Source organism: Mus caroli, unplaced genomic scaffold (genome assembly GCF_978045245.1).
Source record: "Mus caroli unplaced genomic scaffold, Mus_caroli_1 scaffold_5, whole genome shotgun sequence".
Taxonomy (NCBI): domain Eukaryota; kingdom Metazoa; phylum Chordata; class Mammalia; order Rodentia; family Muridae; genus Mus; species Mus caroli.
The window spans coordinates 89,072,905-89,217,083 of NW_028227260.1; the positions used below are offsets into that span (position 1 = coordinate 89,072,905).

The 144,179-nt window shown below is 36.9% G+C and overlaps 1 pseudogene; it reads left to right on the forward strand.

Annotated features, from left to right (window-relative positions):
- The first annotated feature begins 42,373 nt into the window (after positions 1 to 42,373).
- Positions 42,374 to 42,895, forward strand: LOC110287498 (small ribosomal subunit protein eS10 pseudogene; annotated as a pseudogene).
- The last annotated feature ends 101,284 nt before the right edge of the window (positions 42,896 to 144,179 follow it).

The following is a 144,179-nucleotide window of genomic DNA, read 5'->3' on the forward strand; positions in this document are numbered from 1 at the left end:
TACATTTCAAATGTTATCCTCTTTCCTAGTTTCTTTTCCAAAAATCCTCTTTCCCCTCATCACCCACTGCTCCCCAACCCAACCACTCCTGCTTCCTGCCCAGGCATTCCCCTATACTGGGACATAGGACCTTCTGAAGATCAAGAGCCTCTCCTCCCATTGGTGACCGACTAGGCCATCCTGTGCTACATATGCAGCTAGAGACATGAGTCCCACCATATGTTTTCTTTGACGGGTGGTTTAGTCCCAGGGAGTTCTGGGGGTACTGGTTAGTTCATTCAAGTTCCCCTCCACAACCCCCCATCCCAAACTTTCCCCCTGCTTACATGAGGGTGCTCACCCACCTACCCACTTTCACCTCACTTCCTAGCATTCTCCTACATGGGGGAATAATTGAGCCTACACAAGACCAAGGGCCTCTCCTCTCATTGATGCCAGACAATGCCATCATCCACTACATATGCAGCTGGAGCCATGGGACCCTCCATGTGTATTTGGTTTGTGGTTTAGTCCTTGGGAGCTGGGGGGGGGGGTGCGGGTCTGGTTAGTTGATGTTGTTCTTCCTTTGTGCTTACAAACACCTTTATCTCCTACAGCCCTTTCTCTAACTACTCCATTGGGATTCCAATGTTCAGTCCAATAGTTGGTTGTGAGCATCTACTTCTGTATTTGTGAGACTCTGGTAAAGCCTCTCAGGGGGCAGCTATAAAAGGCTCCTGTCAGCAAGCACTTCTTGGCATTCAAAATAGTATCTGGGTTTGGTGCCTGTATATGGGATGGATCCCCAGGTGTGACAGTCTCTGGATGGCCTTTCCTTCAGCTTCTGCTCTAAACTTTGTCTCCATATTTCCTTTAGACAAAAGTCATTCTGGGTTAAAAAATTTGAAGATTAGTGTGTGGCTCCATTTCCCAACCTGGACTCTTACCTAACCTCTGGATATAGTCTGTACAGGTTCTCCCTCCTCTTTGTTGGGCATTTCAACTAATATCTTCCCTGTTAGATCCTGGAGGCCTCTTGCTTTCCTGGCATTTGAGACTTGCTGGTGGCTACCCCCAGCTTCCAATCCCACATTGCTGAACACCTCTGTTCAAATTCATGTCAATTACATCACCTTTGTGCTACCCTCAGGGAACTCTCTTCATGATACTTCATTCTTCATGCTTCTGCCCATTTAGCAAAGAAAGGAAATCTAAATGCTATATGATTTCAGTCTTTTTCTTTTAAAACATTATTACAAATAGTTGATATTTGCATCAATAGAGTACAAAATATAGACAGTTAAAGGGTGGGAATCCCTGGAGAAGGCCACTGTGAATAGGTTTGTGGAAGATAATCTGTGATTAACCATAATAAATGAGATGGTAAATTGGGTGATGAGTTATCAGATGTGTATTTGGCCCTTTTTGCTCATTCATTTTGTTTCTGATGGATCTATCTTTAGAGTCCAGTGAGATTAAGTAGAATTTGATCATAGAATTCATTCCTGCATAGCCTCACAAAGAGACAGCTATATCAGGGTCCTTTCAGCAAAATCTTGCTGGTGTATGCAAGGGTGTCTGCATTTGGAGGCTGGTTATGGGATGGATCCCGGGTGCAGCAGTCTCTTGATGGTCCATCCTTTCGTCTCAGCTCCAAACTTTGTCTATGTAACTCTTTCCATGGATGTTTTGTTCCCAATTCTAAGAAGGGGCAAAGTGACCACACTTTGGTCTTCATTCTTTTTGAATTTCATGTGTTTTGCAACTTGTATCTTGGGTATTCTTAGTTTCTGGGCTAATATCCACTTACCGGTGAGTACGTATCATGTGAGTTCTTTTGTTATTTAGTTACCTCACTCAGGATGATACTCTCCAGGTCCATCCATTTGCCTAGGAATTTCATAAATTCATTGTTTTTAATAGCTGAGTAGTACTCCATTGTGTAAATGTACCACATTTTCTGTATCCATAACTACCCAAGGAGCTAAAGAGGTCTGCAACCCTATTGGTGGAACAACACTATGAACTAACCAGTACCTCCCAGAGCTCGTGTCTCTATCTGTATATGTAGCAGAAGATGGCCTAGTCGTCCATCATTGGGAAGAGAGGCCCCTTTGTCTTGCAAACAGTATATGCCTCAGTACAGGGGAACACTAGGACCAAAAAGTGGGAGTAGGTGAGTAGGAGGGGTGGGGGTATGGGGGGCTATTGGGATAACATTAGAAATGTAAAATAAGAAAATACCAAATTTAAAAAAAAAAGAGGAAGTGTGGTAAAAGAAGCGAACCTCAGCATGTGGCCACTGCATCAGTTCAGGTTTGAAACCTAGGAGTCTATACTTTTCTCTGATATTCAAGAACTATGTAAATTTAGTTTTTGAACTTCTAAAGTGAAGTTTGAATTACAGTCTACTTAAAATTCATCTAAGCTCATAATATTTATTTATTAAGTTTTCCTTTACAATCAACTACAGTTGCCTGATTTCATTTCCAGTACCTTCATCATATTTCTACATTAATATGCAGATATAACTAAAGAAAAGTTGCCATCAGATCCTTCTTTACCATTTAAAATACAAAGTATATTTGTAATACCTAGATATTATATACATTTTACAAATATTTGCATATATTTGTATATGAATATACAAAGGAAGATATAGGACTTTAAATGGATATTTAGATACAAATTAATCTGCATATATAGCATATGCATGACAATTCACTTAATCCTCTGGATACTTGTTCTACATTTGTTTGCTCTTTTTAAGAAAATTGTTATAGGATTATAAAATTATGCAATCATTATATTTTTCTGTATTTCTTCTTTTCTGTTGATTAGAGAAATAAAGGATTTTTGTAAAATAGCAACTTGAAAAGAAAAAGAATTCATTCCTGTTTATACTTATCACCCTGATTATTGTGCTACTAAATCATTTCATCTTCCAGAATTAATTTTGTCATTACCCATCTACAATGTGATCCTGGTAATAGATCAATGAATAGTTTCCTATTTCTAGCCCAGTTTTTAGTATTCTGAGAGTTTAGAAGGTATTTGGACCAAATTTGAACTATTATGTATAATTTAGACCACTCCCATCTGTCTCTGGAGTCTGTCTTTAGTTTTTCTATTCAATGCATAAAATACCAACTTTTAATATCCACTATTTGTTCATAATTTCTGTTTTTCTTCTTCCACTGTAAGTACAGTCACAGAATATAGCAAGTTGGTTCAATAAATGTGAATGAGAGCCACACTTCAGATTTATCATAGCACTAATATCTGTAAATGGGCCTGTAATAGGCTTATTTATCCACCTTGCTACAGAATTTTAATAAAGTTCCCAATTTATTGTTATAATTTGAATTTTAACCTATAATATTTGAATAAAGTATAATAAATATATCTTTTTATTTTATTAGTGTGGCACACTAATATTTGATGTTATATTTCTGGAATAAATTAGTAAAACATGTATAATATTTAACACAAGTTAGAATGGATTAGAAAATTTAAAGGAAGAAACCCAAAAGGAATGTGATTGGAAGATAACATTTCAAAAATATAAATCTATGCATATTTAAAGTATACAACATGATGTGATATGTGTGTGTTTGTTTGTGCATGCATTTGTGTTTGTGTGTGCATGTATGTTTATGATAGGCCTGAAGATAAACTAAGATAAGCTAGACTCAGAAAGCCAAACATTACATTTTCTGATATACACATAATCCATATTGTAAAGAATAAAGACAAAAAAGTAGAAGGATACCTATGTGGGAAGAGGAAGGAGATCTAAGGAAGAGGCTAGTAGAAAAAGAATGCTTAAGGAGTGGTAAGTATGATCAAACTACATCATATACATACATGAAAATATCATAACAAACTCCATTCTTTTGTGCTGCATATGCTAAAAAAAGCATTAAATTATCAAAATGTTTAAAAATTAAAATTAATTAAAAAGTGTAGAAGATGAGAGAGGATCATACTTCCAACCTACAACTCTGCCTAGGGCAGAGTCAAAGCTACAGACCCCCTCCCAGAGATAGCTTGACTCCAAGGTGCTCCTATACAACCAGGCTCATAGGTAAGACATGCCCCCAGCTCCAATACCTAGGCAACTGAAACCCCCATGGAGCCCAGAGGAGGTGGCTCCTATCCATCCTGTTCTAATGGAGACACATCTTCCTTCAGATTCACAACTCATCCCTGAGCAGGGCCTGTGCTCCAGATCCCCTCCCACACCTAGAGACCACTTGGATCCTAGATGCTCTGACACAATTAGGCTCTCAGGAAGGACAGAATACAGTCAGATACAGCAAAGACAATTAACACCTAAGATATCCAGATTGTGAAAAGCAAGCACAAGTGTGGAGCAATGGGCTATGCACAGACAGGCTGGTTTCCAGTCCAGTTGAGGTGTAGAACCCTGTTGAAACCCGTTGGTAATAATTTTCACCTACATGGGACAGAAAGTGTTCCCTCTTGTCTCCTGGATCCCTGTCTCCTGTTGAAGTTACTTCCCCCACAGCCACCATAAGAGAGGTTCATGACTTACAGTCATGTACACAATGTCCCAAGTTTCTGACCTTCAGGCTAGACTCCTCCAAGTTACCTAGCAACAGCAAGATAACAAGCCTCCCTCCCTTTCTTAAGCTTTTACATTCCTTACTCTCTCTCACTCTTACTGTCTTAAGCTTTTACCTCTCTCTCTCTTTCTCTAAGCCTTTACCTTTTTTACTCTCTAACTCTCTTTCTCTCTTTCCCTTCCCCCTTCTCTCCTCTTGGCCATGGCCTCTCTCTCTCTCTCTCTCTCTCTCTCTCTCTCTCTCTCTCTCTCTTTCCCCCTGCCTTTCTACAATAAAGCTCTAAAACCATAGACTATCCCTGCTCATCAAGGCCTCCTGTGCTTGGACAATGCAATAGGCTTTCTCCTAAGGAGCCATGCCTAATCTGTCAGAAGGCCTTCCCGTGCTCCAGCTATGGACCGAACTAAAGACTCTCTCGCCTTCCTGGGAATCTCTCTCCCTTTGCCCAATTCCCACATCCACAGGACCCCTATTCTGTTCTCAGCCCCTCTGCCATATCCAGTATGGGATGCCAGAGACTGAGAACCTGGTATTGGGGGCTGACCCTTGTCCACTCCCTACAGTGTGGGGTCAGTGACTTCACACAGCCAGATGCCCACCTGGGGCCAAGTGGAAAGCACCCAGCAGTCCTCCCGTGTCTGCCTGCCCAGAGCACAGGAACTCTGGCTGGATGTGGGCTCTCTCCCTCCCCCCTTTTCCCCTACACCCACAGCCCTCCTCCCAAGAACATATGCAACAGAAACCAATGCCAATTGGCATCATCAGAACTCAGCTCTCCCACCACAAGTAAGTCTTGGAATCCCTAGCAAACCTTAAAAGCAAGATTCTGACCTAAAACCCCATCTCATAAAGATGATAGAGGACCTGAAGAAGGACATGATTAACTCCCTTAAAGAAATACGGGAGAACACATGTAAATAGGTAGAAGCATTAAAGAAAAAACAAATTATGAAATATTTTAAAAAACAAAAACACAAACAGATGAAGGAAAAGACTGTTCAGAATCTAAAAATGGAGATAGAAGAAGTAAAGAAATCACAAAGGGAAGCAAACCTGAAGATGGAAAACCTAGGAAAGATATCAGGAGTTACAGATGTAAGCATCACCAACAGAATCCAAGAGATAGAAGAGAGAATCCCAGGTGTAGAAGATAACATAGAAGACATTGACAAAACAGTCAAAAAAAAAATAGGAAATGCCAAAAGCTCCTCACCCAAAACCTCCAGGAAACTCAAGACACAGTGAAAAGATTAAACCTAAGAATAATAGGAATAAAAAAGACAGAAGACACACAATGCAAAGTGCTAGGAAGTATCAACAAAATCATGGAAGAAAACTTCTGTATCCTGAAGAAATCAATGTACAAGAAGCAAACAGAACGCCAAAGAGACTGAAGAAGAAAAGAGATTCCTCCAGTTACATAATAATCAAAACATCAAATACACAGAACAAAGAAAGACTGTTAAAAGCTGTAAGGAAAGAGGCCAAGTAACAAATAATGGCAAACCTATCAGAATTACACCAGACTTTGCAACAGAGACTCTAAAAGCCATAAGATCCTACATAGATATCATACAGACCCTAAGAGATCACAAATGCCATCCCAGGCTACTCTCAGATGCCATACCCAGCAAAATTCTCAATCACCATAGATGGAAAACCAAATTTAAACAATCTCTTTCCATTTGGGGGATAATAGAAAGAAAACCCCAACACAAAAAGGGAAACTATACCCATGAAAAACAGTAGTGACATGCATGACAAGCCAAAAGCCTGGATGCAGTGCTGAGGCAAAGAGTTTCACGGAAACTTAGTCTCCTGGAACTGTGGCATCCCATAGCATGTATGCTCCAATTTTGTCCTTGCAAATGGATCTGTGTGCTTCCTTTCATTATTGTTTTGTTAGAGGTGCCTCCAAGCAATGACTTGCCAAATACCTAAGCAAAATTGAACTTTGCTTCCTGGCCTTCACCAATACCGGAGGTAGTCCGTGAGCTGATCCTGGGTTTGGAATTCAGTAAGAATGTTGCCTATTCAGTGACATTCAGAATTACCTCCAGTATTGTAAGAGAGATAGTGAAAGAAATCAGGCTTTACTATCTACTACATAGAGTTAGAAATCTCAGGGCAAGCTTAGCAACATACTTTTAGAATTCTTATTATAGTTATATATGGTAGACTACATTACTTATTAGTAGAAAGTCCCCTCACACTATCACTTAGAATAAAAGCCAAGTCACTCCCGTATACAGAAATTTACAGTGGTTTAGGAAGTAGATTGAGCTGTGGTTTTAGAGTATTGCATTATTAATGAGATGGTTAGCTAGAGCTGAACTCCCTAATTAGAACCATGACTTGGGTGTGAAAGCCCTTGCCCTAGGAGTGTAAAGACCTCACACCTGGCTTCTAAGACTATAGATGACCTTAGATAGAGCTGACTTTGTCTCAGTTGTTTTATTGCCCAGTTCCTGCCAGTCTTTGTGTTTACATTCCTCTGTTTTGTGTAAGTCATTAAGCATCCAGTAACCTCATTTGTACCTTGGTGATGTGTCACCAAACTTCCCTTTTTTCTTCTGTATAAAAAGTTTGATGCTCAATTTGAAAAATTACATTCAGATTCTACACAACCTCTTGTGTTGCGTCTGTCTGTCATTTGCCGACTCCTTGTCCATCTGCAACTAGAGATCCATTTTAAACAGCAAGGGACCCAAGAGGGTCTGCGGCACATCTCACAACAAACAGAAGAGAACCACAAAACATAATATTACCACTAACAACAAAAATAACAAGAAACAACAGCCATTGGTTGTCCGGACCCGCAGGACTCAGTTATTCAGGGGGTTCAAGGGGGACCATACCTGAAAGAGAAAGGGGCGAGAAAGAAGGAGGAGACCAAGTAGAGGGGAACTTTGGCTCACAGTACAATATCTGTCTCCAACATCTCCCCCTCTTTTATATTATAGATGGAGCTTTCAGCCTTTGGCCATATGGTAGATGGAGCATATGTCTTAGGCTACATGATGTGCATCCACAACCAGCACCCAAAGTGGTTGATTTTTGAGTGTAGAGTCTCTGTCTTAGGCTATGTGAGTTTCCCCCACATCCAGCACTCTTATCCCAGAGTGGGTCCCTGGATTATGGACTCACTATAATCCCATCATTGAGGTGCCTCTGGTATGTGGCATCATGCTATTCTTGTCATTGATGTCTCCATAGCTTACCAAAGCATCCAGGATTGTTTTCTGGATCTAAGGCTGTGAAATCTAAGCCCACCGAATGAGCACCCGGGGACTGAGCATATATATACCCCTTGATCAATATCTCTGACCTCCAGACAATGATAATGGACCGATACTGGTCTCTTAAAGGCAGCATTGACCTGTGATTTGGCAAACTCTGTTAACTTTCTAAATGCCTAGGGTCCAAAGGATATGAGCAGAAGTAATCCTACCACAGGACCTAAAATACTGGGCAACAAGGTAGAGAACCATGGAGAAGTGGAAAATCAATTCTGGTACCAGGATTCACTTTTTTCTCGTTCTCTTTTTCTGTTTTCTAAACTCTCTTTTACCTTTTTCAGACTATCTTCTACTAACCCTGTCTTACCTGTATAAAAACATTACTCTTTTAAAGCAGCACACAGTGCTCCTTGTAGTAAAAGCAAATCTAACCCTCTTCTATTTTGTAACACTACCTCAGAAAGTGAAGTAACAGAATCTTTAAGGTTCTTTAACCCAGCCTGCATCTCCTGAAGATCTCTATCTATAGCCATACTAATTTGTGTATACTGTTGATTGGAGGTCACTAAGGAGGCAATCTCCGTTCCTGCCCCTACAGCTACCAATCCAAGGACAACTGCTAGGGAGACAGTTGTGATAGGCTCTCTCCTGTGCCTCGATGGAAGTGTGGATCCTCTCTCCCAGAATCTTAGAAAATCATCAGGCAGGTGTACTGTCAAGCGAGGAAGCAATTTAGTCAAAACACAATATTCTCTGCCTTTTAAAAAGGTGGAAGTAACTATAAAGGTAGTTAAACCTGAAGAGCAGGCAAAATAAGTATTATTAGGGGCCATAACATATTGAAACGTATTATTAACAACCAGGGTTTGATTACACACTTCACTTCAAACAGGGGCGTGGGGGTAAGCATCTGAGGTCCCAAAAGACAGAGACCAATACCAGATATTTGGCCAAGAGTCAGCCCTTCTTTAGACTCTGGATGCCATCTCAGAAAGGAAGTATCATTGGTAGCAATCACCTCTCCAAAATGGGCTACTCCTTCATAAAAAGAAGGCTGGGACAAATAAAAAAAAATCCAACAATCCCTAGCAAGGGTAGAATTGGCCTCATGAATCGCTTCTAGTGAGGCATTAATCATGGTAATAATAAGTTCTTCCCAGGAGGGTGGGCCTTCAGGGAGTATGGAGTGAAAGAAGGTAAAAGGGACATCGGTATAAGATGAAGCGGTCCCTTTAGGGACCACAGCTTCTTTAGGAACCATGGGGTGAAGCATAGGGTTGGGTCCTACGGCAACCAGCTTTTGGTTGGGGCTGGTTTTGAGCAATTTTATTTTAAGGGTTAATCCATAATCAGGACCATCTTTATAAAGGCGGAGACCCCACTCTGCACCCCTGGAAATTTTCCCAAGCAAACCCTTTTCCTTTCTCTGTAAAAGTAATTAACAAAGGTTTAAACCAGCCCTGGAGGTCTAAATCTGCCCCACACTTGGCATTTAAAGGCATCTCCCCTGAGCTGTAAACCTGTTTTACTGGATACCTCCTCTTAACTGTAATGAGATCCCAAGAGGAAGTTGGATTCCAGGAGGTATCTCCAGTAGTCTTACATCCCCAGGTGGCACAATAAAAATCCTTTTCATACCCATACCCTCGAGCCAGGGACCAATCTCTATCTCTACCGGGGCACACATAAAATCCCCACTTTAATAGGGCAAGGGCGGCTCTCCTTAATTACTACAACCAGGGTCAGTTTTTAAATCTTTCAATTCAAGCCCCCTGGGCTGGGGGAGGAAATGATCAGGTGTCCCCCAGCAGCATCGACCTGTGATTTAGGCAAGGATCTACCTCCAGGGTGGTCCAAAAGACCTCCGCTGTGATACAGGAGGTGGAGTTGGCAACATCTCCCATGCCATTCAATATCACCCAGGTATAATTAAAAATTTGATGCGTGCACGCGGCAACAGCAGCAGCAGGGCACAGGAGCATCCAGAAAAGGAGCATCTTTCCTGAAATTAAGCACAATTAAACACCTTCTCAGGGGGTTCCCTGGGTGGATTATATAATTTTAACAGGCGCTCTGGCAACCATCTGGCATTTCCTGCTTGAGTATCATAAACATAGGCATGTCATTTTCCCCAGATAAGGACTGGGTCAGGGCCCTGCCATTTATTAGATAATGGATCTTTACAAAGAGCGTGGGCATAGTTTTGTTCGGTGGATGGGTGCCACAGGCGATCTGTGGCAGATTTGCCTTCAGCATCTACCATGAGATAGTTCAAAACAAAATGTGAATGGTTAAGTAGGGTCTTATAATTGCAAAATGAGTAACATCCATCTGTCATAATTCCACAGGAACTAAACCTCAGGAGTTAACTACCAAATGGGCCTCAGGCAAAAAGGTGAGGCAGCCTCTGCAGTTGCGCACTATCTGTTGTGCCTGTTCTCTAGAAATGCCAAATTTATATCTTAAAGTGCAGGAATTAAGATGATGGAGATCGGTGGGACCTGAGACTGCTTTGGTTGGGGAGGCAGAAATCCGGCCTGAGTAGGGCCACAAGCCTCTCCGCTCAGAAAAGCGCCAGGGTAGCTAGGGCGCAGGGTCGGCTGACACTCACCAGCTACCCACAACACCCGCCACAGGATCTTAAGACTTCTGGTGAGTGGAACACAGCTTCTGCTCCAATCCAATTGCGCTCAGGACCTGAGACTGCATTAGTTAGGGAAGCAGAAAACCGGCCTGAGTAGGACCACAGGCCTCTTCCAGCCTGACCAGCACCTGGGTAGCTAGAGCGCATGGTCGGCTGACACCCACCAGCTACCCACGACCCCCGCCACAGGATTTTGAGACTGCTGGTGAGTGGAACACAGCTTCTGCTCCAATCTTTAAACAGTGACAACGACAACAAACAACCCCAGAGATTACCAGATGGCGAAAGGTAAACGTAATAATCTTACTAACAGAAACCAAGACCACTCACAATCATCAGAACCCACCACTCCCACTTCGCCCAGTCCAGGGCACCCCAACACACAGGAAAAGCTAGACACGGATCTAAAAGCATATCTCCTGATGATGGTAGAGGACTTCAAGAAGGACTTTAATAACGCACTTAAAGAAATACAAAGGAACACTGGTAAACAGGTAGAAGACAGTAAAGAGGAAGCACAAAAATCCCTTAAAGAATTGCAGGAGAACACTGCTAAAGAGTTACAAATCCTTAAAGAAAAACAGGATAACATAATCAAACAGGTAGAAGTCCTTACAGAAAAACAGGAAAACACATCCAAACAGATGATGGAATTGAACAAAACCATACTAGACCTAAAAAGGGAAGTAGACACAATAAAGAAAACCCAAAATGAGGCAACACTGGAGATAGAAACCCTAGGAAAGAAATCTGGAAACATAGATACGAGCATCAGCAACAGAATACAAGAGATGGAAGAGAGAATCTCAGGTGCAGAAGATTCCATAGAGAACATCTGCACAACAATCAAGGAAAATGTAAAATGCAAAAAGATCCTAACTCAAAACATCCAAGAAATACAGGACACAATGAGAAGACCAAACCTATGGATAATAGGAGTGGATGAGAATGAAGATTTTCAACTCAAAGGACCAGCAAACATCTTCAACAAAATTATAGAAGAAAACTTCCCAAATCTAAAGAAAGAGATGCCCATGAACATACAAGAAGCCTACAGAACTCCAAATAGACTGGACCAGAAAAGAAATACCTCCCGACACATAATAATCAGAACAACAAATGCTCTAAATAAAGACCGAACACTAAAAGCAGTAAGAGAAAAAGGCCAAGTAACATATAAAGGCAAACCTATCAGAATTACACCAAATTTCTCACCAGAGACTATGAAAGCCAGAAGATCCTGGACGGATGTTATACAGACACTAAAAGAACACAAACTATAGCCCAGGCTACTATACCCAGCCAAACTCTCAATTAACATAGATGGAGAAACCAAAGTATTCCACGACAAAACCAAATTCACACGTTATCTCTCCACGAATCCAGCCCTTCAAAGGATAATAACAGAAAAAAACCAATACAAGGACAGGAACCACGCCCTAGAAACAAAAAGAAGGTAATCCCTCAACAAACCTAAAAGAAGACAGCCACAAGAACAGAATGCCAACTTTAACAACAAAAATAACAGGAAACAACAATTACTTTTCCTTAATATCTCTTAATATCAATAGACTCAACTCCCCGATAAAAAGACATAGACTAACAAACTGGCTACACAAACAAGACCCAACATTTTGCTGCTTACAGGAAACTCATCTCAGAGAAAAAGATAGAAACTACCTCAGAATGAAAGGCTGGAAAACAATTTTCCAAGCAAATGGTATGAAGAAACAAGCTGGAGTAGCCATTCTAATATCTGATAAGATTGACTTCCAACCCAAAGTCATTAAAAAAGACAGGGAGGGACACTTCATACTCATCAAAGGTAAAATCCTCCAAGAGGAACTATCAATCCTGAATATCTATGCTCCAAATACAAAGGCAGCCACATTCATTAAAGAAACTTTAGTAAATCTCAAAGCACACATTGCACCTCATACAACTATAGCGGGAGACTTCAACACACCACTTTCACCAATGGACAGATCATGGAAACAGAAACTAAACAGGGACACAGTGAAACTAAGAGAAATTATGAATCAAATGGATCTGGCAGATATCTACAGAACATTCTATCCTAAAACAAAAGGATATACCTTCTTTTCAGCACCTCATGGTACCTTCTCCAAAATTGACCATATAATTGGTCACAAAACAGGCCTCAACAGATACAAAAATATTGAAATTGTACCATGCATCCTATCAGATCACCATGGACTAAGGCTGATCTTCAATAACAAAATAAATAATAGAAATCCAACCTTCACGTGGAAACTGAACAACACTCTTCTCAATGATACCTTGGTCAAGGAAGGAATAAAGAAAGAAATTAAGGACTTTTTAGAGTTCAATGAAAATGAAGCCACAACATACCCAAACTTATGGACGCAATGAAAGCATATTCCACAAAATAGAAACAGAAGGTACTCTACCCAACTCATTCTATGAAGCCACAATTACTCTGATACCTAAACCACAAAAAGACCCAACAAAGATAGAAAACGTCAGACCAATATCCCTTATGAATATTGATGCAAAAATCCTCAATAAAGTTCTTGCTAACCGAATCCAAGAACACATCAAAACAATCATCCATCCTGACCAAGTAGGTTTCATCCCAGGGATGCAGGGATGGTTCAATATACGGAAATCCAACAACGTAATCTAGTATATAAACAAACTCAAAGACAAAAACCACATGGTCATCTCGTTAGATGCGGAAAAAGCATTTGACAAGATCCAAAACTCATTCATGATAAAAGTCTTGGAAAGATCAGGAATTCAAGGCCCATACCTAAACATGATAAAAGCAATCTACAGCAAACCAGTAGCCAACATCAAAGTAAATGGTGAGAAGCTTGAAGCAATCCCTCTAAAATCAGGGACTAGACAAGGCTGTCCACTTTCTCCATACCTATTCAACACTGTACTTGAAGTCCTAGCCAGAGCAATTCGACAACAAAAGGAGATCAAAGGGATACAAATTGGAAAAGATGAAGTCAAAATATCACTTTTTGCAGATGATATGATAGTATATATAAGTGACCCTAAAAATTCCACCAGAGAACTCCTAAGCCTGATAAACAGCTTCGGTGAAGTAGCTGGATATAAAATTAACTCAAACAAATCAATGGCCTTTCTCTACACAAAAAATAAACAGGCTGAGAAAGAAATTAGGGAAACAACACCCTTCTCAATAGTCACAAATAATGTAAAATATCTTGGCGTGACTCTAACTAAGGAAGTGAAAGATCTGTATAATAAAAACATCAAGTCTCTGAAGAAAGAAATTATAGAAGATCTCAGAAGATGGAAAGATCTCTCATGCTCATGGATTGGCAGGATCAACATTGTAAAAATGGCTATCTTGCCAAAAGCAATCTACAGATTCAATGCAATCCCCATCAAAATTCCAAATCAATTCTTCAACGAATTAGAAAGTGCAATCTGCAAATTGTTCTGGAATAACAAAAAACCTAGGATAGCAAAAACTCTTCTCTAGGATAAAAGAACCTCTGGTGGAATCACCATGCCGGACCTAAAGCTTTACTACAGAGCAATTGTGATAAAAACTGCATGGTACTGGTATAGTGACAGACAAATAGACCAATGGAATAGAATTGAAGACCCAGAAATGAACCCACACACCTATGGTCACTTGATGTTCGACAAGGGAGCTAAAAACATCCAGTGGAAGAAAGACAGCATTTTCAACAAATGGTGCTGGCACAACTGGTTGTTAACATGTAGAAGAATGCGAATCGATCCATTCCTATCTCCTTGTACTAAGGTCAAGTCTAAGTGGATCAAGGAACTTCACATAAAACCAGAGACACTGAAACTTATAGAGGAGAAAGTGGGGAAAAGCCTTGAAGATATGGGCACAGAGGAAAAATTCTTGAATAGAACAGTAATGGCTTGTGCTGTAAGATCGAGAATTGACAAGTGGGACCTCATGAAACTGCAAAGCTTCTGCAAGGCTAAAGACACCATCAATAAGACAAAAAAACCACCAACAGATTGGGAAAGGATCTTCACCTATCCTAAATCAGATAAGGGACTAATATCCAATATATATAAAGAACTCAAGAAGGTGGACTCCAGAAAGTCAAATAACCCCATTAAAAAATGGGGCTCAGAACTGAACAAAAAATTCTCACCTGAGGAATACCGAATGGCAGAGAAGCACCTGAAAAAATGTTCAACATCCTTAATCATCAGGGAAATGCAAATCAAAACAACCCTGAGATTCCACCTCACACCAGTCAGAATGGCTAAGATCAAAAATTCAGGTGACAGCAGATGCTGGCAAGGATGTGGAGAAAGAGGAACACTCCTCCATTGTTGGTGGGATTGCAAGCTTGTACAACCACTCTGGAAATCAGTCTGGCGGTTCCTCAGAAAATTGGACATAGTACTACCAGAGGATCCAGCAATACCTCTCCTGGGCATATATCCAGAAGATGTCCCAACAGGTAAAAAGGACACATGCTCCACTATGTTCATAGCAGCCCTATTTATAATAGCCAGAAGCTGGAAAGAACCCAGATGTCCCTCAACAGAGGAATGGATACAGAAATTATGGTACATTTACACAATGGAGTACTACTCAGCTATTAAAAAGAATGAATTTATGAAATTCCTAGGCAAATGGATGGACCTGGAGGGCATCATCTTGAGTGAAGTAACACAATCACAGAAGAACTCACACAATATGTATTCACTGATAAGTGGATATTAGCCCAAAACTTAGGATACCCAAGATAAAAGATACAATTTACTAAACGCATGAAACTCTAGAAGAATGAAGACCAAAGTTGGACACTGTGCCCCTTCTTAGAATTGGGAACAAAACACCCAGGGAAGGAGTTACAGAGACAAAGTTCGTAGCTGTGATGAAAGGATGGACCATTTAGCGACTGCTGTATCCAGGGATCCTTCCCATAAGCAGCTTCTAAACGCTGACACCATTGCATACACTAGCAAGATTTTGCTGAAAGGACCCAAATATAGCTGTCTCTTGTGAGACGATGCCGGGGCCTAGCAAACACAGGAGTGGATGTTCACAGTCAGCTATTGGATGTATTACAGGGCTCCCAATGGAGAAGCTAGAGAAAGTACCCAAGGAGCTAAAGGGATCTGCAACCCTATTGTCGGAACAACATGATATACTAACCAGAACCCCGGAGCTCTTGTCTCTAGCTGCATATGTATCGAAAGATGGCCTAGTCGGCCATCATTGGAAAGAGAGTCCCATTGGACTTGCAAACTTTATATGCCCCAATATAGGGGAATGCCAGGGCCAAAAGAATGGGAATGGGTGGGTAGGGGAGTGGGGGGCGCTATGGGGGACTTTTGGGATAGCATTGGAAATGTAACTGAGGAAAATATGTAATAAAAATATTAAAAATTTAAAAAAAAGATGATGGAGATCATGAGCCTTCTGAGCTTGAAGCAGGGAATCAGCAGGGCTGGAGGTAATTCCCTGAGCTATTCCTGTAATTTGAGTTGCTCGGTCTACAGACTCATTGCCCTGTGCAAAAGGACCAGGTAAACCAGAATGAGCCAATTAAAAAAGACAGGAACACTCATGAATCAATTTTTGAAGGACCAAAAACAAGGGTGCTACATTAGTGGATGGGTGGGTATATGGGGAGGTTTTCAGAAGTGGAACCGAACAAGCAACATAGGAGCTAACTGTAAACAAATTAAAGGATAGATCCGGCAATGTTTCAAAAACCTTGAAAATAGCTGCCAATTCAACCAGCTGAGCAGAAGAAAAAGAGGTGGGAAACCGAAAAAACTTTTGAATAAATGGAATATGCTGCAATGCCACTGGAGGAGCTGTCAGTAAAAGCCAAGGTGGCCCCTGCAATGGGCTCAATCTTGGTTACTTTACAGAACACTATGAGGGTTTTATATAAAAATTGAATAAGCCTATCAGGTGGATAATGATTATCAATAGTTCCCTGAAAAGAAACACAGCTAATGGCCCACTCATCATCATATTGGCTCAACCATTGAACCTGAGAGGGACTATATGGAAGAATCAGGGTATCAGGGTCCTTTCCAAAAAGCTTGAGAGACTGTTCTCTTCCCATCTTAATTAGCTGTGACACCAGCCAAGGATATGTAAAGAGAACCTTAGGAGGGGAAGCCAACAAATGAACCCAAAATAGGGGCTTAGTTTGCCAAAAAAGTCCTGTGGGAGAGAATGAAGTAGGGAGAACAAGAAAAACTAAGGGCATATCAGGAGAGAAATAGGTAATGGTTTGACTATTAATAGCATTTTTAACTAAGGACAAAGCCTGAGCAGCTTCAGCAGTAAGGCTGCACAGAGACAAAGCATCTGAGTCTCCCCTAAGGATATCAAACAAGGGCTTGAGTTCTCCTGTAGTGAGTTTGAGGTAGGGTTGAAGCCAATTAATATTGCCTAAAAGATGCTGTAAATCGTTAAAGGTAAGAAGTGAATCCTATCTAATTTGTACTTTTGGGGAAATGATTTTGTTAGGGAAGAGCTCAAATCCCAAAAACAAATGTGGATGTTGGAGTTGTACCTTCTCAGGAGATATTTGTAAGCCTTGTTGCTGAAAAGCAGACATAAGTTGTTGGGCAGCCTGGTGAAGTTGATACTCATTAGCTCTGGCCAGAAGAATATCATCCATGTAATGGACAATATAAAGACTAGGGAAGTGAAGCCTAAAAGGATCTACAGCCTGAGCAACAAATTTCTGACAATGTGTGGGACTATTAGCCATGCCCTGGGGGACAACCCTCTGTTGAAAATGAGGCGAGGGCCTACAAAATTAATTATGGGAAGGCTGAAGGCAAAATGTTTGCAATTATCTGGATGTAGGGGAATGGAAAAGAAACAATCTTTAAGATCTATAACAATTTTAGAATAAGTTTTAGGGATGGCAACAGGGGATGGCAGGCCAGGTTGTAATGCACCCATGGGAACCATAGTTTAGTTGATGGTGTGAAAGTCTTGTAATAAGCGCCATTTTCTTGATCTTTTCTGTATGACAAATATGGGTGTATTCCAAGGAGACATGGAGGGCTCAATATGCCCAGTGTTCCTGCGCTAACTCTAGGTCCGTTGATAACTTTTGGGATGAAAGGGGACATTGGTCAATCCAGACTGGATCTTAACTCTTCCAAGTGATTTTATCAGCCTGGAGAGCAGAGGGAGCAATGGCCCTCAAGAAAAACTTTGATACCCTAGCCCAGTGTGATCACTTTTATGTGAAACGCTTATGGGTGTAGGCATGCCTTGGCCCTCCTTTTCTAGGCCTTGTCCTGGCAAAGAGCCTTGGGACAACATCTGTTGGGTTACAATCTCATTTGGACTACACATAATTAATTTCATCTGAGAGAGAATATTTCTTCCCCACAAATTAACTGGCAGGGTTTCAACAACAAAAGACTGCACTGTGCCAGAATTCCCTTTTGAATATTCCCATGTCAAAATTTAACACTCTGTAAGGTATTTTTGACTGGCCAATGCCCTGTAAATGTGTAAGGGAAGTTTGAAGTGGCCAAGCCGAGGGCCAGGAATTTTGTGCAAGGAAGGTGGCATCAGCCCCCATATCCACAATCCCCTCAAACCATAGCCCCTCTAACTTAAGGTGTAGCGAAGGACGTTCTCTAGACAACACCTAGACCCAGAAAAGATCTGAGGACCCTGGATGAGAGGCCCCCCATGCCTCCCAATAACTGGGTTCTGGGTGTTCAATGGGAGGGGCAAAGACTGTGCAACCTGCTGTCCTTGAGGGAGTAAGATTGGCCCTCAGCTGGAACTAGCTAAAATCTTAATTTCTCCCATAAAGTCATTATCAACCAGGGAAGGGTAAATAATGAGGCCCTTGATGGTGGATGAGGCGCATCCCAGGATGAGAAAAAAAAAAAAAAACATATTAGGGAGAGGAGGACCAAAAACACCAGTAGGCAAGGCTTGAACACCATTTTCAGGTTTTAAAATTGTACTGATGAAGGTATACAGGTCCAGTCCTGTGCTCTCTGGGGTTGCTCTGAAGAATTGAGTGGAGCGGTCACAGGCTGAGACGTTATTGTCTGCTGGCTGGTCCCTGAGCCTGGCAGGAAATGGATGGGTCTCAAGGCCTGGGGCTGGGCCCTCAAGCCGTTTCCCTGAAGGGGTGGCAAAGGATGGCCCATGGCATTTTTCTTGGAGCGGCACTGATTAGCCCAATGTTTGCTTCTATTACATAGGGAGGGGGGACACCGTGGCAGGTACAGAAGGTGCTGGCCCCTGGCACACTCTGTGTCAGGGGGCACTGCTTGGCAAAATGTCCAGGTTGTCCACATTTAAAACAACTTTTGGAAGGGCCAACAGCTTGCAAGTCATCCCCCACAGCCAAATTTCCACTCTGAGAAAGGCTCTGCAAGATACTATGGGTGAAGGTATCTACGTCACCACAAAGTCTAACGAAATCATCAAGAGTCTTATTTTTAGTCTGGCCTCAAAGAACAACCTTACAGGCAGAATTGGCATTCTCATAGGCCAACTATTTTATAAAGTTGCTATTATTTTCCTCAGGGTCCAGGACCTTTTCAGCACTTTCTAAGAGTCTCCCCACAAACTCATTGTGAGGCTCCTGAGTTCCCTGAATAATTTTGGTCAATGGGGTAGTCATAGAGCCCTTTGAAGGGACGACCCACCATGCCCCAAGGGCAGCCTCATTAACCTGTGACAGGAGTCCTGTGGGGAATTTAAGTTGGCAATTCTCAGACACATATTTCCCCTGTCCGCTGAGTTTATCAAAAGTCCAGTCAGCCACAGGAGCCTTGGGATCTCTCTGGTTCTGCCTTGCGAGAGATTGACACCTATCTAGAAAATCAGCTTTTCAAGAAAAAAACAACAACAACAACAACAACAAAAAAAAAAACCCAACCAAACAAACAAAAAAAACATCCATGAGTCAAAACTGCCTGGGTAACTAAACCGTTCAGCGGGGATGAGGTAACCTCCTGCGGAAAGGGCCTCAAGCATGGAAACAGTAAAGGGTGCATTAGGACCATAATTTTTGACTGCAGTATTAAGATCCTTAAGAGGCTTAAACTTTAATCTTTTATACTCAGTCATCTCTCGCAGTGGGGCCTTGGGAGCTGCAGCCTCGGTCGCATTTTCAGTTTCACTTATCACTTGCTTTTTCATCCTCATCGCCATTTTCTGTAACAGCAGCCGGGGGCCCTCCTCTGAGGAGGAAGGCTCTTTGGTGCTCTGGCGAGTTAACACAGGGAATGCCAATTATTGTTTTGAACTAAGTCTCTGGGAGGTTTTGTTAGGATGAGATTGTGGTGATCTGGCTGCCCCGCAAGCCTGATGGCTGCCAGAGATGGCAGGGAAAGGGACTGGAGTCATCAATGGACCAGGGAAAATGGTCTGTCTCACAGTCTCCTGAAGAGAGGAGAGCTCTGTGGAGAGATCGGCAAACTGTTTCTGTAAATTTAGGACCTCTTTAAGGTCGGACATTTGTTTAGATAGCTGATTTTTTGATCACCTCCTTGTGGAGGTGGTGAAATGACCATGTGTGCACAAAGTTCAGGGTAAGGAGGAGTCCTAGAACGTGCCACTGTGTTCACAACGGGTGGCCAATCAGGGTTGAGATATCAGGCAGAATCTTCTTCCAAATCACTCTCCTCAGAGGGACTTAGCAGATCGTAGTGAGGCTTCTTAAAAATGGAGTAGGTAAGCTTTGATTCTTGTAATTTTGGTTCACTGGATGCGGCTGCATCAGTGGGCAGTTGAGGATAGAGGGGCTGGACAGGCTTTTTGGGGGGAACATCTGGGTCCTCTGAGGAAGACATATCAATAATAACGGAGGGGCATGGTGAGGCAGGTTGTGGCAACTGTGGGTCTGCAATCTTTACAAAGGACATAGAGGCCAACCGAGAAATTGGTTTAAGGAAATCCTCAGCCAATGAAACAATCTTGCCTGCCTCAGTCGAGGATGACTTAATGACATCTCTAATGAGACCCCAATAACTAAAGTTCTGAGTAGGCACTGCATCTTGTCCTTCTTTATTTAAAAGATCATTAAGATCATGTCCTACCTTTTCCCATTTAAGGAGATGAATCTCTGGTCCATCTATTATGAACCATAGACAGACTTGGGAGACAAAGAAAAAAAAAATTGTCAAATCTTTCTTTTTGACTCTAAGTCCTCTTTATCTGAGAGAGGCTTTGAGATCCTTAATGAAGCGTGCCTCTTTAGAAAGTTTTTGGCCCATTTTATAGGACGGAGAAATGTAAACTCACTGAGGATTACTTTCTCTCATGAGCAGTGAGAGCGCTCCTCAAAACGACTTCATCTCGGTGACCTTCTCAGGAAAATGGGTTCTGTCCAGTGAGGGTCCGTACCTCGGGCCCCACATTTGGGCTCCACTTGTCCCAAAGCGCAGGACTCAGTTATTGGGTGGGGGGGTTCGACGGGGACCATGCCTGAAAGAGGAATGGGCAGGAAAGAAGGAGGAGAGCATGTAGATGATCCTATCAAGGTCTGTTTATTGCAAGCAAGGTTACAGAATAAAAGCGGTAAGAAGGAGGAAGTAAAGAGGGGGAAACTTACCCGTACCTCAGCCTGGGGTTGGGGATGGTTCTGCATAGCTGACCGGGAAGGTATCATCTCTTAGCTCAGGGGATATTCTGTGGTTTTTCTTGGAAAGTTTGCAGATACTATTATCTGATCTTGATGTTCAGTCAGCTGTCATTTCAGAAGATCAGAAGTTTCTCAAGAAGGGAGGGGAACTTTGGCTCACAGTAAAATATCCGTCCCCAACAATTGGTTATTAATATCTGTCAACATTGATGGGTTAATGCTGGGAACCTCCTGTCCAGGAGACGGTAGTGGCAGGGCCACACAGTTGGATTCTGGTGTGGCTTTAAAGTCTGAGGGCTCTGGATGTTCTAGCTCTTTAACTGTACTGAAATGTTGATGATAACTTCTAAAAAGTCCTAAAAACTTTCTTGCTTTTTCTAAAGGTAGATGGCTGCTGGTTTAGGTGATTAAACACCTATAGCCTAACAGCTAAGGGTTAAGAAACATGGCCTTTGTTCTATCTCAGCAGGAACTGTGCAGGTCTAAAGCCTGATAGTAAGAAGTTACAGGTAGAAAAGGAGACATTTAGAGAAATGATTATAGCATTTACTACTAAATTGTAAAAAGTTTCTCATGAAAGCTATTTAAGGGGAAAAATGAAAATATCCTAAAGGTAAAAATTCTAAGTGGGGAAAGGCAAAAAATTCTCCTAAGGGAGAAAATTCTTCTCTCTTTTCTTTGTCTTCAGTACTTATACATCTTTCAGAATACATGATCACATGTTAGGAAGTCCATCACAAGGTCTCTCTCTCTCTCTCTCTCTCTCTCTCTCTCTCTCTCTCTCTCTCTCTCTCTCTCTTACACACACACACACACACACACAATCAATTTATAAATTGAAATAGAAGTTTACAACAGAGAATGTTTACATGAATATTCATCTTTAAGAGTAATTATCTGGCTAAACAACCATCACCTGTCACAACTCCACAGGTTCACTGAAGATTAAAAACCATAACCATAAGATAAAACATCTTCAGAGATCTGCAGAGATCTGCTCCAAAGGGGTGGACCTAGTTATTGTTATATATGTTTAATAATAACAAGAAAAGCATATTAATACCAAGAATTATTCCTAAAATTAGTTCTCTTATGGCCTTGTCATGTAAGAGCGAATCTGTTGCAGATTATATTATTATTCAAGGCAGACCATCTCAGGAAGATCACCTGCTAGTTATTAGCTTGTCCTATTATGACTCCTCACAAATTAGTTCCACAATAAAAAGACATAGGCTAACAGACTGGATACATAAGCAAGATCTGGCATTTGGTTGCATGCAGGAAACACACATCAGTAACAAAGATAGATACTGCCTGAGAGTAAAAGGCTGGAAAAAAACTTTTCCAAGCAAATGGTTCCAAGAAACAAGCTGGAGTAGCCATTCTAATATCCAATAAAATAGACTTTCAATCAAAAGTTATAAAAACAGATGAGAAAGGACACTTCACAAACATCAAAGGAAAAATCCACCAAGATGTAATCTCAATTCTGAACATCTACACCCTAAATGCAAGGGCAACCACATTTGTAAAAGAAATGTTACTAAAGTTCAAAACACACATTGATTCTCACACAATAATGTTGGACACGTCAACACTCCACTCTCACCAATAGACAGATGCTGGAAACAGAAACTAAACACAGACACTGAAACTAACAAAAGTAATGAATCAAATGGATTTAACTGATATCTACAGGATATATCACACTAAAAAATAAAGAATATACTTTCTTCTCAGCACCTCATGGTGCAGACTCCACAACTGACCATATAATCGAACACAAAACAAACCTCAACAGATTAAAAATAATAATAATAATAATAATAAATATCGAAATAATCCCATGCATTCTATCACATCACCACAGACCAAGACTAGTCTTCAATAACAAATAAATAAATAATTAAAACTTAAAAAAAATCAACAACAACAGAAAGCCCATATACTCATAAAAACTGAATAGCTCTCCACTCAATGATATCTTGGTCAGGTAAGAAATAAAGAAAGAATCTAAAGACTTTCTAGAATTTAACAAACATGAAGACATATCATACCCAAATTTATGGAACAAAATGCAAGCAGTGCTTAGATGAAAATTCATAGTAGTGAGTACCTTAATAAACAGATTAGAGAGATTCTACACTAACAGCTTAACAGCACATCTGGAAGCTCTGCAACAGAAAGAAGCAAATACCAAAAAGAGGAGTAGACAGAAGGAAATAATCAAACTCAGAGCTGAAATCAACCATTTATAAACAAAGAGAACTGCACATAGAATAATCAAAACTAAGAGCTGAATCTATGAGAAAATCAACAAAATAGAAAAACCTTTATCCAAACTGACTAGAAAGCACAGAGAAAGCATTCATATTAACAAAATCAGAAATGAAATGGAGACATAACAACAGATACTGAGGAAATTCAAATAGATATTAGATCTTACTACAAAAGCTTATACTCAACAAAACTGGAAAATCTGGATATAATGGTTGATTTTCTAGACAGATACCATTTACTAAAGTTAAACAGGACCAGATAAATTATCTAAAGAATCCCATAAAGCTTGATGAAATAGAAGCAGTCATTAAAATCCAAAAAAAAAAAAAAAAATTACAGGGTCACATGGTTTTAGTGCAGAATTCTATCAAACTTTCAAAGAAGACCTAATACCAATACTTCTCAAACTATTCTACAAAATAGAAACAGAAAGAATCCTAGCTAATTCATTCTAAGAAACCATAGTTACACTGATATCTAAACCACACAAGACCCAACAAAGAAAGAAATCTTCAGGCCAATTTCACTTATGTATACCTTTGTAAAAATACTCAATAAAATTCTCGCAAACTGAATCCAAGAATATGGGGTTGAGGGGAGGGAGTTCCCTCATAGAGGCAATGGGAAGAGGGAGGCTCAGAAGGGAAGTTTGTAGAGGGGAGACATAAAAGGGGAATAACCATTAAAATGTGAAAAAATAAAATGATAAATAATTAAATAAACAAGAGATGAGAGAGATTTTTAGAAATGAAACTTTAGAGGTACCCAGATCCAGAAAAGTATCTGAATTCTTCCAAACAATGACTATCTGACCCTAAGTACTCTAAAAATAGCAAAATTCTCCTAATTATTTTCCAATAATGCTTTGACCTGAAAAATATATAAATAGAATTAAACTTGTAAAAAGTAGTAATGTAGAAGAAACACATAAGCTTTAAGCTTGTTTCTGTGAGTTGGGCATGAAGGGGCATTGATTCCCAATACAGTCCTGAGGCAAGACTCTAAAAGAATTTAAAAGCAAACACAATAGGGAAATCTGAAGACAGTTAATTAGAGACACAGAGAAAGCATGCCCAGAGGAGTAAGTGGGTAAACTTCTTTATCAAGACATCTGCCTGGAGGAATGAGTTTAAAAGTGCAAGGAGTTAGAAATTTGTCCTGCAGGAAAAGAAAACTAAAGGCTTGTAGGCTTGCTATGAAATGTCTATTACATACAAGCTTTTTGCCACATAACTCATTATAAAGACATTGAATCCCTTCATGTCCTTTTGTCTTCATGCCTGCTATTATTCTACCTACCTTTTGGAAATCTTGTTTGCATTGTAAATCAGGACTTCTCTTCAAGACTGGAATGTTATTGTTTATATCAAAGAAAGTTCGTGACCTTATGATTGAGAAAATGCTCAGTGTTTTCACTGACCCTGGACTCTTCTATTTGCTGTGAACAATACTATCAGTGAAAATCAGGTTATGAGTGTTTCTGAAACACTGATTTGCATATCCCAAGTGGTGTCCAGAAAGCAGATGGCTACAGATGTTAATTTTGTTAATTACTTTGCTTCTTGCCTATTGTTCATTCTCATTAACTGGCACCTAAAATAAAGCTAATGTTAACCATTACCATTATTTCTACTATGCAAACAGTAACCAAATCCCTATCTTAGGTTAAATGGGATGATTACTTAAGTATTATGTTAAACACAGAGACAACCCAAAAATTAGAATAAATAAGCAAAAATTATGTGAATCAATTTTTATACTATATTCTCTGCCATTTAAATTTGGACTGTAAATTACTTGGTATTTTTCTGTCTTTTATGTCATTTGGATACTAGTTCAATATTTCACTAAATTTTTAATTGTCTCAAAGCAGCATTTCTCACCCAGACTTCAAAAATATACTTTAATCACTGCTCTGTGCCCTTGATTAGTGACATCCTTAATGATTTCACATAAAATGTCAGTAATATTTCACAACTTCATGGCACATTTAGAGCTTGAGTTGGCAACAAAATATTACCAAATCCGAGTCTCATGTCCACTTTGATAGCTTTGTTTATATCAGTACTTAGAGATAAAAACAGTTATGGAATTGTTCATATCAACATGGAAAATATGTTTCAGTACAACAAAGTATTCTTGAATTTATTACTTAATAAAAGCAATAACAGCTGGGCAGTGATGGTTCATGCCTTTAATCCCAGGACTTGGGAGGCAGAGGCAGGTGCATTTCTGATTTTGAGGCCAGCCCGGTATACAGAGTGAGTTCCAGGACAGCCTGGGCTACATAGAGAAACCCTATCTCAATAAATAAATAAATAAATAAATAAATAAATAAATAAATAAATAACAAAGGCCATAATCCCACTTAATTTTCTACATTTTTTCTTCTTTAACAAGGTGATAATGTGAAATATGGGCATTATTTATTTTCAAAATTATTTCAAGGGAGACAGAAAACAACGTTCTACAAATTCCCATCAATGCAAATTATTCAATATTTGAAATCTAATGAATGTTTAATTCTAGTTTATCTTTGAAAACATTGATATATAAGCCACATTCATGAGTAAGCCATATTTTAAACAAGTAATTTTATTTTTTTATGAAGACAATTTTTCTTCTGAAAAGTCTTGTCTTGATGCAAGAAGCATGCAACTGTGAGGCCAAGAGATGTATCAGTTTAAAGAAATCTGAAAAGTCTCCGTTGTTATTTAAAAGTAAAATTTCCTCAACACTTGTCAAATCATACATTATTTGGTTGTGTCTAAAAACGTAAATTAAATTAAGTAAAAATTTCACATTAAGAATACAAATGAATTACTATGAAAGCTTCATTTTCCACCTTCAAATGAAGCAGGGTTTCTACCTATCCTTTACGTTCTAAGCAAAATCTTAGGCCTGAGCTATAGTGAAGAAAAGAAGTCAGAGAAGTAAGTTAATGCATGTTTATTATACTGTTAAAGGTAAAATATAAATGAGTTATTTCATATCAATTCATAACAGGCAAAAAATTAATAGCTGCAAATGCCCTAAGGTACTAAGATAATTTTTAACTATAATTCTGAATAATTATGTGAGAAAATGCACACATTTCCAGCAATGGAGGGAGCAAATACTTAAGAAGTTTAACTGTTGAAGGAAACTGAAATACAGAGTGGGTTCTTAATATCTAATATAAGAAATTACTTATTTCTAATTCTGAATTTCCCTCCAGGTTTAGATTTGTTGGATATATTTTCTGTTTGTTTGCTTATTTGTTTCTATACCAAGCTTTCTGTCCAAGTCCCCCTATTCTTCATCTTCCCCTACATTAAGTCTCTGCCAGATTAGGCATATCCTCTCCCACTGAAGCCAGATACAGCAGCCCTGTTGAGAAACAGACACCATAGTCAGGCTAGAGCTTTAGGGAGAGTCTCCACTCCAGTTATTGTGGGGCCAACATGGATACTGAGCTGCACATTTGCTGCATATATGCTGCAGACCTCATTCTACCCCATGTGTGTTCTTTCATTGGTAGCTCAGTTTCTGAGATCTCCCAGAGGTCTAGTTTAGTTGACTGTGTTGGTTATCCCATGTGGTTTGTATCCCCTTCAAGCCCTTCAAACTTTCCCCTTACTCTTTGATAAGAGTCACTGATGCCAAAAGCAATCTACAGATTCAATGCAATCCCCATCAAAATTCCAACTCAATTCTTCAACAAATTAGAAAGGGCAATCTGCAAATTCATCTGGAACAACAAAAAACCTAGGATAGCAAAAACTCTTCTCAAGGATAAAAGAACCTCTGGTGGAATCACCATGCCTGACCTAAAGCTGTACTACAGAGCAATTGTGATAAAAACTGCATGGTACTGGTATAACAACAGACAAGTAGACCAATGGAACAGAATTGAAGACCCTGAGATCAATTCACATACCGATGGTCACTTGATCTTTGACAAGGGAGCAAAAACCATGCAGTGGAAAAAAGACAGTATTTTCAACAAATGGTGCTGGCACAACTGGTGGTTATCATGTAGAAGTATGCGAATTGATCCGTTTTTATCTCCTTGTACCAAGGTCAAATCTAAGTGGATTAAGGAACTCCACCTAAAACCAGAGACACAGAAACTTATAGAGGAGAAAGTAGGGAAAAGCCTCGAAGATATGGGTACAGGGGAAAAATTCCTGAATAGAACAGCAAAGGCTTGTGCTGTAAGATCAAGAATCGATAAATGGGACCTCATAAAGTTGCAAAGCTTCTGCAAGGCAAAAGACACGGTCAATAAGACAAAAAGACCACCAACAGATTGGGAAAGGATCTTTACCTATCCTAAATCAGATAGGGGACTAATATCCAATATATATAAAGAACTCAAGAAGGTGGACTTCAGAAAATCAAATAACCCCGTTAAAAAATGGGGCTCAGAACTGAACAAAGAATTCTCACCTGAGGAATACCAAATGGCAGTGATGCACCTGAAAAAATGTTCAACATCCTTAATCATCAGGAAAATGCAACTCAAAACAACCCTGAGATTCCACCTCACACCAGTCAGAATGGCTAAGATCAAAAATTCAGGTGACAGCAGATGCTGGCGAGGATGTGGAGAAAGAGGAACACTCCTTCATTGTTGGTGGGATTGCAAGCTGGTACAACCACTCTGGAAATCAGTTTGGCGGTTCCTGAGAAAATTGGACATAATACTACCAGAGGATCCAGCAATACCTCTCCTGGGCATATATCCAGAAGATGTTCCAACCGGTAAGAAGGACACATGCTCCACTATGTTCATAACAGCCTTATTTATAATAGCCAGAAGCTGGAAAGAACCCAGATGCCCCTCAACAGAGGAATGGATACAGAAAATGTGGTACATTTACACAATGGAGTACTACTCAGCTATTAAAAGGAATGAATTTATGAAATTCCTAGGCAAATGGATGGATCTGGAGGGCATCATCCTGAGTGAGGTAACATATTCACAAAGGAACTCGCACAATATGTACTCACTGATAAGTGGATATTAGCCCAAAACCTTAGGATACCCAAGATATAAGATACAATTTGTTAAACGCATGAAACTCAAGAAGAACGAAGACCAAAGTGTGGACACTGTGCCCCTTCTTGGAATTGGGAACAAAACACCCATGGAAAGAGTTACAGAGATAAAGTTTGGAGCTGTGAAGAAAGGATGGACCATCTAAAGACTGCCATATCCAGGGATCCATCCCATAATCAGCTTCCAAACGCTGACACCATTGCATACACTATTAAGATTGTGCTGAAAGGACCCAGATATAGCTGTCTCTTGTGAGACAATGCCGGGGCCTAGCAAACACAGAAGTGGATGCTCACAGTCAGCTATTGGATGGATCACAGGGCCCCCAATGGAGGAGCTAGAGAAAGTACCCAAGGAGCTAAAGGTAACTGCAACCCCATAGGTGGAACATTATTATGAACTAACCAGTACCCCAGAGCTCTTGACTCTAGCTGCATTTGTATCAAAAGATGGCCTAGTTGGCCATCACTGGAAAGAGAGGCCCATTGGACTTGCCAACTTTATATGCCCCAGTACAGGGGAATGCCAGGGCCAAGGGGTGGGGGTGGGTGGGTGGGAGACTGGGGGGGAGTGTATTGGGGACTTTTTTGGATAGCATTGGAAATGTAATTGAGGAAAATACCTAATTTAAAAAAAAAAAAGAAAAAAAAGGTGAAAAAAAAATAAAAAGAGTCACTGATGACCTTGAAATATTTGGCTGTGGGTATCTGCATCTGTTTCATACAACTGTTGGATAGAGTCTTCCAGAGGATAATTATACTATGCTCTTGTCTACAAGCATGACAGAGTATGCATTAATAATGTCAGAGACTAGTGCTTGTCCATGGGATGGGTTTTAAGATGGGCCAGTTATTGGTTGGTCATTCCTTCAGTCTCAGCTTCTTCTTTGCCCCTACATTCCTTTGAGACATGACAAATTTGGGAGAAATGTTTTATGGGTGGGTTGGTGTACTTACCCCTCCATTGTGGGCCCTGGCTGGCCACAGGAGGTGGCCTCTTCAGGTTACATATCCCCACTGTTAGGCATTTCAGCTAAGGTCATCCACATTGACTCCTGGGAGCCTCCCCCATCTCAGGTCTTAGGACTTCCTAAAGATTATCCATCACATGCAGATCAAGATTTCCTTCATTCTCTTCACCTTCTGGATTTATTTCTTGGGTCCCCACAACTGCCCCCCTATTCTCCTCCACCTCCTTTCTCCCCACCCAGTTTCCTACCTTTATCTGCCTCCTATGAACATTTTTGTTCCGCCTTTTAAGTGAGATTCAACATTTTCACTTGGGCCTTCCTTCATGTTTAATTTCTTTGCATCTGTGGGATATATCATGGTGATTCTGTGTTTCATAACTAATATTCACCTAATAGTGAGTACACACCATGCATGTGCTCTTGAGTCTAGGTAAGTACATTTTTCGGGTACTCTGGCTTACCTCACTCAGGATGAAATTTTCCAGTTCCATCCATGTACCTACAAAATTTATAATGTCTTTGTTTTTTAATGGTGGAATATTCTTTTTTGTAAATGAACCACATTTTCTGTTTTTGTTTTTCAGTTGAGGAATAATGTGGTGTTTTTTTTCCAGTGTCTATATATTATGAATAAAGCCACTATGAACATAGTGGAGCATGTGACATAGTGATATGGTAGAACATTTTTGGGGGCAGGGGTGCGGGTTATTTGCTGAGGAACAGTATAGCTGTGTCTTCCATTTTCTAAGAAATTGCAAAATTGAATTTCAGAGAGGCTGTACAAATTTGTAATTCTACCAACAATAGAATAGCCAATCTAGCTAGTATGTACTTTCACTTGAGTTTTGATTGTGACCATTCTGATAGATGTAAGGTGGAATCTCAGTGTCTTTTGTTTTTGCATTTCCCTGATGACTCAGAATGTTCAGCATTTCTTTTTTCATTAACTACTTTATTTATTTACATTCCAAATGCTACCCCCTTCCTGGTCCCCTCTGCATGAGTTCTTCCCTGCCTTCCCTCTTCCCTTTGATCATGAGAGGTTCCTTCCCAACTTTATCCTGCTAACTTCCCACTTCCCTGGGACATTAAGTTTCTATAGGATTAAGCACATCCTGTCCCAAATGACAACAGACAAGGCAGTCCTCTTCTACAAATGTAGCAGGGGACAGAGATAAGACCACATTTGCTTTTTGGTTAGTGGCTTAGTCTCTGGGAGCTCTGATGGATCCTGGTTAATTGATACTGTGGTACTTCTTATGGGGTTGAAATCTCATCAGCTGCTTCGGTCCTTCCCCTAACTCTTTTATAGGAGTCTTCGACCTCACTTCAATGGTTGGCTGTAAATATCTGCATTTGTCTCAGTCAACTGGTGGTAGAACCTCTGAGAGGAGAGTCATGCTAGGCTCCTGTCTGCCAGCACAGCATAGCATCAGTAATAGTGTCAGTTATTAGTGCCTGTACATGGGATGGATCCCATGTTGGACTGATATCTGGATGGTGATTAATTCAAACTCTGCTCCATTTTAGTACCTGCATTTCCATTAGATGGGAACAATTCTTTATTTAAAAGTTTGAAGATGGGTGGGTGGCCCCATGCCTTAAATGAAGGCCATGTCTATCTATTAGAGGTTCTGTTTTTAGGTTCCATTTCCACACTTGCTACATCCACTCCAGTGAAGTCTGCTTGGTAGGCCTAAAAGCCTGAAAGCAGTCACCAGGCAAAGAATTTTATGGAAACTTAGCCTCCTGGAACCTTGGCATTCCCGTAGCACATACACTCAAAACCTGTCCCCGCATTAGTCTGGTGTATGGATCCGTGTGTTCTCTTTCAGTATTGTTTTATTATAAGTACCTTTAAGGATTGATTTTGACATATAGCTAAGCCTTTGCCAGTGTTCCAAAGACCTAGAAAGTCCTTGAAGCCAACCCTGAGCTTGGAATTCAGTAAGAATGTTACCTATTCAGTAACATCCAATTTTACTTTAGTAGAGACAGTGAAACTAATTAGGCATTACAATTTACTTGAATAGAGCTAGTAAAGCTGAGGGCTCATCTACATAGTAATCACTTAGGACAATAGTCGAGTCACACCAAAACACAGGAATACACAATGGCCTAGAAAATAGGTGGGTTGTAGTAAATTTATGAAAGGGTCAGTGGAACGGAATTCCCCTTGTGTAGGTTTTTTCACTAGGCCCGGAGGAATAGCATAATCAAGTATTTATTAAAGGACCCCTGTTGTCAGAGCATTCACCTGGCTCCCGTGTTTAGCTGATCTTAATTAAGGGTTGTCCCTATTCTCAGTTGTAAGAACGGCCTGGCTTCTGCCATCTTGCCATCTTTTTATGTATGCATTTTCTTTGTTTTGTGGTAAGAACCAGTGTACCACAGGGTGGTGGTGGCACATCCCTTTGATCCCAGCACTTGAGAGGCAGAGGCAGGCAGATTTCTGAGGTTTGAGGCCAGTCTGTTTTACAGAGTGGGTTCCAGGACAGCCATAGCTACACAGAGAAACCCTGTCTCAAAAAAAAAAAAAAAAAAAACAAAGCAAAACAAAACAAAAACAACAACAACAAAAAAGAACCAGTGTACCGTGATAGATGTATTCGCCTAGCCTTCTTGTTTTTCTACTGTATTAAAAGCCTAGTGTACCAATACCATGTTGTTTTTATTACAATTGTTCTGTATTACAGCATGAGGTCAGAGATGGCAGTTCCTACTGAAGTTATTTTATTGTTCAGGATTGTTTTGTCTATCCTGTGTTTTTTTGTTTTTCCATGTGGAGTTGAGAGTTGTTGTTTCCATGTCTATGAATAATTGTGTTGATATATCTGGAGATTCTTTTCCATTTAATTTGATGTTAGTTGTTCATTCCCTGTATACTTCTTTATTAGTTTTAGATATGTACATTGAATTCCTTGTATTTGCAAGGTTTTAACAGGAAAGGTGTTGTATTTTATCAGAAGCTTAATTCTCTCTTCTCCTCTCTTTATCCCTCCCTTGGCTAAGATTAGATATCCAACCTTATTCTCTCTGTTGGTCAGCCTTTTCTACATCAGCTTTCATTGACATATCAGAGAATTAATGCTGAGTAAGATTTACACAATATTCAGGCAGAAGATTGTCAGAATAAGCATTAAAGTGTCATGTCAAGATTGCAACTATATACAGGGGCAGAGAAGTTTGATTAAAATAAGGATACTCTTTATACAGTGCACAATGATATCATGTCTAAAATAATAGTTACATACATTCTAAATATTTACCCTTATACCTACTCATAGAGTCAATCCTCTCTCCTCATCAAGGAAATTATAATTGCAACAGTTTTCATAATTACAGAAAATCCACATTCAGTCAAAATGCATTCATGATGCTCTGTCCTATTTAATACACCAATAACAGATTCCCTATTCCTAAGGCTCAGAAATTATTGTGGAAGAGATAGTGGAGAAATTGAAAGACCATAGATGTGAGCCTCATCAACAGAATGCAAGAGATGGAAGAGAGAATCTCAGGTGTAGAAGATTCCATAGAAAACATGGACAAAACAATCAAAGAAAATGAAAAATGCAAAAAGATCCTAACCCAAAACATCCAGGAAATCCCAAATACAATGAGAAGACCAAACCTAAGGATAATAGGCATAGATGAAGATGAAGATTTTCAACTTAAAGGGCCAGTAAATATCTTCAAAAAAATTATAGAAGAAAACTTCCATAACCTAAAGAAAGAGATGCACATACAAGAAGCCTACAGGACTCCAAATAGACTGGTCCATAAAAGAAATTCCTCCTGACACATAATAATCAGAACAACAACTGCACTAAATAAAGATAGAATATTAAAAGCAGTAAGGGGAAAAAACGGTCAAGTAACATATAAATTAAGACCTATTAGGATTACTCCAGACTTTGACCCAGAGACTTTGAAAGCCAGAAGATCCTGGACAGATGTCATGCAGCTCCTAAGAGAACACAAATGTCAACCCAGGTTACTATATCCAACAATACTCTCAATTATCATAGATGGAGAAACCAAAATATTCCATGACTAAATCAAATTCACACAATAACTTTTCACAAATCCAGCCCTTTAGAGGATAATAATGAGAAAACACCAACACAAAGACAGAAACTACCCTCTTGAAAAAGCAATAAAGTAATCCTTCAACAAACCTAAAAGAAGACAGCCTCAAGAACAGAATCCCAACTCTAACAACAAAAATAATAAGAAGCAACAATTACTTTTCCTTAATATCTCTTAATATCAATGGATTCAATTCCCAAATAAAAACACATAAACTAACAGATGGGCAACATAAACAGGACCCACCTTTTTGCTGCTTATAGGAAGCCTGCCTCAGAGAAAATTACAGACACTACCTCAGAGTAAAAAGGTGGAAAACAATTTTCCAAGCAAATGGTCCAAAGAAACAAGCTGGAGTAGCCATTCTAATATCAAATAAAATCAATTTCCAACCCAAAGTTATCAAAAAAGACAAGGAGGCGCACTTCATACTCATCAAAGGTAAAATCCTCCAAGATGAACTCTCAATTCTAAATATCTCTGCTCCAAATGCAAGAGCATCCACATTCATTAAAGAAACTATACTAATGTTCAAACACAGATAGCACCTCACACAATAATAGTGGGAGACTTCAACAGCCCCCTCTCATCAATGGACAGATCCTGGAAACAGAACTTAAACAGAGACACATTGAAACTAAAAGACATTATTAAACAAATGGTTTTAACGTATTATCTACAAAACATTTTATCCTAAAACAAAAGGATATACCTTCTTCTCAGTACCTCATGACAACTTCTCCAAAAGAGACCATATAATTGGGCACAAAACAGGACTCAACGAATTAGAAAGGGCAATTTGCAAATTCATCTGGAATAACAAAAAAACAAGGATAGCAAAAGCTATTCTCAATAATAAAAGAACCTCTGGTGGAATCACCATGCCTGACCTAAAGATGCATTACAGAGCAATTGTGATAAAACTGCATGGTACTGGTATAGGAACAGACAGGTAGATCAATGGAATAGCATTGTAGACCCAGAAATGAACCCACACACCTATGGTCACTTGGTCTTTGACAAGGGAGCTAAAACCATCCGGTGGAAAAAAGACAGCATTTCCAGAAAATGGTGCTGGCACAACTGGCAGTTATCATATAGAAGAATGTGATTTGATCTATCCATATCTCCTTGTACAAAGCCCAAATCTACATGGATCAAGAAACTCCACATAAATCCAGAGACACTGAAACTTACAGTGGAGAAAGTGGGGAAAAGCCTAGAAGATATGGGCACAGGGGGAAATTCCTGAACAGAACAGCAATGGCTTGTGCTATAAGATCAAGAATTGACAAATGGGACCTCAGAAAACTGCAAAGCTTCTGTAAGGCAAAAAAAAAAAAAAAAAAAAAGCTGTCATTAAGACAAAAAAGGCCACTAACAGATTGTGAAAGGATCTTTACCAATCCTAAATCAAATATGGAACTATTATCCAATATATGTAAAACACTCAAGAAGATGGACTCCAGAAAATTAAATAACCCTATAAAAAATAGGGTACAGAGCTAAACAAAGAATTCTCACCTGAGGAATACCGAATAGCTGAGAATCACCTGAAAAAAAATGTTCAACAACCTTAATCATCAGGGAAATGCAAATCAAACCAACACTGAGATTCTACCTCACACTAGTGAGAATGGCTAAGTTCAAAAATTCCAGTGACAGAAGATGGTGGCAAGGATATGGAGAAAAAGGGACACTCCTCCATTGTTGGTGAGATTGCAAGCTCAAGTGGTACAACCACTATGGAAATCAATCTGGTGGTTCCTTAAACAATTGGACATAATACTACTAGAAGATCCAGCAATTCCTCTTCTGGGCATATAACCAGAAAATGTTCCAACTTGTAATAAGGACACATGCTCCACTATGTTCATAGCATATTTTTTTAATTATAATAGCCAGAAGCTGGAAAGAAACGAGATATTCCTCATCAGAAGAATGGATATAGAAAATATGGTATATTTGCACAATGGAGTACTACTCAGCAAATAAAAATAATAAATTCATGAAATTCTTAGGCAAATGGATACATCTGTAGGATATCATCCTGAGTGAGGTCAAGAAATCATAAAAGATCACACATGGTATGCACTGATAAGCGGACATTAGCCCAGAAACTTAGCATATCCAAGATACAATTTACAAAACACATGAAACTCAAGAAGAAGCAAGACCAAACTGTGAATACTTCGTTCCTTTTTAGAATGGGGAACAAAGTACCCATGGAAGAAGTTACAGAGACAAAGTTCAGAGATAAGATGGAAGGAAAGACTATCCAGAGACTGTTACACCTGGGGGTCCATCCCATATACAACCACCAAACCCAGACACTATTGCATATGCCAGCAAGATTTTGCTGACAGGACTCTGACATAACTTTCTCTTGTGAGTCTATGCCAATGCCTGGCAAATATAGAAGTGGATGCTCACCTTCATCTATTGGATAGAACACAGTGTCCCTAATGAAGGAGCTAGAGAAAGTACCCAAAAAGCTAAAGGGGTCTGAAACCCTATAGGTGGAACAACCATATGAACTAACCATTATCCCCCATAGCAGTGTCTCTAGTTGCATATGGAGCAGAGGATTGCCTAGTCGGCCATCAATGGGAGGAGAGGCCCTTGGAAGTACAAAGATCTTATGCCCCAGTACAGGGGAATGCCAGGGCCAGGAAGCAGGAGTGGGTGGGTTGGAGACCAGGGAGGAGGGAGGGAATAGGGGGCTTTGGGGATAGCATTTGAAATGTAAATGAAGAAAATACCTAATAAAAATATTAAAAAAAGAAAACTTCCCCAACATAAGGAAAGAGATGCCCATGAGCATATAAGCATCCTACAGAACTCCAAATAGTTTGGACCAGAAAAGAAGTTCCTCCTGACACATAATAATCAGAACAACAACTGCACTAAATAAAGATAGAATATTAAAAGCAGTAAGGGAAAAAGGTCAAGTAACATATAAAGGCATACTGATTAGAATTATACCAGACTTCTCGCCAGAGACTATGAAAGCCAGAAGGTCCTGGACAGATGTTATACTGATCCCAAGAGAACACAAATGTCAACCCAGGCTACTATACCTAGCAAAACTCTCAATCACCATAGATGTAGAATACAAGATATTTCATGACAAAACCAAATTTACACAGTATCTTTCCACGAATCCAGCCCTTTAAAAGATAATAAAGGCTAAAGACACCATCAATAAGACAAAAAAACCACCAACAGATTGGGAAAGGATCTTCACCTATCCTAAATCAGATAAGGGACTAATATCCAATATATATAAAGAACTCAAGAAGGTGGACTCCAGAAAGTCAAATAACCCCATTAAAAAATGGGGCTCAGAACTGAACAAAGAATTCTCACCTGAGGAATACCGAATGGCAGAGAAACACCTGAAAAAATGTTCAACATCCTTAATCATCAGGGAAATGCAAATCAAAACAACCCTGAGATTCCACCTCACACCAGTAAGAATGGCTAAGATCAAAAATTCAGGTGACAGCAGATGCTGGCAAGGATGTGGAGAAAGAGGAACACTCCTCCATTGTTGGTGGGATTGCAAGCTTGTGCAACCACTCTGGAAATCAGTCTGGCGGTTCCTCAGAAAATTGGACATAGTACTACCGGAGGATCCAGCAATACCTCTCCTGGGCATATATCCAGAAGATGTCCCAACCGGTAAAAAGGACACATGCTCCACTATGTTCATAGCAGCCCTATTTATAATAGCCAGAAGCTGGAAAGAACCCAGATGTCCCTCAACAGAGGAATGGATACAGAAATTATGGTACATTTACACAATGGAGTACTACTCAGCTATTAAAAAGAATGAATTTATGAAATTCCTAGGCAAATGGATGGACCTGGAGGGCATCATCTTGAGTGAAGTAACACAATCACAAAAGAACTCACACAATATGTATTCACTGATAAGTGGATATTAGCCCAAAACTTAGGATACCCAAGATATAAGATACAATTTGCTAAACGCATGAAACTCAAGAAGAATGAAGACCAAAGTGTGGACACTGTGCACCTTCTTAGAATTGGGAACAAAACACCCAGGGAAGGAGTTACAGAGACAAAGTTCGTAGCTGTGAGGAAAGGATGGACCATTTAGAGACTGCCGTATCCAGGGATCCATCCCATAATCAGCTTCTAAACGCTGACACCATTGCATACACTAGCAAGATTTTGCTGAAAGGACCCAAATATAGCTGTCTCTTGTGAGAAGATGCCAGGGCCTAGCAAACATAGGAGTGGATGTTCACAGTCAGCTATTGGATGTATCACAGGGCTCCCAATGGAGAAGCTAGAGAAAGTACCCAAGGAGCTAAAGGGATCTGCAACCCTATTGTTGGAACAACATGATGTACTAACCAGAACCCTGGAGCTCTTGTCTCTAGCTGCATATGTATCGAAAGATGGCCTAGTCGGCCATCAATGGAAAGAGAGGCCCATTGGACTTGCAAACTTTATATGCCCCAATATAGGGGAATGCCAGGGCCAAAAGAATGGGAATGGGTGGGTAGGGAAGTGGGGGGCGCTATGGGGGACTTTTGGGATAGTATTGGAAATGTAATTGAGGAAAATATGTAATAAAAATATTAAAAAAAAAAAGATAATAAAGGAAAAGCCCCAACATAAGGAGGAAAACTAAGCCCTAGAAAAAGCAAAAAATTAATCCTCCAACAAGTCTAAAAGAAGATAGCCACAAGAACAGAATACCAACTCTAATAACAAAATAATAGGAAGCAACAATTACATTTCCTTAATATCTCTTAATATCAGTGGACTCAATTCCCAATAAAAAGACATAGACTAACAGACTGGCTATATAAACAGTACCCATCATTTTGCTGCATACATGAAGAGTAAAGGCTGGAAAATAATTTTCAAATCAAATGAGCCCAAGAAACAAGCTGAAGTAGCCATTTTAATATTGAATAAAATAGACTTTCAACCTAAAGTTATCAAAAAAGATAAAGAGGGGCACCTCATACTCATCAAAGTTATAATCTACCACGATGAACTCTCAATCCTGAATGTGTATACTCCAAATGCAAGGCCATCCACATTCATTAATGAAACTTTAATAAAGCTCAAAGCACATATTGCACCACACACAATAATAATGGTAGAATTTAACAGCGTACTCTCATCAATGTACATATCCTGGAAACAGAAACTAAACAGGGACACAGTGAAACTATCCGAAGATATGAACCAAATTGATTTAACAGATATCTATAGAATATTTTATCCTAAAACCAAAGGACATATATTCTCAGCAGCTCATGGTACCTTCTCCAAACTGACCATATACTTTGTTACATAACAGGCCTCAAAAGATACAAAAATATTGAAATCATCCCATGCATCATATCAGATCACTATGGACTGAGGCTGATCTTCAATAACAGCAAAAATAATAGATAGTCAACATGCACGTGGAAGCTGAAGAACACTCTATTCAATGATACCTTGGTCAAGGAAGAAATAAAGAAAGAAATTAAAGTCTTTTTAGAGTTAAATGAATATGAAGCCAAAACATACCCAAATTTTTGAGACACAATGAAAGCTGTCCAAGAGGAAAACTCATACCTCTGAGTGCCTCCAAAATGAATCTGGACAGAGCACACACTAGCAGCTTGATAGCATACCTAAAAGCTCTCGAACTAAAGGAAGCAAATTCAACCAAGAGGAGTAAATGGCAGGAAATAAAGTCAGGTATGAAGTCAACCAAGTGGAATCAAAAAAAACTAAACAAAGAATCAACCAATCAAGGAACTGGTTCTTTGCGAATCAACAAGATGACAAACCCATAGCCAGACTAAGTAAAGCTGCTACTGTATCCTCTCTCCACTTTGCTTTTGGAGGCACTTAGATCTATCAGTTTTCTTCTGAGCACTGCTTTCATTGTGTCCCATAAATTTTGGTCTGATGTGCTTTCATTTTCATTAAATTCTAAAATGTCTTTCCTTTCTGTCTTATTTCTTCCTTGACAAAGTTATCATTGAATACAGGATTTTTCAGCTTCCATTTGCATGTGGGCTTTCCAGGTTATTTCTTGTTATTGTTGCTGTTGTTGTTGTTGGTGGTGGTGGTATTGAAGAACAGCCTTAGTCCATGTTGATTTGATAGGATACATGGGATTACTTCAACCTTCTTGTATCTGTTGAGGCCTGTTTTATGACCAGTTATATGGTCAATATTGGAGAAGGTACCATGAGGTGCTGAATCCAAGGTACATTTTTTTGTTTTAGTATGAAATGTTCTATAAATATTTGTTAAATCCATTTGGTTCATATGTTCTGTTAGTTTCACTGAGTCTCTGTTTAGCTTCTGTTTCCATGATCTGTCCATTGCTGAGAGTTGGGTGTTGAGGTCTCATGCTATTATTGTGTGAGCTGCAATGTGTGCATTGAGCTTTATTAAAGTTTCTTTTATGCATGAGGTTGTCCTTGCATTTGGAGCATATATGTTCAGAATTAAGAGTTCATCTTGGTAGATTTTTCCTTTGAAGAGTATGAAGTATCTTTCCTTATCTATTTTGATAACTTTTGGTTGAAAGTCAATTTTATTCAAAATTAGAATGGCTACTATTGGGACTATTTGTTTGGAAAATTATTTCCAGTACTTTACTCTGAGGTAGTGTCTGTATTTGTCACTGAGGTGAGTTTCCTGTATGAAGCAAAATGTTGGGTCCTGTTTATGTATCCAGTCTGTTAGTCTATGTCCTTTTATTTGGAAATTGAGTCAATTTATATTAAGAGATATTAAGGAAAATTGAGTGTTATTTCCTATTCTTTTTATTGTTAGAGGTGAAATTATGTTTTTGTGGCTATCTTCTTTTGCGTTAGTTGAAAGAAGATTATTTTTCGCTTTTTCCAGGGTGCAATTTCCCTTCTTGTGTTGGTGTTTTCTATTTTTTGTCTTTTGTAGGGCTGTATTTGTAAAAAGATATAGTGTAAATTCGGTTTTGTCATGGAATATCTTGTTTTTTCCATCTAAGGTAACTGAGAGTTTTGCTTGGTACAATAGTTGGAATGACATGTGTTTTCTCTTAGGGTCTGTAGCATATCTGCCCAGGATCTTCTGGCTTTTATGGTCTCTGGTGAGAATTCTGGTGTAATTCTGATAGATATATCTTTATATATTACTTTACATTTATCCCTTATTGCTTTTAATATTGTTTCTTTGTTTCGTGCATTTGGTGTTTTGATTATTATGTGACAGGAGGAATTTCTTTTCTGGTCCAGTCTATTCGGAGTTCAGTAGGCTTCTTGTATGTTTATAGGCATCTCTTCCTTTAGGTTATAGAAGTTTTCTTCTATAATTTTGTTGAAGATATTTACTGGCCCTTTAAATTGGGAAGCTTTGCTCTCATCTATACCTGTTATCCTTAGGATTGTTTATCTCATTGTGTCCTGGATGTTTTGGGTCAGGAGCTTTTTGCTTTTTGCATTTTCTTTGACTGTTGTGTCAATGTTTTCTATGGTATCTTCTTCTGCACCTGAGATTCTCTCTTCTATGTCTTCTATTCTGTTGGTGACACTTGATACTATGACACCCCATCTCTTTCCTATGTTTCCTATCTCCAAGGTTGTCTCCCTTTGTGATTTCTTTATTGTTTCTATTTCAATTTTTAGATCCTGGATGATTTTGGTCAATTGCTTCACCTGTTTGTTTGTGTTTTTCTCTAATTCTTTAAGGGATATTTGTGTTTCCTCTTTAACGGTTTCTACCTGTTTACCTGTGTTCTCCTGTATTTTTTCAAGGGAGTTATTTATGTCTTTCTTAAAATATTCTGTTATCATTGTAAGAAGTGCTTTTAGATCAGAATCTTGCTTTTCCAGTGTGATAGTTTATCTAGGACTTGCTACTGTGGGAGAACTGTGTTCTGGTGGTGCCAAGTAACCTTGGTTTCTGTTACTTTTGTTCTTTTGCCTGTCACCTTTTGGTTATCTGTAGTGCTACCTACCCTTGCTGTCTCTGACTGAAGCCTTTCCCACCTGTGATTCTGGCTGTGTCAGAACTCCTCTTTATCCAGCTGTCTCTGTGAACCTGTGATTCTGGTATCCTGCGATCCCAGGTGTATCAGAGCTCCTGGGAGTCAAGCTGCCTCTGGGATCTTGAGATCATGGTGTGACCAACCTCCTGAGATCCAGGAATTCTATGATTCTGGGCGTTTTAGAGCATCTTGGAGTAGAGCATCTTCTGGTATTGTCAGAATGGTTGCAGAGCTAACACTTAAGGTCTGCTCAGGGCACCAGCTCAGATGGGAAGGAATTCGTGCCACTGGTCTGGCAGGGTTCCTGTGTCCCTATATCCTGCTGGTCCTATGTACTACTAGTGTTGGGGCAGAGGTTGTGGCCTCCTCTTATGATTCGATGGGCTGTTAGAATGCCTGGGAATTGAGCTTCCTCTGGGTGTTGTGGGACTGGTTGCAGAGCTAGCATCCAATGTCTGCTCAGGGTACCAGCCCAGACTGGACAGCCTGTGTCTTTATTCTAGAAATGCCCATCAATTATTTGAGGACAATAGGGACATAAAAATTCTTCCAAGAAATTCCTTTACAATATAAACATGTAAAGTATCTAGAACTATCCAACTATCCCAGAGGAAAAATAATAAGAATATATATATATATATATATATATATATATATATATATATATATATACATATATACATATACATATATGTATATATATACATATATATATATATATGCATGCCACTACTCTTGCTCTTAAAATATGAGCAAAGAAAGAAAAAAAATCAATAGAAAGGCATTTTTTGCTAAACCCAGGAATCTTGTGAGACACATTTCACCAATATTATGGTTCACAGAAATTTATGTTGTCCATCTGAATAAATCTATTCTAGAAAACAGAACCAGCCTTTCTAGCCTCTGCCTCAGACCCTGCAGTCATGGCAATGTTGACACCTAAGAAGAATCAGATTGCCATCTATGAACTCCTCTTTAAGGAAGGCATAATGGTCACCAAAAAAGACGTCCACATGCCCAAATACCCCTATCAGGCAAACAAGAATGTGCCAAACCTTCATGTAAAGAAGGCTATGCAGTCTCTTAGGCTATGTGAAGGAGCAGTTTGCTTGGATATATTTCTACTGCTACCTTACAAATGAGGACATCCAGTATCTCCGAGATTGCCTACACCTTCCTCCAGAGATCTTGTCTGCCATCCTGCACTGTAGCCATCCTGAGACTGACAGGCCTCGTCCCAAAGGTCCGGTGGGTGAGCAACTTGCAAGATTCACAAGAGGGGAGGCCGACAGAGACATCTACAGAAGGAGTGCTGTGCCCACTGGAGCTGACAAGAAAGCTGAAGCTGGGGCTGGCTCAGCAATTGAATTCCAGTTTAGAGGCAGCTTTGCTCGTGGACATGGTCAGCCACCTCAGTGAGTTGTATATTATATTTTATTACATAAACTTTAAAGAAAAAAAAAAGAAAAGTAAAGAAAGAAAAAAAGAACGAACATCTTAACCGAGGAAAATTTTCTCAAATATCTGATGACCTAATAAAAGAAAGGACTTATAATATAGCATTAAAAATTGAAACAAATGTTCTTTCAAAAACCTTTGTATGTGTACTGTGAATTAAAAAAATCATTCAATGAGTCTGATGAATATTACTAATAGAAGAACACAAAATCATGTGGGCAATTAAGACTAAAATTTAAACTTCAAAAGGCAGAATATGAATCACTTTTATTTCTCTTGTCCAAATCTAATCCCTCATTTCATCTCCAGGCCCGTGTCAGATTAATGGCTGTGTTCTGTCCCCCATGTCTGTTTCCATTCCCAGGTAACTAATTAGATCCTTGTGACATGCCCTATATTATTCCTTTCTGTGAATCTCCACAGTGCCTCCACCTTGTATCCCATCTTTACCACTGTCTGCTCCAATATCATGAAATGCATTCCATCCAGAGCCTCTGGTGGTCACACCTGGCAGGATCTCAGAAGCATTACCTACTAGGCAATCCACAACCATCATGTTCTTCTATGAGCCAGAGAGCATAACAGAAACCAAAAGATAGAACACTCACCCAACAAAGACAAGACAGGCTACCAACATATAGAATTATAATTACTATCATTCCAAATCCAGATGCCCAGATGCCAGACATAAAACCCAATAAGATCCAGTACAATGTGTCTCTACCCAAACTCAGAAATCCTATTACAATAGGCTCTGAAATTTTTAATACAGCTGAAGCACAAGACACACATCATAAAACAGCCTATATTCCTATATGACAATGTTAAACATCCATGAGGAAGAAATAAATAAATCCATTAAAAAATCTAAGAAATAATGGAATGAAATAAAAGAAAGAGCTCAAGATTGCAAGTGGAAACAGAATCAATAAAGAAAATGCAAACTGATGGAAATTTGGAAAGGAAAAACTTATGAACTAATTCAGAAACCTCAGAGCTAAGACTCAGAAAAAGTACAAGGGCTGGAGAGATGGCTCAGCAGTTGAGAGCACCGACTGCTCTTTCCTAGAGGTTCTGAGTTCAATTCCCAGCAACCACATGGTGGCTCACAACCATCTGTAATAGGATCTGATGCACTCTTCTCATGTGTATAAAGACAGGTACAGTGTACTCATATAAATAAAATAAATTAATATTTTAAAAGAAACTGTGTACAAGAGATGGAAATGAGAAATGCAGGCTTTGAAGACACAATAGATTAAGTGAATATATTAAATAAAGAAAATGTTAAATCTAAAAATTCCTTGCACAAAACATATAGGAAATCTGTGACACTGTGAAAATAATAAATCTAAGAATAATAAAACTAAAGGAAGCAGAAGAAAAACCAAATAACAAACAAACAAAAACAAAAACAAAAACAAAAAACCCAAACAAACCAAGAAAGAGGTCAAAAGAACAGAAACGATTTCAACAAAATCATAGAAGAAAATATCTGTAACCTAAAGATGTAGCTGGCTACCAAAGAACAAATATATATATATATATATATATATATATATATGTATATATATAAAACACCAAATAGAAAAGACCAGAAAAGAAAGTCCCCTTGGCCATAATAAACAAAACACTAAAGGTACAAAAAAGGGGAAACTTATAAAAAAAAGGAATATGGCTAAGTAACTTATTAGAATTGCATCTGACTTCTCAACAGAGACTCTAAATATAAGAAGGGCATGTACAGATGTTGTTCAGACTCTAAGAGACCATAGACATCATTTCAGACTATTGTACACAGCAAAATATTCAGTTAGAATAGAAGGAGAAAATAAGACATTCCATGATTAAAAAAAAAAAAAAAAACCAAAAACAGTATCTATCTATATACAAATATATCACAACAGAATGTGTAATAGTAAAAATTTGTACCTGAAGAGACTTAGGATACTAAAGGAGACACAATGAATAAATGATCTCAGACAAGCAAATCAAAAGAAGAGGGAAAACATCCTATACTACCACAACAAAATAATGAGAATCAGGAAACACTACTTGATAAAGTTCAACATCTATGGTCTTAGTGCCCAAATAAAAAAACTAACAGAATCAGTGTGAAAAGAATAACTATCCTTCTGCTGCATCCAAGGTCACATCAGGATAAAAGAATAGAAAAACATATTCCAGTCACATGGACATAAGTTGACTTTTATAGCAATTTTAATATCTGAAAAAGCAGACTTCAAACCAAAACTAATCAGAAAACATGGTGAAAGACACACAGTCATTAAAGAAAAAAATCCACCAAGAGGATATTTCAATTCTTAACATTTATCACAAAACACAAAGACTCCCAAGCTAAAAAAACAAACAAACAAACAAAAAAAACAACAACAACAAAAAAAAACCCCAAAAGAACAAAAAAAAAACAAGAAACAAGAACAACAAGAACAACAACACTACTACAGAATAAATCATATATAGATCTTCATGGAGAGATAGTGGATTACTTAGGTGTCCTACTCTCATCAATAAACAGATTATCCAGAAAAACACTAAACATAGAAATACTGGAGCTAACAGATATCATAAACCAAATGGATTGAGCAGATGTTTAAAGGAAATTTTACCCATAGAGAAAATTATATACCATCTCTGCACTTCATGGAACATATTCCAAAACTACCCACATACTAAGCACAAACCATGTCTTAAAAAAGAGAGAAGAAATTTAAAATAATTCCCTAATGTCTATCTGACCACCACAGATTAAAACTGCCTACTAATAGCAGAAACAACAGAAAGCATAAAACCCCATGAACTTACTAATGAATATACAACTCAGTCTGATACTGAAATGGAAATTTAAAACTTTTTAGAATTGAATATAAACAAAACATGATATGGCCAAACCTATGTGGAAAAACCATGAATGTGGAACTGAGTAAGAAGTTCATACTAGTAAATACCTACATAAAAATCTTGGGGAGATCATACATTGGCAAGTTAATGTCAGATCTTAAACTATAAAACAAAAATAAGAAATGATAGCCCAAATGCATACATGCAGAGAAATAATCAAATTTAGGGTTTAAACCAATAAAATACAAACAAAAATTGAGAAATTTATTAGTAACTTAACATCATATCAGCATGTTCTAGAATAAACAGAAGAAATCTTAGCCAAATAAATGACAAGAAATAATCACACTCCAAGAAAAAAAAAAAAACAAGAAAATAGAAAACAACAACAAAATAATACCCCGTCCCAAATCAATGAAATAAAGAGTTGGTTCTTTGAGAAAATCAATAAAGCTGTCAAACTTGTAGCCAAATTAACTAATAGAGAAGATCCAAATTATGTTTGTTAGAGATGTCATGAGGGAAAACCTGACACTGAAGAAATTCATAGAAACATAAAGACATAAAGTCTAAAAAACTCTGGTGAATTTAAAACCATATTTACAATCCCTAGTGAAATAAAAGCAGTCATTAAAAGTCTCCCAACCACACTCCCCTCAATAAAAGGGTCAGATGGTTTTAGCTTAGAATTCTACAAGACTTTCAAATATGAATTTGCCTTCCAATCTGTACCTGAACCCAAAGCAGACCCTTGCCTCTGGCTCTCCACCTACTCCAGCAACATTCAAATATGAATTAATGCTGATATTCCTCAAATTATTCTAAAAAATAAAAAGAGAAGAAACATTACCGGATTTATTTTACAAGGACATAGTTACCCTGATACACAAACCACATAAAACCCTAACAAATCAATTGTCAACCAATTTCCCTTATGAACATAATTGCAAACATTTAATAAAATAATTTCAAACTGAATCCAAGAATATATCAAAAGATCATACACAATAACCAAGTAGGCTTTATCCCAGAGATATAAGGATGATTCAACATGTGTTAATTGATGAAAGCAATCCACAATATAACCAGATAGAAAGCCAAAAACCATATGATCACCACATTACATGTAAAAAAGGCCTTTGATTTAATCCAACACCTCTTCATGATAAAAGTCCTGGAGAGATTAGGCTTATAAATGACATAGCATAACTCAATAAAGCTAATTTTCCAGCAGCAAAACTATAGCCAGTATCAATGTAAGTGTAGAGAAGCTCAAAGCAATTAAAATACAATCAGGAATACCACACCTATTCAAGGTGTCTTACTTGAAGTCGTAACTAAAGCAGTAAGATAATTGAAGGAGATCAGGGGGATACAAGTTAGAAAAGAAGAAGTAGAAGTATTTTTTGTAGATGATATGATATTATACATAAGCAACCATCAGAGAATATGATAGTATCCGTAAGTGATTCTTACATGGATAGTCACTTTCAGTAAGTACTTGGGTATTTCATTGACTCAAAGACATTAGTATCCATCTTAGATAGAAATAACAAGTTAACTAAGAATGAAATCATTGAAAAATACTTTTCACAGTAGCCTCAAATATTGTAACATATCTTGTTATAAAAGACTTCCATTTGCTTATTTCATTTTTTTATTTACCAGTTTTTATAACAACATAACAGAGGAAAAGCCTATTTCTGTCATTCTTTCAACATTGCTAGATTACGTTTGGCAGACATTCAGCCTGAGTTACTCTTAGAATATAATTTTTTAAATTGTGCATTTAATGAAGAAGAGAAGAAAGTGTCTCAGGAAATGAAGGATAAGGCACAATTTAATGAACTGACATGAGATCTGGGGAAAGAAGTTAAATACTTATGAAGACTAAACCATTAATTTGATTCAATATTTCTGATTTATTCATACTCACTAATTGATTGAGAATAGACAACTACCATGAAAAAATATCTTTCTTTTAAACCACATGTTCTCAACTTTCCTATTGCTGAACCCTTTAATTCAATTCCTCATATGATAGCCTCCCTGAAGTAAAATATTTTCAAAATTGTAATTTTGCTACTGTTACATGAATTATAATGTTAGTTTATATGTTTCACCATCCACTACATAATGAGATTAAGGGCACCCTGTACTACATGAACACCAGTCTTAAAAATACATATAAACAAACAGACAAATAAAACCTAGACACACAAGCACAATATCAATCCATTTCTTTTAGATATTAGTTTGGAAATCATTTTGTTTGTATAATTTAGTAAATACAGCTAATGTATACTTTCAACTGTAGTTCAAAACATGGTCACTAAACGGTTGGCTTTTGGTTTTTCATTTACAGTTGAGTGAAATTTCTAGAGTTCATCAAATGATTGTGGGTTCCTTCATTTTTACCCCATTACAATAACAGTTACAACATTAGTGGTATACAATAAGAATATTTCATTTCTTAATTATTTTGGCTTGGCATAAACTGTAATTCATGTAAAATAGACAACACTTGCCTCCTCACTAACTTTCTGGTTAATCTAATCATTCAAACAGAAACTCAGACTTCTTTTCTTGTCTAAAACAACTTAGAATCTTTGTTTTACCAAGAATTAAAGCAGCTGAATGAAGAAGTTAAGGATGATAAAATAATTGATTTTTTCACCCTGACTGGAATTTTCCCTCAGAAATCAATAAAGCCAAGTAGTTACCTTGAATGTTACTAGGTGTTAAATGACTTGAGTGGGACACACATAAATACATTGAGCTCTGCATCTACAAATGTGAATCTTACCCAACACAATCCATATCCATTCATCTGGAATTAGTTTACTGCTTTATTATTTGGCTGTGTTTCTTCCTTTTTAAGTTTGATCAGCTGGAATACTATTCTGTAAAAAATCTAGTTTTTGTTTTCACTTGTGAAGACCTACTTTCTGCTGGATTGATTTAGCATCTTAGTCTTACCCAAAAGTATAACTTTCCCATCTGTATTATATCATGTCTTATCTTATACCATTTTCAGTTTACTTTTGTCCAATTTCAGCCTCACTGTTCATCCCTGTATTCTCATTGTGCTCTCCATAACATTTTTCTTCATCTTACTTAGCCAATTTAAAGATATCATCTGTTGACTTCCATTGTCCTAGCCAGATGTGTCTGAAAGAAATGGGATTTAACAACCTTAATGAATAGAGTGGATTACAGTATTACAGTATTATGTATTACAGATTACGTAAAAATTTTCTTCAGCTTCATTATATTTTTTATACATAAATGTAAGAAGGAAAAAAATGGCACAAGTAAGGTTTTTGAATTAAGAAAAACATGTAAATAAACACCAGTAAGAATTTACTAAACTTTAATACAGCATCTCTTTCCCAGAACTTTCTCAGGATACACCAATTTAAGCACAATTGCCTGGCACATACTATGGAAATCACAAAAGAAAGACAAAAGACAAAATGCAGATTCAGGGTACAATGAGAATAGCACTCAACATTTCTAATCACCAGATTGGGTTTTATAGCTATGTTCTGATATCTAACAATAATAAACATATCTTACAAACTGAATGCAAATATTTGTCATGGGTGACACAAAATCACATCCAAGAGCAATAGAGGGAACAAAATATACTTGAGGTAAAAGGCCCTCTGCCTTTTTTTCTGGGGCCTCTCTCACAGTTCCAAAAGGCATGTTTACCATGCCTGTATTAACCATGATCAGACTCTGGTCTACACATAATGTTAACATCACAGAGAAGTTATAGTAACTGCTTCTCAACTGAATCACCCATTTTTGTTATATACCTTGATTTCAGTATAAATTATCCAGATGAAGTCTTTTTAAACAGAGATTTAAAATAACAGGTAGTTTGTAACTTGAAGGTAGTGAGATTCCACCCCACATAGAGGTGTATGAAGTGTGATTTCCAGATCCAAAGTAATTGTGTTAGCTAGAAAAGAGCTAGGCATGTAAATTTAAAGCATTAACTGAGAACTGTTAGATAAAAATATCTGGAAATAGTAACCAGTCATCTACATGGTAATGAATATTTTAATAATTTTAATTCATGCTAAAATTTAAGAAGCCCTGTCTTTAATACAAAAGAGTAGTTTCCATAGATAACCCTGAAGATTATACAAGTTATTATTATGTGAGACAATTAATGTAGCTTAGCAGAATCAGTAAGGGACTGGGATTCAGTAATAGTAGTTTAAAGCTTTATTTTTACTGTACACAATTGGGTAAATGAGTACCCATATTCTCAAAAGGCAAATGAAAATTTTTTCAACATTCTTTGAAGTTGTATATGGAGAATCAGATCTGCTCAATTTCTCCTTCACAGTCCTATAAGGTAAATAATAATATTATCTTTGAATATGAAAAATTGAAAATCAATAAAATAAAATAATAAGATGTTTAAACTCAGCAAAATACATCAGCACTAGACAAGCGTTTCATGTTTTCTTTCAGGCATGGAATATTTAAAATATTGGACCTGAAAGTAGAAAAGTAATTACTATAAGTAAGTAAGGCTATGTCTGGCAGGGGCTGAATAAAAGGATTATATTTTATATGTATAAGCTATATGGATATATAGAAATAACACTCTCAATTTCATTAACATGTGTATTTTCTATATGTTCACAAAAAAATCAATAAAACTGATTAGAAAGTGAAACAGAATGAGAAACTCAGAAATTTAGTAGAAGCTATGAGATTTACCAGAAATGCAGAAGTGTGGTAGATAGTTGAGAATATCATGGAAAATATAATAAGTAGTATAGTAGAGAAAACATTATTGTGAAAGGAATCTGGTTATTGGAAAGTTTACTCAATTTAGTCTGAACCATTGCAAATTTCTAATATATTCCTTTAAAACTAGTATTAACAAGGATTTGCTTCTTTGAAACAGAAGCAAAGAATATTATGAATGATTTCCAATATGAGAGAGTGGTATTTTTATATGAAGTACTAAAGTAATACTGAATAATATTTTGCTGTCCAAATGATCAAAATGTGCTTTTGTTATCTATTGGAGAAATCAATAACATGAAGATGGAACAGTCTAACCTATAAATATCTCACATTCTTTGCACAGGTTTCAGTTCATTCTGCAGGAGAAAAAAAAAAACACTTTATATGTGCTTATATGAGTGAAAGCCTAATGAGACTACCTCACTATTCTGGAAAAATAATGTCTTCTATGACTATAAAAATCATAATTTATTAATTCAAACAGTAAAATAAAATCAACATGATTTAAAAGAAGATCATAAACATGAATAAGACTTTTTGAAATAGCATATTACTGTAGCAGAAAAACATAATATCAGTCAGTTTCAGACATTAGTTTGGAAATTAGTTCAAACTATTAAGTAGTCATTTTGTCAAGTAAGAATATTCATGAAAAAGTAAAAGAACATAATATTTAAAAAGCAAAATGTGTAGTGAGGTCCTGGGAGCTTTGAAAATATCTATGTCTGGGCTTCAGCTCCAAAATTCTGAAGTACCTAAGCTGGAGTGAGGTATTTATATCAGAATAAGTAAACTCTGTAGGTAGCCATTGTTGCAGCTATGAAATTCATGCATATTTAAGAAATACTGGTCATCTAGAAAGCTCCAATAGTAAAATAGTTTTAACTCAACCTTTAAAGCTTTAGGATGTGTCACTATTTTCTCCAACAGTAATAGTATTTTTGTTCTCTTACTAATGTGAAATAGAATTTTAGAGTCATTTATTCTGTATTTTGCTGGTGGCTAAGCATATTAAATACTTTTGAAAATATTTACTAAACATTTGCATTACTTTTTTAGAGCTCTTATATCTAGTTCCTTAGCCCAATCTTTTCAGTTAATATTATTTTACATTTAGTGTTTTAGCTGAGAATTTCATACAAGCATGCAATGTAATTTAACATTAATTCCCTCTCCCCTAATTCTTCTCAGATTTATTATCTAACTTCTGTCGTCTGAGTACCCTCAAGTTTTTTTTTTCATTTTTCTCCTTTATGAAGATATGAAGTCCAGTTTATGCTGTCAACATAATATTGAATATGGAATCATCCACTGAAGCATGGTCAATACAGCAGGTTCTATATCCTTAAAGAAACCTGACTCCTATTCCTCTAGAAGCTATAAATAATCAATAGCCCCATAGCCTACTTTTGATTGGATTGTTTGTCTTCTAAACGTGTGTGTGTGTGTGTGTGTGTGTTATGTGTATTCTAAATACTAATCCTCAATCTGATGAATAATTTGTAAGGATTTTTCTCATTGTATGGGCTACATCTTCACGTGCTTGAAATGTTGTCTCTTTGATTGATTATTTGCTATATAGGAGCTTTATAGTTTTATAATATCCTATTTGTCAATTGTTGGTATTGCCTGTGTAACTGGTGTTCTAGTCTAAAGACCTTTACCAGTGTAAGTTGAAGTCTCACAATTGAATTTCATGAAATATCCTCTAGTAGTTCTATTTTTAATCTGTTTTAAAATATTTATTTTAATAAATGAGTGAAACTAGAAATGTGCTAAGAGTTAAAATGGTATAGCCAAGTTGAGCCATTTCAGGAAGTTTATATTTTCATTTGTGATTTACTCTTTGGACAACAATCCAAACCCCTGTACAATAAACAGACTAAGATTATGCTTTACTCTGCCATATTCTCTAATTTCTTTTGTGAAAACAAACTCCAGCACTAATTAATACTATAACTCACAGACTATGCCCTTCCCCCAGCCTTGAGTAGGCTAAACAAACCTTGTGTGTTTACCACAAATGGTTTTACAACCTAGCTGGAGTCCTCTGGCCTTGCCTCATTTGCAATTTCCTACAGGAGCTTTGAGAAATTTACCACCCACTGAACTTCCTTTGAAACTCAATCCAGCTGAAAAAAAGGATGCATTCTGTGGGCTCTCCCTATATAAATGCAGTGCTGATTATTAAACTTTAAGCCTTGATCAGAAACTTTGTCTTGGCTTCATCCTTCTCTTGCACTCCATCTTTTTCGATTTCCAGCCCCCCTTTCAGGTATACCTAATTTGTCCATGGTCTCTGAATGTCTACAACAGACACTCAACAAGTACTTGTGTTGCCTTTTGCCTACTAGTTGTCATTTTCGCATAAATATTTAATTATTTAAAGTGCTAATGCTAATATGAATAGTAAGTCTTGTGAAGATAAGATAAAATGAGAAGTAAATCTCATACAATGATAAATCATATGTATTATCAAGTATATAACACATATTTTATTACTATCAATTTTGACATTATATTGACATTGTTTGAAGACATGGAAGAACAATATAGAAAATTTATCTTACAAGTCCCACTGTATTTTTAAAAATACATTATTTTAATTCATCTGTTATATATTTTATATTTTATGATACTCATAAACATCTATAAACATTATTGAAATTAAACATATCATTTACATTGTGGCTATTAGATTCAACAATATATGAGTATACTTGAGTACTCAGGAAGGAAGGCTTTCTTAAGGTTTTATCAAAATCAAGAAACAGAAGACAAGCAGTAATTAGCCAAGTATCAATGTATGAATCAATTGCATCCTTCATTAAAAATTAATATGCTAATTTATACTCCTTTGTATCTCAGAATCTTACTGTTCTTGGCGATGGAATTTTTAAAAATGAATAATTTAGCATAAGAGTCTCAAAGTACACTTGAAGGAAGGTAAAATATTGTAAATTGTGAGTTGTTTAAGAGCCCACTGCCCAGGCCTGGGACTGGGAACAAAGCGACCAGCCCCCAGGCCTGCCAGGGCAGGGCTGTTGTTAAGGCATTCCTAAGAACATCTTAACTGTGAAGATGAAAAGAATTCAAGGACACAGGCAAGGCTATCTTGTCTGAGTCCCCACCATTTGGCCGGAACCTCCCCTCTGTCTATTGCCCCTTGGCGCCAGGTAAAAGTCATCAACTGGTTGCTATGTGAACAAAGATAAGCCCCCAGCCCACAGGAACAAAGTCCTGTTGCTCTGTAACCTTTCTGTTAATGTTTAAATAAGCCAATAGTGTGTCACTATGCTGAATTCCACACCCCTAAGCCCCTTACCCCATAAAAACTCCTAGCTCTCCAGCCTCGTGGCCAACATCTGTTATATCCTGTGTGGGATGCATGTCGGTCCGGAGCTCCATAATTAAACGTCCTCATGTAATTACATCAAGAGATGGTCCTTCGTGATTTTTTGGGTGCACGTCGAATCGGAAATTGGGTGGGGGTTTCCCCACTAGGTTCTTTCACACTGTATGAATTACTTTCCCACTCCATTGATCAACACTATGGCCAAATGGAACTTAAGGAAGAGGTGTTTACTTTGTCTTACAGCTCCAAGGCAGAGGAGGAATGTCTGACACGGTGGAGCAAGAAGTATGAAATCAGAGGCAGGCATGACAGTAGGAACAGTAAGTTAAGAGCAAACATTTTGCAATGGCCAGTAGAAAACAAGAAAGCAAAGTACAAATATGTGAATTTTTACTCTTAAAACTATCCCACAGTAAAATACTTCCTCCAACAAGGGCATACCACCTAAATTTAAACCGACCTTGCCCAAAATAGATTTAAATGCCTGAGACAACCACCGTGCCCCAATTCATCTGACTATATCTTTCTATAAAAAGGAATTTGGTGAACATTAAAGAGATAACAATAGTATACACCTACAGAAAAAAAAATGTCCATGAGAGGGCACAGATAGGAGTTACTTATCTGCTAGTGAGGGATAAAAGAAGTAGAAGTCCAATCTACTAAAAAAAAAATTATCTTCGATATTTAAACTCCAAAACGTATGAGAAATTTTCCTGTCATTTCATTAATACTTTCTAAAAATAAAAGCAAAGCAAAATAAAACAAATATAGGCAGAAGTTCACCTGAGTTCTGTTCATCTAAGACAACTTAAAAAGTATGGACTCCTAAATGCCACATCAAATTGTTATATTGCAATCTTCAAACTAGCGTTTGAACTCTGTATTTTTAACAGGACTCTCAGATATTATTTATTCTTATTTAAGACTCAGAAAAATCATCTATCAACCAGTCTTAACATGTTTAAGAACTTTTCTGAAAAACTTAATCTCTACCAATTAAAAGTTTAAGAGCTGGGGTAATGTCTCAATGGGTTAAATGCTTAATTCACATGCATGCAGACTTAAAGTCAGAATTTCTAAAACCCATGTTACAACAAAGAATTTTTTTTTAAGGTAGACTGCTGGGGTATGCTTATAAGCCCACTATGAACTTGATGGCCAGCCAGTCTAGACAGATAGTGAACTCCAGCACAATTTCAAACAATAAGCAGGAGACAAGGAGAAAAAGATACCCAATGTTCAGCTTAAGCCTTCACATGTATAAGCACAGCTTGCATAATTTAACACTTAGGTTCTTACACATATATACAACATACTCAGTGGGGGTAATGAAGGAGGGGAAGAGGGAAGGAAGGAAGGAAGGAAGGAAGGAAGGAAGGAAGGAAGGAAGGAAGGAAGGAAGGAGAGAGAGAGAGAGAGAGAGAGAGAGAGAGAGAGAGAGTAGGTAATGTATAGCTTTTAAGAAATATTTGTTGGTAATAGCTATTCATGATTCCCCAGGTAGCAATGGGATCAGTAACTGTCACTGAGCAGTATGATGAGAAAAACAGATTAAGAAAGAAAGAAATGAACCCTTTTCAGAAAGAAAAGAGAGATTTAACACAAGAATATACTGCTGGGGTGTTTTCTAAACGTATTGTATTGAAACACTTTCAAGGTTTTTTTTTGTTGTTGGTGGTGGTGGTGGTGGTACTGGTTATTTTTGCTTGTTTGTTAGTTTTTTCCAGATTTTGCTAGAAATTTTCAACTCTTCATTTTTGGGCAGTTTGGAATTTACAGAACTTAAACACAGAATTTAGACTAGATTTATTTAGATTAGTATTGATAAGTTGTTTCTCTGACAGATTTGTGCTGTATCAAGTGGTATAGAGAAAGCACTGTGCTTAAAGCAGTGAATATGGAACTGAGTTGTTGAAATCAGCTTTTTCAGAGTTTTAGATTATTTGCCAAAACCAGTCCCATAGGACTGCTGTAAGAAATGTGCTAACAAGGTTTCACAAGCAGTAAGTTAGTTTTACATAGTTGATATAACAAAAATTATACTTTATTGTGCTGAGGGTTATCACATAAAGTTTACATTCAAATTTCCTAACTATGGTCCTAAGGCTATCTGCCCAAGGCTGCTCATCTTTGCAACATACCTTAGCTGAAGGTCAAGCCCAAAGTCTAATAATAGTCTGTGATTTGAGAGTCAGTATCCTGGGGGAGACTCTCCAGCTACAGAGAAGTTCAAGTTGGTGTCTCCAGATGGGGAGAGTAGAGCATTGTTTCTGGTCTTTGCTTATCTGTCCACTGTGTATCTTGCAGTTATAGAACCCTATCTGGTTATCATGAGTGAGTCATGTTACTTCATTCTGGTGCAGCCCTGTGTGTAGTGGGGTTACTAACTAAGCTATTTCACATGGCATTTTAATATGTTAATTATACAAGCGTATTAGAAACCCTTTTTTTTTTGTACAAGTTCACTAGGCATACAACTTATTTAAGGACTTCTTATCCTTCACGAAAAAGATGTTTACAAGGATGTGAAGTAAATTCTCACAGAAAAGATGTAAAAATTTCATACATAGAAAATTCTTTTATAACATATGCATTACAATTTTTTCCTAATGAAAGTCAAAATAGAGGTTTTGTTTGAAAACTACTCATTCTCTTTGATAATTTTGTGTGGTTTTTGTTTGTTTTTTGAGACAGGGTTTCTCTGTGTAGCCCTGGTTGTCCTGAAATTCACTCTGTAGACCAGGCTGGCCTCAAACTCTGAAATCCACCTACTTCTGCCTCCCAAGTGCTGGGATTAAAGACATGTGCCACCACTGACAATGTTTTTGACAATGTTTAATTCACTTTCTTCTAATTAAACACTCTAACCAGTATAATTTACTCCGTAGAAAATTGAATGACTTTCTTTCACCCTTGATTTTTCCAATACTATCAGTATAAAGTAACTGATATGCCAGATGTGAAGAAACATTCTAGTCAATAGTAAGTAATACAATAGTCATTGTTACTGTGTAAGGACAAGATGAAATTTGACCAAAATGTATTGAAAGAAAGAAGATACAGGGTTGTAAGGTGATTCAATTTTTTTTGTTTGTTTGAGCTTTTGACTTAAATCATGATATTACTTAAATTATTCACAAACACAGATGATAATTTAAATTTTGTAAACTCAAAAATATATATAATCTATATACATATTTATAAGTATTATAGTTAGGAATAATTCTCTGTAACTCCTTCCATGGGTGTTTTGTTCCCATTTCTAAGAAGGGGCAAAGTGTCCACACTTTGGTCTTCGTTCTTCTTGAATTTCATGCGTTTAGCAAATTGTATCTTATATCTTGGGTATCCTAAGTTTCTGGGCTAATATCCACTTATCAGTGAGTACATATTGTGCAAGTTCCTTTGTGATTGTGTTACCTCACTCAGGATGATGCCCTCCAGGTCCATACATTTGCCTAGGAATTTCATAAATTTATTTTTTAATGGCTGAGTAGTACTCCATTGTGTAAATGTACCACATTTTCTGTATCCATTCCTCTGTTGAGGGGCATCTGGGTTCTTTCCAGCTTCTGACTATTATAAATAAGGCTTCTATGAACATAGTGGAGCATGTGTCCTTCTTACTGGTTGGAACATCTTCTGGATATATGCCCAGGAGAGGTATTGCAGGATCCTCCGGTAGTACTATGTCCATTTTTCTGAGGTACCGCCAGACTGATTTCCAGAGTGGTTGTACAAGCTTGCAATCCCACCAACAATGGAGGAGTGTTTCTCTTTCTCCACATCCTCACCAGCATCTGCTGTCACCTGAATTTTTGATCTTAGCCATTCTGACTGGTGTGAGGTGGAATCTCAGGGTTGTTTTAATTTGCATTTCCCTGATGATTAAGGATGTTGAACATTTTTTCAGGTGCTTCTCAGCCATTGGGTATTCCTCAGGTGAAAATTCTTTGTTCAGCTCTGAGCCCCATTTTTTAATGGGGTTATTTGATTTTCTGGAGTCCACCTTCTTGAGTTCTTTATATATATTGGATATTAGTCCCCTATCCGATTTGGGATAGGTAAAGATCCTTTCCCAATATGTTGGTGGCCTTTTTGTCTTATTGACGGTGTCTTTTGCTTTGCAGAAGCTTTGCAATTTTATGAGGTCCCATTTATCGATTCTCGATCTTACAGCACAAGCCATTGCTGTTCTATTCAGGAATTTTTCCCTGTTCCCATATTTTTGAGGCTTTTCCCTACTTTCTCCTCTATAAGTTTCAGTGTCTCTGGTTTTATGTGGAGTTCCTTAATCCACTTAGATTTGACCTTAGTATTTCATCCTAGGGATGCAGGGATGGTTCAATATACGGAAATAAATCAACATAGTCCAGTATATAAACAAACTCAAAGACAAAAACCACATGATCATCTCTTTAGATACTGAGAAAGCATTTGACAAAATCCAACACACATTCATTATAAAAGTCCTGGAAAGATCAGGAATTCAAGGTCCATACCTAAACATGATAAAAGCAATCTACAGCAAACCTGTAGCCAACATCAAAGTAAATGGTGAGAAGCTGGAAGCAATCCCACTAAAATCAGTGACTAGACAAGGCTGTCCACTCTCGCCCTACCTATTCAACATTGTACTTGAAGTCCTAGCCAGAGCAATTCGACAACAAAAGGAGATCAAGGGGATACAAATTGGAAAGGAAGAAGTCAAAATATCACTTTTTGCAGATGATATGGTAGTATATATAAGTGACCCTAAAAATTCCACCAGAGAACTCCTAAGCCTGATAAACAGCTTCAATAAAGTAGCTGGATATAAAATTAACTCAAACAAGTCAATGGCCTTTCTGTACACAAAGGATAAACAGGATGAGAAAGAAATTAGGGAAACAACACCCTTCTCAATAGTCACAAATAATATAAAATACCTTGGTGTGACTCTAACTAAGGAAGTGAATGATCTGTATGATAAGAACTTCAAGTCTCTGAAGAAAGAAATTAAAGAAGATCTCAGAAGATGGAAAGATCTCCCATGCTCATGGGTTGGCAGGATCATGAAGATGAGAATATGATAACTTTAGTACCTAAATGCTATGACAAGTATAAGGATATATACTTTTCAAATTTCTCTGGCCTTTTGGAAAGCAGAAAATATGGTGCGTTTGAGAAAGGTAGAATGAAGACCACAGAAGGGAAATTTGGTACCAAAAAATATTTGAGAAGAAATAAGAGACTATAGTTGCTTAAGTAAAAACATCCAGCATAGGATAAAGTATATGAACACTTGCTCTAAAGTTGGTGGTGCTCTATGTGGAATTTCTGGAACCTCTAGGAAGTACAGCCTTCATAGAAGAAATATATCACTGGGGACAGGCTTGGAGTTTATCGACTTGCCCAATTACAGTTCTTTCCTTCTTTTGGCTTCATGTTTATGGTTGAAGGTGTGATCTGCCAGCTTCCCAATCCTGCATTGACTGTCATGAAATACCCTCCATTGCCACCATTATGGATTCTCCCACTGAAACTGTAAATCCAATAAATTATTTCTTCTATAAGTTTCTCTTGCCATGGTGTTTTATCACAGCAACAGAAAAATAATATAGCAGTTTTTAACAGAGAGTGATCTGTTGCTGTAAGAACAAAACAAAAACAAAAAGCAAAAAACAAAAACCAACTGACCTTATTGGTTTTAGGAGAACTTTGGAACCTTGAACCAGAATCCTGTAAGGAGTGAATTATAGGCCATTTTAGGTGGATCAGTGATACAGTAGTGATGTGAACAGTGTTGGTCATAAAGGTCTGGCTCATGAGGAATCAGAGGACGACAATATTTGCAGAGACCATTCCTATGGCATTTTAGCCAAAACTTTGTCAGTATTCTGTCCTTGAGAACTTTCCAGAAGCTAAGTTAAAAAAATAATGAACTGATTTGTTTGGCAGAGGAAATTTCAAGACATCATAACATGGAGTTTGTGATTTGATTATTGCTGATTTAACAAATAACAAATTTAAAAAACAAATAACAAATTTAAAATATAAATATATAGTTTGAAGATAAAACTAGAAAGCTTAATGTTAGAGTCAAGGAATATGCTATAATAGAGTTTGTAATTGTTAGGGATATTATGCCATTAAGGAGAGACCTACTCTGTACTGAAACAAAGGGAAGTGTACCATCGAGAAAAGGTCTTATTCAGTTAAGCTTTCAAAGTGCAAAAAGAGCCAGGGTTTTTCTGTTCCAAGTAAGTAATGGACTGATCTATTTCAAGGAGGCCAATGTTCACAAACACTGGTAGCTTAACTTGTCAGTGTCCACTGATATATTTCTTTTGGGGGTATAAAATAAACAAAAGCAAAGGATTGTGAGTTCTTCCTCTGCAGGATCAAAGGCCCTCCTGAGGCTAGACCACATGTGACAGAGGAATTGATGCATAAAGGCCCTGAGATAACAAATGTATCCAAGAGGCCATTTTTGAAGTTGTAAATGTAAAGCTTATGCTATGGTAGCAACCTTAAGATAAGGAAGGTGCCAAAGCTTTGAGACATCTGCAAAGGAGAGCTGCATACCAGAAGTAAAAACAGCCCAAGAAAGAAACATATTACAGGAAGCAAAGCTATATTGACTCCTATTAGCACCACACTCAGAACTATAGGATTTGGGCTTTGCCTTGCTGGGTGGTACTCTTGCTTTTACCCAGTATTTTCTTAATATATGGCTGTAGTTCCCTTTAGGAATGAGAATGATTATTTTATGTCCCCTTGGTTTGGAAGTATGAAATTTGGATTTTGTGCTGTTGTTGTTAGTCTTTGTTTGTTTTTATAATAGGTTATGATTTAGAAATTACATTGAGTCTCAGAAAATACTTTGGACTTTTGCACAATGCTGAGACTGTGAAATTCTATGTGAACTTTCAAAGTCATATAAAATGCACTATGCATTTAGATATGGTTATGAACGTGTTCAGGGGGTGGGGAGAGGGTCAGGAAAATTCAAAGGTAGAGGTAGAAAGCTTATGAACTGCAGACATGCCTAAGCTATTTAGCAATTTCAAGACTACTATGAAACTTACACATACTATGACTCAAAAATATAAAAATAGCTGTAGATATTTACGATTATACATAATAAAGTTTGTATATGGAAAGCTTATAGTCAATGTTATACTGAATTTAATAAAGAAAATAAAACTAAAATGACTGTCTCTAAGTTTAGGAATATCAGAAAAAATTCTAGTTTTGCAATTTGTATTCAATGCAGTGCTAGTAATTTTAGCCACTATTTACTCAAAATGAAATTTAATACATTGGTTACAAAAAGAAAATGAGGAACTTAGATTATAATGGATTTGACTCATTATTCTATCACAGAAAAACCAGAAAGATGTCACCAAAGGCTTTTAGAGCAGAAAAACAAAACAAAGGAGCAGGATTCATTATCAACACAGGACATCCAGTAGAGTTTTTTTCCAGTAGAGATATGAATTCAGTGAGAAAGAAATCAGAGAATGAATTCCATTCATCATAACCACAAAGAAAATCTAGAAATAAACTTGACGAAGATGATGATGAATCCCAAAGAATCCTGGAATAAATGGCTAGCGTGCATATTAATACTAAGGCTTTCTCAGCATACCAAAGTACCTATTACAAATCCCTAGTTCCTCTGAGCACTTCTCATTCTGCCCCTAAACATGAACCTCTCCAAACTCTGAGCTTTACTTTCCTTCCCCCACCTTCTCTTAGCCACTTTGGCCACATGGCCTTCTGGTCTTTTAGTGGTATTGGCCTCTTAGCTCCCCACCCCCCACCCCGCCACTTGTTGTCTTTTCTTACTGTTCTACCTTATATCCTTCCTGGCTCTCCTTTCATGTCCCAGTTCAGTCTTCCAGACAAATACAGTCTGGACCCTTCAAAATACCTCTGACTGCTCTCCCCCTTATATCCACAATAAACCTCTTGAAATTATACCTAGGAATAGTCTCTTGAAATTATACCTAGGAACAGTCATGTCCTAATTTTTTTTTCAGGTGGGGAAAAACCCTTTCTAGTGAAAACTAGAAAACATTTAAAATTCTAACTGAAGAAGTAACTTGAAGATGAAAATTTTTTCAATGTTCTTGTATTAAGAGAATCAATACCTTAAAATCCCCATACTGCCCAAAGTGATTTCAGACTATGATGCTTCTCTCATCACACTTATGGCATTCTTCAGGCAACTTGGAAAAAATTCTGAAATTCATGTAACAGGAAAAATGACTTCCAATAGCTAAAGCAAAATTCAGTGAATATTATGCATCATGGCATTTGATTTGAAAACATTCCATAAAGCCACAAAGCAAACATAATAAAATTAAAACAGGCCATAGAGTTGGAAACTGGTCCAAGAATGGAGTCGTATAATGAGAGTTCTAAGTGGTTGTGGAAAGACTCCAAGAAACTCAGACTAGTGTCCTTTTACCTCAGTTTCTTAAAAATAAATAAATAAGGAAATGTTCTTGGATTATGCTTTAGTTCCTCTTCTAGATCTAATGTATAGAAGTGAATTTACTTCAGAATATTCATTACAACTGGCTATTTTTATTTGGATATACATCCATGAAAGAAAAACAAAACAAAAACACCAATAAACGAAAAACAAATCAAAACAAAACTTGTTTTTCTTTATAAAGCTTTCTAGGCATATGTGTTTGTCCTTGTGATTGTATTCTTTACTCATCTGATTCTTTTTAACCCTAAGTATAAATTGTCTAATGCAGTAAGTAAAGGTGGGTATTTGAAATTTTAATGTGCCTTATCATCTCTAATCTCCCAGGTCCTACCACCTCCAGAGCAATAAACAAAGAATTAGTTTTGTTGTCTCAGACTGTCATCCCTTGCAAAAAAACTATTCAGTAAGCATCCATTTACATAGGACTTTCCCATCTTTGCTGTTAGCATCTTTAGCCTCACATTCATGTCTGCCTAGTCCTCCTAATTTTGATATGGACCTGTTTAGAAATAATTTTTAGGGGTCACTTAAATATTCTTTGTCAGAATATCAGCAGTTCAGTTCATACAAATCAGCAGAGGTAACTTAATTCACTCACAAACACCATTCACAAATCAGCAACAGCAAAATTCAATCCAGTAGAAACTTCCTCGAGGCTCTTCCAATCAGACAAGTCCATGAAAGTGGCAAGAAACCACCAGAATATTAGAAGTTCTTTGGCACATTTATTTCTATGAAGATATGATAAGTGATGATCACCGAAGAAGGTGGCAAGGTGAACCTATGCTAGAGCTCTGTCCACTTTCTGTTGGGTTATACTTATATACTTTCCAAACATCACCTGTCTTTTTAGCCTTCACTCCAGGAAAACATTGCATGCCCTTTTTTTCAGGCAGTTTCTAGAAAAACTCATGTCTGTTCTCAGCAAAACATCTCATATGACAGTTTCTAGAACATCACATGACACAACTGAGTTTACAAAAGAAACAGAAATTTCCACTTCAGGAAGAGGAGAAGCTAGAAAAAAAATTAGATGTGAGTGAAACACCATATATGAAGATATATAATATCTACATATAAACACATGGAATTATTAACCTATATAAAATTAGTATTTTACCATTTTATATGATAGTGACAATCATTAAATTCTACAAGAAATAATTATAATAAAAATTGAATGCAGAATGGCAGCAAAATAATAAGGTAATATAAATGGTATAAATGAGGAAATATCAATTATTTAAAAAATTTTAAAAGTCACAAATGTGATCAACTGGAAGATATCACCACAGCAACCCTGCCATCTCCAATGTCCCCTCATGATGTAGAATAAGAGCCACTGTAAAGTAGATGTAAACCATAGTTCCACTATGAGTTTCACCACTCCATGCTGATGCTACTGGCCTTAAGATTTCTGAACAGGCCCCCACTATTGAGATCACCAAATTTCACAAGTTTTCTCAGGACTATTATAGAAAATTATTTTTATGATTGGTGAAAATAAATCAGCTGGTAGTAAGGCAAAAATAAAAATGATAAACAAATAAATAAATAAGTCCACTAGAAAGTTACTATAATAAAATATTATGCCTGAAATGGTAAGAATATAATCAATTGAAATAGACCTCAGTATATTTTTGAATATTGTGCACAAAATGTTTGTGCTAGGAACATAAGTGAAACCATTTTTTGTAACTTGAAAACCATTTTGTATGACTTGCAAAAAATGTACGGCTTATAAAATATGTTAAAGAGCCACTCACAACAGTTCCAATATGAGCCAACCCAAAGGCAGACTGATTTGTTATGTCACCCAAAGCTATGAGCTCAGATAGAACAAAGCTAACACACACAGCAACAATATGAGAATTATAGTTTTTGAGGTAGCTCCAGGATTTTGCTCCCAGGACATAGCACCTCCAAGCCACTCCTTAATGATCCTCAACTGCAAGGAGACATTTTAAATCACTGTGTAATTCTGGCTCCAGTGTCACTAGCATTTCCAGCATCTTTTCTGAGTTCACACATGCCCAGCAGTCACTACTCGACATTGGCCAATGTTCTCAGAAACTGTTTGGAAATTACAACAGTTTCAATTTCTTGGACAATTGAAATTGAAGGATTGCCCTATGGACACCAGGTAGAGCTTGCACCAGAAGGCACCCTCACATGAGAGGATGGTTAAGAGGACGCCTGCAGTATTTTCTGAACAATGTTTCCTGTTTGATGTGAAGTCTGATTATACAATACCAACTTAATCTTTACAACAGAATACTATTCTAAGGAATGTTTGTGTGAATAAACCAATCACATTTATAGGCAAATCTCATTTGGATATCCTATTTTCACAGTTTGCAGCAATTAAGTCATCCTATGTATTATCCTCACATATAAATCCCAGAGACTCATAGCAAACATATGTACAGATAAAAATTAAGTTTGAGAATAATTTACACTGAACTTAGTAATGCAAAAATGTACAGTACATCTGTATACAAGAACATCAGGTTCCTAAAATATTGAGCAAAGATAAAACACTATACTTAACAACAATATTAACAATAAATATTGATCTAAATGTTTTAACCAAGTAGTTCTCAACCTTCCTATTGCTGTGACCCTTTAATATGGTTTCTCATGTTGTACTCACCCCCAACCATATAATTATTTCATTGCTAGTTCATAACTATAATTTTGTTACTGTTATGAATAGTGATGTAAATATCTGATATGCAGGTTATCTTATCTGTGACCCCCCAATAGTTCATGACCCATACAGTGAGAACTTCTATTTTAAGAAAAGTAAGTGAATATTATATATTAGACCTGCAAAATATTGAAAAACTGACCTGGAGAAAGTGTTATCTCGTCTAAATTACATGAAAAAGTTGACTCATGATTAAAAACTAAGAAAGAGTTCAATTTGAATTAACTATGCAATAGAAGCCCATTTTTCTTAATGGGTATATGCAGTTCAAAATATCAACAGTTGAGATCTAGGACATGTAGGATAGAAATCATGTTTATGAGATTTACAGTCAAAACACTGGAAGGAATTTGAGTGTTATTGTGAATTTTGAAATTTAATTAGCTGTTTGTTTAACCTTGCCCATCAGTGCCATGATTCATTTGAATGAGAAGTACTGGGGTTTCATTAGTACTTCTGGTAGGACTCTATGAGAACTTTCAGAGACTGTGAAGAAGGACGCTGGAAGGAAGTTCTAGACGAAGCTCCCAGGCTGATTCATAGTTGTGAACTTCTCCAGTAGTCCTTGGAGTACAGAGAAAGTTGACATTGTGGTGGCTACCATAAGTGTGTTTTGGCAGAGTTCTGCTTTACAGGGTCAGAATCTGATTACTTGCCATCCTGCCAAGGAAAGTGGCCTAGTGAGCTGGTGGGGTGTTTTTAAAATGTCTCCTAAATCTACCAGGACCCCATATTGACAACATAGCCATAGCTGTCAAATTCTTAAATCTGGGTCTCAGACCCACACCAGAAGCCCACACTGACTAGGCCCAGAATTCCTATAACCTTTGAGGATGTTTTCAAACATTTCACCACAAAGGAGTAGGAGATCCTAGATAATGACAGTAGGAAACTCCTATACTTTGGTGTAACAACAACCATCACTAGGATATACTCGCCCTGGGACTTCCTGTGTCCAGATGCAGTCCATTTTTCCAACCTGAGACAACAAACAAGATTTGGCAGGATTTTTGGTTTAGAAAGTTCTAATGGAGAAGAGAGGATTAGGAATGAGCCCATTACTGGCCCTTCCATGACAGATAGCATTGAAAATGAACCACCTGAGCAGTACATATCAATACCAGTGCCAAGGAGGAGGATTCTTCATAAGAAATCCTTGCATGCCAGAAGCCACCCTATGTAATATCTTAGAGGCAGTCATGAAAGAGTTGTTGCCCCTGAAGATTCAGCAGGGAATATACCCTGAGAGGTAGCTGCGGTATACATGAAAGTCATGTTGGAGAAAGTTCTTGTTCATTTTGCCACAGAATGATGCTGAATTGAATAGTAGGGAAGGGGGCAAGCCTTCATCTGTGACAAGTGGGATTGTAAGGCCCAGAAAACGCCACACAAAACCCTGACATGCCACACAAAGGCATTGAGCATAGGGAGAGTTTTTTCACTGAAACAAAGTATAAATGCTGGATAGGTGTAGTGTGTTTCATTAAAAAAAGATAGCTTTACTGCACACACTATATTGCATAAGACATTATACCATACATTACACAAACAACAAAAGTGTAGAAAATATGGAAAGACCTCCCAAGCTGAAAATAGACTGGCTCAGAACACTAACTTTCACAGTGGAGGAAGGCCTCTTGAATGCAAGAGTTCTGGGAACATCTTGACCAACCAAGTTACAGTTGTTGCAGGCAAGCAATGCCCCACTGTAAGAAAATACCATAGGTTTGACTAGTATTGGAAATTTTAAACTTCCCTTACAGTACATAAAAGAATTCATAGTGGGGAAAGGCACTATTTGTGAAGGGAATGTGGGAAAGCTTTTACCTATGTGTCCTATGGGTCTGAACTTGATACAAATGAAAAAGTTCACACTGGTCCAAGTAGAAAATTCTTCAGTGAAAACTCCTAGCCACATCCACCAGAAGTATCACACTGGAGTAAGACTGCATGGGCTTAGCAAATGTGGGATTCAAACACACATGCTGCTATTTGATTACCAAAGGAAAGTTTACCTTGGCTGAAAATCTCATGATAAGAACAGTTTAGTGACTGGGATATGCACTAAGCTCTTTTCAAAACAGAGAAGCCACAGTAGAGAGCTTAGGAATGAATGGAATGTATTACATTCTTTACAATATACTATGTCTTTAGGAATTGTTTAGGGAAAATTTTGAGTGATCTAAACCTACCAGAGCTCTTTGTTCCTTTATCTCTTTTACCTTCAATATAAAGATGCCTATACTGCTGAAAATACCTGAGCTGAGATCTGCTGTAAATGTCAGAGATTTCAATTTTCATGGCCTTTTGATTATATTAGATAGCCAAGGCTTTATTTCTCCATCATTTTAAACTATCCTCCCTATGAATTTCTTTTTTCTATACTTGCCTGATTGGTGAAATGGCTTGTTTTCTTCTTTGTTGTTAAATATTTCTTATTATTGGGAACATACTGCTTTCTGCTTCTTGAAAGTAGGGTCTGAGATCCTTGATGTGGAGGACTTCTCAAAACTTTTTGATTTAAAGAGAATAACAAGAGGTCAGTGAGCAGTTCTAAATATGATTTGTCATAATTGTCAATTATGTGTAAGCATTCTTAGGCACATTATAGGCTTTTATATGAATATCTTTGTGATATGCATGTAGGTAGCATGATTTTTGTCCCCCTTTCCTAGAAGGTACTTAACATAGAAAAATAATATTCTCCTGAATCTTTCTCAAAGTAATGCTACCTATAGGCCAAAGTTGATAGGCAAATTGGTCTGGTCAGGCCTAAGTAGGAAGCATAGTTGACCTATTTCATGTTTTAACACATTAAAAGCCTTTAGGACTACTTCCTTTCAAATTTGCTAAGTTTAAGATGAAAGTTCAAGTTTTCTGCCTTTAATATAGCTAGGTTTTTGTCTTTAAGTGTACAGCATATAATTGCCTTTTTGCTTATAATTCCTCAAATAAGATTGGGAGTATTTTATTTAGAATAGTCGTCTTTTGGAAAGGAAGGGAGAAAGAAAGAAAGAAAGAAAGAAAGAAAGAAAGAAAGAAAGAAAGAAAGAAAGAAAGAAAGAAAGAAAGAAAGAAAGAAAGGAAGGAAGGAAGGAAGGAAGGAAGGAAGGAAGGAAGGAAGGAAGGAAGGAAGGAAGGAAGGAAGGAAGGAAGAAAGAAAGAAAAGAAGAGAAAAGAAGTGGAAAATTTAAATTTCAGGAAAAAAGGGAGTATGAGGATCTGAATATAGCTTAGTAATCAATCATTTATCCAGAATGTATTAGAGACTCTAACTCCAGTCCCAGTACCATAAAAATAAAACATCATGTAGAAAGAGTATATGCCATCAATGTTTATGTCATCAATACTAATGAGGGATGTTGTACCAGTGACTATATTCTACCTGTCAGATGGGAAGCATTTCAATTGCTTATGGCTATACTTCCATGAGAAGGAGGGATTTAAAAAATCTTGGGTCATACATAAATATGTGACTTAGGGTCTGTTCCACAAGAACAATGTGTTTTGAACTTTTCTTACTTCCTGAGTTTTTATCATTATAGCTGTGACTACATAGACAAGGACTCCTAGATAGAGATTCTGTCACCCAGGATGAGTCTTTTGTTACTCCATTATTGGTCAAGTAGATATTCACTTTTTTGTTTCCCTTTTTTGTTTGCTTTTTTCCATGTAAGAACATCCTACCTCATTATTTGTGAAGCTAGAGGTCCTTGAATGAGTATAGAATTTACTGGCTTTCTAAGACAAAACAGAGATTTGTGTTTTCATGTTAAACTAATTGATCTGAACACTTTTGTTAGTATATAAGTGGGGTGCGTTGAATTGTTAAGTTTTAGAATGCACCATTTAAAGCTTTTTTTTTTGAAGTTTTGACATATCCATTCACATTTGTTACTGTTACTATATTTAAGGTAATAAGCAAGTCTGCATCCCCGTTAAGTTTATTCAGTCCTGTTTGTAATATTCTCTTCATTTAGAATTCCTCATCTACTGATAAGTATTGTTTCGTTATGCAACATCATTCATTGATAACTCATCATGCATTGAACACTTGAATTTTATGTAAATATAAGGATGTAGTAAGTCCTTACATTTTTTTTCTCATTTCTTTTTTAACCATAATTGTTTTTGGATAAAACCATTTCACTAAAAAATAATTTTTTTGTTCTTTTTATCACTGTTTAGTACTTCTCTGTGTTGATTTACTGAAAAGTTAGATTATCAGTTTTTTTTTCTTTTGTGGATATCTTGATGTTTTGCAACCTCTAGCTCTTCCTAAAAAGGTTGCAATAATGAACCATGGCCAACTTACAAAATAAAGGTGACTCAATGATATTAAACCTTTGCTCTCATATTACCACCATGTTCCCTTTAAGAATCATATTTTCTCCAACTGGGGTAGAATTTCAAAATCCACTAAGAACAGAGTCATCATTTTCAGTAGAAATGAAAGATTTTATTTCTAACTTTCACTAGATGCCAAAACATAGAACAAGAATATATTAAATTTGCTAGATCAACCAAAATAGAACATTAAGTTAAATCATATGCATTCATCATTATAGTAGTATACTCAATTTCTTCATTAGAATTACTAGAGATGATGATTATGATGATTATAAACATTAAAGATTATTTTTAAAATATACATAAAAATTCACTTTTAGTTACAGTTTTGTAAAATTTTGTCTAATAGTAAATACCTTAGTCATTTAAGGCCTCTGATTTGGCAAAACTATATGGGTGAACAAAATTTTCTCACCAAAAAGAAGGTAAGACAAAGTAAAGAGCTTTAGGGTCACCTTGAATAGCATACTCTCTGAGGACCTTTGGTGAGGTACTACTATTATTTTTTATTTTCTTTCTTACTGTGTTTTTCTTTGTTGTTTTATGTTTTTTCTTCTACTTTTTGAATCATGTTCTCATGTATCCCAAGTATGCTCACACTTATGAATTTAAACTGTCTTCTTTTCTCATGTAGTTAAGCAGCTGGGATGACAGATGCAATACAAAACAGCACTTAGGCACCTACCACTTGGCAAGTCCCAACAGTTTATCAAACCTTTGACACATGGAACTTTGAGGGTCATTCACCATTGAAATAAAAATAGTTATACATTTTGGGGTCAATTATGCTAGCTTAAGCAATGCCAAAACAAGGACTGTACAACTGCTTACATAAAGTTATTCTATTGCTTTAACTTTCCATGAAATGAAGTAGCTCATAAGGAAACTACTGTTCTGTCTTTCCTTATACAATTGTTTTCTAGTAGGTACAGCCATTACTCCTACATTAAATAAAGATTAAAAGAGAGCAGAACATATTTCTCATTCTACACTGAAGTAGCCTCCCTGGCTATGCCTGGGTTTATTTTACTTTAGTAGTCTTAATGATCTTATTAGGTCACTTGAACATTAACCAAGTGATTTTGACCCATGAAGACCAGAAAAGCCATCCTGGCATCCTTTCTAGATTTGTACCATTAGTACTAACTGTTTCTTGTTGATATTAATATGTTCAAAACTCCCCTGTTTCCATCAGCTAATTAAAATCACATAATTAAATTCCTGTCTAATTTTTTTCCTGAAGTCAAGGGTTTTCTGGTTATGTACTGATACAAAGCTGGTGAAAGAAGAGGAGAACAAGTATGTATATAATAAAAAGAAAAAGAAAAAAAAACCTAAATATCTCTGAAATAAATATCTCCGCAGTAATCTACAGACAGCAGATTACTCACAGCAGTTGAGGAGAATTTAAAGAAGAGGTTGTTTCAGAATTAATGAAAGAATTAAGAAATCCAGTAGAAATTGTGATAGACACACATACAAAATTTAGAAGCTATCCTCACTCATCTAAAGAAGGTAATAAATAGAACAGTGTTACAGCACTTGGACTAACAGTGTATCACACAACACGAGTTTTAACTACAGGTATAGCAGAACAGTCACTGTTAAACTTCAATCTACCAGGGAATGGTCATCAAGGAGAAGCAATAGGTGACTGGCTTCACACTGCTGTGTTTTGATATCCTGCAAGCAACTTCATTGGTAAAGTACAAATAGAAGCTCAAACTCAGTTCATCTCTGTCAATACAGCTCATAAAAGCTATTCTCAAGGTTGCAGAGCAGCCAAGAAAATATTTAGAGAGACAGAGATTACTGTTGTACCCACATCTGAAGTGAAAGCACAGAATACTATAAAAGCCTAGATAACACAGTGTTTTGAGTATTAAATGAAATAGTATAGCCAGATGGTGGTGGTACACACCTTTAATCCCAGCACTTGGGAGGCAGAGGCAGGCGGATTTCTGAGTTCGAGGCCAGCCTGGACTACAAAGTGAGTTCCAGGACAGCCAGGGCTATAAAGAGAAACCCTGTCTCGGAAAAAAAAGAAAAAGAAAAGAAATAGTATAGACTCAGAAGTAAACCCAATCACACCTATGGCCACTTCATTTTTTATAAAGAAGCTAAAACAATATAATTGAAAAAAGAAACATCTTCAACAAATGGTGCTAGTCTAAGTGGATGTCTACATGTAGAAGAATGCAAATAGGTCCATAATTATCACCCTGCACAAAACTTAAGGCCAAGTGGACCAAGGGCCTCAAACATAAATATAGATACACTAATTTTCACACAAGAGTAAGAAATATCCTTGAAAGCACTGATACAAGGCACAACTTCCCGAACAGAGCACCAATGGCTCAGAATCTAAGATCAACAATTAATACAATGGAACTCTTGAAACTGAAAATCTTCTGTAAGGCAAAAAACACTGTCAATATGGCAAAAAAGAGTAGCCTATAGATTGGGAAAGGTTAGGCCTAATATCCAAAATTTATAAAGAACTCAAGAAGTTAGACACTAACTACCCAAATAACCCAACTAATAAATGGGGTACAAAGCTAAACAGAGAATTCTCAACAGCGGAATCTTGAATGGCAAAGAAGCACTTGAGTAAAGAAAATGTTCAAAGTCCCTAATCATCAGGGAGATGCAAGTCAAAACAATTCTGAGATTCCATCTTGTGCCAGTCAGAATGGCTAAGGTAAAAATTTCAAATGATAGCACATGCTGGTTATAGTGTAGAGCAAAGGTAACGAATACTTCTACATTGCTAATGGGAGTGCAAACTCACACAACAAATCTGAAAATCAATTTGGTGGTTTCTCAGCAAACTGGAAATAGATCTACATCAATACCTAGTCATACCACTCCTTGGCTATACCCAAAAGATCCTCCATCATTCCACAATGGCACTTTCTCAACTATGTTCACAGCAGCTTTAGTCATAATAGACAGAAGTTGGAAACAACCTAGAAGTCCCTCAACTGAAGAATAGACAAAGAAAATGTGGTACATCTACACAATGGAATAGTATTTAGCTATTAAAAGTAAAGACACCATGAATTGTGTAGGCAAATGGATCGATCTTGAGAATATCACTCTAGGTGAGGAAATTCAGGTTCCCAAAGGACATTCATGGTATGTATTCACTTATAAGTGGATATAAGCCATTAAATACAGGATACCCACTCCAAAGAAGCTAAATAAGAAGGAAGGCACAAATCATGATTCTTGAATCTCACTTAAAAGGAGAAATAAGGACTTCTACCAGTTTGGTTGTGTTTTCCTGTTTTTCTTTAAGGACTTCTACCAGTTTGGTTTTGTTTTCCTGTTTTTCTTTAAGGACCTGTAACTCTTTAGCAGTGCTCTCCTGTATTTCTTTAAGTGAGTTATGAAAGTCCTACTTGATGTCCTCTACCATCATCATGAGATATGCTTTTAAATCTGGGTCTAGATTTTCGGTTGTGTTGGGGTGCCCAGGACTAGGTGGGGTGGGAGTGCTGCGTTTTGATGATGGTGAGTGGTCTTGATTTCTGTTAGTAGGATTCTTACATTTGCCTTTCACCATCTGGTAATCTCTGAAGCTAGCTGTTATAGTTGTCTCTGATTAGAGCTTGTTCCTTAGGAGACTCTGTTAGCCTCTATCAGCAGACCTGGGAGGCTGGCTCTCTCCTTAGTTTCAGTAGTCAGAGTATTCTCTGCAGGCAAACTCTCTTCTTGCAGGGAAGGTGCCCAGATACCTGGTGTTCGAACCTTCCTTCTGGCAGCAGTTGTGTTCCAATCAACAGAAGTCTTAGGATCCCGTGGGGAATCCTGTATGGGTCCTTGAGGGTGTCCGGAGACTCTACTGGCAAGGCACCCTGGTGCTCGAGTAGACCGGAAGGGACTTGTGCCCCACCTCAGGCCGGGTTGCCTGCTTCCCTAGTTAATGCAGTCTCAGGTTCCGTGCGATTGGATTGGAGCAGACACTGTGTTCCACTCACCAGAGGTCTTAGGATCCCGTGGGGAGTCCTGTGTGGGTCCTTGCGGGTGTCCGGAGACTCCACTGGCAAGGCATCCCGATACTCGAGTGGAACGGAAGGGACTTGTTCCCCAGCAGAGGCTTGGTTGCCTGCTTCCCTAGTTAATGCAGTCTCAGGTTCCACACGATTGGATTGGAGCAGACGCTGTGTTCCACTCACCAGAGGTCTTAAGATCCTGTGGGGAATCCTGTGTGGGACCTTGCAGGTGTCCGAAGACTCCACTGGGAAGGCACCCGAGTGCTTGAGTGGACCGGAAGGGACTTGTGCCCCAGCAGAGGCCGGATTGCCTGCTTCCCTAGTTAATGCAGTCTTAGGACCTACTCAATTGAATTGGAGCCGAAGCTGTGTTCCACTCACCAGAGGTCTTAGGGTTCCGTGGGGAATCCTGTGCGGGTCCTTGCAGTTGTCCGGAGACTCCTCTGGCAAGGCATCCCGATACTCAAGGAAGGATTGCTGGACTTGAAGGGGATAGGAATGCCACAGGATTACCAAATAATCAATTAACCCTTGAGGCTCTCAGAGAGTCTGAACCACCAACCAATGAGCATACGTATGGGCTGGACCTAGGCCTCCCAGCACATGTGTAGTAGATATGCAGTTTGACCTTCATATAGGTCCTGAACAACTGTAATGGGGACTATCCCAAAAACTGGTCCCTGTGCATGGGGTATATTCTTCTCGCCCGACTGCCTTGTCTAGCCTTAGTGGAAGAAGCTGTGCCTAACCACCAGAGACTTGAGGTGCCAGGATAGGGGGAAAGTCATAGGGCCCCTCACCATCTCAGAGAATAAGGGGTGGGGTATTGAGCGAGGGTTATGGGAGGGGGTGACTGAGATGGATGTAAGTGAGCAGGATGTAAAGTGAATAAATACACACACATAAACACACACACACACGGAAAAACTAAAACAAAATATTAATTGGTATACAAATTTATTGTACTATTCATCAAAATTCTAATGAAGTAGGAATATATCCTCAAATCCATGGAAAGATAAAGACCCTCTCAGTACCTAATGATATCTTTAGAAAATAAAGAATAGTGACTGAAGTATAACTATATCTGACTACACTGCGATGTCATAGTAACAAAACAGCACTGGGTTGGCAAAAAAACAAGCAGCCCAAGGAATTCCAAAAATCAGAAATGAGGCCAGGAAAGTACTGTTATCTAATACTTTATAAAGGCAAAAATGCATACATTAAAATTATATACATTTTACAAATTGTTGAAACTAGATTCTTATATTTACCATAGTGCCCCACCCCCAATCAATTCAAAACAATCAAAGACCTAAATTTAGGACCTGAAACTTTAAAACTGCTAGTAAAAAACATAGGGTGCATACTTCAAACACTAGAGAATTTTCTAAGTGATTTTACTAACTCAGGAATTAATAGCAAGAATTGACAAATATGATTCTAAAAGCTTTTATACAACAAAATAATCAACAGAGTTAAGAGTCAGCATACAGTAAAGGGAAAATACTTTCCAAACAATCACCAGGATTGATTCATAGGATATATAAAGAACTGAAAATAAATTAAAGAAAAGAACTAAGAATCCATTCAATTAAAGTACAATGAAAATGAGCACAGAGTTCAAAATAAAGTATAAATTGTAAATACACAAAAAGGTTCAGCATTTTTATTTACAGAAAATAAAAATCATAACTGAGATTCCTTCTATGCAACACAAAACAACTGTCTCTTAGGGGGGGATAATGAGAAGCCACAGCATTATTTTTAACTTTAATATTAATCTCCATTTTTCATTTAAAAACATTTTAAATTCATTTCTTCTTTGTCTCTATGAGTGTTTTGTCTACAAGTATGTCTGTGCAATACGTATGTGCCTGATGCCCAAGGGAACCAGAATAGGACAGCACATTTCAAGGAACTGGCTTCACAACCATTTGTGAGCTACCACGAGGATGTTGGGAACAGAATATAGGTCCTCTGAAAAAGTAATAAGTGTTCTTTACCACTGAACCATTTATCTAGGCTAGTATTTTTCTGTTTTCTAATTACCATGAAAAGTATAGGTTTTATTAAGGTATTTTCATGTTCAATGCCTTTCATTTAGGTGATCCTTCTCTTCCACCCTACATGATCTATGTGTTCTTGTATTCTTCGAAGCACAGTAATCACATTCATATTTTCATGTCATATACAATACACTGCCATTGTGATTTTCCTTATAAGAGATTTCTCCTTCTCATTGTCCCCCTTCTTGTTTGACTTACACTCACATTCATATCCTATATAATACACATGTATAAAATTCAAAAAATTTGAGGGACAATAGGAAATGATATTTTCTTTCTGAATGTGGGAAATGTAATTTCCCGTCCCATTACTTTTATTCCAAAGTTCATAATTGAAATTATTTTCCTGCATGAATGAAATTCCATTAGGTACACATGCAATATTTTTGTTATCCATTTATCTGAAACATGGGATGATTCTATTTCCTTTCTAGTGTGAAAAGAACATCAATAGATATGGATATGCTTGAATCTCTGTGATAGAACACTGAATCTTTTGTGTTCAGGATTGCAAGGAGTGGCATACCTGGGTCATATGCTATTTCTACTATTAGGGGTGTGTGTGTGTGTGTGTGTGTGTGTGTGTGTGTGTGTGTGTGTGTGTGTGTGTCTATGTGTTTGTCCGTGTGTGTGTTTGAAATTTTCACACGGATGATTTTCATTATTGATATAGCAGGTTACACTCCCACAAACAGTAAAATAAAGAAGACAAATGAATCCTTAATCATTGTTATTGGGAATTTAACTTAGTTCCATAACTAGGGAAGCCATTCTAAGTGCTTCCCTCCAAAATTAAACAAGGAACTTCAGTATTTTTCAATCACCTTTAGATTCATTCTCATGTGCAGCAAAATAAACTCATAGAAATACCTACACACCCATTTACTGTGTCATCATTCACAATTGTCAAACAATAGAATCAGTTTCTGTGTTCATTAGTAGATACATAATGAAAAAATATGTGGTATTTCTCAGCCATAAAGACAAACAATATATTTTCATTTCCAGGAAAATAAATGGAAGGGAATAAACAATATCACATGAAACAAGCCAGTCTCACAAAGGCAGCTTTATTAATGTAGAAGCTCTAGTTGAAGGGAATCTCATATCTGAAAGGTGGCAGGGAAATATATTGAAATTAAAGGTAGAAAAACAAGGTCTGTGGAAGGTAAAGGGGAAGTAGGAAAAAGAAAGATTAATAGAATGGATGAATTTGATCCAAAAACATCACATGTCTTTAAGGAAATAAAAATAACAATCTGCTGGTAATTTATAATTTTGTGTTCTCTAAGAGGACAAGCTACAGATAATGAGCAAGATTATTGCTATCCCTAGTGATGGAATTCTCATGTACAATACACAAACAGCACTTAAGGTTAATTAATGACTATAAATAATCCAATAAAATAGGAATCAATTTATTTTAAAAAGATCAGTTCAGCATATATATCTATTTATCTCCTTTAGTTGCTCCAGAAATGAAAACACAAAATAAAGTTAGAAAGTACTAATATTTCCCTATCAGACTAATTAAATAATGTTAAAATAGTAATAACAAGCACTAGTGATTGTGTTACTGATGAATGCTTAAAATGACAAAACAGCTTTAGAAATAATTTGGTATACATTTTTGCCCTAAAAATTATTATCAAACCAAGTGAAACTATGTTACCATATATGTGTACATGTCATTCTAGCTGTGCTTATTATAACCCCAAAGAAGAATAGTCATAAGGTATATGAATAGGTGAAGATATGAATTATATTATATCTACAGTATTAAATAGTACTAGACACCAAAATGGTGTTAGATGCCACAATGAGTAGATATCACAATAAAAATGAAAGCTTTAAGAACCTGACATGGGTAGCTTACTGTTGTCCACTTATATACTTTTCTAAGAAGAAGAAATGAGCATTCAGCCATATAAGCTCAAGAGTTTGCTTCAAGCAGTACTGAAGTAGAGAAAAGCAAGTAAGTTAGGGAGTACAAAACAGCATGAAGGAATATTGGAGTTGATTTATTTTTAAATTTTTATTCTCTTGATGTTTATGTGAAAATATATTAAAACTATCAAATTGTATAGTTCAAATACATAGATATTGTAATATCTTTTTTTAATTAGGTATTTTCCTCATTTACATTTCCAATGCTATCCCAAAAGTCACTAATACCCACCCGCCCACTCCTCTACTCACCTACTCACCCTTTTTGGCCCTGGCATTCCCCTGTAATGGGGCATATAAAGTTTGCAAGTCCAATGTGCCTCTCTTTCCAGTGATGACCGACTAGGCCATCTTTTGATACATGTGCAGCTACAGTCAAGAGCTCCGGGGTACTGGTTAGTTCATAATGTTGTTCCACCTATAGGTTTGCAGTTCCCTTTAGTTCCTTGGGTGCTTTCTCTAGCTCCTCCATTGGGGGCCCTGTGATCCATTCAATAGCTTACTGTGAGCATCCACTTCTGTGTTGGCTAGGCCCCGGCATAGTCTCACAAGAGACAGCTATATCTGGGTCCTTTCAGCAAAATCTTGCTAGTGTATGCAATGGTGTCAGCATTTGGAAGCTGATTATGGGATGGATCCCTGGATATGGCAATCACTAGATGGTCCATCCTTTCGTCAAAACTCCCAATTTTTTCTCTGTAACTCCTTCCGTGGGTGTTTTGTTCCCAATTCTAAGAAGGGGCAAAGTGTCTCCACTTTGTTCTTCGTTCTTCTTGAGTTTCATGCGTTTAGCAAATTGTATCTTATATCTTGAGTATCCTAAGTTTCTGGGCTAATACCATAAGGTATTGTCCCACAAAATCAACTAAACAGGGCTCATATGGACTCATAAAAAGTGAAGTGTGTATATATACATATACATACATATATATGTATATATATATATATATATATATATATATATATATATATATATATAGTCTGAAATGTTGCTGTGAAGCCATTATTACAAATTCCATCAATGAAAATTGACTTTGAGAAACAGGTTGCTACCTCTCTGTAAACTGCTATTTTCTAACACTTCTTTCTGTTTGCTCTACTCTGGATAAGTAAAATCATTTTTTCCCTAACAGTTTGCTTTCAGTGGATATGAGCAATGTCACATTTTTGTTGACATAATGTCTTGCAGAAATCAACAATTACTATCAGCATCAACTTTAGGAGGAGTTGGCAGCATGGATGTGATATGTTCCTTTTCAGATGGTTTTCCAAATTATCTAATTATGGCTGAGTATTTTGGCATACATGGAAGCAGTCAAATCATAGATTGACACATATAATAGACAGTTAATGAAATGTGCACATACATCAATAATGTGAAGTTATCTGATTGTCATTTAATATAACCATAGTCCTTGAAAAAAATCATATTTATATGCATATATCTCAGAAGAGTTGAAAATACTTATGATATTTATCTAGAATATGTTATGGAAGTAAACGTTAATTCAAAAAATCGTTGTTGAGAAAAGATTCTATTCACATTAGTAGATAGAGTGTAGAAATGATCCATGTCACAATAGAAATAAAAGGAATAACGTTGTGGGAAATTGACGACAGGGTTGCTTTAAAAGTATCATTTATATAAATTTATATTTGGTGCTACATAAAGTATGTTACTTATACTGAAGATATATATTCAAATAGTGTACTTACTTTACTTGCTTTGTTAATTTGTTGTTATCATATTCATTTGGTTATGATTCTGACACTCTAATTTTTTGACATCTAAGTTTCCTGTAAAGTAATCTCAATGCAAAAAAAAAAAAAAAAAAAGAACACCTCCATAAATAGCCATTTAGGCCTAAAAGTCTTCTTAGTATGAAAAAGTATAGTTTTCAAGAGAATTGCCCCCGTTAAAGTGGCTAGAATTAAAGAATACATGTGAAGGAAAGGATTTCAAAATGCTTTTCAAGTTCCACTATATGAATGAACACAAAATATTATCAATAGTTAATTCGTGAAGGAGTAATGATTCTTTTTTAAAAATATTTTTTATTACACATTTTCCTCAATTACATTTCCAATGGTATCCCAAAAGTCCCCCATACCATCCCCCCCACTTCCCTAACCACCCATTCCCATTTTTTGGCCCTGGCGTTCCCCTGTACTGGGGCATATAATGTTTGCAAGTCCAATGGGCCTCTCTTTCCAGTGATGGCCAACTAGGCCATCTTTTGATACATATGCAGCTAGAGACAAGAGCTCCGGGGTACTGGTTACTTCATAATGTTGTTGCACCTACAGGGTTGTAGATCTCTTTAGCTCCTTGGATACTTTCTCTAGTTCCTCAATTAGGGGCCCTGTGATGCATCCAATAGCTGACTATGAGCATCCACTTATTTGTTTGCTAGGCCCAGGCCTAGTCTCAAAAGAGACAGCTATATCAGGGATCTTTCAGCAAATGCTTGCTAGTGTATGCAATGGTGTCATCATTTGGAGGCTAATTATGGGATGGATACCTGGATATGGCAGTCTCTAGATGGTCCATCCTTTTGTCTCAGCTCGAAACTTTGTCTCTGTAACTCCTTCCATGGGTGATTGTTTCCAATTCTAAGAAGGGGCAAAGTGTCCACACTTTTGTCTTCGTTCTTCTTCAATTTCACGTGTTTTGCAAATTGTATCTTATATCTTGCTATACTAAGTTTCTGGGCTAATATCCACTTATCAGTGAGTACATATCATTTGAGTTCTTTTGTGATTGTGTTACCTCACTCAGGATGATGCCCTACAGGACCAACCATTTGCCTAGGAGTTTCATAAAATCATTGTTTTTAATAGCTGAGTAGTACTCCATTGTGTAAATGTACCACATTTTTTGTATCCATTCCTCTGTTGAGGGGCATCTGGGTTCTTTCCAGCTTCTGGCTATTATAAATACGGCTGCTATGAACATAGTGGAGCATGTGTCCTTCTTACCAGTTGGGGCATCTTCCGGATATATGCCCAGAAGTGGTATTGTGGGATCCTCCGGTAGTACTATGTCCAATTATCAGAGAAACCGCCAGACTGATTTCCAGAGTGGTTGTAAAATCTTGCAATCCCACAAACAGTAGAGGAGTGTTCCTCTTTCTCCACATCCTTGCCAGCATATGCTGTCACCTGAATTTTTGATCTTAGCCATTCTGACTGGTGTGAGATGGATTCTCAGGGTTGTTTTTTATTCTTTTGTTTTGTTTTTTTGATTTGAATTTCTCTGATGATTAAGGATGTTGAACATTTTTTCAGTTGCTTCTCAGCCATGCGGTATTCCTCAGGTGAGAATTCTTTGTTTAGCTCTGAGCCCCATTTTTAATGGGGGTTATTTGATTTTCTGGAGTCCACCCACTTGAGTTCTTTATATATATTGGATATTAGTCCCCTATAGGATTTAAGATAGGTAAAGATCCTTTCCCAATCTTTTTGTCTTATTGACGGTGTCTTTTGCCTTGCAGAAGCTTTGCAGTTTCATGAGGTCCCATTTGTCAATCCTCGATCTTACAACACAAGCCATTGCTGTTCTATTCAAGAATTTTCTGCCTGTGGCCATATATTCAAGGCTTTTCCCCACTTTCTCCTCTATAAGTTTCAGTATCTCTGGTTTTATGTGAAGTTCCTTGATGCACTTAGATTTGACCTTAGTACAAGGAGATAGGAATGAATCAATTCGCATTCTTTTTTTTTAATTAGGTATTTTCCTCAATTACATTTCCAATGCTATCCAAAAAGTCCCCAATACACTCCCCCCCCCAGTCCCTCACCCACCCACCCCCACCCCTTGGCCCCGGCATTCCCCTGTACTGGGGCATATAACGTTGGCAAGTACAATGGGCCTCTCTTTCCAGTGATGGCCGACTAGGCCATCTTTTAATACAATTGCAGCTAGAGTCAAGAGCTCTGGGTACTGGTTAGTTCATAATAATGACCCACCTATGGGGTTGCTGTTCCCTTTAGCTCCTTGGGTACTTTCTCTAGCTCCTCCATTGGGGGCCCTGTGATCCATCCAATAGCTGACTGTGAGCATCCACTTCTGTGTTTGCTAGGCCCCGGCATTGTCTCACAAGAGACAGCTATATCTGGGTCCTTTCAGCAAAATCTTGCTAGTGTATGCAATGGTGTCAGCGTTTGGAAGCTGATTATGGGATGGATCCCTGGATATGGCAGACTTTAGATGGTCCATCCTTTCTTCACAGCTCCAAACTTTATCTCTGTAACTCTTTCCATGGGTGTTTTGTTCCCAATTCCAAGAATTGCGGCACAGTGTCCACACTTTGGTCTTCGTTCTTCTTGAGTTTCATGCATTTAACAACTTGTATCTTATATCTTGGGTATCCTAACTTTTGGGGCTAATATCCACTTATCAGTGAGTACATATTGTGTGAGTTCCTTTGTGAATATGTTACCTCACTCAGGATGATGCCATCCAGATCCATCCATTTGCCTAGGAATTTCATAAATTCATTCCTTTTAATAGCTGAGTAGTTCTCCATTGTGTAAATGTACCACATTTTCTGTATCCATTCCTCTGTTGAGGGGCATCTGGGTTCTTTCCAGCTTCTGGCTATTATAAATAAGGCTGCTATGAACATAGTGGAGCATGTGTCCTTCTTATCGGTTGGAACATCTTCTGGATATATGCCCAGGAGAGGTATTGCTGGATTCTCTGGTAGTATTATGTCCAATTTTCTCAGGAACCGCCAAACTGATTTCCAGAGTGGTTGTACCAGCTTGCAATCCCACCAACAATGAAGGAGTGTTCCTCTTTCTCCACATCCTCGCCAGCATCTGCTGTCACCTGAATTTTTGATCTTAGCCATTCTGACTGGTGTGAGGTGGAATCTCAGGGTTGTTTTGAGTTGCATTTCCCTGATGATTAAGGATGTTGAACATTTTTTCAGGTGCTTCTCTGCCATTTGATATTCCTCAGGTGAGAATTCTTTGTTCAGTTCTGAGCCCCATTTTATAACGGGGTTATTTGACTTTCTGGAGTCCACCTTCTTGAGTTCCTTATATATATTGGATATTAGTTCCCTATACGATTTGGGATAGGTAAAGATCCTTTCCCAATCTGTTGGTGGTCTTTTTGTCTTATTGACAGTGTCTTTTGCCTTGAAGAAGCTTTGCAACTTTATGAGGTCCCATTTATTGATTCTCGATCTTACAGCACAAGCCTTTGCTGTTCTATTCAGGAATTTTTCCCTGTTCCCATATTTTTGAGGCTTTTCCCTACTTTCTCCTCTATAAGTTTCAGTGTCTCTGGTTTTATGTGGAGTTCCTTAATCCACTTAGATTTGACCTTGGTACAAGGAGATATGACTGGATCAATTCGCATTCTTCTACATGATAACAACCAGTTGTGCCAGCACCATTTATTGAAATTGCTGTCTTTCTTCCCCTCGATGGTTTTAGCTCCCTTGTCGAAGATCAAGTGACCATAGCTGTGTGGGTTCATTTCTGGGTCTTCAATTCTATTCAATTGGTCTACTTGTCTGTCACTATACCAGTACCATGCAGTTTTTATCACAATTGCTCTGTAGTAAAGCTTTAGGTCAGGCATGGTGATTCCACCAGAGGTACTTTTATCCTTGAGAAGAGTTTTTGCTATCCTAGGTTTTTTGTTATTCCAGATGAATCTGCCAATTGCTCTTTCTAATTCGTTGAAGAATTGAGTTGGAATTTTGATGGGGATTGAACTGAATCTGTAGATTGCTTTTGGCAAGATAGCCATTTTTACAATATTGATCCTGGCAATCCATGAGCATGGGAGTTCTTTCCATCTTCTGAGATCTTCTATAATTTCTTTCTTCAGAGACTTGAAGTTTTTATCATACAGATCTTTCACTTCCTTAGTTAGAGTCACACCAAGATATTTTATATTATTTGTGACTATTGAGACGGGTGTTGTTTCCCTAATTTCTTTCTCAGCCTATTTATTCTTTTTGTAGAGAAAGGCCATTGACTTGTTTGAGTTAATTTTATATCCAGCTACTTCACCGAAGGTGTTTATCAGTCTTAGGAGTTCTCTGGTGGAATTTTTAGGGTCACTTATATATACTATCATATCATCTGCAAAAAGTGATATTTTGACTTCATCTCTTCCCATTTTTATCCCCTTGATCTCCTTTTGTTGTCGAATTGCTCTGGGTAGGACTTCAAGAACTATGTTGAATAGGTAGGGAGAAAGTGGGCAGCCTTGTCTAGTTCCTGATTTTAGTGGGATTGCTTCAAGCTTCTCACAATTTACTTTGATGTTGGCTACTGGTTTGCTGTAGATTGCTTTTATCATGGTTGGGTATGGGCCTTAAATTCCTAATCTTTCCAAGAATTTTATCATGAATGGGTGTTGGATCTTGTCGAATGCTTTTTCCGCAACTAACGAGATGATCATGTGGATTTTGTCTTTCAGTTTGTTTATATAGTTGATTACTTGAAGGATTACTGTATATTAAACCTTCCCTGCATCCCTGGAATAAAACCTACTTGGTCAGGATGGATGAATGCTTTAATGTGTTCTTGGATTCGGTTAGCAAGAATTTTATTAAGGATTTTTGCATCTATATTCATAAGGGAAATTGGTCTGAAGGTCTCTATCTTTGTTGAATCTTTCTGTGGTTTAGGTATCATAGTAATTGTGGCTTCATAGAATGAGTTGCGTAGAGTTCCTTCTACTTCTATTTTGTGGAATAGTTTGTGCAGAACTGGAATTAGATCTTCCTTGAAGGTTTGTTAGAACTCTGCACTAAACCCATCTGGTCCTCGGCTTTTTTGGCTCGGAGACTATTAATGACTGCTTCTATTTCTTTAGTGGATATGGGACTATTTAGATCCTTAACTTGATCCTGATTTGACTTTGGTACCTGTCTAGAAATTTGTACCTTTCGTTTAGGTTTTCCAGTTTTGTTGAGTATAGCCTTTTGTAGAAGGATCTGCTGGTGTTTTGGATTTCTTCAGGATCTGTTTTTATGTCTCCCTTTTCATTTCTGATTTTGTTAATTAGGATGTTGTTCCTGTGCCCTGTAGTGAGTCTAGCTAAGGGTTTATCTATCTTGTTAATTTTCTCAAAAAACCAACTCCTCGTTTGGTTAATTCTTTGAATAGTTCTTCTTGTTTCCACTTGGTTGATTTCACCACTGAGTTTGATTATTTCCTGCCATCTACTCCTCTTGGGTGAATTTTCTCCCTTTTTTTTTAGAGCTTTTAGATGTGTTGTCAAGCTGCTAGTGTGTGCTCTCTCCAGTTTCTTTTTGGAGGCACTCAGAGCTATGAGTTTCCCTCTTAGAAATCTTTCATTGTGTCACATAGGTTTGGGTACGTTGTGGCTTCATTTTCATTAAACTCTAAAAAGTCTTTAATTTTTTTCTTTATTCATTCCTTGATGAAGTTATCATTGTGAAGAGTGTTGTTCAGTTTCCATGTGAATGTTGGCTTTCCATTATTTATGTTGTTATTGAAGATCAGCCTTAGTCCATGGTGGTCTGATAGCATACATGGGACAATTTCAATATTTTTGTATCTGTTGAGGCCTGTTTTTTGACCAATTATATGGTCAATTTTGGAGAAGGTTCTGTGAGGTGCTGAGAAGAAAGTATATCCTTTTGCTTTAGGATAAAATGTTCTGTAGATATCTGTTAAGTCCATTTGTTTCATAACTTCGGTTAGTTTCACTGTGTCCCTGTTTAGTTTCTATTTCCATAATCTGTCCATTGATGAAAGTGGTTTGTTGAAGTCTCCCACTATTATTGTGTGAGGTGCAATGTGTGATTTGAGCTTTACTAAAGTGTCTTTAATGAATGTGGCTCCCCTTGCATTTGGAGCATAGATATTCAGAATTGAGAGTTCTTCTTGGAGGATTTTACCTTTGATGAGTATGAAGTTTCCCTCCTTGTCTTTTTTGATAACTTTGGGTTGGAAGTCGACTTTATTCGATATTTGAATAGCTACTACAGCTTTTTTCTTCAAACCATTTGCTTGGAAAATTGTTTTCCAGCCTTTTACTCTGAGGTAGTGTCTGTCTTTTTCCTTGAGATGGGTTTCCTGTAAGCAGCAGAATTTTGGGTCCTGTTTGTGTAGCCAGTCTGTTAGTCTATGTCTTTTTATTGGGGAATTTAGTCCATTGATATTAAGAGATATTAAGGAAAAGTAATTGTTGCTTCCTTTTATTTTTGTTGTTAGAGTTGGCATTCTGTTCTTTTGGCAGTCTTCTTTTTGATTTGTTGTGGGATTACTTTCTTGCTTTTTCCAGGGCGTGATTTCCGTCCTTGTATTCGTTTTTTTTTTCTGTTATTATCCTTTGACGGGCTGGATTAATGGAAAGATAGTGTGTGAATTTGGTTTTGTCGTGGAATACTTTGGTTTCTCCATCTATTGTAATTGAGAGTTTGGCCAGGTATAGTCGCCTGGGCTGGCATTTGTGTTCTCTTAGTGTCTGTATAACATCTGTCCAGGATCTTCTGGCTTTCATAGTCTCTGGTGAAAAGTATGGTGTAATTCAGATAGGCTTGCCTTTATATGTTACTTGACCTTTCTCCCTTACTGCTTTTAATATTCTATCTTTATTTAGTGCATTTGTTGTTCTGATTATAATGTGTTGGGAGGAATTTCTTTTCTGATACAGTCTATTTGGAGTTCTGTAGGCTTCTTGTATGATCATGGGAATGTCTTATTTTAGGTTTGGGAAGTTTTCTTCTATAATTTTGTGGAAAATATTTGCTGGCCTTTTAAGTTGAAAATCTTCATTCTCATCAACTCTTATTATTCGTAGGTTTGGTCTTCTCATTGTGTCCTGTATTTCCTGGATGTTTTGAGTTAGGATCCTTTTGTGTTTTGTATTTCCTTTGATTGTTGTGCTGATGTTCTCTATGGAATCTTCTGCACCTGAGATTCTCTCTTCCATCTCTTGTATTCTGTTGCTGATGCTCTCATCTATGGTTCCAGATTTCTTTCTTAGGGTTTCTATCTCCAGCATTGCCTCACTTTGGGTTTTCTTTATTGCATCTACTTCCCTTTTTAGGTCTAGTATGGTTTTGTTCATTTCCATCACCTGTTTGGATGTGTTTTCCTGTTTTTCCTTAAGGACTTCTACCTGTTTTGTTGTGTTTTCCTGTTTTTCTTTAAGGACTTGCAACTCTTTAGCAGTGTTCTCCTGTATTTCATTAAGTGAATTTTTAAAATCCTTCTTAATGTCCTCTACCATCATCATGAGATATGCTTTTAAATCCTGGTCTATCTTTTCGGTTGTGTTGGGGTGCCCAGTACTAGCTGGGGTGGGAGTGCTGTGTTCTGATGATGGTGAGTAGTCTTGATTTCTGTTAGTAGGATTCTTACCTTTGCCTTTCACCATCTGGTAATCTCTGGAACTAGTTATTATAGTTGTCTCTGGTTAGAGCATGTTCCTCAGGTGATTATGTTAGCCTCTATCAGCAGACATTGGAGACTAGCTCTCTCCTTAGTTTCAGTGGTCAGAGTACTCTCTGCAGGCAAGCTCTCCTCTTGCAACGAAGGTGCCCAGATATCTGGTGTTCGAACCTACCTCTTGGCAAAAGTTGTGTTCCACTCACCAGTGGTCTTAAGATCCAATGGAGGGTCCTGTGAGGACCTTGGGGGTATCCAGAAACTCCACTCACAAGGAACCCCGGTGCTGGAGTGGACCGGAAGGGACTTATGCCCCTGATCAGGCCGGGTTATCTGCTTCCTTAATTAATGCAGTCTCAGGTCCCGCACGAATTGGATTGGAGCATATGCTGTGTTCCACTCACCATAGGTCTTAGGATCCCTTGGCGAATCCTGTGTGGGTCCTTGCGGGTGTCCGGAGACATCCCGGGCCAGGAACCTGGTGCTGCAGTCAGGAGTGATGATTCTTAATCTAATCTATGAAATGAAAAAATAAGGCAAGAGCAATTCATTAATTAAATATATTTATTAAAGAACTGCCTTTTTGTATACTGAGGACAAAAATGCATTGGTTCCATTCTAATAGAAGCAATATAATTTTGAGAAAAATAAGAACTCCATTAATTCTAAATATTAATCAATATAATTTTATTAGAAATATATAGTTCATGAGAATCTCTATTCTATCATAGGAGAAGGAGAAGGAGAAAAAACTCTGTGTGGGAGCACTAGAAATTATGGCAGTATTTGGGATGTAAAAATATTAAAAATAATTTATTCTCACATCATTACATATAAAATAATATACCAGTTATTCCAAGAATATGACTGCTATGTATGTAATCATTTTATTCATTACATTTGATAGTATTTATGTTATTAGACAGAAAATTATACATTGATGAAAAATTTGTTTTGTAATTTTTTCCCCCTGTTTTAGAACATCCCAAATTTAGTTTACAGTTAGGACAGATTTTAGGTCAAGGGTTTTCTCACTGGATTGGTGTCTAGTGTTCTCTTTTTGTTGCATATAGAGTACCTTCTTTTGTCAAAAAATGTAGAGAATAGGATTGAAGTCTCTATATAACTACCAGCTGGACCTCTCTACATTCTATGAGATGTGTGGACTTATATATGTTCAATGAACTGTCTGGACTTCTCTACATTCAATGAGCAATAAGGATGTTGTTTTTGGCCATAGGGCCTGCTCTCCATTTTCCGGAAGCAGTCTTCTGTCCTACAGTCAGCCTGGAATATTTTGGGAACTCCATGGGAACTCCTTGGCAAACTATTAAACCAAATGAAACTCAGTCCCACCACTGGAAACTTTGTATGGCTAAAAATGATAGTTTAGACTCTGGATTCTCCATTACTTCAATTCTTCACAAGCACAACCCTCATAGATTTCCAGGAAGTTTCCACTGCATTGGGTTTTCACCCCACCATCACTATGCTCCAGCTGTCTCTCCCTTTACTATCTCTCTCCATACCTTACCCCATATCTGATCCCGTTGCTCCATTATCTACCTGCCTCACATCCACCTGCATAACATGTTCTATTTCCCCTTCCTAGAGAGTTCTCTCTTTCCTCACTAGAGCCCTCCTCTTTACCTAAACTCTCTGGTTCTGTAGATTGTAGCTTGCTAACCATTTACTTAACAGCTAATATTTACTTATAAGTGAATACATACCATATTGTTCTTTCTCAGTCTGGGTTACTTCATTCAAGATGATTTTTTTTTTCTAGTTTAACCCATTTGCCTGCAAATTTCATAATGTAATTTTTAAACAGCAGAGTAATACTCTATCATATAAATGCACCACATTTTCTCCATCTATTCTTCAGTCAAGGAACATATAGGTTGTTTCCAGTTTCTGGCTATTCTGAGTAAAACCTCATGCACATAGCTGAGCAATTGTTATTGGGGTAGGATGGTGTGTCCTTCTGGGGCAAACGTGGGATAGAACTTGTGTGAGTGTCCAAGAAATGCTTAATTTTACTTGAGGCCTACACCACAAGAGGAAGGCCATTCTCTATACTACCTGCATGGTCATGGATCAGAGATTCTGGAAATTGGATAGCCCAGAGACCTAGGGTAGAATGTAACACATGTATTATGACTAGAAAACAAACAAATCAATCAATAAAATTATTTTAATGATATTCTTCTATACTCATAAATCAGTGCTTTGTCAAGTCATTATCAGATGGGAGCAGGTGCTGAGACCTACAGCTAGATATTATGTGGAGTGTAAGATGGATGTCTCCATCAGGTCTCTCCTCTCAGAGATTGGGGAACTCTGCAAAAGAACTGAGGAGGTAAGATTGTAAATTCAGGGTAAATGAATAGAGAACACCAGGATAAATGGCCCACAAAATCAACTAAACAGGGCTCATATGGACTCATAAAAAGTGAAGTAACAATCATGGGGCCTGCATGGGTTCTCACCAGGTCCTCTGCATAAAAAACCAAATTAACAGCCATAACATATATACAGAGGACATGGTAAGGATTGACACAGACCATGTGATTGCTACTTCAGTTTTTGTGACTTCATATAAGTCCTATTTAGCCAGAAAAAGCCTACTATTACAATCATGACACTCCAACACACAGTGTTAATCTATAATATTCAACCTACTCATCCTCAGTCCCATTTCCTAATAGAAAAAAAATACTTTTGTCAATATCCTTTAGTATCATAGTCTCAAGAGTTCTTACTGTTTAAAATCCAACTTCAAAGTATCCTTTGATAGCTGAATGAACGCTTTCTTGTAAACCACTGTAAATAAAGTATTAATACATGTTCTTCCTTTCTGCCCTTTACTCCTACTTTTTTACTGAGACCTGGCTAAAATCAGCCAGAATTATACATGCCAAAGACTAAATGCTATACAATATCTCAATTCTCTCCACTAAATTAATTAACTCATTGCTTATTAAATTCAGCCTAACAAAAGCCTTACTATACAACTAAAATTGGAACAATTTTTATGAGACTAGCATAAACAATCTCTAGTTCATAATCAATAAAGCCCTCAAGTCTTTCTACTGCTGCAGTAAAATTCCATGACCAAAAGAAACACAGAGAGGAAAATGGTTTCTTCACTTTATAAATCTCAGGTCACTCACATTTTATTGTTGAGCAGTACAGCAGGAATTCAAGTCAGGAACCTGGAGGCAGGAACAAATGTCAAAAAAAAAAAATAGAAGAATGCTGTTTACGATTTTCTCTTGTGGATTGGCCAGCTTACTTTTATATACATGTTCAAACCACTTACCCAGCAGTGGCACCACACACAATGGTCTGAACACTCCTACATCAATGACTAAATAAGAAAATATAGTACAGACTTGCCTAAAGCTTGATCTTATAGAGAAATTTGCTGAGTTGAGGTTCCCTCTTCTCAGATAAATGTCTTTCTAGATGACATATGTCTAGTTGACAAGAATAGAAAGTGTATATATGTGTGTATGTGTTTAAAATATGTGTATATACAAAAATTATGAAAATGTAATACTTGATGTTATATTGTTTGGCATTATTTTAATGGAAACTAAGCACCTTAATTCAAGAGAAAGGTGACTGAAAACAATTTAAATGAAATAAGGCAAAATGCGTTTTATTATTATTATTCTTTGGTCTCCTTTCCTACCTTGAGCAGTCTGCTGTAACCTTGGACCTCTATCCTCTGGCCACCTCTCTGCTCACCTTCATCAGAACTGCTGATCCAGAAACAAACATGTTAGATTGCTGCTCCACACCCATTCCCCTCCCCACCAAGGTTAAAGTCCAGTGGCCCTGAGCAATGTGCAATTCCCCAGAATTCCACTGTACCATCATCTCTCTGCCTGTCCCCCACCAATCCCATCCCTACAATGTTCAGAGGGACATACCAATCTTCTGGGAGACTTTCATTGCTCCCCGAGTGCCCTTGTCCAGCCCAAGGATATCCACCAGAGGCCTGACACACCAGGATCATCAGTGATAGGCCCTTTCCCAATACCTGCTAAAACAGGAAAATCCAAGAACAACCAGACTAAAGGCTAGCTTAAGAACACAATCAAGAGGCAGAGGCAGGTGGATTTCTGAGTTCAAGGCCATCCTGGCCTACAGAGTAAGTTCCAGGACAGCTAGGGCTACACAGAGAAACCCTGTCTCAGAAAAACAAAACAAAACAAAACACCAAAAAATTACACAAAACAAAAACAAAACAAAACAAAACAAACAAAAAAAAAAAAAAAAAACGAACACAATCAACAAAGCCAGAGCAATATGACACCTTCAAAGCACATTTATCCTCACACAATGGATGCCTTTAGTCTGGTTGTTCTTGTATGTTCCTGTAGTAGCGGGTATTTTTTATGATGCACAAGCAAATGACCTTAAATCCAGTCTGCTAAAGATAACAGAGTCCTTTAGAGAGGAAATGAATAAATCCCTTAAAAAATGCAGGAAAAATACAATAAAACAGATAGAGGAGAAAGTGAGGGAAAGCCTAGAAGAAATGGGCACAGGGGAAAAAAAACCCTGAACAGAACAGCCATGGCTTGTGCTGTAAGATCAAGAATTGACAAATGAGACCTCATAAAATTGGAAAACTTCTGTAAGGCAAAAGACACCGTTAATAATGTCTTATTAAAAGGCCACCAACAGATTGGGAAAGTATTTTTACCAATCCTAAATATGATAGAGGACTAATATCCAATATATACAAAGAACTCAAGAAGCTGGACTCTAGAAATTCAAATAACCCCATTAAAAAATGAGGTACAGAGCTAAACAAATAATTCCCACTGAGGAATACCGAATGGCTGAGAAACACCTGAAAAATATTCAAATTCTTTAATCATCAGGGAAATGCAACTCAAAACAACCCTGAGATTCTACCTCACACCAATCAGAATGGCTAAGATCAAAAATTCAGGTGACAGCAGATACTAGAGAGGATGTGGAGAAAGGGGAACACTCCTCCATTGTTGGTGGGATTGCAAGCTTGTACAACCACTCTGGAAATCAGTCTGGCGGTTCCTCAGAAAATTGGACATAGTACTACCAGAGGATCCAGCAATACCACTCCTGGGCATATATCAAGAAGATGTCCCAACCGGTAAAAAGGACACATGCTCCACTATGTTCATAGCAGCCCTATTTATAATAGCCAGAAGCTGGAAAGAACCCAGATGTCCCTCAACAGAGGAATGGATACAGAAATTATGGTACATTTACACAATGGAGTACTACTCAGCTATTAAAAAGAATGAATTTATGAAATTCCTAGCCAAATGGATGGACCTGGAGGGCATCATCTTGAGTGAAGTAACACAATCACAAAAGAACTCACACAATATGTATTCACTGATAAGTGGATATTAGCCCAAAACTTAGGATACCCAAGATATAAGATACAATTTGCTAAACGCATGAAACTCAAGAAGAATGAAGACCAAAGTGTGGACACTGTGCACCTTCTTGGAATTGGGAACAAAACACCCAGGGAAGGAGTTACAGAGACAAAGTTCTTAGCTGTGATGAAAGGATGGACCATTTAGAGACTGCCGTATCCAGGGATCCATCCCATAATCAGCTTCTAAACGCTGACACCATTGCATACACTAGCAAGATTTTGCTGAAAGGACCCAAATATAGCCGTCTCTTGTGAGACGATGCCGGGGCCTAGCAAACACAGGAGTGGATGTTCACAGTCAGCTATTGGATGTATCACAGGGCTCCCAATGGAGAAGCTAGAGAAAGTACCCAAGGAGCTAAAGGGATCTGCAACCCTATTGTTGGAACAACATGATGTACTAACCAGATCCCCGGAGCTCTTGTCTCTAGCTGCATATGTATCGAAAGATGGCCTAGTCGGCCATCAATGCAAAGAGAGGCCCATTGGACTTGCAAACTTTATATGCCCCAATATAGGGGAATGCCAGGGCCAAAAGAATGGGAATGGGTGGGTAGGGAAGTGGGGGGCGCTATGGGGGACTTTTGGGATAGCATTGGAAATGTAATTGAGGAAAATATGTAATAAAAATATTTAAAAAAAAAAAAAAAAAAGAAGCCAGGCATGGTGGCACACACCTTTAATCTCAGCACTACGGAGGTAGAGGGGGTTGGATTTCTGAGTTTGAGGCCAGCCTGGTCTACAAAGTGAGGAAAAAAAAAAAAAAAGTTCAGTTCTGTTCAGTTCTGAGCCCCATTTTTAAATGGGGTTATTTGACTTTCTGGAGTCCACCTTCTTGAGTTCTTTATATATATTGAATATTAGTCCCTTATCTGATTTAGGATAGGTGAAGATCCTTTCCCAATCTGTTGGTGGTTTTTTTGTCTTATTGATGGTGTCTTTAGCCTTGCAGAAAGAAGCTTTGTAGTTTCATGAGGTCCCACTTGTCAATTCTCGATCTTACAGCACAAGCCATTACTGTTCTATTCAGGAATTTTTCCCCTGTGCCCATATCTTCAAGGCTTTTCCCCACTTTCTCCTCTATAAGTTTCAGTGTCTCTGGTTTTATGTGAAGTTCCTTGATCCACTTAGACTTGACCTTAGTACAAGGAGATAGGAATGGATCGATTCGCATTCTTCTACATGTTAACAACCAGTTGTGCCAGCACCATTTGTTGAAAATGCTGTCTTTCTTCCACTGGATGTTTTTAGCTCCCTTGTCGAAGATCAAGTGACCATAGGTGTGTGGGTTCATTTCTGGGTCTTCAATTCTATTCCATTAGTCTATTTGTCTGTCACTATACCAGTACCATGCAGTTTTTATCACAATTACTCTGTAGTAGAACTTTAGGTCCGGCATGGTGATTCCACCAGAGGTTCTTTTATCCTTGAGAAGAGTTTTTGCTATCCTAGGTTTTTTGTTATTCCAGATGAATTTGCAGATTGCACTTTCTAATTCGTTGAAGAATTGAGTTGGAATTTTGATGGGGATTGCATTGAATCTGTAGATTGCTTTTGGCAAGATAGCCATTTTTACAATGTTGATCCTGCCAATCCATGAGCATGGGAAATCTTTCCATCTTCTGAGATCTTCTAGAATTTCTTTCTTCAGAGACTTGAAGTTTTTATTATACAGATCATTCACTTCCTTAGTTAGAGTCACGCCAAGATATTTTATATTATTTGTGACTATTGAGAAGGGTGTTGTTTCCCTAATTTCTTTCTCAGCCTGTTTATTCTTTGTGTAGAGAAAGGCCATTGATTTGTTTGAGTTAATTTTATATCCAGCTACTTCACCGAAGCTGTTTATCAGGCTTAGGAGTTCTCTGGTGGAATTTTTAGGGTCACTTATATATACTATCATATCATCTGCAAAAAGTGATATTTTGACTTCATCTTTTCTAATTTGTGTCCCTTTGATCTCCTTTTGTTGTCGAATTGCTCTGGCTAGGACTTCAAGTACTATGTTGAATAGGTATGGAGAAAGTGGACAGCCTTGTCTAGTCCCTGATTTTAGAGGGATTGCTTCAAGCTTCTCACCATTTACTTTGATGTTGGCTACTGGTTTGCTGTAGATTGCTTTTATCATGTTTAGGTATGGGCCTTGAATTCCTGATCTTTCCAAGACTTTTATCATGAATGGGTGTTGGATCTTGTCAAATGCTTTTTCCGCATCTAAAGAGATGACCATGTGGTTTTTGTCTTTGAGTTTGTTTATATACTGGATTACGTTGATGGATTTCCGTATATTGAACCATCCTTCCATCCCTGGGATGAAACCTACTTGGTGAGTATGGATGATTGTTCTGATGTGTTCTTGGATTCAGTTAACTAGAACTTTATTAAGGATTTTTGCATCGATATTCATCGATATTCATAAGGGAAATTGGTCTGAAGATTTCTATCTTTGTTCGGTCTTCTTGTTCGTTTAGGTATCAGAGTAATTGTGGCTTCATAGAATGAGTTGGGTAGAGTACCTTCTGTTTCTATTTTGTGGAATAATTTGTGAAGAACTGTGATTAGATCTTCTTTGAAGGTCTGATAGAACTCTGCACTAAACCCATCTGGTCCTGGGTTTTTTTTGGCTGGGAGACTATTTTATGAGTTATTTGTCAGGGAATACCTGTTGGCCCCCAAATAAAATATCTAGATTATAAGGCTCTATTGATAAACATACCATTTGCTGTGTTATAGAATATTGATGAATCAAGCTGGAAATGGGCAGCAAGTTTCTTCTCTGCTAAATAGCTTTCAAAATTCGAAAGAGTATGATCGAGGTTGTTGAAGGAGTAAAAGCATTAGTGATCTCATTCCACTTCAAGTCATATTAACTACAGTAGAGACTTGCCAGAAAAGACATTCCCACCACTGTAGTGGTGATACAATTGGTCTAGTGGACATCCAATTTCCCTGTGATTGTATTTGAGACTTTCTGCATAGGAGATATTCAATGTCTGGTGTTGTAAACCCAATAAAACTCATGACTTGTAAGGTCAATGGCTCTAAGTGTGAACATACTACTGTTTGTTGCAGGATATTTGATCACACTGTCAACCCCATGATTGTGAACCAGGAAAAACTTGTTCTGTGGCTCAGCACTAGCACACAGCTTTTATTCAAGAGCTAAATAAAGTCATCTCTAGGTCAAGAGGCAGAGCATGCAACCAGCTGAGAGGGAATGAACATTAGTAGACAGAATGGAGAGGGTTGGAAGGTGTTTAAGACAAAATGGAAAAGGAGAAAGGCTTTATCTTCTGGGATTTCTGCTAAGTATGGAGGTCAGCTGAGTGCTTTTTCTGACTCTTTGTGATAGCTGGTCATTCCAGCATCTGGATCCCGAGTCTTCATTTGGTAAATTGAACATTTGGGAATTTTGTTTTTTTTAAAACAACAACTTTTGTTTAGCTGAATTTACATAGTGTTAAACTGCCTTCTAAAAATTTAGACTTATATCCATAAAAAGTATGATTCTTATCCTAAATCATTAAGAAGTTGCAATGAGTAGCATTCAATACACAAATTCTTGGCTGCACAAAATGCTGAAAATAGTGACAGTTGAGTATTCAATTATAAAATCTTTATTCATACAACACATTCTAAAGCTCAAAAAAGAAACAAGAAACCCAAAACAGGTAGCACTGAGGAAGAGATGTGGAAAGAATGTAAGAACTGGACAAAAGATAGGAAGATGGAAAAATGTCATCTTTTGAGCAAACACAACCATTAACATCATAAGTTCACAGAAGGTGCATTTGCTTTCACTGGACTTGGACAAGAGCAGGTCTGTCTATAACCATTCATGGATCAGAAATGATCTCATGAGGCCCTATTTACCCATGTTGAACTACTTACTGGCTAATAATGTAACTCATAGTAAACATGAGCCCTTATATTCAGCAGATCACAGAACCACATTAAAAAAAGAATATCTTTGTCTCTTGAGAAGCCTGCATCTTAGATTTCTTTCTTTTAATTTCAAGTTCCATGATACATAAAGAACATACTATACATATGTCTTTTAAAACTTTAAAATTGATTACCTTTCTTCCACTTTGAATGATTATAAAATTATTTTTTGCTGGAAAGTCAAGGACTGTTTTATTGTTATTATTATTATTATTATTATTATTACTAATACTATTTGAGTAGAAGCACCTTAAAAAGAACTCTTCAGGCTCTGAATGGCAGGTTAAGGCATAATATATTCATAGTTATCATTTTACTGTGTTTTTTTTTTTTTCCTAAATGAACATTTCAGGGGGAGATGACTTGAATTCTCTTGAGAGATTTGACAGCAATTTTCTATCCTGAAGACAAGTTACATAATTATTGTTCTACTCATTGTTAATGAGCCTGATCACACACTTATAGTACTTTTCAGAGACTTGTAATAGCAAGTTAAATAGCACTCTATGAATAGAGAGTAATTTCAGGAACTTGTATAAAACATTCATTCATTTTCCCACTATTTTTTTTATTCACTATACATCACAGGCCCCCTCCTTCTTCACCTCCAAGTTCCACCCTTAAAAATCCCTCCCCACATTATCCATTCCTCTTCTCCTTAGAGAAAGGGAAACCCTCCATGGATACTACCCCAACTTAGGACATCTTGTTATATATTTTTCTACTACTGAGGTCAAACTAGGCAGTCCAAGTAAAGAGAAGGGGATCCACTGGCAGGCAACAGTCAGAGACAGCTCCCAAAACACCTTCACTACAATTGTTAGGGGACTAACATGAAGACCAAGCTACACATCTGATACAAAAGTGTAGGGACTTAGGTCCAACTCCTGCATTATCTTTGGATGGGGGCTCAGTTTCTGTGAGTACCCAAGGACCCAGTTTAGTTGACCCTGTAGGTCTTCTGGTAGTGTACTTGACCTCTCTGACTTGCTCACTTCTATCCTCCATTTTTCAACAAGACACTCTGAACTCCACCTGATATTTGGCTACGGGTCTATACATCCATTTTTATTAGATATTTTCTTTATTTACATTTCAAATGTCATCCCCTTTCCTCCTTTCCCCTCCCAAAACCCCCAATCCCATTCCTTATCCCCCTGCTTATCAACCTACCCACTGCCAGGTTGGGCAGTCTCTAGATGGCCTTTCCTCCAGTCTCTGCTCCACAATTTGTATCTCCTTTCATGTGAGGAGATACATATACATCGTCATTATCAGCTGCTGGGTGAAGTCTCTCAGGAGACAGTTATGTTAGGTTTCTGTTTGCAAGCATAGACAAGGACAATTTATAATGTCAGTTTTTGGCTCTCTCCCATGGGATAGTCTTAAATTGGGTCAGTCATCCTTTGGCTGTTCCCTCAGTCTCTGCTCCATCTTTATCCCTGTGCATCTTGTAGACAAGACAAATTTTAGTTGAAGATTTTGTGATCACACCACCTGGTCTTCACTGGATGTACTGCCTATCTACAGGAGGCAACCACTTCAGTCTTTATGTCCTCCCAATTGAAGGAATCTCAACTACTGTAAACCCCATAGACACTCCCTAGCCTCCCAGGTCCAAGACATCCAGATAGTCCCAGAGATGCCCCCCACAATTTTCCACTTCCATTCCTAGACCTGTTCTCACACCTGATCACTCTCCCAGTCCCTCTCTTCACCCCATGAGAATTTTGGTTTCTTTAAAAACACAGGTATATTATGTGAATATGTTTTTGTTTGAATCCAAGGTTTGGGGTATGGAAATGCTACCAATTGCCCATAGCAAATAACTATGATGTTCTCATGTTATGGCAGTGGTATGATTTTGCCAGCTGAAAACAGTTAATGTTTAGAATTCTGGGAACTCTTCAGAAGGTTATAAATGCCAGAGCCCCTAGAAAAGTGATTACTGCTGGTGCTCTTGCTCTTGCTCTTGGTCTTACTGTTGTTATTTGCTGTTTGCTGATTAGATGCTGCAGGCTGCTGTTTGTTAAGTAGAAAAAATTGGACTTGTCCCAAGGAACTGGATGCTCTGAATCAGCAGGAAGTAGTCTATCAATATCCATGCCCACTTTCCACTCTAAATGTTTCTCTCCTGCTGAGTGTTAGAGGGTTGGAAGGGTGGAGTGGTTGTAGGAAAAAGAAATCAGTAAAGTTGGCCAAAGTCCAGTTACAGTCTTCCATAATTCCCTTCTATGAAAAATTGAATATCCACTGCTCTGATTACAGTATCCTGTATATATTCCTGACACTGTAATTACTATGTCCTCTTCATAAGCTAAAGGACTCCAATATCTGCACTAAATAAATCTGTTGTAACATTTCACTCTGAAACCAGGGTGATTCAAATTCTATTTGGGAATCCTTGAAAGCTATCAGCTTGAGAGCATGAGCAGAAATAATAAAGGGACCCTTAACTTTATCAGTGCTGCTTGCAGCATAGAAGATAGTCTTGTATCACAGGAGTTAAGTAAACTGTTAGAGTATGAAATTTCTGGATTCTGATGAGAAGAAATAGCCATATAGAAAATGTATCAACCTTATCTTGGAAAAAACTGCAATCTGTATCAATTAAGCCAAACAAGTGGACATGGTTTAGTTCTCAGCCACTCTATTTTTTGGCTTTTCCTACTGACTTTCTTAGACAATGTTTAGGTTAATAGATTGAAAGAATTTTAAGCCTTTTCTAACAAAGGTTCTCCAGCTAAAAGTGAGATAGCCAGTGATCTTGGAAACAGCAATATATTACTACTTCAGGGACCTCATATAAGATAAATTTAAAAGAAAAGTAACCCCTTGTCCTGTTGATACTTTTACTACTTGAGCCAACAGAGACAGAACATTGCTTTTACTATAATGGTGAAATGGTGGCTAATGGTTTGACCATTAGTAAGATATTTTTTTGAGGAAAAATTATATTTTAAACCAAGCATTCTACATCATTTGGCTTTTGAATCAAAATCATTTTTCACATGTATACACCACTTCAAAGAGAAATTTTAAAACAGCTTTGTTTGAAGGCAAACCCTGTTTTTATGACTGAACATAATTACATTTTCCTAGAAGATTAATTAAATATAAGCCATATGTCTAAAACTATTGCTAGGATATAGCAGGTTTCTTCTTCTTCTTCTTCTATATTCCAATGCATAGTTGAATACTATCAGCAAAGCATTTCCTTTAGGAACCTATTTGGGTCAATTTCATTAATGTATTTATTCCAGAAAGAATAACAACTCTTTTATAGAATACTGCATGCAGTGTTTACTCTTATTACCCTTCTTATGATTAATTGAAGACATTTTTCCCTGACATTACATCAGTTTTGTGCTAAACTACAATGTAAAGGTTAACATGTCTTTTATAAAAGAAATCCTATTCATGAATTCTGAAACCATTAAAATGTCATTAGAGAATAAAAGAGAATTTTGTATGTGTATGAGTGTTTGCCTGAATGTATGTATGTTCACTAGGTATCTGCCTTCAGAGGTTGGAAGAGCAAGATGTCACATATCATAGAACTGGACTTAATACAATTTCTGAGCCATCTAATTGTTGTTGGGAACTTGCTACACACACTCCAGTGAAGTTTGCTTGGCAGGCCAAGAGGCCTAGGAGCACTCACGAGGCAAAGAGTTTCAAAGAAACTCACCTCCTGGAACTCTGGTGTTCTCTTAACCCGTATACACTCATACCCTATTCCCGTGTTAATCTGGTGTATGGATCCACGTGCTCTCTTTTAGTATTATTTTATTATAAGTGCCTTTTAAGATTGAATTCTGACATAGCTAAGCCTCCACCAGTGTTCCAACGCTTGAAGCCGAGGAGCCCGGTAAAGCTCAGGGCTGGTCTGCAAAGTGTTTACTTGAGGCAGTAGCCAGTCTTACCCAAATACAATGGCCTAGTGAATAGGTGGGTTTACCATGAAAGAGTTAGGGAATCCCACTGAGACAGTAATCTTCACTACAGCCAGGTAGAGCAGGCTACATTGCTTATTAGAAGCAAGTTGGTGAATTCTTCTGACAAATGGAGATTCTCCACAGATACTTAAAAGTTACACTCATACAAGAATTTATCAGGGCCTAGGATATAGGGGAGTTGTGGTATTGCATTATTCATGAGAAGGTCTGCTAGAGCAGAACCCCTGGTGGTGGGCTTAACAATAGACTAGCTTTACACCTGGCTCCCTTCTTTTTGGCAGTGGCCTGGTCCCAGCCTTCTTTTGATGTATACATTCCTTTTGTATTGTGTAACTGTAACTTGGTGGGTGTATCTCGCCTGGTTTCTTGTTATTCTTCTGTATAAAAAGTTTGATGCTAGACTTGATAAATTACATTCAGATTCTACACAATCTCCTGTGTGCATCTGTCTGTCATTTTCGCTGACTCCTTGCCCATCTGCACCCAGAGACCCGTCTTATGCAGACAAGGGACCCAAGAGGGTCTGCGGCAGGAACTGAACTCAAATCCATGATTGTAAGGAAACCACTTCAGAAATTAAGCATGCACTCATATGTGTGCACGTGTGCATGCGTGCACAACATGAACACACACACACACACACACACACACCTCCAAATAAAGGAATTCCTAAAAGACGCTGTGTTGTGGTAAATCTCTAAAGCCCAAATGTGTCCCAGCAATGAAAACACGATTAAGCTCATATGATTACATGCTGTGCACCTAGATTGGGCAGATCTACTGCTATACTACTATCTTCCACAGCTCATGAGATCCCTTAGAACTTGCAGTTTTTCCAGGCCATGTGCTTTTGCTCTACTTTTCTTCTTCCTCCTCTGCATTCTCTCCCTCTTCTATTTTCTCCTTCTCTCTCCCCCGTTCTGTTCCACCTTCCCTTTTCTTCTGCCCAATCATCAGCTCTCCTTTATTTTACAAAATAAGGTGGGAAGCAGGTTTACAGGAAATCACCTGGTGCTGACTAATTCCTTGTTCACAACCACTAACAGGAGAACAGAATTAACATCAAATATGATTAGCCCCAGGGCTATCCACAACATTCCCCCCTTTCTGTCCAATTAAAAGATTATTTTATCTCAGATATAATTGAACAGAACTATTATTATTTTATAATTTATAAATTACAAGAGACCTAATACCCAGTCCATCATCTTTGTTAATTAAACAGAACCTCTGACACCTATCCTTATTTAAAAGACTTATAATTCTACATCTGGATATGTCTTGGCTTTAGATTGAATGCCATCTGAAAACCATCCTCTCAAAACTGTTTCTCTCAAAGTAAAAAGCCTGTGATGGCTAGGACACTATGTAGTTTTTCAACCCCATCAGAAATCCAAGAACAACTGATATTAACTGAAAATATATAGAAAGCCTAAAACAGCTTCCAAAACTTAGCCAATCCATTGAGACCACTGATCACCTGGACAGTCCCTTACTTCAGCATGTTGAAGTATCGGTCTTCAACCTACTGGCCAGGGTCATCTGACCGACTTAGAGAAACAGGAACATTAAGGACTAGCCTACTCTGTCTCTGCAGAATCAAGCTGTTCTAACCTGTAATTGTTTCCTTTCTTTGGACAGTATTATGTCTGTATATGAAATGAGGCAATTCTTGCATAGAGGCTGTTTCGCCAGAACTGGAGTATCAAAGATGCTCAGTTTCTTCTTTAAATCCAAGACAGGGAAAGGGGCAGACTGGTCTCAACAAGTGAATAAATAACATTAAATGTCACATTCTGTGAACTTCTGATGTTTTTGAAAACCAACTATCTATGTGAAGTAATCTAGACTGTTGTCTGTTAACTACTCTCAGCCATTTCTAATTAAAATAACTGAGAACACCCTAACAATAAACTTAGAGCCATGAATTTTCTATTTGGCCCTTAACTCACAGTCTTAAACATCTCAGATCTGTTTATAATAACAGCAGTAGAAGGATTGGGTTCATGCCTTGTACTTGAAAATTTTTAGTATCAAAGACAACCTATAATAACCACACCCAGTCCCAAAACCTACGGAACTGGGACGATGACTCTTTATAACTTCTTAAAGCTGAATATGGGCATTGAGATATTTTAAAGGGAGAGGAAATGGTAGGGAAAATGGGGGACTTGGTTGACCTTAAGAAGGCCATACCAATGATTGTATTAGTCTCTGATGTCTGTGTCCTGACTGGATCCAGATGAAAAACCAAGACATCAGGAGTTAAGGCAGGTCAGTTCAGCATGTCTGACAATGAAATTCACCAAGGCTGAAATATATAAATCTCAAAACAAATTTTTAATATCATCAAGAAAACCTTTTTGTTTCTCTGTAATCTAGTTCTCAAGGGGTCCATCTTATCCCTATAAGGATGGAAAAGATCAAAAACTCAAGTGAAAGCACATGCTGGAAAGTATTTAGAGCAAGAAAAACACTACTCCATTCTCAGTGAGAGTGCAAACTATTACAACCACTTTGTAAATCAATTTGGTGTTTTTTTTTTTTTTTTTTTTAAGAATACTGGGAATAGTTCCACCTCAAGAACCAGCTATACATCTCTGGAACATATACCTATCCCATATGCTCTACCATCCCACAAGGACAATTGCTCAACTCTGTTCATAGAAGCTTTATTCATTATAGGCAAAACTGGAAACAACCAAATTATCCCTCAACTGAAGAATGGTTAAAGAAAATTTAAACAGTGGAATATTAATGATCCATTAAAAACAAAGACATCATGATTTTTCCAGAAAATGGATGGAACTACAAAATATTGTCTTGAATGCAATAACCCAGAGCCAGAAAAACACATAAGATAGAAACCTAGCATAATGGTATTAGAGGCTTCATCCAGAAGTGTATGGAGGCAGATGCAGAGACCCACAAACATCAGCTTCTTCTTGAAAAATCTTGTGGAAGAGTGGGGGATAGAAATAAGCAATAGAGGAAAAGTTAAGGGTGCCACAAGATGCCCTACAGAGTCAACTAACCTAGAACCATGTGGGATTACATAACCTGGGCCACCAACCAGGAAGCACTTAGGAGCTGGTCTTTTAGCCATTACTCAGTTGTGGCAAATGGGCAACTTGGTCTTCATATCGGTCCCCTAACAAGTAGAGCAGGGGCTGTCTCATTCTCTGTTCCTTGCCATTGGATCCTCTTCCCCATACCTGGACTGCATGGTTTGGTCTCAGTGGGAGAAGATGTGCTTAATCTTTCTGGGACTAGATGATGTAGGGTGGCATGGTATTCATGGAGGGTTTCCCCTTCTATGAGGAGAAGGAGAGGGAACAATGAGGGGAGGGATCTGTAAGGGTGGGACTTGGTAGAAAAGTGAAAGTGGAGGTGTGATCCAGATGTAAAGTGAATAATAAATAAATAAATAAATAACCTAAATTAAAGGTCTATCTTCCCACTTCAAAAGACCCATATTAAAAGTGGATCCTCCCACTTTAAATTATTTAAGAAAAAGATGCCTTACAGACATTGTGGGTGTTAGTTAATTCCAGATGCAGTCAAATTGACAACCAAGAAATAATCATCACAACTTGTATGCACACATAGTAGGTAAAGTATGTACATATTAATAGTAATAGCCACTCAACTGACTTTAGGACATGTGTAACAAAGTTAACTGTGATTTCCAGAATTTGTTTGGGAGCAGAATATGCTATGCTGGCGGAAAAAGGCCCTAAAACTATTTCATAGATTACTTCATTGTACAGTTAGTTATATAGTTACTTAGTTTCCAAGCTAACTTTTATAGTGTTCTGAATAATGAATAGTAAGTTATAAACACATTCTTGCTATTATATCAGTAAAACTAGGAGCAGCAGATAAGAATACCATTTTCTCTCATGCAAGGGAATTTATTATTTCACCCCTGAATATCAAGATTCGATCTGGTGCAATCAATTCTGGGCACTTAAGCTTTAACTTGTGTAATCAAGGCTTGCTTTCTTTTTCTTTCTGAGAGGGAAAAATGTAATAAATTACCCTTAGAAAATTTATTAATTATTTCCTGATTTAAAAAAATCTGTAGACTTTCCATTCCTTTATTAGAAAAACATCTTGAAATTTTCTTAACTTTCAGTCATAGTATCCTATCATTTATCATCATACACTCATTTAGTACGCATAGCTGATCAGGCACTGAGTGGCTGTCCTGCCTTTCCAGATGCTTACAGGTGTGTATATATATATATATATATATATATATATATATATAAACATATAGAATACAATCATCCATTGGAGTGCTGTGTGAAGAATCGAAAACAAAGTTTCTCATGATTCATTGTAAGAAGTGTGTTTATATTTATAAGAAATAATAAGTATTATGCGAGCTAGTCTTGAAATATTAGTGTGGTTTACAAGGAAAAATAAACATAAAGGACAAAGAGGACAAAGACAAAAACACTTGGACAGATTGATCCACATATATAAAGACTTTGAAGTTTTTGTGGTCTTAGAAGATTATAATAATTAAGATAGTGCAATTAGTGTAAAGAAAGAAATGTCTGTATATATTTGTGTGCCCAATTGTAAGCACATGCAATGAGCATAGTATGCATTCATAGTACTCCAACCATCTGGCTGGCTTTAGAACATGAATTACTAAGTCACAACTGATTTACATAGTTTGTTTGGTATCAGGAACTGCTACTTAAGCACAAACATGTCTCTACACTGTTAGTTTAATGACTTACTTAACTAGTTAACTCATTTCCCAAGCTAAAGTTTCATCCTTTGAATTTTTATTATGCTCCCTTGATCTTGCCCCAATTAATATTTGTGTCTTTCCCATTTTGACAAAACATATATACCATTCTTATATTTCAACTAAAGCACAAATGCGAGCTTAATATGATTATTCCCAACAATATAGCCAACAAGTCATATTCTCTTATTTCACAGACACACATCTTAAAAAACAAAACAAAACAAAAAACAACCTTGTCTTCCCAAACAATAGCAATACAATAATTTACATATCAATGCAATATTTTATAAATAGTCCCATAGGGAAACAATTTCTATTATTAGTTTCAAAAACTTCCTTTTTAGATTTCTAAGTAGTCTTCTGTATACCATTTATTAAGGAACAACATAACTTAAGAAGAACAACAATATCAACCAACCAGACCCCCCAGGGCTCTCAGGGACTAAACCACCAACCAAGGAGTACACATGGAGGGACCCATGGCTCCAGACACATATAGCAGAGGATGGCCTTGTAGGGGAATCAATATGAGAAAAGGCCCTTGGTCCTGTGAAGGCTCAATTCCCCAGTGTAATGTAATGCCAGGGCAGGGATGCAGGAGTAGGTTGGTGAGTGGGGGAGCACCCTCATAGAAGCAGGGGAAGGGGTGATGTGATAGGGGAATTCCAAGGAGAAACCAGGAAAGGTAATGTAATGAAATGTAAATAAAGAAAATATCCAATAAAAATTGAAAAATTAATTATGTGCTTTTATTATTTACAGTTTAGCATTATCATTTTCTATAATTTTTAAAGTATCATTATTTGTTCTTCTATACTAATGTCATCTTCAGAAAAAATGATATCCATGCCTCAGTGCTATGCTAAAGCCTACAATAAGCTTAGTAGTATCACTTTCTTGTCCTCTATTCATGTTGATACGCTATGAAGGATATTAAAATGGCACAGAATACTGGAAACACTCTAATGTTTTCTACAAACAGTTGCTTTGTTAAATAGCCTTCAAATGCTATGAATGCCATTTGGATGACATTATGAAAATAATGATTAACCAGAGAATGGAATTAAAGTAGGGCTGAGTGCTAGTGTTTGTACTATGATATTTATTCTTTCAAGAATGAGATCAGACTCTCCCTTCATAATAACACTGAACTAACAAAATCATGAGAAAGCAAATCATTGAATACCCATGAAGAACAGTTCTCGGGTATTGAGTTTTGTAAATCAAAGTTCTCAAGCATATAACTAACATGCTTTGAAGTTCTGCATTTCAGTCTGACTCATAAACATAATTCGTTTCACTAGACATTTGGCAGGCATGTAGTTATACATGAACAAAAGCCTTTCTCATTACTGAGGAGCTAGTGATGGTTAATAGCTTCTGGTAGAGGAAAATAATTCTTTGAGAATGTAACAATTGATGAGTTTTCCCATACTCTAGCAGTATGAAGCCTCACATCCATGTATATATGAGTATCACAAATGGGATTTAGTGTGTTATCAAAAGAAACACCAAAAGAACATAAAATTGAGGGATCATGCTTTCTAAGATACTTGAGAACAGTAGTGAAAAAACTAAGTGTGGATGTAAGTGTAATTCACTCTATACATGTATACAATTCTCAGTAAATAAAAATATTTTAAAAGACAATGAAAGATTGTGTGTGAAGAGATGACTACATGTTTATGCTGAGAAGAAATTAGTTCAAAACTTTATTTTATAAAAACTAATGTTATTAGATTGTAAAATTTCCTTTTGCTTGGATACTGCTGAAATACTACTTCATTAAAGCTAAAATGAGAACTATTACTTTCACTTTTTTCATTTTCAGTATTTATTCGAATACATACTGAAATTTAGGTTGTCTTCTTTTGTTTATCAATATTAAAAACAATTTTTATTCTTCTGCTACAACTTTACTTACAAAGATGTTGAGTAATATACAGGGAAATATAGCTGGACAATTACACCAAAAATTAATTTATCTTAAGGCTAAATAACTCACTTCATTTTGAGTCTACTTAGGAAACTCAGATACCTTTACAGAATATCTTGCAAAAATTTACTTCTTGTACATTTATTTTCTTGCTGCAAGTTTACTGATCTTTGACTATAAATTGTGTTGTGTTTAAATATTTCAATCTGACCCCTAAACTTCTGTTCCTAGAAAAGCACACAAATCGTTGATTAAAGGAAAGCCCTGACAAGAGTCTACAAACCTCTCTCCAATAATAAAGACAGCTTTAAAATAAAGACAATTTACAAATGTTACAATAAATGCTATGATAAGTATTTTTACAGCTCAAATATCTTCAGTATCAATGGGTTTTAGTCTTTTTGTATTTTAGATATTAGGATACTTGCTATTCTTTTTATGTAATAATAGAGTTTCTAGGAGAAACAAAGGGCTCCTTTACTTCTGGACAAGCTACACACCATTTTCTTTTCTTTTCTTTTCTTTTCTTTTCTTTTCTTTTCTTTTCTTTTCTTTTCTTTTCTTTTCTCTTCTCTTCTCTTCTCTTCTCTTCTCTTCTCTTCTCTTCTCTCTTCTTTCATTTCCTTTCCTTTTCTTTTTCTTTTATTGTTATTCTATTTATTTTCATTTGAAATGTCATGCCCCTTTATGGTTTCCCTTCTACAAACTCCCTATCCCATTCCCTCCCCCTGCTTATATGAGAGTGTTCCCCCTGTACCCTCTCTGACTCACCACCCTAGCATTCCCCTATGCTAGGGTATCAATCCTCCACTGGACCAAGGGCCTCTCCTCCCATTGATGCCAGATAATGCAATCCTCTCTTACATATGCAACTGGGGCCATGGGTCCCTCCATGTGAATTCTTTGGTTTGTGGTCCAGTCCCTGTGAGAAATGGAGATTACATTTTATGAAATCCCATTTATCTATAGTTTATCTTAAAGCCTGAGCCATTGGTGTATTGTTCATGAAAATTCCCCCTGTGCCAATGTTTTCAAGGCCCTTTTCCAATTTGTCTTCTACTAGATTCTGTATTAGGTTCAGTGTATCTGGTTTTATATGGAGGTCCTTGATTCACTTGGACTTGAGCTTTGTTTATGGAGATAAGAGTAGATGAGTTTGCATTCTTCTATGTGCAGATAGATCCTTGAACAAGAACCATTGGTTGAATATATGGTCTTTTCAGCACTGGATTGTTTTAGATTCATTTCAAAGATCAGGTGAACATAGGTGAATAGGTTTAATTCTGGGTCTTCAATTCTATTACCTTGATCTACCTGCCTGTCTCTTTACCAATACCATGATTTTTTATTACTATTGCTCTGTACTATTGTACAGTTCAAGGATAAGAAACTGTGATTCTCCCAGAAATTCTCTTATTGTTGAGAAGAGTTTTAGCTCTCCTGGTTTTTTTTGATATTCCAAATGAATTTGAGAATTGCTCTTTCTCTTTGTGAAGAATTGGGTTGGAATTTTGATGGAGATTGCATTGTATCTGTAGATTGCTTTTGGTAAGATGCTCTTTTTACTATATTAATCCTGCCAATCCATGAGCATGGGAGATCTTTCCATCTTCAAAGATCTTCAATTTCTTTCTTCAGAGATTTGATGTTTTGTAGTACAGATCTTTCACTTGCTTGGTTAAAGTCAAACCAAGATATTTTATGGTATTAGTGAATATTGTGAAGGGTGTCATTTCCCTATTTTTCATTCCTTTGAATAGAGGAAGGCTACTGATTTGTTTGAGTTATTTTTATATCTAGACAGTTTGCTCAAGTTATTTATCAGTTGTAGAAATTCTCCGTTTTGGGGGTCACTTAAGTATATTATCATATCATCTGAAAATAGTGATATCTTTACATTTTCCTTTCCAATCTGTACCCCTTTGATCATATATTCTTTCATGTGAACAAAGCTCCATGAAAACTGAAATGAAACAAATCTAGCAAAAAGAAATAACAGATGAAGTCTACAAGAGCCCTTACACATAAGTATCCTATTTTCTGACCTCGAGTGCTGGTTATTATAGCAAATCTTTAAATTATATGATGTATTTCTGGTATTTTATTATATTCTTCTCTTAAGCTTATCTACATTTTAAAAATATTTTGAATTAAATTTATTAAATGTAGCACAAAATGTCCATATAATTTAAGAAGCTATCTTCTTACTCTAATAATAAGAGTGTTTTGAAGCCTCTGATGCATATTGCTATACTATATTACATGATAGATTATGAATGTGCAGTGCATTACTAAGAAGTGAGAGTTTATAATATGTAAGTTTCTAAAAGAGTTCTGAATGATGTTGGATCTCTGGATTCAAACTGTTTATATTTCAAATTTGTATTTTATTTCTCTATCATATTGTACTGATTACTGTGTGGCAAGAGTTGTATCTTACAAAACATATTATTAACATCTAAATATATAAAATAGTTCAATGATACCTTATTAAGAATAATCAGTGCCTGACAAATACAGAGGTAGATGATGCTCTCAGCCAACCATTGGACTGAGCACAGGGACACCAAATAGAAGAACTAAAGAAAGGACGCAGATAGTTACCACTTACCAAAGTTAAATCAATATCAGGTAAACTATTTTAAAAGCTCCATAAACTCTAAATAAATAGAACAACAACAACAACAACCCAGGCAAGGTGATCTTAGTGCAGAATTCTACCAGACTTCCAAAGAAGAGCTAATACTAGTACTCCTCAAATTATTCTGCAAAATAGAAACAGAAGGAACACTTCCAAAATCATTCTATTATGCCAAAGTCACCATGACGTCTAATCCACACAAAGACTCAACAAAGAAAGAGAAATTCAGAGCAATTTTTTTATGGACATTGATGCAGATATACTTAATAGAATATTCACAAATAGAATTCAAGTACACATCAAATACATCATCCATCAAGATCAAGTAGGCTTCCTCTCAGGGATGCAGGAATGGTTCAACATATTAAAATGCATCAATGTAATCCATCATATAAACAAACTGAAAGAAACAAATCATATGATTATCTCATTAGATGCTGAAAATCCATTGATAAAACTAAAAAACCTTTCATGTTAAAAATATTAGAGAGAAATTGGGGATACATGGTACATATCTATATCTACATTTATATCTATCTCTATCTATATCTATATATAAACCCAAAGAAATAGTGAACATCAAACTAAATGGAGAGAATCTTAAAGCAATTCCACTAAAATCAGGGCCAAGACAAGGCTGCCGACTCTCTGCTTATCTATTCTATATAGTACTTGAAGTCTTAGCCAGAACAATAAGACAACTAAAGGAGATGAAATGGATACTAATTGGAAAGGAAGAAGTCACAGTATCACTAATTGTAGATGATATGGTAGTATACATAAATGACCCCCAAAATTCTATCAGAGAAGATCTGCAGCTGATAAACACATTTAGCAAAGTGGCTAGATACAAAATTAACTCAAAGAATTCAATACCTTTATACAAATTATAAATGAATCAAGAAAGAATTTAGGAAACCAACACTTTTTACAATAGCCCCAAATAATTTAAAATGTCTTGGTGCAATGATAACTAAGCATGTGAAAGATTTGTATGACAGAAGCTTCAAGTCCCTGAAGAAAGAAACTGAAGATATCAGAAGATAGAAAGATCTTTGATGTTCATGGATAGATAAAATTAACATAGTGAAAATGGCCAACTTTAAAAAGCAGTCTACAGATTCAACACTATTCCTCATCAAAATTCCAACACAATTTTTTATGGACCTTGAAAGAGCAATTCTCAACTTCATCAGGGAAAACAAAAAGTCCAGGATGGCCAAAACAACCATGATCCATAAAAGAACTTTGGGAGGAATCACCATCCCTGACTTCAAGCTGTACTTCAGAGCAAAACTGATAAAAACTATTTGGAACTGGTATAAGAACAGACTGGTTGATCAATGCAATCAAATAAAAGACCCAAAAATGAACCCACATACCTATGGACACTTTATTTTTGATAAAGAATCCAAGACCCTACAATGGAAAAATGACAGCATATTCAACAAATGATAATTGTCTAAGTGGATGTCAACAAGTAGTAGAATGAAAATAAAATTATATTTATCATCCTACACATAACTCAAGTACTAGAGGATCAAGGCCCTCAACATAAAACAGAATACATTAAATCTCATAGAAGAGAAAGTGTGAAATAACCTTGAAAGCATTGGTACTTAAGTGGGATCTCTTGGGACTGTCAATTTTCTGTAAGGAAAAGCACACTGTTAATAAGACAAAGGGGCAACCTACAGATTGGGAAAGTATCTTCACTCACTCTACATCTGATAGAGCGCTAATAACTAAAATTTGCAAAAATTAAAATGAAATAAAATAAAATTAAAAATAAAATAAAAACAAAGCAAATTAGACACCAACAACCAAATAAGCCAATTAAAACATTTGTTATAGAGCTAAACAGAATTCTCAACAGAGGAGTCTTCAATGGCTGAAAATCACTTAATGAAATGTTCCAACTCTTTATTTATCAGTAATCTCCAAATTAAAACAACCTTGAGGTTCCATTTTACATGCATCTGAATGGCTAAGATAAAAACTCAAGTGATAGTACATGTTTGTGAGAATGTGGAACAAGGGGAAAACTTCTTCATTGCTGGTGGGGGTGCAAACTTGTAAAACTACTGTTAAATATCAATTTGATGGTTCCTCAGAAAACTGGAAATATTCTACCTTAAGACCCAGCTATACCACTCCTGGGCTTATAACCAAAAGATGTTCCACCATCTCACAAAGGCACTTGCTCAACTATGTTCATAACAGCTTTATTTGTAGAAACTGGAAACAACCTAGATGCCACTCAACTGAAGAATGGATGAAGAAAATGTGGTACATTCACACAATGGAATACTATTCAGCCATTAAACACAAAGACATCATCAATTTTGCAGGGCAATGGATGGAACTTGAGAATATCATCCTGAGTGAGGTGACCCAGTCCCAAAAGGACATGCATGGTATGTACTCACTTATATTAGCCTTAAAATATAGGTACCATGGTACACTCCAGAGACCCAAAGTAGCTAAACAAAAAGGACAGTACAAGAAAGCATGTTTGAATCTCACATAGAAGGAGGAACAAAATAATCCTAAGAAGCAGACATAGGGAGGGATCTAGGAGGGAGTGGGGATTGGGAGAAGAATGGTTGGTTCAGGATCAGGTATGCAGAAGTACAAGAGTAATAACCAAAGGGCCATTAGAATAAACAGAAATGTGTAATTGACAGGGTGGAGGTGAAAGATATCTCCAGAAAGAGACAGAGTCTTGGGATAAGTTAGGCAATAGAGGTGACCTTAGTTGTGACTCACAGTATTGTGTATATCGAACCTGAAGATACCACTATTACTATACTCTGTTATGCTTGCAGACAGGAGATTTTTGTCCTCTGAGAGATTCTACCCAGAAGCTGACTCAGATAGATATAGACACTCACTGCCAAAGAGTAGATGGAGCTTGGGAATTCTTATGGAAGAATAAGAGGGAGGAGTGCAGGCCCCAGAGGGGATAGGAACTCCACAGGAAGACCAACAGAGTCAACTAACCTGGACCCTTGGGGCTTGCAGAATGTGAACCTCCAACCTAAGAACATACGCAGGCTAGATCTAGGCCTCTTCCCACATATGTAAATGTGCAGCTTGGTTTTCATGTGGGTTCTGAACAACTGGAAAGGGAGCTGTCCCAAAGCTGTTTGCTGTATGTTCTTCTAGATAGATGGTCTTGTCTGGTGTCAATAGGAAAGGAAGCACCTAGCCTTGTAGAGACCTGAAGTCCCAAGGTGGGGATACCCAGAGGATGCCCACCTGCTCAGAGGAGAAGCAGTGTGGAGAAAGGATTATAGGAGAGTGTGATTAGATGGAAGACAGTGAGCAGGATATAAAGTGAATAAGTAGAAAACTAAAATTAAATAAAAAGAGTAAAATAAAAACCATTTCTAAAGAAACTGATTTTTTGTTGGTTTGTTTGTTTCGAGACAGGATTTCTCTGTATAGCCCTGACTATCATGGAACTCAAGCTGTAGACCAGGCTGGCCTTGAACTTAGTAATCCACCTGCCTCTGCCTCCCAAGTGCTGGGATTAAAGGCATGTACCACCACTGCCCGGCAGAAACTGATATTTTTTAATAAAATTATTTAAAAACTAAAAATGGTCTCTTTGAGTAGGGTAAGCCCAATTTGAAATGAAATATTTTCCATGACAGAGATGAGAAAAATAAAGGTGAAAGACACACTTAGAAATTTCTAGTGGTGAAAACCTACCTTCTTAGAGAACAATGTTAGAGGAAGAATTTCAGTTTATAACCCTGCATTAAGTGACAGTGAAAGCTGTACTCTGGCATACCAAAGACAAATAATAATTTATAAATAAAAGTAAAATTTTTAACTAGAAAAATATTATATTTGCTTTTTCAGAAAATGCAATCTAGCAGTTCAATGGAGAACCTATTAAATAATGAAAATTTGTAGAATTGATTAAGTATTGAATGTAATATTTGATAAGTTATGAAAACAGGTACATAATTTGGGAAAATTTATGTAGAATTTGGGTACTGAAATTTCAGAATAGCAGAGCAGCCCTCTCCTACATATATGCATGGGGCTTTCAACCAACCAGCACATGCTCTTTGTTTATTGGCTCTGTCTCTGGGATTTCCCAGGGATCCAGGTTAGCTGACACTGTTGGTCTTCCTATGAGGTTGCTATTCCTCCTAGTTCCTTCAATACTTCCCCTAAGTCTTCAATAGGTGTCCCTGACCTCTGTGCAATGCTTAGCTGTGAGAATATGTATCTGTCTCAGTCAGCTGCTGGTAGAGCCTCTCAGAGGACAGCCAAACCAGTCTTTTGTCTGCAAGCAAAACACAACATCAGTAAGAGTGTCAGTGATTGGTGCCCTCCCCTAAGATGGATCACAAATTGGGCCTGTCACTGGTGAGCCATTCCTTTAGTCTCTTTCCCAAATTTGTCTGTGAATTTCATTTGTACAGGAACAAACTTGGGTCAAAACTTTTGTTAAGTGGGTTGGTACTTCCATCCCTCCACTGGGGATCCTGTCTGACTATTGAAAATGGTCTCTTCAGGTTGCATCTCCTAATTGTTGGACATTTTGGTTAAAGTCACAAACAATGAGACTTGGTAGCCTCTCTCCTGGGAGGTCTCTTGGACTATGTAGAGGTTCCCCCCACCCCCACCTCTGGCAACTGCATATTTCCATTTATTCTCCTGGATTTCTGGCCCTCTCTCCTGTCTCCACTCAGACAAGATCCTACCCTCCCTTTTCCCTCCCCTCCCCTCTACCACACAAGTCCTTCCTGTCATCTGCTTCCTATGACTATGTTGTTCCCCTATCTAAGTGGATTTAAGCATGCTTACTTGGGCATTCCTTCTTGATTAACTTTTAAGGGTCTGTGGCATGTATCATAGATATTATCTTCTTTTTGGCTAATGTCCACTTATCATTAAGTACATACCATTCATGTTCTTATGAGTATGGGTTACCTCACTTAAGATGATATTTCTAGTTCTACCGATTTGCCTATAAAATTCATGATGCACTTGTTTTTAATGGCTGAATATTATTTCATTGTGTAAATGGACCACATTTTCTCTATCTATTCTTTAATTGAGGGGCATCTGGGTTGTTTGTCATTTCTGGCTATTACAAATGAGACTGCTATGAGCATAGTGGAACACATGTCTTTGTGATATGGTGAAGCATCTTCTGGGTATATGCCCAGAAGGAGTATATCTGGGTCTTGAAGGAAAGTATTTCTAACTTTCTGAGGGTCTGCTAGATTGATTTCCAAAGTAGTTGTACAAGTTTACACTCCCAGTAGCAATAGTAGTGTGTTCCCCTTGCTGTGCTTCCTCACCTGAATATGCTATCTTTTGAGGTTTTGATCTTAGAAATTCTGATGTGTGTAAAATGGACCCTCAGAATTGATTTGATTTGCATTTTCCTGATGACTAAGGACTTGGAACATTTCATTAAGTGCTTCTCATCCACTAGAGATTCCTCTGTTGAGCATTCTCTTTTTAACTCTGTACCTCATTTTTAATTGGGTTATTTGTGTTGTTGGTGTCTAATTTCTTGAGTTCTTTGTAAATTTTGGATATTAGCCCTCTGTCAGATATATGGTTGGTGAATATTAAAGAATGATACAGGAATCTCTGGGACAACCATTCACAGTCAGCCACTCCAAAAGACAATTTCTAAATGTATAAAAAGTCTTATCCTTCACTAAAATGGGGGAAACTCTGTCAGATTTCTTTAGTGTAAGGGTAGGAGTTTAAGGGATAGAATATTACTTGAAAATGCCATAGAGTATTTATTGCAATTGTGACCACTGGAGTACATGTTTCCCTATTTTCAGTTGCAATCTTCATATATTTTCTCTCAAAAACGATTGAGAACATAGCTGTACAACAAGAAAAATAACTATGATAATACAAAAGCTTGATAAACAAAAGACAGAAGAAGGAAACAAAAATTCCTTAATTGTAAACTTATAGTACCTATTGAAATTAAGGGTTAAGATAGACAGCCCATTGACTCTATGACATCACCTTTAAATGAAATTGGAGAAAGTCTACCAATTATCCCAGTTATCCAAGAACTAATGCCATAAAAAGTTAAAATTTCACAAAATGAACAACTAGCCTGTAATCTGGATAAAATACAAGATCTTAACCATTTAAATAATCGATAGTAACTTATGTAATGCACTCACAGTGTGTAAGACAAGTGTTAAATATGCAAGCTACCAAAGGCAGAATTATCCCTCAAAGCTGGAAAAATTTGACTCTACTGGAAGCTGGTTCTCATTTACAATTACTGACATGATGGTAAGAAGAAGCTGCAGTTATGTAAAACTTTAAAAGTCCTAAAGGTGTTAATATTATGAAAGGCCAATTGTTAGGTGAAGGTTAATTTGCTGATTTAAGACAGCAGATACAATTTGATGACTCTTATTTTACACTGTAGTAGCATTTAGAGCCTGGAATAAAGTGGAGGAACAAGGAAAATGATATACTCAGCAGTAATACTCTGAGATTACATTACCTCAGGGAAATAAATGTTACATTTATATACAAGAATCATCCAAATCCATAATACCAGGTATGAGAACTCTCCCTTTGAGTTGGTTGATTGTCAAAGGAGCCCAATAGACTTCCAAACAAAATAGGCTCTCACCATTGCCCTTGTTTTCCTCCCAGAATTTGTAGGTGAGAACCTTATTCTCAATCTTCCACTACACAGTTCAGCCACAAGATTTGGAGTAATCAAGCTGGAACTCATAAGAAAGCCCTCCCTGATCCGAGAACATTCTCTCATAGATGTTAGGCAAGCAACCAAGAGAGAAAAGCAATTAATCTTCTTATCCAGTTGTAAAACCTACAAGTCACAACCAGCAGGGCAATATGTACCCAAGGATACAATAAGGGTAATTACATTTGAGGGATATTGAACAGCAATATAATTGGACTTAAGATCCACATAATGGGAGGAAATTTACACCTGGTACTGAAAAACCTATCCAATTAAACATGACTGATGACATTATGAACTACTACTGCAACTTTTCTCAACCAATATAAATCTGCATTTTAACACTTATCTTTATATCCACAGATAATTGTATCTTCTCTTACCCCCATCAGAGAAGTTGCTTTTTGCAGTGGATGAAACCATTACAGAAATCTACAACTGTCAAAATTCAGAGAGCAGCTGATTGGAAAGATGCTCACCCCCAATTGATACATCTACAACAGAAACCCTAAACCTAAGGCTCAGGGAATGTTGAAAAAAATAGGGGCAGAAAGATAAGAGTTAGAGAAACAAGAACATCTTTTCTGAGCTAGAGTCTTCTGTATATGACAGAGAACAGTATCCATGAAATCTTAAAAACAATGCCTAAATAATAACCAGTTGACATTCAAATCTTTACGTGAGAAAACTCACTATGGCCAAACACCTAGATGAAGAGCAACAAACAAGAAATTAATGACTACAAAAGAGATAAAATAAAATCTCTTTAAAGACGGGCCCCCTGATAAGTTATGAAGTCAAGAGTGGTTAAGTCCATATACAACCTAAATCTCTACATACATACTATAATTCTAAATGAATGCATCAGATCATATACATATACAATATATGAATTGAGATATATTATAACAATACAAATTTTAAAATGAGGAGGCCATAAATTTGAGAGGTCTTTTTAGTGACACAGAAGGATTTGGACAGTACAGAATGGGATAGAAGGGGTATAAAATATGACACCAATGAATGAAATTCTTAAAATGGAAAAAAAAAAGATTAAAGGAAGAACCCATGAGTAGAGAATTGATCCTCTTTAACTACTTTCTTGTGCAAGCATTCAAAGTCTAAGATCACATCTTAGAAAATTACATCAGCTTGATCAGAGTTGATTATGAAAATGAAATGCCATTTAATGTCCAATTAACACCTAGTCAAATACATCAATTTTGAATGAGAAACTAAATAACATGACAGATGAGTAGTTAAGGAGATATGTTGAACATGTAAAGGAGCTACTTACCAACAAAGGTATCAGGCTATTCTTTATGAGAAAAGAAATCTAGTGGCATGTCTGATAGAGAACATTTACTACCAGTGAGCTTAAAAATGCCCTTAGAAAATTGTTCAAAAGAAAAATCAAAAGCCAAATGAAAGTAAAAGCACAACATTCATTCTTCCTCTTCTATTTATAAAATTTCAGTTCAGAAAACAGATAAGTCAATTTAATAACTTTTTTCAAATGAAGAAATGTCAGTTATGAATTATATATATATGTGTGTGTGTGTGTGTGTGTATCTTTGTGTCTGTGTATTTCAGACATATTTCTTCTGAATCAATTGCAAAACATTGTTAGTCTCAAATGTAAAAAGTAGGAAAAAATTATATAGAAATATAATTTATATACATGATTAATAAATTAATTGACCTTCTTATTAGATGAGATACTAAAACTATGCATTAAGGTCAGTACCAAGAACTACATCTTCTGTGAAAACCTCATAAACAATATAGAAAAAATCTAAAACCCAATTCATTTATCTTTGTAATACGCGCGCGCACACACACACACACACACACACACACACACACACACACACGGAGAAAAATATGTGGTCCCACTCCCACTTGGGGCTAGGGCCGCTTGGCAAGGAAGACAGAGTGAGTAGTTTGACTGCACTACAGACCCCACAGAATCACCTGTTCTGCAGTCCCTGGGCTGTATGGAGGCTGGGAACCAAGGCTCTCACTCTTGGACTTCCCAGACTACTCTGCTGTATGTTGCAGAAGAGCTGAGAACAAAGTAGGGACACTCGGTGGACTCTGGCCCACTGGCAGAAGAAAAAGGATAAGAGGAGAGCTCTGGCAGGTTACCATGGGGATGAGAGAGTATGGCTAGCTCAGGTGTTTGCTCAGTAGGTGGCTTGGATTTGTGGCAGCCATGGCTGGAGTGCAGGGAGGCTTTCCAGTGGGAGGTTGGACCTGTAGCTCATCAGAAGACCTGCTCCATTGCTCCAGCAGGGCAGGTACAGATGAGATGAGACAGTTCATGTTTTTAAGGTGTTTATTGTAGAAAAGCAGAGAGAGGGAAGAAAGTAGAGAAGTAGAGGTGCCATGGACATGTGGAGAGAAGGGGAAGGGAGCGTTAGGATGGTGAGAGGCAAGAGTAAGAAAGGCAAGAGATTGAGGAAGGGGCAAGCAGCTCTTGATATAATGGGCGGGGCTACCTTGCTGTTGCCAGATAACTGTGGTTGTTGCCAAGTAAATGTTGAGGTTCAGTTCAGACAGCCTAAGTAACTGATGGCCACAGAATTATGGAGCTGGGGCCTTGTGTCAGGAGCCTAGTGTCTGGGAGCATGGCAAATAGGCCTTTGGTCCCTTGCAGATTAATCTGCTGGGTCTCAAGTGTTTAAAATCTAGCTCGACCAAAAAACAGGCTGCCTTTCATGGTCTCTCTCTCTCTCTCTCTCTCTCTCTCTCTCTCTCTCTCTCTCTCTCTCTCTCTCTCTCTCTCTCACACACACACACACACACACACACACACACACACAGAAATAATAGTTATAAGATATTTTCAAAGCTTCTTTAAGATGAAATTTTCCTATCCTTAGAAGTATTGCATGGGTTGGCTTGAATTCTAAACAGATTTTATGATCTGTGTTGAAAGTTAATACTTTTGAGACTTAAAAAAAGTAGCACATAATTTTTATTAATCCTTTTATAAACATTGTAAGTTCATCAGGAAAGCACCTAGTGTGTGAAAAAATCTAACCTATACTATACAATAATAATCTGTTTTCTGGACGAGAAATCTGAAAGTTTGAAATAGTGTAGACATTGACAGAGTACCACCAAAACAAGAAATGGTAGAATAATATTAATCAAGTAAAGAAAAAGTAATTGACTTATATTAATTCTGTCATTATTATATTATAAGTCTGTGCTTGCATTATATTTAAAACATTGAAAATCAATGTGAATTGTAAGTAACAATTATGTTTCCACTATGTTATGAAGATTAATATTTGAAATTTAAATTTATTCTATTTAACTTTTGAAATTGTTTAACAATTAAATTATAAATCAAGATGATTAGTTGTCTAACTTAAAATTCTCTTATATTTACTAAAATTTGTTCAAAACATGCCTTTCATTTCCTGCTAGCAAATCATTCCATAAAACATTCATTAAGTTTCATTTTTAAAATAATTTTCATTTTTCCTGTCTTTCACTGTACCAGTACCATGCAGTTTTTATCACAATTGCTCTATAGTACAGCTTTAGGTCAGGCATGGTGATTCCAACAGAGGTTCTTTTATCCTTGAGAAGAGTTTTTGCTATCCTAGGTTTTATGTTATTCCAGATGAAATTGCAGATTGCCCTTTTAGTTCATTGAAGAATTGAGTTGGAATTTTGATGGGGATTGCATTGAATCTGTAGATTGCTTTTTGCAAGATAGTCATTTTCACTATATTGATCCTGCCAATCCATGAGCATCGGAGATTTTCCATACACTGAAATCTTTGATTTCTTTCTTCAGAGACTTGAAGTTCTTATCATACAGATCTTTCACTTCCTTAGTTAGAGTCACACCAAAGTATTTTATATTATTTGTGACTATTGTGAAGGTTGTTGTTTCCCTAATTTCTTTCTCAGCCTTTTTATCCTTTGTGTAGACAAAGGCCATTGATTTGTTTGAGATAATTTTACATCCAGCTACTTCACCGAAGCTGTTTATCAGGTTTAGGAGTTCTTTGGTGGAATTTTTAGGATCACTTATATATATACTATCATATCATCTGCAAATATTTTGACTTCTTCCTTTCCAATTTGTATCCCATTGATCTCCTTTTGTTGTTGAATTGCTCTGTCTAGGACTTCAAGTACTATATTGAATAGGTAAGGAGAAAGTGGGCAGCCTTATCTAGTCCCTGATATTAGTGAGATTGCTTCCAGCTTCTCTCCATTTACTTTGATGTTGGCTACTGGTTTGCTGTATACTGCTTTTATTACATTAAGTGTGGGCCTTGAATTCCTGATCTTTCTAAGACTTTTATCATGGTGACAGACAGGTAGATCAATGGAATAGAATTGAAGACCCAGAAATGAACTGACACACCTATGGTCATGTAATCTTTGACAAGGGAGCAAAAACTATCCAGTGGAAAAAAGTCAGTATTTTCTACAAATGGTGCTGGCACAACTGGTGGTTATCATGTAGAAGAATGAGAATTGATCTAATCTTACCTCATTGTACTAAGGTCAAGTCTATGTGGATCAAGGAACTCCACATAAATCGAGAGACATTGAAATTATAGAGGAGAAAGTTGGGGAAAACCTCGAAGATATGGGCACAGGGGAAAAATTCCTGAACAGAACAACAATGGCTTCTCCTGTAAGATCAAGAATTGACAAGTGGGACCTCATACAATTGCAAAGATTCTGTAAGGCAAAAGATACTGTCAATAAGAAAGAAAGGCCACCAACAGATTGGGAAAAGATCTTTACCAATCCTAAATCAGATAGGGGACTAATATCCAATATATATAAAGAACTCAAGAAGATGGACTCCAGAAAATCAAATAACCCTATTAAAAAATGGGGTACAGAGCTAACAAAGAATTCTCAACTGAGGAATACCAAATGGCTGAGAAGCACCTAAAAAACTGTTCAACATCTTTAATCGTCAGGGAAATGCAAATCAAAACAACCCTGAGATTCTACCTCATACCAGTCAGAATGGCTAAGATCGAAAATTCAGGTGACAGCAGATGCAAGCAAGGATGTGGAGAAAGAGGGACACTCCACCATTGTTGGTGGTATTGCAAGCTTATACAACCACTCTGGAAATCAGTCTGGCGGTTCCTCAGGAAATTGGACATAGTACTACTGGAGGATCCTGCAGTACCTCTCCTGGACATATATCCAGAAGATGTCCCAACTGGTAATAAGGACACATGCTCCACTATATTCATAGAAGCATTATTTATAATAGCCTGAAGCTGTAAAGAACCCATATGTCCCTCAACAGAGGAATGGATACCGAAAATGTGGCAAATTTACACAATGGAGTACTACTCAGATATTAAAAGCAATGACTGAGCCGGGCGTGGTGGCGCACGTCTTTAATCCCAGCACTCGGGAGGCAGAGGCAGGCGGATTTCTGAGTTCGAGGCCAGCCTGGTCTACAAAGTGAGTTCCAGGACAGCCAGGACTATACAGAGAAACCCTGTCTCGAAAAAACCAAAAAAATAAAAAAAATAAAAAAAAATAAAAGCAATGACTTCATGAAATTCTTAGGCAAATGGATGGAACTAGAAAATATCTTGAGTGAAGTAACCCAATCACAAAAGAACTCACATGGTATGCACTCACTGATTAGTGGATATTAGCCCCAAAACTTAGAATATCCAAGATAAAATTTTCAAAACACATGAAACTCAAGAAGAAGGAAGACCAAAGTGTGGATTGTAGCCTCCCTCAGCCTTGAAGCAGGCTGATTCAGACTTTGCTGCCACTGAAATTAAGATCACCTGGGGTTATAGCCTTCTGACTTAGATGGCTATATTGTTATGTCAACTACTGCTGCTCTTCTCCAAGCCTCTAATACCTGCTGAGATACCCTTGAGCCATTATGGAGACACATCCTATCCTGCACATCCCCTACAGGCTGGCTCCAGGCACCAAGAATGGATTTGTGGGGATGGGCCTCTCCCCCCCCACACACACACACACTTTATAAGCACAGTCTCTTAGTAAACTCGTGGGCCTTGATCAGAGAAAAATTTCTTTTGGCCTCATTCTTTTCTTGCCATCTAGTCTCTGTCAGCCCCAGGCTGCCTTTCAGGAGTATCTAGTTCATGTAAGCTCTGGGCGACTTACAGTTACAGTGGATACTTCTTTTCTTCTTAGAATGGGGAACAAAGTGCCCATGGAAGGAGTTACAGAGACAAAGTTCAGAGCTGAGATGTACGGAAAATCCATCCAGAGACTGCCCCACTCAGGGACCCATTCCATATACAACCACCAAACCCAGACACTATTGTATAAGCCGGAAAGATTTTGCCAACAGGACCCTGATATATATCTCTCGTGAGAGTCTATGCCAATGCCTGGCAAATACAGAAGTGGATGCCCACTGCCATCTATTGGATAGATCACAGGGCCCCTAATCCAAGGAGCTAAAGGGGTCTGCAAACCTATAGGAGGAACAACGATATGAAATAACCAGTACCCCCCAGAGCTGTGTCTCTGGTTGCATATGTAGCAGAGGATGGCCTAGGCAGCCATCAATGGGAGGAGAGGCCCTTGATATTGCTGAGATCATATGCTCTGGTACAGGAGAATGCCAGGGCCATGAAGTGGGAGTGGGTGGTTTGGGGAGCATGGCAGGGCGAGGGTATAGGGGACTTTGGGATATCATTTGAAGTGTAAATGAAAAAAATGTCTAATTAAAAAAAAGAAAAAATAATTTTCATTTTTATATATTACATATATATGTATGTATATATATGTATACACATATATATGTGTGTGTATATATATATGTATATATATATATATATATATATATATATATATATATGCACCTATAAGTTGGTAGCAGTGTCTAATCCATATCAAAAATATCGTTTTTTCTTTTTTTGATCCATGGGGTTGACACATATATCTTCTAGGTAGGCTTTCACAAGTTCATTTCTTTGTCTCTATTTCATCTAAATAGCACATGACAGTTTTTATTTGCTCAATTTACATTGTCCATTAAGGATAGTTTTATTTCTAACTTGGAAATTTTATTGCTGTTTTCCTTACAGTACTACATGATATGGTAAAGTTTCAGTAGTAAAGTAATGTCTAAATTAACTTATCTGATAAGATCTTTATTTGATTATACATTCAATGACTTTTTAAAAATTTTTATCCACTTTTCTAAAAAAATTGCAAATAAAACGAAATTAGTAGAACTATATCATATACACCCCAAATCAACTTAGAATTAGAATAGCCATTTGAAATTGAAGCTGTGTTCCTTTACATTGAATTTTATTATTCATTTCCTATGTGCCCAGAGAAACTATAGGTATTATCTAAGGACTTCTCTGATACCCATGAGAGGTGATGGCCACTAGTTGAGAAAGAATAATTGCTGAAAGACCAATGGAGGTATTGAATAGATGTCAAAGGGGTGCTGCTAAACAAGTTGTATCCTATACTGAGGTTTGTGATTGGTTTTAATCTATGACAGTTTGCTGATGCCAAAATGAGAGAAAATAACTCCAAATACAACAGTGTGTACATTCTCTCATTTTAAATGCCAACACCAAGCCATGTTTAAGAAAAAAGAAATGATGTAATTTATTTTTATGTAAATGTTTGTCTTGAATATATGTGTTTTTGTGGACCTTTTGTATGTGCCTGCTGTCCACAAAGAATATAAATGGGTGGTGGATGCCCTGGAACTGGATTTACAGATGGCTGCATACTGCCAAATTGGTGCTGGAAATTAAACCTGAGTTCTAGCCCCCAGTGCTTTCAGTTGAGGAGCCATCTTAACACACCAAATGGAATAACTCTTGTAGAAAAGAAAAATGTGACTGTAAATCTACTATATGACCCAGCAATTTTGCTTCTGGTTACATATTTTTAAAATCAACACAGGGATCTACACAGGTATTCAAAGAATTGTTTGTAACAGAATTATTCACAATATTCAAAAGACAGAAAATGTCAAATGCCCATGCATACATTTAATGACCAACAAAATGCAGCATACTTTTGAACAATGTAGAACTAGGAATCCCTTGGTACCACTAAAATGTTCCCTTACAAAATCTGCCTGAAAACATAACTAAATTTTCTAATGACAGAGAATCTTGCACATAATATATCAAGTAACAAGCTTTTTATATTAAAAGAACAGTATCTAGTGAAAAATATGTAAATATTCAGAAAGGTATTTTCTGTAATACACAATATATTTGGGGAGAAATTATTCAGAAAAATGACTAACCTTTTTTGCTTTGAAGCAAAATATTTGAAATCATTGTGTTTACCACCATAGCAACAGGAGGTGATCAAGGAATTATTAATTTGGGGTAATTTTACTAAAGCTGATTTTATATAGTAAAGTTTTAACAGAACCACTTGAGGTCTAAGTCTCTCATGATGACCATGTTCCACTAATATGAGATCCACACAGTAGTCAAATTCATAGATAGATGAGGAGACAAGGAGCTGTCAGGAAATGGAGAACATATACTCTCTCTTTCTCTCTGTCTCTTTCTGTCTCTCTCTCTCTCTCTCTCTATATATATATATATATATATATATATATATATATTTACATACATATATATATGAATATATTATGAATATTCTATCAGTGTTTATATAAATACATTCAAAATATAAGCCTTTTATAATAGATTTTGTAATTTTATCATAGCATATTATATATCATCAACTGCACACACTGTATATATTCATGGTATATCTAAATTTTTCTTATTTGATATTTTTTGGCCACATTTTTTGTATTGTGTGAAGTGTTGCAAATCTAAAAGCAAAATTTATATGTAACTGGACTCTTACATTTCATGTCCCTTTTGCCAAAGGTCAAATATATATATATATATATATATATATATATATATATATATATATATATTCACACATATATATGCATATATATGTATATGCATATATATGAATATTATTAATTCCTAACAAAGAAGGAAACTCAGTTAAGTAATATAATATGGAATAACTCTAAAAATAGTATGTAAAGTATCTAGATATATGAGGATATATGTTATGTGTGGTTTTATCTCAATGAGATCCACAAAGTAGTCAAATTCATAGAATAGAGGTAGGTGCAAGAGACTGTCAGGGAGGAATAAAGTTCAAGTTTAGGAAAATTAAAAAGGAATGGGGGTATAACAATGATAATGACTGTATTTAATGCCATTGAATTGTGAACTGAAAATAGCTAAAATTAAAATGTTTTTGACTATATTTAAATGTTTATAGTATACAGTTTCTATAAAAGATGAAAGGTTTAAAGTATTGACAAATCTGCTAAAGCATACATTATATTTTAAATCTGCATTACTCTTTATTAGATCTAACTAGTACATTTTTCTTCACTGTAATACAATACGTGAAAGAAGAAACTTTAGAATGAATTATTTTGATCCATGATTTGAAAGGATCATACATGGCAGTAAAGACTTGTGCAATTACTTGTTAGATGACATCAACTAAGAGGCAGAGAGACTAAGACTAGAATTAGGGCTGCTTCATAATTCATAAGATCTAATCTTATGAGGCTATTTCTACAAGTTAGGCCCTATGACACAAAGATCCATAACATCAGAAAATAGCAACACCAGATAGAATCTAAATATTCCAGTACATGAACCTATGGTTGTAAATTTTGCATTCAACACATAACATTCCACTTTCTGTTAGAGACTCATTGACAGCTTATAAAACATACATTTACTATCACTTCAATTCCCAAGAGTCTTATACTTACAACCGTATTAAAATTCTCGTTCAAAGTCTCTTGTGAAAATAAATGCAACTTCTTAACTGTGAGTCTCTAAAATAAAATAAGGAAAAGAAGTTACAATCTTCTCATGGCACAGGGTGAACATTCCAATTAAAAAGTCAAATCTTCAAATGGATCTGAGCAATAGGATTCAGTTTTACATTAAAGAAAGTTCAGACTGAAGCAAGATCAAAGCTCAACAAGTAAAACACCAAAACCCATATTTATAATAAGCACATATCAGGAAGTATTTAATGTTTTCAATACGTAAATAACTTCAAAAGTTAAACACAAAACAAAGAAATACATATAAGCAATATACATTTAAAAACTTGTTCAACATCCTTAGTCATCAAGGTAATGCCAATTAAAACTGCTGTGAGATTGTATCTGTCCATGGTCAGAATAGCTGTCACCAAACCAAACCAAAACACAACAAACCAAACCAAACCAAACCAAAAAAAAAAAAATTAAACAGTGAATGTTTGTGAAGAAGTCGTGTGGTGGGGAGCAACAATTATGCACGTTTAGTAGTGATGTAAAATGGCTAAGATACTGTCATAATGGGTTCTGTGGTTTCTTAAAAACTAAAAGTATGACCTAGTTGTATAATTCCTTGGTACTTACTCAAAAGATGATAACTCAGCATATGAGAAATACTTGAAAATCTATATTTATCTCTTCACTATTCAAATAGCAAAAAAAAAAAAAAAACTGGAACTAGTCTAACTGGTCATCAACAAACGAATGTTGAAAAACACATGAAACTCAAGAAGAACGAAGAAGAAAGTGTGGACACTTTGCTCCTTCTTAGAATTGGGAACAAAACACCCATGGAAGGAGTTACAGAGACAAAGATTGGAGCTGAGACGAAAGGATGGACCATCTAAGAGACTGCCATATCCAGGGATCCATCCCATAATCAGTCTCCAAACGCTGACACTTCTGATATTTCCTCATCCCATGAGTTCTAAATACATAAAGCATTGGCTTTATGTATTTAGAACTCATGGGATGAGGAAATATCCATAGGTCAAATAAGTAAGGAAAATGTTTCAAATTTTCATGTCTTTTACATGAAATTCTTTCCTGTACCATTTTTTCCTCTATAATATCCTCCACTTGTTCTAAATAGCCTAAGTTTTATACCCAGGACCTCTATACAAGCATATTCCTCTAATATGACCTTATATGAGTCATGCTGTATGCATATTACATGTTCTTCTGCTTCAGAAGTACATATGTTTGTTTTATGTAAAGTAATAAATTGTATTGCTTCACAATGCAAAAGAGAAAATCCCATGCCTCGTTGTATGTGTTATGCTGATTAAACTTGTGTACTAAGGAAGAGACTTTATAAGCTAATAGCCTTGCAGCATCGACCTGAATGATTTTTATGAATTATGAATTCAACAAAACATGGTATTGCTTGAACTATTGGCAAGAACAAAATTGGAACAATTACTGAAAGAGAAGCAATGCTTCTGTTTCCCCAAATCTCTATCATTAAGGAAGAAAACTAATTGCTTTTAATTTAAACTGACAGTTTTAAATAGGTCAGCCAAAAATAAAATTTTCTTATGAGTTTTCTTGGCACAAATCATAATTTAATTGATTTATGTTTCATAATGTATAACAGAGTTAGTGTATAAAACTATTATTTATCAATAAATATGAAAATATAACTAATTATGGGTATCTATAAAGAGAAACATGTTATTTGTGAAGGGGAACTTATGACCACTGAGCTTTGTCAAAAATGCACAGAGAAAACTTAAGGTAATGTAATATTATATTGATTACTAATCCTGTAGACTATGGCAAATATGAAATTGCAGAGATAATTATGTTATCTTAGGTCACAAGTAAAAATTTGTAAGTAAAATATTTAGATTATTTCCACACCTAATTTAAATATTTATCCCTGCCTCTTACCAAAAAATATTATACTACATCTAAACATGTTGATTTTAAATATAAATGTAATGGTAGAGTAGAAATTTAGATTTAAGTTTTTAGGATTGATTACACATTCACTCATTTAATCCAAACATAGATTGCATACTACATATGCTTTTCATAGGAGGGATGTTTAATTGTGAGACGACATAAACTGAGTACTAAAAGAGGTTAGAACTTAGAATTTTGGTGCTTGAACTTTTTTTTTCTTTCTTTCTTACTCTTTAATGCTCTTCCTGTCTCTTATGGTCAACAACTATTTCTAAATAAAGATGTGAGATCGCACTGGAGATGAAAATGTTCAATAATACTAACATCTCTGCACTTAGAAATGTATTACAGGGCTGGTGAGATGGCTCAGTGGGTAAGAGCACCCGACTGCTCTTCCGAAGGTCCAGAGTTCAAATCCCAGCAACCACATGGTGGCTCACAACCATCCGCAACGAGATCTGGCGCCCTCTTCTGGAGTGTCTGAAGACCGCTACAGTGTACTTACATATAATAAATAAAATCTTAAAAAAAAATAAAAGAAATGTATTACAGAGTATAACCACTAAGACAATAAAAAATAAAAGTTATTAAGTTTAGGCTTCATTTTTTCATTATTTCCATAGCAGAATGAAATGAGACAATCCTAAATTAAACAAAAATACATCTGCATCATTCCTTCATCACTTGTTTTGATATATGGTTTAGTGGAAAGAAATGTTCTGTCCAGATATACAAAAACAGATATACAGTTAGCAATGTTAATACTGTTAATAATAGGTTTTATGGCTTCTGCACAATTATATTAGCTTTGTAAATATTTTAATGAGTTCCCTTCAAAATAAAGTAAGTATATTGTATAAGATATAAAGTTTGATAAGCATCATTACATATGTATTCCACCTAAGCCATTAAAACAGTTCAAATGATAGCTACATTAATAACTACAAAATGCATTCACATATATGTTACTCAGTATTCATCAAGATAGATTCTTCATGATTAAGTCTGATAAGCATAGATGCATCACCATATAGTAAATCATAATAAAATATAGGTGCAAAATATGGTATGGAGCAGAAGATGGGATATTTCTCTTCATCTTTGATTTAATGAGTATTTCTAAATAGTCACATTTTGATAATAATTGATTTTGATTGCCTACTATCCAATAATTCAGTCTCATCTTTTATTTATCAGACATAGATAAAAGAATAAGACCAACACTCACTGAAAACTTACCAAGCTCCTTAAGGAAGAAAAGGGGAAAGTTACATTGTTAGAACTACTCAGAGACTAGATGTTACTTACAGATGCAAGTAACCTGATACTGAATGACAGATGTGCACTCTGTAAATTTAAAAGAGAAAGGCACATCAATTCCTTTAATGGAATTACATAAAGAGAGTCTGACCTTTCACCCACAACTGGTGTTGAGGAATAAGAATTTGAAAGGTTATGTCCAAAGAAACCAAAATTTGAGGGACACACAAATGTGCAGTGGGGCCCTTTCTGTTCAGGAGAATTTGTGTTTATAAGAATTTGGGATCTAGTTGTAGAAAAGCACAATTCCCAAACCATTTTATTATAATAAAGGACATGCTCATATATAACTCTATGACCATATTGAACTTTCCAAGATACTGAAATAATATGCTCATATTTGATTTCTTTATATTTAAAAGATAAATGATAATTATTCATCTCCATTGAGTCATGCTAGAAGTCATGTTTTTCTAAGATTGGAGAAGCAGAGAGTTTGTTAAATGTTTCTTTCTGAGCCCTGTTAGGGACATAATGGAACTAAAATAAGGAGGTATCATTTTAAAAGCTGAGTAAATATTATCTATACATGTAAGTTTTAAGACCATGTTGTATGCATTTTATATATTTTTAGAGTTCAAAGTTTATGACAACTTAATAGATACCATTTTAAACATTTAAAGTTATATGACTAAAATTTATTATCAATAAGAAACTTGTCAATGTCAAACAGCTGACCAACTTCAGATAAATTTGGAAATGCAGGATTTATTCACTGTGTTTTAAAGTATCTAAATTTTGTAGTCTTGTTAGTGTTTGTCCTATTGAAAGTACTACTGATTGGTCAAGGTTGCAAAATAGTAGTGCAGCTGTAAAAATTCTAGGAACACAGAAAAAGGTCCTTAGGAAGAATTACGCCAAAGAACATAAGGAATTATTTGGGAAGTTTATTCTTCATGTTTATACTTTGTTAGCTAGAAATTGACTCTTGGTAGGAAGTTTACCATTCTCTGATTGTGAAAGAGCAAATAAACTTTTCCTGGGTTTGATGACATATAATGCAATAAACTCCAATTTTACATGTTAAGTCAAAGAAAATTTACTTCTGTTTGCCAGAGGGCTAGGATGTGTACTTTCTTCTCTTTTTCAGATGCCAGAGCACCCTTTTGTTCATCATACATGTACTCTGTAAACTTGATTTTGTAATAGAAAAAGCAATGGCAGACATTGTCCTAGGGACAGTATATATTCTGCTTCAGCTCCTACTGTGCTCTAAAATCTTTGCTATCCTTTCTATAGTCTCTTAACCAGATATGCAGCTTTTCCTGAGCAACTTAAAAAAAAAATTAGGGGAGGGAGTAATTTTCAGCTCCTCTGAAGGCATAGCTCCTCAGTAATGACACTCAGTTGCTGGAAATGAACATATCCAAATTCAAGCAGGCTGAGAAACAAGCAGCAAAACAGAGTAAAATGGACTCAGAAATAATGAAAATTTTCCAGGAAAAAAATTATTTCTGGTCTTTAGTAGTTACCTCCAGATATCAGTACATTATACAAAGCTAATGTTATATTTTGTGTTTTGAATATGAAATTTTCTCTAACACTGCATTAGATTAAGGAAGTTTCTAAGTGTAAACAATCAGGATATAGGGACTTCATGTAGAGAGAGTACAAAGAATTCTCAAAATACAAACAGTTATCATTAACAAAGTTTTGCAACTGAAACACTAAAAGTAATGTCACTGTGCATGTTTGTACTTCCTTGTTTGTGTGCCTGTGCTGTGCATATTCATCTGATTTCCTGCATAGTCTTTCAGCTTCTTTGAATCTTTGATTCTCTCCTATATTGTAATCAAAAAATATGACTGCAAGAATATTTCCCTTTTCTTTGGATATTTTTCTTTATTTACATTTCAAATGTTATCCCCTTTCCCGGAAACACCCTATCACATCCTCCCTCCCCCTGCTTCATTGAGAAGTCTGGTGTAATTCTGATAGGTCTGCCTGTATATGTTACTTGACATTTTTCCCTTACTGCTTTTTATATTCTCTCTTTGTTTAGTGGTTTTGATGTTTTGATTATGTGACAGAAGGAATTTCTTTTTTGGTAAAATCTACTTGGAGTTCTGTAGGCTTCTTGTATGTTCATGGGCATCTCTTTCTTTAGGTTAGGGAAGTTTTCATCTATAATTTTGTTGAAGATATTTACTGTCCCTTTAAGTTGGGAATCTTCACTGTCTTCTATACCTAATATTCTTTGGTTTGGTCTTCTCATTGTGTCCTGGATTTCCTGGAAGTTTTGGGTTAGGAGCTTTTTGATTTTTGCATTTTCTTTCACTGTGTGTCAATGTTTTTTAAAGTGTCTTCTGCCCCTGAGATTCCCTCTTCTATCTTTGTATTCTGTTGGTGATGCTTACATCTATGATTCCTGATCTCTTTCCTAGGTTTTCTAACTCCAGGGTTGTCTCCCTTTGTGATTTCTTTACTGTTCCTAGTTCCTTTTTAGATCCTAGATGGTTTTGTTTATTTCCTTTGTCTGTTTGATTGTATTTTCCTTTAATTCTTTAAGGGATTTTTGTGTTTCCTCTTTAAGGGCTTCTAGCAGTTTACCCGTGTTCTCCTGTATTTCTTTAGGGGAGTTACTTATGTCCTTCTTTAAGTCCTGCATCACCATCATGAGAAGTGACTTGAGATCCACATCTTGCTTTTCCAGTTTGATGGTGTATCCAGGACTTGTTATGGTGGGAGAATTGGGTTCTGATCATGTCAAGTAATCTTGGTTTCTGTTCCTTCTCTTCTTATGCTTGCCTCCTGACATCTGATTATCTTTAGTGCCCCCTGCACTTGCTATATCTGATTGGCTCCTGTCCTTCCTGTAACTCTGGTTGAATCAGATCTCCTCAGAATCCAGCTGTCTCTGATCCTGTGATTCCAGGATCCTGTGATCCTGAGATTCTGGGTGTGTCAGAATCCCTGGGAGTCAATCCCTCTGAGACCCTGAGATTCTGGTGTGACCAAGCTCCTGGGATTATGGGATCCTGGGATTCTAATATCCTGAGTGTGCTAGAGCTACTGGGAGTGGAGTCTCTTCTGGTGGCTCTGAGACTGGCCTCCAAGTTCGTGCCCAAGGTAGACCGGTGCAGACTGGAAAGAACCCAAACCACTGTTTAGGCAGGGTCCCGCATCCCTGATCCTGCTGGTCCCAGTTACTCCTGGTGGTGTTGGAATGGATGTTGTGTTCTCTTCACCCTTGATCCTAAGATGCTGGGTGTTCTAGGGCACCTGAGAGTGGAGCCTACTCTGAGGGTTGTGGGACTGGCTGTGGACTTGGTGCCCCACAACAATACTTCCTATCCTTTTGAAATACATCGTTCCATAATGACACAACTTCCTTTGAAATTCATTAAATCGTATTTCTTCCCAGTTAATATGGATGGATTTATATCTTGTTTGCTGCTGAAGGAGTCACGAAAATTAATGCTGCTTTACTTTTAAATCTGTTTTGTGAAAGACATCATTGTTTCTGTCTTTTTCATCAGCACCTTTCCCCTATGGCTCATTAGGAATTCAAACATGTCCTGAGGCTGCAATTATGTAAAGAAGATGAGTCAAGAAAGTGATCATGTTCTGTCCATTTGAAACTTTAGTCTTACAGAATTCCCAAATTAAATAGGATATTCTTTTTAGTGTAATTGGGTTGAGAATGATGTATTAGAGACCAAGTGGCATGCTGGCACCAGGTGAGAATCCATCTCATACTAACAGCCTCTGTTTGCCAATTACTCTCAAGGATTTATATTTTATATATATATATATATATATATATATATATATATATATATATATAATTTAAAAATAATCATATATATATGATTATTTTATTTATTTATATCCTAAATGCTCTCTCCCCCATCACCCAGCATTTATGTAGCAGACAGCTGCCATGCCTGAGCTTAAGCTTTAGATTCTTAATTGGTTCTATCTGCACTGTGTCTCAAAGACAAATTTTATGTAATGCAACATTTAAAAATTTCTAGTCCACAAAATCTAAAAGCAAATGGAAAAATAGTATTTGTTTTCTACAACAACACTAACTTTGTAATGTTGTACACATTTTTAAGTAAGCAGACACAATACATAGGGTTTATTTACAGAAAATCACCTAACATGCAAGTGTACATCTTTTGTCTGAACAAAGTTCTGGTTTTATATGTTATACTTCTAAGTAAACTACTATCACGAAACTCCACTTCCACTAAAACCACTGAAATTCAAGTCTTTTTATAACCAACATGTATGTGCACATCTGTGTGGAAGTGAATTCTGTTTTCCCTTGAGCCATAATCTTACTCTGAAGTTCAGAGTTGTTAATCTCCTTACATAGTTTTTTTTTCTTTCGTGAGTATGAACTGTCATTTTCTGTCTCTTCTGATTATTTTTCTTGAAAATCTATTTTATTAGATATTTGAAAGTGAAAGATACATTACTTGTGAATAACATGCTTCTGTACTTCCTGACTAAAACTAATCTTCTCTAATCAGTTAAGTAGTTTTGGGCTTGATATGTACTGGATGAGCAAGAGCATATTTTTTATTGGTAATATTTTGGTTGATTTAAATTTCAAATATTTAGTTTCCAGCTTTCAAAATAAATAGTTCTCCATATATCATGTGTAATTTATCCAGATTCTAGCCTCATGTAATACAGATAGCAGTAAGCTTCATTTCATGGAAAGAACTAAAATTGTAATTGTGCTATCACCAGTCACTATGTCTATAGAATTAAATATACACTCATGAAAATAGATCTAGAATACAGAGTTATACATAACACAATTATGTCTTCACATTTTGTCTTTTTCTTTACAAAAGAGGGCATATCATTGAGAGAAAGTAGGATCCTAGACCCATGTCTCCTGATTAAAGAACAAACAAAAGCAAGCTGAAGGAAGCTTTAAGCAATCTATTTATGCATTAAAATTTAACAGGAATTTTTTCTTGCTTCAATCATCTTTGAGGAAATTTTAAGCATGAAATACTGCTTACATGTAAATACATTCACAATCTCACAGGATTCCAAATCCATAAGCAAGTTTTGGAATATATATATATATATATATATATATATATATATATATATTCTGCTCTCTTCTGTCACCTGAAGAAGTCTAAACTATAGTGTACATTATTATCTATTGGTATCAATTTGATGCCTGTCAAGAACCTGAAGACACTTTATTTTGTTATTCTTTTGTTATTTTTAGATTATACTTTATTTGCAACATTTTTCAATTTCTTTTTCACTCTCCAAACTGTCCTGGGTATCCTTCCTTTCTCTCTTTCTTGCAAGTTCATGGCCTCTGTATTTATAGCTATTGCCTGCATAAGTATATTTGTATATGCATGGATAATCCTAAATATAATCTGTTGAATGCAAAGAGTGTTATTTGTGTGTATATTTTCAAGGCTAAGATAACTATTTGGCACTGGACAACCAAATGGTGTGCCCTTTCCTGGAAGGACCCCTTTTCCTGTCCCCCTATAATACTTGTTTACCTATAGTACTTTATGTAAGGTTGAGGAAGGACACATGTGCCTTTTCTCATCTAGTTTTATATGCCCATCAGCATTAACAACACTCAGCTCATATTTTGACAGGGTCTTGTTGGTGAAAGTTATAGCTATAGGTTCTTACCAAAATGCAACCTATAAACATCTGCCCTTATACCCACAGATAAGTATAGTTTCATCAATAAAACTTCTTTTTGTAACAGAAGGGAGAACTATATAAAAACAAAGCTAACCTAAATGTAGACATTTTGGGCTCAATCCTAATGGGCATATCTAAAAAACAATTCCCTTGCCTCAAGGATTATGAAATATTGTTGAAAAGATGATCATAAATATTTGAAGAACCAGAGGCAAGGGAGTTTGCTATGAGATTATATCTCTTGGTAACACTAGAGATAATTTTAAAGTTTAAAACAATCCTATGTAGCATTTATATACATAAATATTCCATGCATTTTTTATTTAATACTCCTATAGAATAGAGATGCCCATGAACATACAAGAAGCCTACAGAACTCCAAATAATTAGGACCAGAAAAGAAATTCCACCTGTCAAATAATAATCAAAACATCAAATATACACAACAAAGAAAGAATATTAAAAGCGGTAACAAAAGAAGGTCAAGTAACATACAAAGGCAGACCTATTGAAATTACACCAGACTTCTCATGACAGAGTATGAAAGCCAGAAAATCCTGGACAGATGTCATACAGACTGCAAGAGAATACAAATGGCAGTGCAGGGTACTATACCCAGAAAAACTCTCAATTACCATATATGGAGTAACCAAGATATTCCATGACAAAACCAAATTTCCACAATATCTTTCGACAAATCCAGCCTTTCAATGTATAATAAAGGAAAAACTCCAACACAATGAGGGAAATTATGTCCTAGAAAAATCAAGAAAGTAGTCTTTCAAAAAACCGAAAAGAAGATAGCCACATGAACAGAATTCTAACTCTAAACAAAAAATGACAGGAAGCAACAATGACTTTTCTTTAATATCTCTTAATATCAATAGACTCAATTCTCCAATAAAAAGACATAGACTAACAGACTGGTCCCATAAACAGGACCCAACATTTTTCAGCATACAAGAAACCCACCTCTGTGACAAAGAGAGATACTACCTCAGAGGAAAAGGCTGGAAAACTATTTTCCAAGAAAATAGTCCCAACAAACAAGCTGGAGTAGCCATTCTAATACTGAATAAAACTTATTTTCTACCTAAAGTTATCAAAAAAGATAAGGAGGGACACTTCTTCTTCATCAAACTTAAAACCTACCAAGATGAACTCTTAATTCTGAACATCTATGCTTCAAATGCAAGGATATCCAAATCCATAAAAGAAACTTTACTAAAGCACAAAGCACACATTGCACCACATACAATGATAATGGGAGACTTCAGCACACCACTCTCATCAATGTACAGATCATGGAAACAGAAACTAAAAAGAGACAGAGTGAAGCTAAAAGAGTTATGAAGCAAATGGATCTAATATCTGTTAGATATTAACAGATATTTATAGAACATTTCATCCTAAAACAAAAGAATATTCCTCTCAGGACCTCATGGTACTTTCTCCAAAACTGACCACATGATGAGTCACAAAACCTGTCTCAACAGATACAAGAAGATTGAAATAATCCCATGAATCCTATAAGATCACCATGAACTGAGGCTGATCTTCTATAACTACATAAATAGTAGAATGCCCACATATATGTGGAAGCTACTCAATGATATCTTGGTCAAGGAAGAAATTAAACACTTTTTAGAGTTTAATGAAAATGAAGCCACAACATACCCAAACTTATGGGACACAATGAAAGCAAAGATAAGATGAAAACTCATAGTTCTGAGTGCCTTCCAAAAGAAGCTGGAGTGAGCATACACTAGCATCTTGACAGCACACCTGAAAGATCTAGATCAAAGAGAAGCAAATATACCAAGGTGGAGTAGACAGCAGGAAATAATCAAACTCAGGGCTGAAATCAACCAAGTGGAAAAAAACCAACTATACAAAGAATCACCAAACCAGGAGCTGGTTCTTTGAGAAAACCAACATGATAGACAAATCCTTAGCCAGAAAAACTAGAGGGCAAAGTCACAGTATCCTAATTAACAAAACCAGAAATGAAAAGGGAGACATAATAACAGAATCTGAGGAAATAAAAAACAAACAAACAAACAAACAACAACAACAACAAAAACATCAGATCCTACTACAAAAGCCTATACTCAATAAAACTAGAAAACCTGGATGAAATGGAAAACTTTCTAGACAGATAAAATGTACCAAAGTTAAATTGGGAACAGATTAATGATCTAAACAGTCCTATATCCCTTAAAGAAATAGAAGAATTCATTAATAGTCCCCAACCAAAAAAGGCCCACGATCAAATGGGTTTAGTGCAAAGTTCTATCAGACCTTTAAATAAGACCTAATATCAATATTCTTCAAACTACTCCACAAAATAAAAACAGAAGGAACTCTACCCAGTTCATTTTATGAAGCCACAATTACTCTGATATCTAAAATATACAAAGACCCAACAAAGAAATAGAACTTCAGACCACTTTTCCCTTATGAATATCCATGCAAAAATAATCAATAAAATTCTCACAAACTAAAGAACACATCAAAACGATCATCTATCATGGTCAATTAGGCTTCATCCCAGGAATGAAGGGATGGTTCAACATATGAAAATCCATCAAGGTAATCCACTATATAAAAAAAATTCAAGAAAAAAAAAACAACTACATGATCATCTTATTCAATGAGAAAGCATTTGACAAAATCCAACACACCTTCATGATAAAAGTCTTTGAAAAATCAGGAATTCAAGGCACATATATAAACATAGTAAAAGCAATGTAGAGCAAACCAGTAGCCAACATCAAACTAAATGGAGAGAAACTTGAAACAATCCCACTAAAATTAGGGACTAGAAAAGGCTGCCCACTCTCTTCCTACCAATTCAATATAGTACTTGAAGTCCTAGCCAGAGCAATTTGACAAGATAAGGAGAACAAGGGATACAAATTGTAATGGAAGAAGTCAAAATATCACTATTTGCTGATAATATCGTAGTATATATAAGTGACCACCAAAATTCCACCAGAGTATTCCCAAACCCAATAAACAACTTCAGCAAAGTAGATAGATATAAAATTAATTCAAAGAAATCAATGGCCTTTCTCTACACAAAGAATAAACAGGCTGAGAAAGAAATAAGGGAAACAACACCCTTCAAAATAGTCAAAAATAATATAAAATACCTTAGTGTGATTTTTATTAAGCAAGTTAAAGCTCTGTATGATAAGAACTCAAGTTTCTGAAGAAAAAATTTGAAGATATCAGAAGACGGAAGGATCTCCCATGATCATGGATTGGCAGGATTAATATAGTAAAAATGGTCATCTTGCTGAAAGCAATCTACAGATTCAATGCAATCCCCATCAAAATTCCAACTTAATTCTTCATAGAGTTAGAAAGAGCAATTTGAAAATTCATTTGGAATAACAAAAACTCAGGATAGCAAAAATTATCCTCAACAATAAAAGAACTTCTGGTGGAATCACCATTTCTGACCTCAAGCTTTACTACAGAGCAATTGTGATAAATAACAGCATGGTCCTGGTACAGTGACAGACAGGTAGATCAATAGAACATAACTGAAGATCCAGACATGAACCCACACACCTTGATCTTTGACAAAGGATCTAAAACCATCCAGTGGAAAGAAGACAGCATCTTCAACAAATCATGTTGGCTCACCTGGCAGTTAGCATGTAGAAAGATGTTAGTTGATCCATTCTTATCTCCTTGTACAAGGCTCAAGTCCAAGTAGATTGAGGGCCTCCACATAAAACCAGATACACTGAAACTAATAGAAAAAAAATTGGAAAAAAAAACCTCAAGCACATGGGCACAGGGGAAATTTTTCTGAACAGAACACAAGTGGCTTGTGCTGTAACATCAAGAATTAACAAAGGAGACCTAATAAAATTGCAAAGCTTCTGTAACGCAAAGGACACTGTCAATAAGACAAAAAGGCAACCAACAGATTGGGAAAAGATCTTTACCCATCCTAAATCAGACATAGGGCTAATATCCAGAACATAAAGAACTCAAGAAGTTAGACTACAGATAAACAAATAACTTTAATAAAAAATGGAACACAGTGTTAAACAAAGAGTTCTCAAGTGAGGAATACCTAATGGCTGAGAGGCATGTAAAAAAAAAAATGTTCAACATCCTTAGTCATCAAGGAAATGCAAATCAAAACAACTCTGAGATTCCACCTCATACTAGTCAGAATGGCTAAGATCAAAAACTCAGGTGAAAGCAGATGCTGGCAAGGATATGAAGAAAGAGGAATACTCTTCCATTGCTAGTGGACTTGCAAGCTGGTACTTTCCAGAGTGGTTACTCTGGAAATCAATTTGGTGGCTCCTCAGAAAATTGGACATAGTACTTCTTGAGGATCCAGCAATACCACTTCTGGTCATATACCCAAAAGATGCTCCAACATGTATTAAGATCACATGCTCCACTATGTTCATAGCAGCCTTATTTATAATAGTCAGAACATGGAGAGGACCCAGATGTCCCTCAACAGAGGAATGGATACAGAAAATATGGTACATTTTCATAATGGATTACTACTCAGCTACTAAAAACAACGAATTTATGAAACTCTTAGGCAAATGGATGGCTCTGGAGGATATCATTCTGAGTGAGATAGCCCAATCACAAAAGAACACATTTGATATGTACTCACTGTAAGTGGATATTAGCCCAGAAGCTAGGAATACCCAAGATACAATTTGCAAAACACATGAAACTCACGAAGAAGGAAGACCAAAGTGTGGATACTTTGATCCTTCTTAGAAGAGGGAACAAAATGCCCATGGAAGGAGTTAAAGAGACAGAGCATGGAACAGAAACTGAAGGAAAGGCCATCCAGAGACTGCCCCACTGGGGATCCTTCCCATATACATCTACCATACCCAGATACTATTGTGGATGCCAACAAGTGCTTGCTAACAGGAACCTGATATAGCTGTTTCCTGATAGGCTCCACCAGTGCCTGACAAACACAGAAGTGGATGTTCACAGTCATGCATTGGACAGAGCACAGGGTCCCCAGTGAAGGAACTAGTAAAGTACCAAATGAGCTGAAGGGGGTTGCTGCTCCATAGGAGGCACAACAATATGAAATAACTAGTACCCCCTGAGCTCCTTGGGACTAAACCAGCAATCAAAGAAAGCACATGGTGGAACTCATGGCTCTAGCTGTATATGTAGCAGAAGATGGCCTAGTCAGTCATCAATGGGAGGAGAGGCCCTTGGTCCTGTGAAGGTTCTATGTCCCCCTGTAGGGGAATGCCAGGGCCAGGAAGCAGGAGTGGGTGGGTTGTTGAGCAGGGGGAAATGGGACGGGATAGGGGGTTTTGGGAGTGGAAACCAGGGTAGAGGATAACATTTGAAATGTAAATAAAGAAAATATCTAAGAAAAAAAAAAGAAATAGTCAAAAAACAAAACAAAAAATCCTATGTGAAATTTATATACATAAATATTCCATGCATTTTTGATTTAATACTCCTATAGAATAATGTAGACATAAAGTTAATAGAGAAGGTTAATTGACAAAAAAAAATCTTAAGTAGTGAATAAGTTTCTTAGTTTTAGGTAGACATCCATCATGAGTTGAAATCAATAGTAATTTACAATATTTGTATTTCATAGAAGGACTAGATTCCTCTTGAGCATAAATTAAAATAAATTCCTGTTAGTTTTATTTATCCAAGTTGTTTTTATGCAGGTTAACAGTAAAGCTTATTTAATGAATTAACAATTTTAGTTATAGAGGCAGAGGGCTTAAAAGAAATAGGAAAATTGGAAAGCCAAAGCTATAAGGATAGTTTAGCTTTCATATACACATACTTTCATGCTCACTGTGTGCAAGTGACATATTTTAGAATGGCAGGATATGGGAGGAACATCACTAAGAAAAAGATATTTAAAAGAAAGACCATATCACTCAAGCTCATAATCACTAGACTATATAATTTCTTCATTTAAAATATTCAAAAGTAAAAACTGAAATGGAGAACACATATGAAAGCACGAATTAATAGTCACTAGTATCACTTATTTTGCTATTAATTTTGATTTTTAAAAATTCCTAAATTTCAAAAGCTTAGCAACTCATAATGACAAAGTTGTTATGATTTGGGTAATCATGATATTTTAGTTTTCTGAATTTTTATTATAATAGTAACTGACTTTTTAAGTGAAGCAAAGATCACATGTAGGTCTAAATAAGACCACTAGCACAAGGAAAAGGCACATCTTAAAAAGTTACAAGATTTGTTCTTAGATAAAACTAGAAAGAAAGAATCTTCATGCCACAGGATATGATTTTGTAAAAGGCTGATCTCTGTTTCCATGGCAACCTGGAGATCCTGACTTCCCTGAAATGCAGAATCACGTAAAATCTATCAAATCCCTGCTGGAAAAAAATATGCTTTTAATCCTTCAAATGTCCCTGTAGCACTGGTAGAGTCAATAGGTCAAGCTCTTCTGGGGATACATTGGCCTCATATTTTTATTTAAAATAAAGACAATTGTAAAGCAAGACATATTTTGATTTAAGGATCTTGGCAATGGAAGGTCTGCAGATACTTTACCTCAGTCTAATACCATTCACCTATTGGATCGTATACAATTTACCTGAACTCTGTGGACTTTTCCTGTAACAAAGATTGTTTGAATGATTCAGAGTTAGTACTGCCAACTTAGCAACTTACTGCCCACTTACAAATACCATGGTGATTATTATAAGACATAGTTATTTTTCATTTTCCTTTGTTAAATGGTTTTTAACTACCACAATTGTGTCAATACTATTCTACAAATTTAGGGTGCATTAAAATAGAAAAGATATACATATAAAAATGATTACCTGCTGGAGCACCTAGGGAAGACATCTTGGTTCCCAGATCCCTCAGAGACTAGTCTGCGCAGGTGAGAGTGCGGACTACAGAAGCTACACAGCTTCTGGGACAGGCAGAAGTGACACAGCTTCTGGACCAGACCCGGTTTCGGGCTCCAGACATCCTGGCACCTTCTCTGCCAGAGGAGACGTGTCCATCCAGACCGGGAGGGCTTTGCTGGAGCAACTTGGGGAGCTATCTCTGGTCCGGGATCTCTCAGAGACTAGACAGTGTAGGTAAGAGTATGAACTAGAGACTCTACACAGCTTCTGGGCAGGCCCTGTTTAGAGCCTTCATCTTCTGCCAGGAGGCAGGTCAAAATGCCAGATATCTGTGCACCTTCCCTGCAAGAGGAGAGCTTGCCTGCAGAGAGTACACTGACTACTGAAATTCAGGAGAGATCTAGTCTCCCAGGTCTGCTGATAGAGGCTAACAGAAACACTGGAGGAACAAGCTCCAACCAGAGACAACTATAACAACTAACTCCAAAGATTATGAGATGGCGAAAGGCAAACATAAGAATCTTACTAACAGAAACCAAGACCACTCACCATCATCAGAACCCAGCACTCCCACCTCAGTCAATCCTGCATACCCCAACACACTCGAAAAGCTAGACCCATATGTAAAAGCATATCTCATGATGATGGGAGAGGACATCAAGAAGGACTTTAATAACTCACTTAAAGAAATACAGGAGAACACTACTAAAGAGGTAGAAGTTCTTAATGAAAAACAAGAAAACACAACCAAACGGTGATGGAATTGAACAAAACCATACAAGACCTAAAAAGGGAAGTAGACACAATAAAGAAAACCCAAAATGAGACAATGCTGGAGATAGTTAACCTAGGAAAAAATCTGGAACCATAGATGCAAGAATCAGCAATAGAATAAAAGAGATGGAAGAGAGAATCTCAGGAGCAGAATATTCCTTAGAGAACATGGGTACAACAATCAAAGAAAATGCAAAATGCAAAAAGATCCTAACTCAAAACATCCAGGATATCCAGGACACAATGAGAAGACCAAACCTATGGATAATAGGAGTAGATGAGAATGAAGATTTTCAACTTAAAGTGCCAGCAAATATCTTCAACAAAATTATAGAAAAAAAACTTTCCAAACCTAAAGAATGAGATGCCCATGAACATATAAGAAGCCTACAGAACTCCAAATAGACTAGACCAGAAAAGAAATTGCTCCCGACATATAATAATCAGAACAACAAATGCATGAAATAAAGAGAGAATATTAAAAGCTGTAAGGGAAAAAGATTAAGTAACATATAAAGGCAGGCCTATTAGAATTACACCAGACTTTTCACCAGAGACTATGAATGCCAGAAGATCCTAAACAGATGTTATACAGACACATAGAGAACACAAATGTTAACCCAGGCTAAAATACCCAGCCAAACTTTCAATTACCATAGATGGAGAAACCAAAGTATTCCATGATCAAACCAAATTCACACAATATCTTTCCATGGATCCAGCCTTTCAAAGGATAATAAAGGGAAAACATCAACAAAAGGAAAGCAACTAAACCCTACGAAAAGCAAGAAAGTAATCCTTCAACAAACCTAAAAGAAGACAATCACAGGAAGAGAATGCCAACTCTAACAATAAAAATAATAGGAAGCAACAATTACTTTTCCTTAATATCTCTTAATATCAATGGACTCAATTCCCCAATACAAAGACATAGACTAACAGAATGGCTACACAAACAGGACCCAACATTTTGCTGCTTACAGGAAACCCATCTCAGGGAAAAAGACAGACATTACCTCAGAGTGAAAGGCTGGAAAACTATTTTCCAAGCAAACCGTTTGAAGAAACAAACTGGAATAGACAGTCTAATATTGAATAAAATCAACTTCAAAACCAGTTATCAAAAAAGACAAGGAGGGGCACTTCATACTCATCAAAGATAAAATCTTCCAAGAGGAACTCTCAATTCTGAATATCTATGCTCCAAATACAAGGGCAGCTGCCAAGATTTCCGGTCGAGTCAGCTTGACAGGCTGAGGCTTAAAAGCTACTCACAAGGCAAAAGAGTTTCATGGAAACTCACTCCTGGAGTCTGGCGTTCTCTCTAACCCATACATTAATTTTCCATTCCTGAGTTAGTCTAGTATAAGGATCCACGTGCTCTCTTTTAGTATTATCCTATTATAAGTGCCTTTTAAGATTAAATTCTGACATAGCTAAAGCCTTCGCCAGTGTTCCAACAGTACTAGAAA